This window comes from Ursus americanus, chromosome 21, assembly GCF_024610735.1.
Source record: "Ursus americanus isolate L20-20 chromosome 21, mUrsAme1.1.p, whole genome shotgun sequence".
Classification (NCBI taxonomy): Eukaryota; Metazoa; Chordata; class Mammalia; order Carnivora; family Ursidae; genus Ursus; species Ursus americanus.
In genome coordinates, this window is record NC_142147.1 from 49,413,846 (window position 1) to 49,554,498 (window position 140,653).

General features: G+C 51.9%; 3 protein-coding genes and 1 long non-coding RNA gene across 8 annotated transcripts in view; 1 reads left to right on the forward strand and 3 right to left on the reverse strand.

Moving 5' to 3' along the window:
* Window positions 1-315: 315 nt before the first annotated feature.
* On the reverse strand, window positions 316-22,278 carry NAPA (NSF attachment protein alpha). The gene is made up of 11 exons (XM_045772197.2): window positions 22,042-22,278; window positions 13,575-13,654; window positions 11,029-11,145; window positions 6,312-6,358; window positions 5,083-5,160; window positions 4,778-4,833; window positions 4,595-4,679; window positions 3,657-3,761; window positions 2,492-2,560; window positions 2,012-2,062; window positions 316-1,084 (listed from the first exon to the last, which is right to left on the reverse strand). The coding sequence occupies exons 1-11, from the start codon at window positions 22,137-22,139 to the stop codon at window positions 983-985; spliced, it is 888 nt and encodes a 295-aa protein (XP_045628153.1). The 5' UTR covers window positions 22,140-22,278; the 3' UTR covers window positions 316-982.
* Window positions 22,279-26,389: 4,111 nt separating this feature from the next.
* Window positions 26,390-56,757, reverse strand: ZNF541 (zinc finger protein 541). 2 transcript variants are annotated; one of them, XM_087853365.1, is made up of 15 exons: window positions 56,451-56,757; window positions 52,642-52,885; window positions 49,962-51,774; window positions 48,231-48,289; window positions 47,790-47,949; window positions 47,413-47,574; window positions 46,166-46,490; window positions 38,334-38,397; window positions 37,561-37,703; window positions 37,045-37,148; window positions 35,857-35,932; window positions 35,218-35,306; window positions 27,546-27,686; window positions 27,200-27,381; window positions 26,390-27,078 (listed from the first exon to the last, which is right to left on the reverse strand). In XM_087853365.1, the coding sequence occupies exons 1-15, from the start codon at window positions 56,755-56,757 to the stop codon at window positions 26,910-26,912; spliced, it is 4,038 nt and encodes a 1,345-aa protein (XP_087709491.1). In that variant the 3' UTR covers window positions 26,390-26,909. The 2 variants fall into 2 exon arrangements, with proteins under 2 accessions (XP_087709491.1, XP_045628243.2); XM_045772287.2 differs by having other exon boundaries at window positions 47,407-47,574.
* A 20,586-nt stretch (window positions 56,758-77,343) lies between these two features.
* On the reverse strand, window positions 77,344-81,383 carry LOC123776303 (uncharacterized). 3 transcript variants are annotated; one of them, XR_006775320.2, is made up of 3 exons: window positions 80,072-81,383; window positions 79,696-79,802; window positions 77,344-77,614 (listed from the first exon to the last, which is right to left on the reverse strand). It is a non-coding gene; the product is annotated as an uncharacterized LOC123776303 (long non-coding RNA). The 3 variants fall into 3 exon arrangements; XR_006775319.2 differs by lacking the exon at window positions 77,344-77,614 and adding an exon at window positions 78,001-78,612; XR_006775318.2 differs by lacking the exon at window positions 77,344-77,614 and adding an exon at window positions 78,777-79,117.
* Window positions 81,384-100,074: 18,691 nt separating this feature from the next.
* Window positions 100,075-140,653, forward strand: part of BICRA (BRD4 interacting chromatin remodeling complex associated protein) — a 75,006-nt gene continuing 34,427 nt past the window's right edge. For both annotated transcript variants that reach the window (XM_045772083.2, XM_087870947.1), the window contains exon 1: window positions 100,075-100,259. The gene's annotated coding sequence lies outside the window, so the exon portion shown is untranslated. The remainder of the gene's footprint in view (window positions 100,260-140,653) is intronic.

A 140,653-nucleotide genomic window follows, 5' to 3' on the forward strand; every position in this document is an offset into this window, starting at 1 on the left:
CTCCAGCCAGCTGTGGGCTGCTACTGCCACCCACTGTCCCAGCAGAGGAAACTGAGGCCCACAGAACCCTGAGGCCACAGGACCAAACCAGGTGCTCCTAGCCTCCCAAGCCTGTGGCTCCTCCCCGAGCCCACCCATCCCCAGACCTCCCCCAGGACCTCTGACCCCAGCCCCGTCTTCCAGTCATGCTTGCCCTCTCCTTTCCCACAAAGCGTGCCCAGAGCCCAAGGTGGGGACCAGGAGGGGCAGGAAGACAGGACACCAGCCCTGGAGGGAGAAGGGGGCAGCAGAGGCGAGGAGGAAGAGAGACTCATGCAAAGTGTTCTTTTTTATTTTCTTTCTTAGGCCAGCTGCAGCTTCCGACCACAAAACCTCAAAGCACTAGGGAAGGAGCAGATGTAGGGGTGGGTGCAGGGATGACCCTCTGAGCTCCAGGGTCTGCGGTCTGTCCTGAGAGGTCAGGGCTGCAGGAGGCTGGGGGTGGGGTGGGGTTCCCAGCACTGAAGGGGAAGGAGCCCACCCCCACGGCGAGAGCAAATCTCAGCGGCTACATGTGCTCAGAGCTCGGCTGGAGGACAAATGGGGCCGACGGAAACCAGCCTCGTGCCTCAGCTGGTCAGGAGATGGGGGACCAGATGCTGACCCCCACCCCTGGCAGCACCCACAGCAAATAGGTCTGTGTCAAAGAGTCTGTGTTTTGGGCCAAAGAAGGGGCACCTTTGAGGGGCTTAAATAAATGGGCAGGAGGCGGGGGATGCAGCAAGATCAGAGGGGGACTGTCTGGCCAGCAGGCCCGGCCTCAGGGGCCCCGAAGCAGGCCTGAGCCCGCACTGTGGCTTGGGGAGACTCCTCTGCGGGAAGGGAGGGAAGGTCTCACAGCCAAGGTCTCGGCCCCACCTCTCTCTCTGGGCTCACGCGCTGGAGGGGCGCGGGGGTAGAGAAGACGGGGCAGGAAGACAGGCGCCAGGGGGCTGGGTGGGGCTTAACGCAGGTCCTCCTCATCCCCCTGGATCGTCTTCTTGATGCGAAGCAGCATGGTGGTGAGCCACTGGTCCAGCCGGGAAATGGCGTCGTACTCCTTCACCTGGGATGCACAGGGAGGGGGAGGGGGAGGTAATGGGGGGGCTGGTCCCACACCTGGCCCTGGCTCCATCCTTGTCCCCAGTCCCACAGTCTCTGGTCCCCAAATTCTCTACATGTGTCCCAGCCTCCCTGAGGAGGAGCAGAGGGAGGGGGCCCCCTCTAAGGCTGCCTTGGGGAAAAGAAAAGATGCTCCCGCATTAAGTGGTCCAGCTTCCTTGTTTGATGGGTGGGAAACAGGCCTGGAGCTGTAAAGGCCTGTTCCAAGCCACGGGCACGCGGGCCAGAGAGAGAATCCGCGCCCTGTTACTGTGCTGTGGCCCCGCTTCTCCCTTCTCCGTGGCTGAGCACCCTGACATCCCACCCGCCGCCCGGGGCAGGATGGACCAGAGGGACTTTGGTCTCTGTCATTGCTTGTGGTGTAGGATTCCTGAGGGGCACCCAGGAGACACAGCTGACAGATGCAGTCTAGATGACTGGATTAGGTCCTGACCTGGGCCCAACCAACTTCCAGACTGTTCAGAAGAGAGTAAGGAAAGGGAGAAACACGTCTGCGGGCAGTTCTATCATGGAAGCTGGTGCTGGAACGGGGGGCCCTTCCATGACTCATCTCCCTCCATCCCCGCTCCTCCCTACTGCTCACTGGGGGCACTCACTGGTGCAAAGACCTTGGCCTTCAGGGAAAGACAGACAGACACGGGTCTGCATCCCAGCTCTGCCTGCAAGGGGCCGAGGAGTCTCCTCACCTCACCCTAGTGCCATCATCTCTAATATGGGGAGAACACCTCCTGTACCCCTGGGGCTCCCCGTGAGGATTCTGGGGTGACTGGAGAAAGCAATTCACACCCAGGGCCGGGGCTGGAGAAAGGGTGGGATTCACAGCAGAGTGTGTCTGAGAAGCGCGCCCCCTGCCCTCACCCCAGCCACTCACCGCCTCAGTGTAGCTGTCAACGTTCTGTTCCTCATGGGCATCTAACAATTTCTGCAAGGAAATGGCAGGCAGGCAGGGGTCAGGGGCCAAGGCTGGCCTGAGGCCTGACCTGGATTAGACCCACACATACACCACCCGGGGGCTGGAGGTCAGGGGGCTCCCGTGCTGGAGAGGGAGTAAGGGGCTGTTTCACCCCTGCCCCGTGCATGTGTGTGCGTGTGCGCTCGTGTGAGAGATCACACAGCCTCCCGGCTCTGTCCCCACCTCCATCACCACCTAAGCCTATGGAGCCCCAAATGAGAGGAGGAGAAAAACAGAACAAAAACCAGAGACCCTTAAGAACCACTGTACACACCTTGGTGATTATAGTAACCAGAGCCCAAGGCTCTGGCTCCCCCCCCCCCCCAGTCCTGGCGGAGCCCTCCAGGCCCAGAGGCAGGGAAAGGCCAGGGGGAGGGCGGCGGAGCGCCCTACACTCACTTTCATCAGGGTGCACTCTCGGGAACCAGAGAACGCAGGGAACAGCTCCTCGTACTTCTGGACAGCAAGCTGGACATCGTGAGGGTGGGAGGAAGGAAGGGGACAAGCTAATGAAGATGGGCCATCAGAGCCACCAGCCTGGCAGCCAAGGGGATCTGAGACGCCTGGCTCCAAGTCCGTGCTCTGTGCCCACCCCCCAGCTTCCACTGTCACCCGGCTCTGCGCCTGGCGGGCACCTCCACGGGGCTGTGCCCAGCCAGGCCTGGCTGCAGAGACAGCTTGTGGGGATGAAGCGGGGGGGGGGGGGGTAGGCTCTCCCAGGCCGGTGCCCAGGGTAAGGGGCAAATACCAGCTGCCTCATAGGAGCCCACGCTATGTGCCAGGACTGGTGCTGGGCGCTTCGCACATTTAACCATCACGTGGACCCAGGGAGGGTCGAATGATGGTGACCCCCATTCTGAAAGTGGGGAAACACACAATGACCTGCTCAGGGGACAGGGTACGTGAAGGGATGCGAACGGGCCCAACGCCAGAGCCCGAGCTCTTACCCACAACAGGAGCAGGGGTGGCAGTGGCAATAAGACACACTGTGTGGCGGAGGACAGGGTGGCTGGAGGGCCCGGCAACACTGCACCCCGGAAAACTCCAGCTCCTCCCCCGACCGTTCCCCACCCCCTCACCAGCACTGACCTCCCCCCCTTTGCCAAGAAACCCTGAAAATGGGTGGTGTGGGCATGCACGCTATGCTTCAGATCATGACACTGGGAGTCAGAAAGATCTGGAATCCAGCCATGTGGCCTTAAATAAGGGTCTCTGGTCTCAGCCTCAATGTCCTCCTCTGTAGAACAGGGACAGTGACGCTGACTTCAAGGGATGCAGTAAGGATTCAAAATGTGCTCTCACTGAAAACAAGGCCTGGCACTGACTCAGCCAGGAGCTGGATAAACTCAAAAGCGGCAGAGACTGGGCAGGCGACACCAGCGATGGGACACGGCAGCGAGAGCAAGCACCTTCTGCCCACGGCTGCCTGTCGGGCGCGGACATGAGGGAGGGGCTCGCCCTTCTTAAGGGAAGAGGCAACTTGGCCTAAGATAGATGTAATGCTCCCAGGTGCTCACTGGGAGCCGGGGGAAGCTCTGGGTGGGCCCACGGGGCCCCGGCTCACCTTGGCGTTGAGCATGTCAATGCAGAAGTGGCAGAGGGCCGCCTTGAAAAAGTAGTCCTTGGCGCTGTACTTGAGGAGGGGGCTGTCCATGGCATTGGTTCCCACCTGGGGGCATGTGGAGGTGGCACCGTAAGCTTGGGGCAGGCAGCCAGAGGGCCAGGGTCACAGCCAGGCACCTGGGGGCCAGCTAGGAGCCGCGTCCGTGTCCCAGGTGAAGCGCTGCTAACCCGGGACCCCAAGGGGAGGGAGGCCAAGGACCAGCCCCAGGGAAGTCGGGCAGTGGCGTGCTGGAAGCTAAGGACGAGGGAATGACAGGGGGTGGGTGTTGCCACAGGGCTGAAGCCAGGTGTCCCTGGGCCCCATGAGGCACCCGAGACGCTGGGGAGGAGGCGGCCCCGCTGTCAGGCCCCACGGGAGGCTGGCACACGGTGGGCAGAGGGGTGGCAGGCTGCGGGAACATGAGAGGTGGCGCCCGCCCCCCTCTCCTCCAAGGCCAGCTGCCTGCCTTTCTCTTGGCCAAGCTGAACCCCCCAGGACAGCCTGGCCCGCCCAGCCCTCCCCACACAGCCCAGGGGAGCCCACACACCCACGTGACGCTCCCTCCCTGCCCCTCCCACCGTGTGCGAGGGACCGTACTTTCTGGCCCCCTTCCTGAAGGCTCCTCAGCTCCCTCTGGCCACCCCAGACCTCAGTGATTCTTCCCATTCCCTCCGGGACCCTGGGCCTCCCAGGAAGCTCCCTGTGAGAAGCACGCAGGGAGAGGGTGAGGCCACCGCGTGGGGTCGTGGGTGGAGAAAGGTTTAGCCAAGTGAGGACAGGAGGAGCGCCAGGGAGGTGATGGAGGGAAGCGGAGAGGAAGGCAGGGGGAGGGAGCACGGTGCAGACGATGGGGCGGTGCCCTCCCGGAGAGCGGGGCCTGGAGCCCCACCTGTCCCCACCTGCTCATAGATGTCAATGGCCTTCTGATACTGCTCCAGCTGTGCAGCGTAACCGGCCACCTTCAGCAGACACTTGTTGGCTGAGCTGTGCGGGGTGGGCGGAGAAGACAGAGGTCGGGAGTGGCCTGGTGGCCGGCCTGAGGGCTGGGGAGGGCAGGGGGAGGAGAGCCCATGGCTCCGTACCTGTTGGATTCCTCCCCTTTGTAGTAGTCTGCAGACTGCTCGTAGTGAGCGATGGCCTGGGGGAGACACAGGGAGGGGACAGAGGGCAAGGAGGTGGCAATGCGACTGCTGTTCACCACAGGCCTGGCCCTGAGCCCTTCGTGCAAGTTCTGCCAATGCTCCACGCCCCTCTTCCAGTACTCAGACACCAGAGGGCTCCCAAGTAAACAGAGCAGGCCAAACAGAGATGTGCCCCAGCCCGAGGGGACTGGCCGCTGCGGTCCTTCCCTACCATCAGCCAAGCAGGGCCGCCGCCGGCCACTCACCTTCTCGATGTCCACTAGCTCTGTCTCGTAGATCTCGGCGATGGAGATGTGGTGCTTGGCCGCGATCGTGAATCGGCCCTGGGTGGGACACGGGAAGGGGCCCTCTGTGACGAGTGACGTCCCCAGTGCCCCACCCCAGCCCCTCCTTGCCCTTCCAGGTCCCCATAGCTGGCGGGTCCCTGCCCCTTGGCTGTACCAGTGAGGTGTGCACAAGAGAGTACCAAGAGCCAGAGGGGCACAGGCCTTCAACAGGAAGCTCGACTGAGAGGCCTGGGTCCGAGTGCCGCCCTGACAGGGTGACCCGGGGCACGTCCCTCCACATTCAGCCTCCATGTCCATCCTATCCAAAGGGACACAGGCAGACGAGGCGACGCCAGAGGTAATGGGGGCATGTGTACCTGGCGGAGGGCCTGGCCTGGGGAAGCATTTGACAGATGGCCCAGAGAGGTGGAAATACCAGCCTAGAATCGCCTGGTAAAAGCTCTGGAGAAACCAGGCTGACAGCCAGGCATCCCCACTGCGGCAGGAACAGCCTTTCTTGGCCTCCCCTGGTCCCCAGTGTGGCCGTGGAGGCTGCCCCCTTCCAGACCCACCCCCTAGCTTCCCCCATAGACAAGCACAGCTCTCCCCAAAGAGGCCTGGAGCTCCCAGAGGGGCTGAGCACGGGCCACCAGCACCCAGCAGGCGTCCAGTCTGGCCCTGCCGAGGGACATCAGGAAAGGGCGAAGCTCTGGGCTCAGCGACTCCTGTTTGTGGGCATGTGTCCCTGGGCAAGTCACGTCGCCTGTCTGGGCTCCCCTTCCCGGTCACATGGGAGAACGGTTCCCACCCCACGGGGCTGTGGCAGGGGAGGATTAAACGAGCCAGCTGACAATGCCGGGTTCAGCAGACGGCAGCGAGCGCTGTTCTAACTGCGATACGCCAGCATGGCCCGGGACCTGCCTGGGGAAGGGGTCCGACGAGACAGAGGTAGAGTGTGAGGGCCAAAAAGCAGAGTGGACAGGAGCCTGAGCCGGGTCTCGGGCCCTGGCCCTGGCTCTGGCGGAGCCGCCTCTGGGCCTCACCTGTCATGGGGGTGCTCCCTGGGGCAGGGCAGGGGCTGGCCCAGGTGACCAGACTCCCCCAGCTCCCACTGCCCCTCGCGCCTGCTCTAGGTGCCGGAGTCGGGGAGGGCAGGCTGCAGTAACATGGTGGGGCAGGAGGGGGACAGGACGGGCAGCGACGCTTACCATGTCTGTGTAGATCTCGACTGCTCTCATCAAACAGTTAATGGCCTCTGGGGAGAGAAAAAGGGAGGCGAGGAGAAGAGATGAGAAAGAGAAGTGATCTCAGCAGAAGCCAGGAAAGGAGGAGGCAGGGTGGGCGCCTGGCGGCCTGCGGAGAACACTGGGCCCTCGGAGCGGCCAGGGCTGTGCTCCCGTGGCTGGGCGGGGAGCGGGAGGGATCCCCGAGTCCCAGGTAATGTGCTCAGAGGAGTGGACTGTGCAGACCGTGACCTGCTGACGGCTGCCGTCTCTCCCAGGGCTGCCACAATGCCACCACCCTCCCGGCAACCCCGGGGACGGAACACAGGCAGCCAGCTTCCCATGGGCGTTCGGAGCCAGGCCCACAAGGGCCCTGCCCTCCCCAACAAGAGGGGCTGGCAAGGGGGAAGGGGGACCAGAGGCGGCCAGGCTTGACCTCTGAGGGGCGCCCAGGGTTCCACCCGGGCTCTGGCACCTTGTCACTGCACCATGTCCCCTGCACCTACCCGGCCTCCGTCTACGGCAGGAGGGGGCTGGATGCCGGGACACCCAGGCCCCTCGGGCTGGAATCTCCCTGTCTCCTACCCACATGTCCGCGTTCAGCAGAGCCCTCTGCTCTTGTCCCTCCGCCACCCGCCCGCTCCTCAAACCACAGGTCTCCCCACCACAGCAAACACCAGGAAGGCCCATGAGAGGAGAACCTTTGTTCGGCTACCTTTGTCGTACCGCCTCTTCCGAGACCCGAAATCTGGGTATGGCTTCTTTTTTTTTTTTTTTGACATGTTATTTGGAGGAAAGAGAGCAGCATGAGTGGGAGGCATTTTCTAACAGACAGAGATGAGCTCTCAGGGTGGATTTTTTTAATGCATCTCTGAGGAAAAGGTGTTGGGGGAGGTGCAGACCCAGGACGTGGGCTTTGAGCTGGGGCGGGGCTGGAAGTTCATCCTGCCGTCCGGGGCACCCAGCAGGCTCCTGGTCCGTCCCCGGGGCCCCCACAGTCAGCCAGGCCCACTGGGCGGAAAAGCCACGGAGAAGGGCCGAAGCTGGTGCCTGCTCTTATGGGGCTAAAAGTCTCACTACCTGGGGGGACGGGGGATGGGACACATGTGAACAGAGGCGCTCAGCTTCAGACCTGTGGCTGGGCCTCCAGGGGGTCCACAAGCCCCCCTAAATTTATATGCGAAAGGTGGGTGTCTGTGAGCACTCCTGGGGGGAGGGAGGGCCGGTAGGTTTGGTCCAGTTCTGAAAGGCCTCCGGGGATGCCAGAAAGATTCAGAGACGGTACAGCATTCGGTCAGGGTTCTGAGGCGGACAGTTGGAAGCCCGGGGCACCAGAGAAGAAGAAAACAAGGTAAAGAGGAGGCAGAGAGAGAGAACACAGAAAAAAAAAACTGTAGCCGGCAACGGTCTCGCTTGAAGACACGCACACATTTTGAAAGAGAGCATTTGTGAATTGAAGCAGCCAGGGGGTGGTTGAACACGACGACGAGAAGCCTGGTAAGGAGCTAGCTGGCTGGGCTGCAGGGAGCCGCCTCTGCACATCTCCCCCCTGCTCAGCCTCCACGCCAGGGTGGGGGGTGCTGCGGCCAGCAGGGCGACTTACTGGCTCCCTCTCCTGGAATACGGGGAGCCCCACCCAGCACCTGCACGGTGGGGCGGCGCAGGCGGCTCCCGGTGAGATAAGCAGGCCGGGGGGAGAAGCTGCGAGCTCCTCTGGTAGGACAGGCTCCCCCACGGCTGCCGCCCCAGGCCTGCAGGTGCTGGTGCCAGAGTGCTGTCAGCAAGGCATGGCCCCTGGAGCGGCAGCAGCTGGGTGGGGGAGAAGATCCCCCCCAGGCAGCAACATGGATTCATGGGGTTAAGTCCCCCTCATGCCTGCTCCTGGCTCGGGGACAGCCATCCCTCCAAGCGGCAGGCTGCTAGCCGACACCCCAGCAAGTGCTGGCAGACAAGCCGCTGACACACGGGACACGACCGGCTTATCTCCAGTAACCAGGCCCCCACGGATGGGCGGCCAGAGCACCCCCGGATGAGATCCAGCCCGGGGTGGGGGGTGCTGCGGTCCAGAGGCGTGAAGGTGCTGGCTCAGGCCCACTGGGAGTCGTGCAACCCAGGGCCCTCTCCCCGCCCACTGGGCTCGAGCGGCCTCCGGGTCCAGCTGCTGTTTCCCACATCAAGCCTGGGACTCAGCTCTCCTGGGTGCAACGGGGGCAGATGGCAGAGTCCCACAAGGAAGCGGACTGGGTTAAAGGAAGCTGCTGCCGCGTCCGGTCTGCAGGAGGCACCAGTAACTGGTGCACGCTGCCCCGGGCCCGGCTCTCTGGTGCCTGGGGTTAGATGCCTCCCTGGCTGGAGTCACTCTGGCAAAGGCTGGGAAACCGGGGAACCACTGACACCTAGGGGCATCATGCACCCCCCCCCAGGCCCACCATGCCAGGCAGACCCGCAGAGACAGAGCACTCTGACAGGCCTTCCGTGTGGGCTGGGCACCAGCTGCCTCTTGCGGGGAGGGCCCTCCAGGACTCCTGCAGGAGGTGCTGACACGGACAGATGTCTTCCAGGCAGCCGAGGGGACCAGCAAGGCCCAAGGGAGCTGGCCACCTGCTTGGGGAAACCCGGTGGGGTTCCGAGTGGGCCCTCCAGCTCTGTCTTACAAATCGCGTGCCCAAGGGGAGGAGGCCGGGCCTCTGATGGGAGCCAAGGGCCTCCCCTTACTAGATATTTATTACACGCCAGGTGCTGTGCTGGCCAAGCCTGTGCTTTTCTCCCCCATGTGGCCCCTGCCTTTCCAGACCAGGAAACGGAGGCCCAAAGGATGGAGCGACTGCCTGAGGTCACAGGGGAAGAGGCTCGGTCTAGACTCAGGAGACCGTGCTGAGCCCCGCGCTGCACGAACCATTATTCGGGTGGGGAGTCGCGAGGTGGCGGTGCTGGGTCACTGCTCCAGTGCCCCTCCCTGCTCAGCACCAAGAACCTGGCCCTCCAGCCAAGGCACCCGCTCCGGGCTGTGCCCCAATTAGGCTCCCCTCCTCATCACTGCTCCTCTTCTGCCTGAAAGGTCCTTCCTCCCCCCACCCCCCCAATCAGCTCCCAGGGCAGCAAACCATGCTTGCTGATCCCTGGAGAAACCAAGTTGGTCTGTGAGCCCCACGATGGCCACGGCAGCAGACCCAATGACGGCCCCTCTCCCACTGGCGTGGGACACCTCTGCTACCCTCCGTGCTTCCTGGGGCCCCGCTTGGGGTCACACCCCCCCCCCCCAGGCCCCAGCACCCAACACACCCCTCGCAGAGCCCTGCCTCGAGCTGGAAAAGCTCAGATCAGAAGCCACTGGAGGACTAAGGACGCGACATCACAGAGCCGGGTGGGGGCCTGTCCAAGGGAAGCGCTGGGGTTTGTTTAAAGAGCCCACGGCGCCACGCACGTGTCATGAAGCCTGGCACTGGACTCCTGCCCCAGAAACGAGTCCTTCCGGTCACTCCGGAGGAACAGCTGAACATCACAGATGCTGGGGCGGCAGCTCCAGGAAGACCAGTTCCCCAGGGAGCAGAGGGAAGGCTGGGCGGGGGGAGGGGGGGCATTGGACAGACATCCCTGGGTGATTCGAGGCTGCCCTGGGTCCTCATCCCATCGCCCACGCGGCCTGCTGCGGCCCACCCCACCACAGGGCCTCCCCTCTGGTTCTCGCCGAGCCTGGGCCTCCGTCTGTGAGACACCCAGCTACGCAGCAGTGACTGGTCACGTCTGGGGACACAGACACCCAACCCCTGCCTGGGAACGACAGGTCCCTGGTGGAGGCAACGGATCTGCCAACCACTCCCCAGCACCGGGGCGGGAATGGTGCTCGCCGAGCCTCGCCAACACCTCGGGGCCCGGCGGCCAACTGGCCTCTCTTGGAAAGGGCAGGTCTGCGTTCCAAGATAAGGCAACTCCTTTTTGGTTTTTTTTTTCTTGAAACATTCACATAGTGCCTGTTCTCATGAGAGAATAGTAACAATAGATGGTCACCTAAAAAAAGTATCTTTGCTTGCTAAAATTAAAAACTCAGCAACCTGTGTCTGGCACCAAGATGAGAAACAGAAATTAAAATTCCAGCTCCGAGACCCAAAATTCTGGTACCCACTGGGCTGTGCTTCTGCTTCGGGACGAGCCCAGTGGGACAAATCATTTTCTTGCCATGAGTCAGTCCCAAACCGGGCTTCTCTCCCCAACACGCCCTCATTTTAAGTAACTTGTTCTCTGGCAACTCCCGTCTTGGGCGCTGTTCTGATTTCCCCCCCAGGGTGTAGGGAAGCCAGGTTAGGATAATTTCCGCTCCTTTTTCGGCAGCAACTCCTACCTGGCTGGTCTCAGAACCCCCTCCCACCCCCCTTCTGCATGTTAATTCTGACAACAGAACAGATTTTCCCCTCTCCTTGGCATGCGGTGGGTCTGCAATGTAACTCCCACTCCCAAATGCTCCCGGGCTGGGGGGGGGGAAGCGCTCAGCGGCGCACGCAAAGTAGCAGGGGGGAGGCGGAGGCTTGGAGCGGGATGCAAATGCCAACCGGAAGGGAGCCAATTCTGAAGTTCGAGCGCAAGTGTCTCCCTGCCAGCCTGTGGCGCGTGCGGCGGCCCCTGGAAGAAACCGGAGCCTCACGGAAACCGGAGGACTTCTCTGCAAGAGTGCTCAGACTGGCCCCGGGGCCCCGCCCAGGCTCACCTTGGGGGTCAGCTTTCTTGAACGCATTGCCGGCATCCACAAAGCAGGTGGCCGCATCGTGTTTGCTCTGGAGCTGCAGGTGCAGCTGGGCTGCCTGGCAGAACGCGCTTCCGGCAGCTGGAACAGAAAAGAGCGAGCTCAGCCTTAGTGGAGCTCTGCTTGTTGGAAGCTGCTCCGAAGCTGCCCTGGGAGGTGGCTCTCGGGAATGCAGAGGGGGCCAGAGCGAAGAAGGGACTGGCGCGGGGGGTGGGGTGGGGGCGGTGTATGAAGGCCTCAGCCTCAGGCCTCCTGACCCCAGCTATCCCACAGCCTTAACCCCAGCCTTTGCCAGCATTTCTGGGGCCACCCGCTTCTAAAGATCCAAGGAGAAGGCAGACAGGGCCAGGGGCTTTGCAGGATATAGACACGATCCCCAGCTAATCCCAGCAGTGGCCCCGTGGGACAGCAGGAACTCGAGGGCATGGGGACAAGTGCCCATGGGCAGAGGGCGGTGCAGACCACAGGGGAAGCCCCGTCTGTCCTGTACTTGGCTGCATGCTGTCATCCTGTGCTGCTCCCAAGCCACTGTGGTCACCCATCTGTCTCAACTGCCTTGCGGCTTGCAGGAGACCATGGCATCACTCCTCCTCCACGGCTGGAGAGCAGGGGTGGGACTGTCCTAACCGGAAGCTCCAAGGCCCACCAGCAGCTCGGCCAGCCTCCACCCGAGGCTCTGCTGCCCTCCACCCGAGGCTCTGCTGCCCTCCACCCTCCTCCAGCCACATCGGAATCACAGAATTCCTGAGCTGACCCCCTCCTGGAACTTCATCAGGAAAGACAAAGCAGCCCAGTTTCCATGTGTGATTTATTATTTTTAAGGGCTCAAACGTGAGCACAAACTTTCCAGAAAAGCAGTGTCGTTGGGAGAAAAACGAAACACGGCCCAGGATTTTTGTTTGAATAGGTGGGGAGGAAGTAACAAATTTTAGGTGCAAAGCAACCTCTCTGTGATGGAGAAATATTCTTTCTCTAATGGCACCTTCTTAGTTTGCGAGCATGAAATTACACAGGGCATGTGGCTGTGCGCACAATATATTCGGCGAAAGCTCAGAAAAACCCTTCTAGTTTCCAGGAAACCAAAAGCGTTCTCAGAAAACGAGAAGACTCCGTCTCACCCTGGGCCTCCACACTCTGCCTCCAGGGTCCCATTCCAGGCTGTGTCTCCCTCCGGTCAGAAAGTTCCTCCCTGGGTCCCATACCTGTCTTTGCTCGATTTCCTTGATTCAGTGCTGAGGCTTGAGGCCGTGTCATGGAATCAGCCACCGATGAGCAAAGCTCTCCTGCAGGCCCTCGGGCAGCTCCCGGCCAGCTCTTCTGGCCTCTCTGACCTCTAGGAGCCCCTCCCTGCCTGCCCACCTCTGCTTGGTGGAGCCGGCCAAGCACCAGCCTTGCCAGAGTCTGACCACAACCTCGAAGCCAAGTCAGAGCAGCCGCAACTCTGGTCTCGCTCTGCCCATTGACACAGGTAGCGAGCGTCTCGGGAGGCGCGTGACCCGGCCTGCCCTCTGCTGGGTGAAGGCCCTTGCAGAAGTATGTGACGCTGGTGACACTGTGTGCGAGTCCCCACTGTGGCCTCACAGGGGTGGGACTGCTGTCGGACTGAGGAGGAATCAGATCGGGAAGTAACCTGCCCAGGGTCACACGGCCAGCCTGAGCCATGCCGTGAACCGAAGTCACTCCGGCTGCAAAGGTCCTGAAGCCACACACGGGCAGGTCAAGCACCCTGCTCCAGCGCCAGAGCTCTGCCTTCTGAATTCTGGTTCGGTCCCTCACTAGTGGTGGCGCCCCAGGCCCGGGGCTCAGCCAAGCCTCGGTTTCCAACAACGGGGGCTACTAACGGTAGCGCCCCTCACAGAGCTGCCGTGATGATTCAATTCAGTGCGTGTGCTCGGCACTTAGGGGAGCACTTGATAAATGGTTAGTGGTTAAAGCGACTATTGGAACCACTGGAATGGTCCCCCAGGCCTAGAATTCAGACCTGATCGAGGCACTAGGGAGGAGTTTCCAGGGAAACTTCACATTCTGAGTTTAAGGAGCAACCCCTCGGGGCGCCTGGGTGGCACAGCGGTTAAGCGTCTGCCTTCTGCTCAGGGCGTGATCCCAGCGTTATGGGATCGAGCCCCACATCAGGCTCCTCCACTATGAGCCTGCTTCTTCCTCTCCCACTCCTCCTGCTTGTGTTCCCTCTCTCGCTGGCTGTCTCTATCTCTGTTGAATAAATAAAATAAAATCTTTAAAAAAAAAAAGGAGCAACCCCTCTAAGAGCTATCTGGATTCAATAATCTATCCTTATCCGGACAGTCCTCTCGCCAAGAGCCCGTGACCCAAGTAAAATAACCCAGTGGGCTCGAAGCGAGCTAATGGCAGACCGATGGGATTCCGGTGCCAGAGATGGCATAGAGAGATGGGGGGGCTGCAAGGCGGTCCCGGACCAGGTCTCCAGGATTGGAAGCTGAGGGAAGAGAGGAGAAAGGAGCACGAAGGGGTTTCTAGCGGAGATCACATACCACTCCAGTTTTTGGCCATTTTGAACATGTTTGCTGCTCTGGTGTAGATCTCACATGCTTCCTCTATTTTAGATGAGCCTCTGGGGAAAGAAGGGAAAAGGAGATGAGACGCGCTCGTCTGCTAGTGAGGAGCAAGCCAGCGTTCTGTCCTGGTGACAGTGGAGCTACGTGCCCTCAACCCCCATAAGGCCCCTGGGAAGCCCACTACGGCCCAGGCCTCTGCTGAGGGCTCAGGGGAGACCGAGCCTGTGGCCCCCGCTCCCTCCACACAAAGGCACACTTGAGGCAGGCTGCCTGGGCCCCCCCGGGGAGGCCTGGGTCACCCCCACTCAGCAGGACTGGGCTGGGGAGGGAGAAGACTTCCGAACCTCCCCGTAAGCCCGGCCTCTGACGGGCTTTTCCACTTCTGCTCAGTGAACACTGGTTCCCAGGCTCTATGCAAATTCCCCCACCGCCCCACTCCCCACAAAGCATTCTGGGGGAGCCCAGCTCTGGATGCCTGGTCCATTTCCCAATGCCTTAAGCCCGTGCCCTGCACACTGCAGATGTTCAGGGAAGACCTCTCGACCCTACAAGCGTGCCGTTACTAATTCAGGACGGAGCAGATGGACCCAAAAAACCAGTCACAGCCTTTTTCCCTCTAAAGTAGGGTCTACAGAACTGGGGGGCCAGGTGTGAGAGACAAGACTGCATTACCATACACTTCTCGTTTGTACTGTCTGAATTTTTCTATCTTCTGCCTGTTTTATCTGCTAAAATGTAATAATATAGAACATATAAAAGATATATATAAATCTTTTTAAATATCAGGATTTACATTTGGTTCTGTGGTCCAGCAATGAACTACATTTCTAGCAGTCTACCCCAAGAAACTAATCAGAAAAGGTATAAGGATGTTCAGTGCAGAATTATTTAAAATGGCAAAACCAAACTTACCGTGCAAGAGTAGGCGCCTGAGAGATACGGAGGAATACGTTTAAAATAAATGAATAAATAAAGAGCATTCCGTTCGGGCAGCTTTGCTCTGCCCTCCCGGTCTCCAAGCAGTACACAGGAAGCTTTTTCTGAATTGCGGGGGGGGAGACCTCCATGAGCACCTCGTGAGTCCCTGCCATGCTTCTGTCCTTCCACCTCCAAGAATGCAACCTGCCTCAGTTCGTGAGGTCTGTGGCCTCCGCAACTGTTCAAACTCCCATGGCCCAAAGAAACCAGGAGAAAAAAACCCCACGCGCTGAGTTCCCCCAAATGGATTTCAGATTCTCTCTTCGCTGACATCAGTCAGTGTTTTGTGTCGAACGGGGAGAACAGAGAGGTATTTTCCAATAAAGAGCCACACAAATCATCGCTCCTGTCCCCCCCTGACCCATGTCCAGTGGCCCTGGAAAGCGGCCAGCCCCAGCTGTGGCTGTGGAGGGCCTCCAGGGTAGTTCTGGGAGTCGTGTTCACAGCGCTCCTTCCTTCGGTCCCGTCCTTTGAATCACAGGAGCTGCTAGTTAGAATAATCACACCAGTCCCCCTGGCCACCCTCCCAGGAGGATTTCACTCAGTAGGTCTGGGTAGGGCCTGGAATCAGGCTTTTTAAACAATGGGCCCAGGCGATTCAGAGAGCTCAGGTGAGCTGGGGAGGAAAAAGCTGATCTAGACCCACCACTTGGAAAGTGGCCACCAGTGACGTCTTCCGAGTCAGGCTATTTCCTTGGTAAATACACCCCAGGGCAGGCTGTCTGTCTGTCTAGGACTGGAATTCCACCAGAGGTGAGCTGCTTCTTCAGACGACAAGTCTCTGCCTTCTGGGGCCGTGCTGATGCTGTCTCCCCTCCCTAGCCGCTGCTCTTCCACGGGAAGTGGCCCCCCAGCTCCCAGGGTCTTCCCTGGCCAGCTTCGCCCCAGCGGGCTCAACACACCTTGGGCTTGGGGGTCCTGCCTGGAGTGACTTCTCTAGAACCCACTCCTGGCCTTGGAGGGGTGAGGAACTTGCACAGGTGGTAGGGGCCTTTGGGGCCTAGCTACAAAAATCCTCTGGGGGACCTTCTCTAGAATGTTCTCTGACTTAAAGGGGATGGATGTGTTCACAGACTGAAATCCTGTCTCCCTGTGCCATGGATCGCCTAGCTCATCCTTCCCTTCTTTGTGGGAACAACGAAGTCCTATCCAGATGCAGCCATTCTCTGAAAAAAACTCGTCCCACCGAGAGGCCCAAAGCGGGGTGATCAACAATGAACAGAGTCGGCCCCAGCTGGTTTGTTTCAGCTCAGTGGGACAGAGTGAACACAGAACACAAAGGCTGTCAGCTGCCGGGCTGAAATTCTGTGATCCCAGGCCAGCTCTGCACTGGGTCAATGGTTCTAACTGCGGAGTGGGGAAACCAGAGGGATTAGTGTCTGCTCAGGCCTGCCTCCTCCCTCCTCTCAGGACTTGGGTCCTGGCCATTTCCATGCCAGGCGATGACAGGGGAATCTCTGGAGTTCCATCCTCTTCTTCAAGGGATGGAAGTCCCCAGAGGGGACAAGTGACTTGCCTCAGGTCACTGGCAGATCTTGCAACAGAGGCCCTTCCCACAGCCACTTATGCACCTGGGGAACAAATCTGAGCACTTATTATGTGCCAAACACTGCAGATAATAGCAGTAAACCGAGGAGAAGGACCTGGCCCTCAGTAAACAGGAAATCAGCAAGACGACTTCAGAGTGAGTAAGCACTGGAGGGACTGGGGGAGCAGGGGCCTCTCTGGATGGGCAGGTCGTGGTCGCCGCTGTGAGGATGTGAGATTCAAGGCCAGTCCTCAGAGATGACTAAGGAGCTACGGACAGAAAGAGGGAAGAGCATTCCCAGAGAGCAGTCACAGCATGTGCAAAGGCCCTAGGACAGAAACAAGCGTGGCCAGTTCAAGGAACAGCCGAGGGCCAGGCTGGCTGCAGTGCAGGGAGGGGTAGGAAATGAGGCCGGAGAGGCAGGTGGGGGAGCCCCAGGCTGGAGGCCAGGGGAAGGGGTGAGGCCCTATGATAACATAACAGGGAGGTTTCTGGCAGGGAGAGTGACCAGAAGGAAGAAGTCCCCAGCTTCGGTGCTCTACCAAGCTGCCTCCCTACAGTGTAAACCTGCAGAGTTTATGACAGGACTTTTCCCCGAGGTCAGGGTGGCTCAGAGCACTCATCATAGGGTGGCAAACTCCCTTCGGGGAAGAAACCAGGCCTCCTCCAGTGCCTTCTGCAGGAGATCCAGAAAAGCTAGTTGGGCCTGCTTCTCCTGAAGAGCCCAGTGGCAGCACATGCGACAGCTGACTGTCCCTCCCCCACTGACCTCCCCCGAGCTGCCTCTGCTTAGCTCTCCCCATCCCGAGGCTCCGGCTCCGAGTCATGCCAGGAATAGAGGGAACTGGTTTGGGCCAGCCTGGTACAGGGCTGTCTATAATTACCCACTCAGCTCTGCTTTCTGCCCCCTCCCCAGGCAGAGGAAGCAGTCTTAGGGCTCCCAGGCACAGCCACCAACCTCCAGCGACTGCCATATGGAGAGGCGTGTGCGGTGCCAGCGATGCACAGACGGGCCCAGCGGGCCCCGGGCCAGGGGGGTCTGCAGGGCAGAGTCTCTGCCTCCCTCGCTCCTTCCTCCACCCCCTGGGCACTTCCTGGCTCCCAGAAACACGCCACCCGGCCCACCTGCACTCTCCTAAGGGCCGCAAAGGGCAGGGCGGATGGAATAACTCCCGTCGTAGGTCCTCGACCCTCCCTGACTCTCCTGTGCCTCCGGAGGCCCACAGCCACCGCCCCTCAGTCCTGTCCTCAGTTTCTCCAGCCAGTGTCCCGGATGGGGAAGAAGGGACCCCAGGGCCTGTCCCACCCTTACCGTGTCTCACATTCTACACACCTCCATTATGTGATTAGAATGGCCTGGTAGGGGCGCAGGGTTCCATACAGTAATGCTTTGGGTAGTACCCCTGCTTCACTGAGGCGGAAGCTGGGACTCAGAGGGGTTAAGGGGCCTGCCCACACTCACACTGCCAGAACGTGGCAGCGCCCAGAAACAGGACTCGGGCCTGGAGATCAAGTCCTGCCTTGCGTCTCACTCACTCAGTCATCTGAGAGGCTTCCTTTCCCACGTCCAAGGGTCTTCTGGAAAACGAGAAGGTGGACAAGGTCCCTGCCTGCTCTTGCCTCTGCTCTAGATTAAACAGCCAACACTGTGCAGATTTCCCTCACCTGACGAGCAGACGCTGCTCTCTGCTGGAGCCGTGCTGAGCTGCCTCTAAGCGAGGGAGGTAGTCGTTAAACCAGCCCCCCACGGAAGCTCCCATCGGTGCTGCAGGCGGAAGGAACATCAGAGAACACGAAGGTCCACCTGGCACGGGGAGCAGGCGGCCACCGGGCCCTGCTCCTCCGCTGACGGCACCGAGCTGTCATGGCCAGAGCTGCGGGATCCCCTGGCTTCTCCTCCTGCCCACCTGCAAGGCTAAGCCCTTCACCGCCTCCCCCCACCCCGGCCTAATGGCTATGAGCACCTGCAGGGCAGGGCCTGGGCCCCCACGGTGTGCACACAGGCCCCAAGAAAGATGAAAGGATAATGTTACGTGCTAACCGCCGGGTTCTGCAACCATCACGGGTCACTCTTGTGACATGTCTGTAACGGGCAAGAAACAGAATGGACCTGGGGGCCAAGGGACCTAGGCTGAGACCAGTTTCAGGCACTCTGATAACGGCGTGAACTTGGGCTAGCAATCGCAGAGCCTCTGTCGCTTTACCTGTAAAATGGAGACAAGGAACCCGATGTGGGAAGCGGCCCTGTGGGGATTAGAGATGACGCCTGCGCCATACCTGGCACACAGGGTAGAACAGAACAGGTGCTCAAACGGCTGCTATTATATGAAGGAGGAGAAACACGCTCCGAGGGCTGCCAGCCACCTGGCAAGGGGAATTCTAGAATCACGTGAGGTGGTGGAAAAATCGGGGACTGTAGTTAGGCCTGGACTCAAATGCGGGCTCATGGCTCGCGTGCCCTGGGTCCCTCTGTCACGGCGGGGGGCAGGGGGGGGAGGACGCCATACCTGGTGGGGTTGCTGGAGGCTCTCGCAATCTCGCAGGTAGCACCTGGGAGAGTGCCTGCCCCACGGCAGGGGCTCAGCTTGGCTCTTATCAGGCTGGCAGAGAGAGCACGTTCTAGAAATGTTTACCTATTTCCAATCTCAGTGTGAGCTTTACCTCACCTGCCCCCAGGTTGGTTAAAGTGGCACCCTCCTCTGATTTCCACAGAGCCCTGGGCCTCCAGCCTCCCCACCCCCCTTACTCATCCTGCTGACAATGCTTATTCACAGGCCACTGCCTTCCTGACCTTAAGCTCAATGGCAGGAGGCCACGCCTACGCACGGCGGGGGGCGGGGGGGAAACTCCTCTAGTTCTCCTACTGATGCCCCTCTGCACCCCAACAAGATGATTTCACTACAGCCCAAGAACTGAACGCATTTCCTTCCCTTAATAGATGTTTCCAGAAAACCTCGGCCTCTCAGCTGTCCTGCCCCAAACAGGAGCCCTGGAAGTTCTGCACAACCGGGCAGCAAAGTCCCCTCCATCGAGAAAGGCAAAACCCTGGGACTGCAGCAAACTGATGGCCGGAGTACCCCCAAACCTTGCATCCCCTCGGGAAGGACTCCACTCTGAGCCTGGCCAAGGGACACCCGAGTTTTCAGCTGCAGAGGCCAGCAGCTGGCAGGGCGCTCTGAGGGGCCGCAGCGCCCACTGGAACGAGGCGGGCCAGGCCTCGTGCAGGCTCTGCAGAGGGAGGGGGGTCCAAAGCACAGTGGGAAGCCGCAGCTCCCACACTGGGCTTGGCTAAGGCCCGATACCCAGAACGGCACAGCCATTCTTCCCCTACAAAAGCCAGCCTCCAGGGCTCCCGGGGCTCCCTGGTGCCTACAGGCAGTTTAAACAGGAACTGATCGGTCAACATTCCATCTTTGGGGACGTGCTCTTGGTCTACACAACACCCTATCATCCCCATTGGTCCAGCACCTCCCGCCCAACTTCCAGTGACAGTACTTAATAATAACAGTGAGTACAACACTTACCAGGGTCAGGGCCGCGTGCTCACTTCACAAGCACGTTCTCTGTGACTCTTTAGGACCACCCCGTGAAGTAGCTATTACTATGATTTTCATTTCACAGACACAGAAACTTCCTATCAACGTTGGTATCCAAGCAGAAAAGTTTTTGTCTTGGATGTCAGTAGGCAGGGGATGGGGGGCAACGGTGGAGGTGTCAGGGACAAGGACCAGCCCCAGGGAACACAACCACCGCTTAGAACTTGTACCATGCCAGAGGGGGCACAGCAGGGAAGTTTCTGGATTCATCTGAAGCCTTGGAGCAGGAAGAAGAAAGCGTGCCCCCTTTTCTGAGGTTTCACTGTGCTTCACTCAGGAACTCTCCATCTTTTTGCTTCCAGTGAGAAGTCTGGGCTCCCCGCCCCAGGTGCATGTGCTCTGGCTGGGGACTTGAGGGAGGAGGAAGGAGCCAGAGGGAAGGTATACAAGTAGTTCTGATCTACTAACTGGCTGGTACCAACTCCCTCACGGGCTGCTGGTGCCCCAAAGCCCTCTAGTGTCTGGCAGCCCAGAAACAGTGAAGAACAAAGAAGGCCCTAACATCCAAGGACAGGGCTTGCCCCGGATCCCAGGTGGGAGCTACCCTACTTGGACAGTGACTAGTTTGGAATGTTATCACTGTTTCTGAAAGGGGAGGGAAAAACATGAGAGACAAGCTGAGCCCCAACACTCTCTTCTTCGGTCCCCGAAGCCACTGGGGGCCTTAAGAAAAAGCAGCTGTGAAATGCTGAACACATGAAACCCCAGCTTCAGAGGTGAGGTGCCAGGAGTGGTTGCTGGCCAAGAGTCGTCGTCTGGGCTGACTTGTCGCTATCCTCCCTGCTCTCAGACAGACAGGCTCCCGTCAGTACCTCTGCCCTCTGCTCTCGCCTTGCCCACTCCCCTCTCAGCACCATCTCAACTGCTTTTGGAGCTGTAAGGGACTGGGATGAACACACTGGCTCTTTTTCTCGAACGTTTGGAGAAAAGTGCCATGTAGGGCGGCGGGGGGTGGGGGGGAATTACAGGGTGGGAGCCCCCTAAGACACCGAAGTCTGCCAGCATCCTTCCTAAGTGTAGTGTCCAGAAATGGGCACAAGTCTCAGGGAGAAATGAGTGTGGCAGCAAGACAGCTCTGGGATGAGAAAGGCCCAGGTCTCCCACTTACTGAGGAATCAGGCAAGTAAATCTGTCCACCTTCACAGGGATGTTACGAGGATTCAATGCAAGGACACGGGTAAAGTGCCTGGCCCAGGTCTGACTCAGAATCAGAGGACTTAATGAATATTATCGGGTATTACTACCGTCACTGCCTTCACTCTCCCCCACACCAGCTGCCGCAGTCCTTTCTAAAAGGCAAATGGGAACCCTCCAAGAGTGGCCCTGTTATGGACTGAATGTGTCCTCTCGAGATTCATGTGTCAAGATCCTAACCTCCAAGATGATGGTATTAGGAGATGGGGGCCTTTGGGAAGTGATTAGGTCATGAGGCTGAGCCCTCCTGACTGGGATAAGTGACTTTATAAGAGAGACTCCAGAGCGCTAGATCCCCGCTTCCACAATGCGAGGGCACAGTGACAAATCCCCTATGAGAAACCAGGCCCTCACCAGACACAAAATCTGCCAGCACCCTGATCTTGGACTTCCAGCCTCCCAATTGTTAGAGATAAATTTCTGATGTTTATAAGCCACCTGTCCTAGGGCACCTTGTCATAGAGTCCCAGACAGACTAAGACGCCCCCCACTAAAATCCTCAATGTTCTCCAGCACCTCAAGTCCAAGCCCTTTCTCCAGTTCATGCAGCTTTCTCTCGCGCACCCTCACACACCGCAGACTTGGGCTCATCACTCCCAGGATCACCTTAGCCCTGACCCCCTCACCCTCATCGCCCAAAGCTCATGCAAAACCACTGCGGTGCGCCTTGGAAAGGTCAATCCGCAAGGCCGGTGACTTAGTCCCAGGTCCCACCGTACCCATCAGAAATCCTTCAGATAGATTCTCCTAGAACTCCAAAAGACTCCTTGACCTGGCCTCTCTCCCAGGCCGATCCCCTTCGAGGCCTCAGACCGTGTTGCCTCGGCCTAGGTTCTCCTCCGGCCTCTTGGCCCGTCTTCAGCCTGGGTCCCCTTACCGCCTCAGGACGGTGTGGCCTCGGTTTGGGTGCCCTCAGCCCAGGGCCCTCCCAAAACCTCAGACTGTCTCTCCTCCAGCCGTGTTGACACTGCCCGGGCCCCCTGCCCTTAGCCTGTGTCCGCTCTGCTACTTTAGATCACGGCACCTCCTCCCGGAATCCCCTCCATTCTCTAGGCTCGAGCTGTGCGACTCTACTCCGCTGCTTCAGGCCATGACTCCTTCGTCCTCCCAGCGTAGGTCCCAGCCGACCCCTCGGCGCGGTTCTCACCCAAAGAGGCCCGAGAAGAAGGACTGAGAGTTCTTCACTTTGCGCTCCGCCTCGGCCAGCAGCGCCATCGCCTCCGCTTCTTTCCCGGAGTTGTCCATGGCGGCCTCAAAAATACTCAGCAAACGGCCCGACCCGGGCCCACGGGGCACTCGGCCGAGGCCCGGCCGCGGTAGACAGGTCGGGGGAGCTTAGAGGGCTGCGTTGACGTCGCACCGGTGCGCGCCGCCCGCTGCCCGGCACCATGTGATGTGCGCCGGCCAACCAGCGGGCTGGTAGGGAGGCGCGCGCCCTGCCGGCCACGCCCTTGCCTGCTGCCGCACACCGCCCCGTGACTCAAGGCCGCCAATCAGCGACGCGATGCTTCAACGCTTGCGCATACTTCCGCGTAGGCCACTCCACGCTTCCTGGGGCGCTCTACGACATACCACGTGACTCACATAAGCCAATCGTAGTTCCCACCGTCAAAGACCCGTCCCGAGGTCCCGCTCTCTGGCTCCTGCTCCACCAATCAGCAGCGTTCCTCGCCTCGTCCCGTACCTCTCCGCGGAACTTGCGCCCCAGTCAGCCGACCATTGACCCTCACGTGACAGCTCCGGCGCTGCAGGAAGATACGCCCCGCCCCCCTCCGGGTTTGACAGGTGTCCTGCGCACAGCTCAGTCCCGACCTCCGCTGCTTAACTCCCGCCGTTCTTCACTACAGAGGCGTAAGCGGTAAGGGAAGCGCTCTGCCTTTTCGTGCGCCCTCTGCTGACGGATACTGGAACTGGTTTGGGAAAGCCAGTAAAGTACTTAGAAACAAAACTGAGCGAGGGCTCTCTCTGGATTCATTAAAAAAAAAAAAAAAAAAAGCTGGAGAGAGCGTGTCAAAAATTCACACGCAGAGCCTAGATCTTTGTTTTTAATACCATTCTCCAATGAAAGGAACCAGGACTCCTTGGTAAATGGCTGCTTGGAGTCTTGGGCAGGAAATTACACAGGATGAGCCTGGAGCATCTTGTAGTGCCTAAAAGGTGTGTGTGTGTGTGTGTGTGTGTGTGTGTGTGTGTGTGTGTGTGTGTGTGTGTGAGAGAGAGAGAGAGAGAAGAGAGAGAGAGAGGGAGGGAGGGAGAGAGACACAAACAGTAGGGTATGTCAGAGACACAGGAGCCAACCGAAAGAGCTCCCAATGTCCAAAGCTGGAACAACTTGAACAATACAATAAACTCGTACTGGATTATAATCCAATGTATAAAATGTCCCTGAGCCCATGCTGGTGTAAATGAATGACTGAACAAATACATGGGGGGAATCGACAAATATTTCATGCAGAAGAGTTCCGAATAGTTCATGTCGACTCCTCCCTCCAGAAGGTGGAGTGTAACCCCTCACTCCTCAGTGTGGACGACCCCGGGACTTCCCTCCAGAGTGTGGTATGGGAAGGGGATGGGGAGCCTGCTTCCAGTGGAGAAACCTGAGACCCACTGTCAGCCAGGTGACTGAGGTTAACATTAACAGTGGTGAATCACGCTGACAGAACGTACTCTCAATAATGGGACGTGAATGGCACGTCACTTCTGTGAAGGATGGCTCCTGACACCACCTTCTCCCCATCTATCACAAGCATCAAACAAACCCCAGTTGAAGCACATTCTCCAAAACACTTAACCAGGCTCTCTCAACACTGTCAAATCATTAAAAACAAGGAAAGCCAGAGAAACTGTCACAGCCAAGAGAAGCCTATGGAGACATGCCCACTAAATGAAATGTGGTGTCCTGGGTGGGATCCTGGAACAGAAGATGAACGTTAGGTAACAACTAAGGAAATGGGAAGAAAGTGTGGACTTTACTTATAGTGTCAATATTGGTTTGGTAATTGTAACAGCTGTGCCACACTCATCTAAGATATTAATTAGGGGAGACTGGGTGGCTCAGCTGCTTAAGTATCTGACTCTTGATTTCAGCTCAGGTCATGATCTCAGGGTCCTGTGATCGAGCCCCAGCTGGGCTCTGCACTCAGGGCGAGTCTTCTTGAAGATTTCTCTCCCTCTCCTTCTGTTCTTCCCCCTCCTTGAGTTCTCTCTCTCAAATAAGTAAATCTTTTAAAAAAAGCAATAGAGGGAACTGGGTGTGGGATTTATCAGAATTGTCAGTACCATTTTCACAATCTTTCTGAAAAAATCTAAAAACGATTCGACTATGAAATCTTTAAAAAAAAATTCAAGTTCTAGGGCCCTACCCCCAACGATTCCAATTATGAAAGTCAGTGACAGCATACGGGACTATGCATTTTCTTACAGGACTCCCAGATAATTCAGACACACATAATCCGAGGACTACTGGGGGAGAAAACACTGTTATTTGTGGGTGAGGATAGGGTTTAGCTGAGGCGGAGTAATTCACAAGAAACCTTTGCTCTGACATTCTGAGACTCTCTTAGACCACCTTCTTGCGGTGGGCACTGTCTTCCGACCGCAGATCAGTGTGGGGAGGTGTTGGGGGGGGGGTCTGGATCACCACAAGCAGTTTCAGTTCCCTGTCTGAGTGGTGCTATTATAAAAGCTCCAGTTTGTTTAAAGCTGTTGAATTTTAGGGCGATTTGTTTTGCAGCACTAGCGAACTAATATACCACCCACCCGTTAAGTCAGGGTCTTTCCGTTCCAGCAGCTGAGCTTGTCGTTGAGGGCGAGACCCAAACAATAAGAGCAGGAGGACGCATTAAACAGCAGCTGCTCAGTTCTTGCGGGGCACCCTGCCAAACCTGTCATTTACCTCTTCTCACTGAACCGAGACGTAGGGGAAGGCACTTGCCATCTCATTTTACAGAATGAGAACATGGAGGCTGAAACAGGGAAAGTGACTTGCCCAAGGTCACAAAGAAAGGAGTCGGGCTGTAAATTACAGCTCTTAGCATACCTGATTCTGAGCCCTTTCCCTTAACCACAAGGGTCCTAAGTGCTTCAAACTCAACTTGCTCCTCCGCTCCCCCTCCTGCCCAGGTTACTTAGTTGCAACCTGGCCCCCCTGGGATGGCTGACACTACCCTCTGCCCTGCTCTCCCCCAGTCCCTCAGAACACAGCACCTGCTATGATGGACACAATCGCACCTTGAGGCGATCAGTCCTCTGAGGTATCCCCGCTCTTCCCCATCTGACTTACTGACATCTACTCAGGTGCCGAGCCCCAAAGCTGCCATGCTGGCCCTGACCTGTCCTTTCCCTTACCACCTCTCCCTGGGAGGGGACCCAACAGCAAGGCTGAGTCTACCCCTAAGATGCTCCCCTACTCCCCGAGTTTCTGTCCCTCTTCAGCCTGGGCCACCATCTCACCTTCTTACCACCATACCTACTGTCTACGCTTGCCATCTTGCCTCCTACAAGCTCCACAGAGTATCCGGAAGCTCTTAGACCTCCCTCCACTAGCCCCTGCGGCAGAGTGCTTTGCCGTGCCATGGCCTGGAATCCTGGCCTTGGCCCCAGCAGTCTCCTCGGGGTACCTTCGCTGGCCGGCCACTGTCTGCCATGCCCTGGACACTGCCTAGGACTTGCCCCCCACTTTATATTTTCTTCATGTCACCCTGTGGTGGACACACGGTCTACCTGCCCAGTAGCCCTCCCCGTGTCCTCTTCTTTTCCTGGCAAACAGAATTCCAGTTTTGACCTGGTGGCAACAAACTTGAGAGATCACACTGGATTCCCCGGTTCCTGGAGACACACCCTCAGTGTCCGGGAAAACTGTGGCCGTTTTCCTTCCAGCTGCCAGGGATCAGTGGAGAAAGAGCACGGGCTACAGTTCTGCCGGTGGGATAGGAGGGGCTTCTGCTGGGGGCTGCTACAAGCACTCCTGGCTCTTCAAAAGGGACACGAGGGAGGGACGTGCTCTCTTCCCCGCAGCCTCCGGAGGTCTGGCTATTGGTGTAGGAAGAGGGGATTTTTGGTGCTGTGGCAGCCGACAGGCTGAGGCTGGCCTCTGCGGGCGCTCCTGACCTCACGGCTGAGCCACGGGAGCCACCAGGCCTCCTGACCGCCAAAGCCTGCACTGCCTCCCTGCTACCGTGGCCACGAGCATACCCACGATCAATATCTCAGATCACCTTTTTGTTCATTTACCACCGCGACTCTCCCCCTCCAAAAACGGAAGCTCTACACGGAGGGCCCTTGTTCCTCTTGCGTCACTGTAGCCGCACTGCACGGACTGGGCGTCGTCGGGCTTATACTCTGTAGTAGGTGCTTCCTAAATGCTGGCCGAGTGAGTGTAGGAGCCCCCCCCTGCCCCCCGCTTACTCATTGCTGTGGCTCCAGCAAGGAGCAGGGGCTCAAAAGCCTTGGTCGGATCAATAGGCCAGGGAAGCCAGAAGACAGCTGCTCAAGAACCCAATTTAATAAGATTTACAAGTCGACACGTACAAAAAAAAACCTAACAATGGACAAGTCATTGCAAGACTAGGGACTGAATCTGGAATGCAGAGAGACTCCCCTGGAGAGGGGTCCCCAACATGTTGGAGATCTGAAGGTATCTTCCCACTGATTCTCTACATCTTGGCCTTATCTAACAAATGTAACCAAACCCCAAAACTGAGGCGAAGATTTAAGAGCTACCCAGATCCACCTCGTTCCCTCCCCAAGCCTCCCTGCTCTAGAAGGAGTGGAACTGCAAGAAGGGGAGAGACGATTTAAAACCTAAAGGGAATGGAGCGTCTGATGACTGGGTGCTTCTCCTGCCTATTTATGGCCAATGCCCACCATGTTTCCATGCCGGGCTGGCCAGTGAGGGACAGTAAGGGTGGGGAGGAGGTAGAGGGGTGCCCCAACCCCCTGGAGAGGCCGAGGGGAAAGGTGACAAGGCTGGAGGCCCCCATCCAGACTTGCTGCCTTGCCCCAGCTCCCCCCCCATCACCACTGCAGGGGGCCGATGTCAGCCCCTATCTCCTCCTCCTCCTCCTCTTCCTCCTTCAGCTGGAAGGGCTTCACAGGCCACTTCACCCTGACGATGGGTTCCACATGGTCCTGAAGCCGGTGGCGCTTCATGTGGGCATTTCGACTCTTGATCTTGTCGAACACCCTGAGGAGTCACCAGAGGACACAAGTCAGAGCAGGGGGAAGGCGGGTCGCCTGAGGGCAGCAGGGGGGGGATGGTGGCCCAGGGGAGGTGGTGTGAGCGCATCCAGGGACAGGGCTGGTACCTCTCACACTCTCTGCAGGGAAAGACACCCTGGCCCTCCACACTCCCCGGCGGCTCGGGAGTCCGCTTGGGGCCAGCATTCGGGCTGGAGTTGAGAATGGACTCCCTCCTGTAACTCTTGGTCTTTATCTTGAACTCAGGAGTGGGACGGTGGCTGGGTCTCTCCCGAGGGCTGCAAGTGACCTGCAGAGGGAGAGAAGCGACGATGGAAGGGTGCCGACCCTCCACCCTTCCCAGGTAGCCGCTTGGCTCGGCAGGGAAGCCCTTCCCCCTTCCCTGACTTCGGTGGGCAGCGGCATCCCGATGTGCGCTGAACTCCAGCCCCACCTTCCCCCAGAACCTTCTACCTTTGCTTCTGTCCTGTCTGCCTCATCTGGCTCTCTCTTGACCCTCTTTTCCAGTCCTGGGGCTCGGCCACAGTCAAACTTGATCATTTTTTTCCAGATGTAATAATACTCAACACACTGGGCTACAGTCTTTGTCTGAATCTAGTGAAAGAAAACAGAAGGCAGCTTTGGGCAACACCTCACGAGCAGCCTCAAGTGTCGCCATGATGCCCTAAATCCCCTCCCCACGGGGCCACTTTTTTAAAACCATCCTGAAAAGCTTCTTTGCATCCGCCTGGCGTGCCCCTTCGGGGGCAGAGAATCACGAAGTCCTTGCAGGTGACGAGGGGTTCGGAGTGAGGCCACCACGCCACCACCAGCTAAGCCCTGCACACCCCAGGGAGCAGGTCCATGCCGGAGATCCTCCCCTACAGAGGGCACACCGGAAGGCACACTACGAGGGTGCTCAGGGCGCCATCACGGCTAGCAGCCACACGCTTGCCAACTGGGACTAATGAAAGCAGAATGCCCTGAGGCAGTGGGGGCCACGCAGCCTTTGCGACAGTGAGGCAGGGCCCTAAAGTCCAGAGGGAAGGGGCCCATGAGAGAAGGAAGAGGCCCTGGGGGCACGGTTTGATCCTGGCCGTTCAGACCCCACCGTTTGCTCCTCTCTCCACTAAGAAGTGATCCTGTTAACAACAACTTCTGTAAGAACAAAACAGAATGGAAAAGTTTAATTGCTCCGGAAAGAACATTTCTCAGGTAAATTCACTTGGCCATTTAGTATCTGGAGCTCACTTCAGAGGATACCTTCTCCGTGTGAAATTTTTTCAGCTTTGTGTGTCTTCACAAACTAAGAGTCAAAACAGTATCTCCCCGACCATCTAGGAAACAGCACGAAGTTAAAAAAAAAAAAAAAAGCCAAAAAGTTGAACTTCTGCTTCCAAACAAGATGGAGCAAAAGGAGGACTTAGATCTTCCTCCCATCCAAAACAATGAAAAGACACAGGCAAAATACAGGAAACAGTGGTTGGAAAGACACTAGGGCATCAGTCAAAAAACATCTGAGAGGAAGAAAATACACTACTGCCTTGGGAGAGTTTCCAGGCCACGGCCCAGGGGGAGGGACCCAGGCAGAGCCCAGCAGACTCCCTGAGTTGAGAGGGAGCTGAATGCCTGGGGAAACCAAGGTGGTGAGAGTCCACAGGACAAAGGACAGGAGAGGAGACGGCAGCACGGAGAAAAACGCCAGAGATCTGGACAGAGTCCCCTCAAGTATTCAGTGAAGTGCGTGGGGAGAGACAACACAATGCTAAGTAAAGACCCATCCTAAAGGATCAGAGGGAAAGGCGCCTGTGGCTCACAGGGGCCAGGAACGGTGCCTGTCCCCACCAGCTGGGGTGGAAAACCTCCTAATTCATGGGGCATTGGTAGAGTAATGAGAACGGTTTTGCCTCAGAAATGAGAAATAATTAGCCATAGACAAAAAGCTGTTCTGGTACCATTTAAAAAAACCTAAAAGCAATACCCGAAAGGAACAAGTTGTTTTCAAGTAACTGTGCCGGAACAAAGGTCAAGAATATTTATAAGATGCAAAAATATCCAGCACCCAACAAGCTAAAATTCACAATGCCTGAAATCCAGTGAAAAATCACCAGGCATGCAAAGAAGCAGGAAAATATGACATCGAACAGGGAGAAAAATCAGTCTGTCAAAATGAACCTAGAACACATGCAGATGTTAGAATTAGCAGGAAAGGACATTAAATTTATTATATCTGTATAATACATGATCAAAAAGTTAAGTAGAGACATGGAAGATATGAAAGGGAGCCAAAGAGAACTTTAAGGGACAAAAACTATGTCTGAGATGAAAACTGCACGGCAGGGGATTAATGGCAGATTTGGCATTGCAGGAGGAAAGATGAGTGAACTTGAAGATACAGCAATAGAAACCATCCGAAATGAAACACAGAGGAAAAACAGTCGGGGAAAATGAAAAAGAGCATGAGTGAGCCATGGGGCAAGTGCAGGAAACCACACACACACACACACACACACACACACACACACACACACACACACACAGCAGTGGGGTCCTTGAAGGAGATGGGAGGGTCACAAGAAATATCTGAAGAAAGAAGGCCACATTTCCTCAAATTTAATGAAAACTAAAAACCCACAGATCTAAGAAGCTCAACCAAGCCCAACCACAAAAAAAAGAAAAAAAAAAAGAAAAAAAAAAAAAAGAAGACGACCATGCTAAGCACATCATAATAAAACTGCTCAAAACCAGGGATAAAGAGATTCATATAAACAGCCAGAACAAACAAAATACATGTTTTATACAGAGGAACAGAGGCAGGGAAATCAGTAGATTTCTTGCTGGAAACAACAAAAGCAAGACGGAAATGGAGAACATCTTTAAATGACTGCAAGAATTAAAAAAAAAAAAAAAACACCTGTCAGACTAGAATTCCATACCTAGCAAAGATAGCTTCCAAAAACGAAGGCAAAATAAAGACTTTTTTAGATACATAGAAGCTGGAAAAATCCATGACTAGCAAACCCGAACCACAAGAAGTGGTGAAAGATTCGCATCTATTTCTTTCTGGAAAATGATACCAGATGGAAACACGGATTTACAAAAAGGGATGCAAGCAGTAAAAATGGTAGCTATGTGGGTAAAAAATATAAGACTTTGTATTATTTAAATATCTCTAAACATAGTTGGCATTCAAACAAAAACAGTAACAAGGTATTGCGGGGTTTATAACATGTATAAAATAAAAGGCATAACAATCACAGTATAAAGGCCAGGAGGAGAGATGGAAGCCCACTACTCTGCGGTTTTCATTCTGCACATAAAGTGCTATCAAATCACTTGAAGGTTCAACAGTGATAAGTTAATGACGCACAGTATAAACCCTAAAGCAACCACCAAAATAGTAGTTAAAGCCAATAAGCCAACAAAGGAGATAAAACAGAATCCTAAAATATACTACATTAATCCAAAAGAAGACAGAAAAAACAGAAAGGAGAAACAAAGAACAGATGAGACAAACAGAAAACACACAGCAGGGTGATGGACTTAAACCTAACTATCTTAATAATCATGTTAAATGTGAATGGTCTAAACACCCTAATTAAAAGGCTGGATATTTTTTTTAAAAGCATATAACACAGTATTACTCAACCGTAAGAAGGAATGAAATCTTGCCATTTGTGACAACATGGATGGACCTGGAGAGTATAATGCTAAGCAAAATAAGTCAGTCAGAGAAAGACAAATACTATATGATTTCACTCATGTGAGGAATTTCAGAGACAAAACAAACAAAAATTTAAAAAGATAAGACAAATTCTTAAACACAGAGAACAAACTGGTGGTTCTCAGATGGGAGGATGGGGGAAACAGGTGACGGGGATCAAGAGCACACTTCTTTTGATGGGATCTGAGCAATGTACAGAAGTGCCGAATTATTATATTGTGCATCTGAAACTAATGTAACACCGTATGTGAATTATACTTCCATTAAAACAAATAAAAAAGCACCATCCAACACATGCTACTTATAAGAACACACTTTAAATATAAACACACAAATAGGTTAAAAGAAAAAGGCTGATAAAAGATACACCATGCAAACACCCATTATAAGAAAGCTGGAGAAATTGGCTATATTAATACCAGAAAAATAGACTTCAGAGCAAAGAATAATACCAGGCATAAAGGAAATCATTTCATAACAATAAAAAGGTCAATTAATCAAGAGAACTTAAGAATCCTAAATGTTTACATATCTAAATCAGAGCTTCAAAATACAGGAAGTGAAACCTAACTACAAGGAAAAACAGATCCATAGTTACAGCCAAATATTTTAATAGCCCATTCCCAATAATTGCCAGAACAAGTGGATGGTCAAGGTATGGAAGACCCAACCCACATTATCAGCCATCTTGAACTGTTATTTCTAGAGCTCCAGCCAATAGCAGCAGAATATACCTTCTTCAAGTGCACTAAGGACATCTACTAAGATATAGACCATATTCTGGGCCAAAAACAAGAATCCAAAAATTTTAAAGGATTTGAGTCACATGAAGTATTTCTCTGACCACAGTGACGTTAAATTAAAAGTCAGTAACAGAAAAACTCTGGAAAAGCCTAAAATATCTGGACACTAAATGACACACTTCTAAGTAACTCGAAGGTCAAAAAGGAAATCAAAAGGAAAGTGAAGGGCGCCTGGGTAGTGCAGTCGTTAAGCGTCTGTCTGCCTTTGGCTCAGGGCGTGATCCTGGCGTTGTGGGATCAAGCCCCACATCAGGCTCCTCTGCTAGGAGCCTGCTTCTCCCTCTCCCACTCCCCCTGCTTGTGTTCCCTCTCTCGCTGGCTGTCTCTCTGTCACATAAATAAATAAAATCTTTAAAAAAAAAAAAAAGGAAAGTGAAAACGTATTTTGAACTGAATAAAAATGAAAACCCAACATACCAAAATGTATCAAAGCAGTACTCTGAGGAAAATTTATAGCACTAAATACCTATATTAGGGAAGAAGAAAGGGCCATATCAACCAAGTTTTAATAAATAGAATCCACCAATATACATATAAAGGAAAGACATCAGGACCAAGTGGAGCTCATCCCAGAAATGTGAGGTCGATTTCGCAATCAAAAATCAATGTAACTGATCATACTAAAATAAAAAAGAATAACCATAGGAGCGTCTCGGCAGACGCAGAAAAAGCACTATTGCTACGACCCCATATCATTTACTGATACAAACTCTCAGCAAACTGAGAGTAAAAGGAACTTCTTCAACCTGATAAGGAACATCTGCAAGGACCCCACAGCTAGTGTCATACTTAAGAGGGAAAACAGGGGATGGTTTCCCTCTAGGTCATGAACAAGTCCAGAAGGTCTGCTCTCACCATTTCTACTCAGCAAGGTGCTGGAGGTTCTAGAGTGCAGGGAGGAAACGAAAAATGAAAGGCATCCAGTTTGGGAAGAAATAAAACTGTCTTTATTTGCAGATGATATGATTACCTATGTAGGAAATCCAATAGAATCTACAAAAAAAGCTATGAAAACTAAGAAGTGAGTCCAGCAAGACTGCAGAACACAAGATCAATATTATTTCAATTTTATTTCAACGTATACTAGCAAGAAACCACTGGAAACCAGAATTTAAAAGAACCTTCCATGACAGCATAAAATCAGAATGACTTAGGAATAAATTGGATGACAGGTGTGCAATACCTACCCACTAACCTTCAAAACACCGTGGAGAGGAATTAAAGACTTAAGTAAATAGATATACTTTGTTCATTGGTCAGAAGACTAAATACTGTTAAGATACCAATTCTCTGCAATTGACCTAGAGAGTCAATGCCGCACCAAACAAGATCCTATCAAAAATTTTTTTAAAGAAATTGACAAGCTAATACTAAAATTCACATGGGGGGCGCCTGGGTGGCGCAGTCGTTAAGCGTCTGCCTTCGGCTCAGGGCGTGATCCCGGCGTTATGGGATCGAGCCCCACATCAGGCTCCTCCGCTATGAGCCTGCTTCTTCCTCTCCCACTCCCCCTGCCTGTGTTCCCTCTCTCGCTGGCTGTCTCTCTCTCTGTCAAATAAATAAATAAAATCTTTAAAAAATAAACAAATAAAATAAAATAAAATAAAATTCACATGGAAATGCAAAGGACCTAGGATAGAAAACACTTTGAAAAAGAATAACAGAGTTGAAGAACTAATGTTTTCCGATTTCATGACTTATTACAAAGCAAGAGTAATAACAAGCATGCTAACAGCTTAATGACAAATAGATCAATCGAACAAAATGGACAGTCCAGAAATAAACACATACATATATGGCCAACTGATATTTGACCAAGGTACAAAGGCCACTAAGTGGAGAAAATATAGTCTTTTCAACAAAAGGTACTGGAGTGGTTAACATGCATACACAGAAAACAAACTCCAATCCATACCTTGCACCGCGTATCAACCCAGAATGGGTCATAAACCTAAATGGAAAATGGAAAACCATAAAACTTCTAGAAAAAAACATAGTGGTGGGGGGGCGCCTGGGTGGCTCAGTTGGTTAAGCGTCAGCCTTCAGCTCAGTTCATGATCCCAGGGGCCTGGGATTGAGCCCCGAATCTGGCTCTCAGCTCAGCAGGGAGTTTGCGTCTCCCTCTCCCCCTGCTCGTGCTCTCTCTCTCTTTTGCTTGCTTCCTCTCTCTCTCAAATAAATAAATAAATAAAAATCTTTACAAAATAGAAAACATAGGGGAAAATCTTGATGACGTTGGGTTAGGCAAAGGTTTCTTAGAGACGCCACCGGAAGCATGGTCCATAAGAGAAAAATTAATAAACTGAGCTTACTCAAAGTCTAAAACTTTTCCTCAAAAGACACTGTTGAACCGAGACTGAGACGCCAGAGACTGGGAGCAAATATCTGCAAAGCAGGTATCTGGATGGAGAGCTTGTGTTCAGAACAAATAAAGAATTCCCACAGTTTAATAAAAACACAAACACCCCCAAAAAAACATAGGCAAAAGATTGTGAGCAGACACCTCACTACATGAGGCACGACGACAGTGACAAGCGCATGAAAAGATGTTTAGCATCGTCGGGCTTTGGGGAAGCGCAGGGAGAGAATGCTGCGTGCTCAGAACGGGGCGAAAAGAGGCCCGATCTCAGTGGGGCGTCAGCGGGGCGTGCTGGGGAGGGCGCGGAGCCCCTGGAACGCTCGAGCAAGGCCTGTGGTTACATGAAGTGTTTCCACCGACCTGGATACCCATTTGGCAGTTTCCTCAAAGTGAAACATGACACTCACCGTGTGATGTACTCATTCCCTGCTAGGTATCTGCCCCGCGGAAAAACAGGGCCGGCCCATGAGAGCCTTGTACGCGATCGAGTGTTCACGCGGCTTTATCTACAATTGCCGATATCTGGAAACCAGCCAGGTGGCAAGAGCAGAATGATGAAACAGACGGTAGTACACCCACGCAATGAAATCTTCCCCGGCAGTGAGAAGGGGCGAGCGGCTGGTACTCAAAGACTCGGATGGATCTCCCCGATGCTGAGTGCGAGGGTGTAAGGGGCTGGGCAAAGCAGAGCACGTGTCGTGTGAGGATTCCGCTCACAGAAAACTCTGGAAAATGCAAACTAATTTACAGTGACAGAAAGGAGACAAGGAGTTGACTAGGAACCGGGCTGGCAGGAAAGAGGACCGAGGTGCAGGGGGAAACGTGTGCGGGGTGACGCATGTGTTTGTGATCCTGACCGTGGTGATGGTCTCGCAGGTGTGTAAGTACACGGAAACATCAAATGTTGCACTTTGATTACGTGCAGCTCTGTGTACATCAGGTTAACAAAAGAACGAAAAACCACCAGGACATTCAGTGTAGTAGGGTCTCAGCCTTTCCTAAGCGCGCGCACGGGCGTGTGTGAGACGTGTAAGGGCTGCGCGATGCCTGAGGCGCACGAGCGAGCAGGCAGACGTTAGCTGCCAGGAGGGCCTCCCCGGAGCATTTCTCAAGCAGAGAATGGGAGCGTTCATCCATTCGAGCCCTAAGCGTTGCTGCACCTCGCCAGTGTTTGGAGGTGCTCCCAGCACCTCGCTCTAGCTCGGCTCAGCTGTGTGAGGCGAGGCCCTGTCTGCACGAGCGCTCCCACATTCACCTTACCGTCTTGTGTATCAAGTAAAAGTCCTTCTTGTGGGCACAGAATGCCTTCTTAAAAAGCCTCTTCTCCAAGGGGGTCCAGATGTCCGAACCTATGAGAGAAAGAGCCGAGCAGGGGGAAGGACAGGGCTGGCGTGCCGACCACCCTCCTTTTTGAAGCAGCCATCACTAAGCAGCACTATGTGTCCAATGTTCTGCTAAGCTGCTCACTTGCTGTATCTCCCACAACCCTCACAAAAACCTTAGCAGGTAGGCACCATTGACCTGCACTTGACGGAGGCAGCCATGGAGGCTTGCCCTGGTGGAGAGACCAGCCGAGGCTGGGGGAGGGCCCCAGACTGCCTGAACCAGGGTGGGCCTGCCCACCGAAGCTCAGCCCGCCTCCCCCTCTCCCCGGCCAGGGGCATCCCCTTCCTGGCTGGGCACAGCCCATGAGGGAACCACCAGAAAGGGGGAAGGTAGGATGCAACTAGAAGGAAACATGCCCATGGAGTCCCCGCCAGAGAGGAGAGGCCTTTCTGGAAAGGCAGGCGAAGGCCCCGAGAGAACTCCCAAAAGGCGCAGGCAAAGCTTGCTGTTGGGACTGACTGTTCACAAGGTCTCAGCCAGGCAAACGCCACACCCACAGCCTTGCCCGGTCACCTGTGTAGCGGTAGTCGGCCAGTGGGTGAGTCTGCGGCTTCTGGGGTCCTCGGAGTAAGAGGGTCTCCAGGGCGGTCTGGAACAAGAGGAGTCGCAGGCTACTTGCTTCCTTCCAAAGACACCTCCAGCTCCCCTAAGGCCTTCCCTTGCCCCACTACTCAGAATGGGGTTGGTCCACAGACCAGCCACCCCCTGTAAACCACTTGTGGCCACGTGGACTATTATCACTAAGCGGACCGCTGAGCGCCGCGGACGTCGATTCCTCACGGCAAAGTGCTCCTGATGCAGTAGACTGTGTGGGTTTAATCTGCTGTGAGCTCCTGGCTGTCAAGGACCGGCATCTGGACTAGCACTGCCCCTGCGCGCTGGCCCCTTACATTTCCTTCATAGCGTTAACTCTCCAGCAATCTTCTAAAACGTATCTCCTGTTTGACTCTTCTAAAACGTCAGCCCACAAAAGAGGGGTTTTGTCCTGCTCCCCGGTCAGGTCCCGCCATGGGATTTGTGGGACCTGGTGCAAAATGAAAACCTGGGCCCTCATTCAAAACTTACGAAGAATTTCAAGACGGCCGCAGCAGAGCACGAAGCCAAGACGGGGCCCCCAAGCTGGCCCCAGCCCCGACCCAGCGCCACAACATTACAAGCACCCAGCCGAACCCACAGAGATGGGTTGATCTCTCTGCCGAGCACCTACTATGTGCCTGCCGCTGCCTCTCAGCTCAAGAAAAAGCCTGACCGTGGCACTGACTCTTGGGGACCGACCTTGCGTGACGCACTTTTCCTCTCCCGCTACTCAAGAATGTGAGCAGGGTCCTTGGAGGAGACAGAGGCAATTCTATTCCATCAGAGGTTTTCACGCACGGGTTTTTAATCGAAGAGAGAAAGCTCCATAAGTAAACCCGATCAGCACAGGACCTGAGATGGGTCTACTGGGCGCCAGCTCCCCAGTGCCCGGAGATGTCTTGGAGGAACCCGCGCACGGCTGTTGCACCACACAGACAGCTAATTCACTGAGCGCACGCCTGCAGCTCACCAATCCCAAAGCCCCTGGGAAGCAGGACGGTGGCCTGCCTTCACTTTTCATGAGCCGCAAACCCCCAAGCAGACTGCCCACGGCATGCACCTGCCGCTCCCGGCCCCAGGGGCTTCCCCAGACGCCCGCTCGCCCTGCCCCTGCCTCCACGTCACCTGAATGTTGCCCTGGGCTTCGTGCAGGCAGTGCAGAGCGAGCTCCAGGTTGGTGCCCCCTCCCGGCATCACACTGGAGCAGGCCACGTTGCAGAGCTCAGTCACTGTTTCCCCGGCAAGGCAAGTGGTCCCAGCAGAGGGAGAGACAGGAGACACAAGGAGTCAGCAAGTGCCAGGGAGGACACTTCCCTGACAGCACAGAGAGGGGGGCTCCTTGTCACCGACCCCTCAGGGCTCAGCTGAAAGCAGGATGAGGGAAGGGAGAGACAAGGAGGAAGGGCACAAACCCTGCTCCCGGCACTTGGTGTGAACGGCCTGGCCGGACCTGCGTGAGAAGGGAGCTGGGGGCAGGAGACTGCCACTCTAGGGAAGACACACAGCACCAAGGGCGAGCCTTCCCCACCCCCTCACCCCGGGTACTACTTCTTGGCCGAGGGGAGAACTGGGAGGAGAAGTCCTCAGACGAGGGGGGTGGGGGCAGGGCCCTTGGGAATTTGGCCCCAAAGTCTCAGCCACCTCTGTCCTGCGTTTCTGGGTTGGTCGTCACATCTCCCCACGGCTTCCAGACCAGAGAAGCTATGTGCTCATCAACTCCAGCCAGCGATCTCTCCTGGAGCTCTGGGATCTCAGCCTGAAACCGGCTTCCTATGTTGATGTGTCTGAAATGAGGCCGCGTACACAGACATGCGAGACATACACACGTGACTAAGATGGGAACTGAAACAGAGACGGGCGGTGTGCCCTGCTCTCGCGCCACAGCCCTGCCCGGTGCAAGCCCTCTGCCATCTGCCAGACGTGTTAAACGTCCATCATCCCTGACAGATATGTGCGGGTATTCCAGAAACCTCTCGAGGGGGTACTTCCTTCCTTCCTCTGATTTTCCTTATTGCCATATCTCTGGCCTCTGGTGTTTCTTTGGGTGTAAGATAGGGGACGTATACGCTGATAGCTGGCATGCTTCTACACCCGTGGCCGGATCTATCTAGCTACACTCCATGGACACTCAAAAGTCTTGTATGGTACCATCGCCAATTCTACCTAGAACCCCAGGCTCCTGGGCATTCTGTCCCCCTGGCTCCAACTATCATATATCTGGACAGAGAGAATATTGGGGGAGCTTCCCACATATACCCACAGAAGTGCACCACTTTCCTCTTAGGGAGGCTCTGTGGCTAGACCTGATCCCCTATGATGAAGGAGCCCTTGGGAAAAACTGGCCCGCAAAGAGGGTAAAAGCACCCCCACTTTGGAAGGACCCACCCTCAGGTGCTAAGTCTGTTCCAACTCACGGTTCAATGCTGATCTTGGTGTCATCCTTTATCATGCAAATGCCAAAAGAGCCATCCACTTGATCTAGAAAACATACAACAGCAACAGAAAGTCTCCAGAAGACTGACCATAAGTGTTCGGGGGTCCCTTCTGCCTGCCTTTGCAGAGTAGCTAAAAGCAGGCTCTTTAAGACAGTGTGGGAGGGAGATTCCTCAAAAAATTAAAAATAGAACTACCATAAGATCCAGCGATCCCACTTCCGGGTATTTTTTTTTTTAAAGATTTTATTTATTTGACAGAGATAGAGAGAGTCAGAGAGTATAAGCCAGGAAGAATGGGAGAGGGAGAGGGAGAAGCAGGCTCCCCGCTCAGAGGGGAGCCTGACACGGGGCTCGATCCCAGGACCCTGGGATCATGACCTGAGCTGAAGGCAGACGCTCAACCGACTGAGCCACCCAGGTGTCCCCTGCTTCTGGGTATTTATCCAAAAGAACTGAAATCAGTATCTCAGTGATATCTGCACTGCCATGTTTATTCAGCACTATTCACAACAGCCAAGTGGAAACAATCTAATGTCCGTCAGAGGAGTGGGTAAGGAAAATGTGGTATTTACATACAATGGAATACTAGTCAACCTTTTTTTTTTTTAAAGGAACCTTCAATATGCAACAACATGAATAAACCTTGAGAACATTATGTTAAGTGGAACAAGCCAGTCACAGAGAAGGAAAAACTGCATGACTCCACTTACGTAAGTATCTAGAATAGTCCAATTCAGGGGCGCATGGGTGGCTCAGTTGGTTGAGTGTCTGACTCTTGGTTTTGGCTTAGGTCATGATCTTGGGGTCCTGGGATCGAGCCCCACATCAGGCTCTGCACTCGGCACAGGGCCTGCTGGAGATTCTCTCCTTCTCCTTCTCTCTCCGCCCCTTCCCCCTACCCACATGCATGCTCATGCTCTCTCAAAATAAATAAAAATCTTTAAAAAATCGTCTAATTCACATAATCAAAAGTGGAATGGTGGCTGTCGGGGCTGAGGGAGTGGGAAGTGGGCATTTACTAATCCACGAGCACAGAGCGTCAGTTATGCCAGAGGAGTAAGCTCCAGAGCTCCTCTGTACATGGTCCCCACAACCAACGATAATGTACTGTGTACTTGCTCATTTAACGGGGACCCATATCAACTTCGTATCACGATAAAACACAATTTTTAAAAAAGATTTACTTATTTATTTATGTATTTATTTGAAAGAGAGAGGCAGGGGAGAGGGGCAAATGGAGAGGGAGAGAGTAACCTAAGCAGACTTGGTGCTGAGTGTGGAGCCCGACGCGGGGCCTGATCTCCCAACCCTGAAATCGTGACCTGAGCTGACACCAAGAGGTGGTCACTCAACTGACTATGCCGCCCAGGAGGCCCGATAACACACAATTTTAAAAAAGATTGCACGGAAGGGGGATTGGACTTCTGAAAAACAGAGTAAGGAACTCAGCAAGACAACAAATTAACGGATAAAAACTATTTTTAAAAATAGTAAGCTAAAGTCTCTGGAAGGTGTCCTAAAGGCATACAGCATTTTGGGAAATACTCATTCAAGAAAATGACCAAATAGTGGTAAGAACAGTGAGAGTCTGGGGCCTCTGCTCATCCCTTACCCACCCAACCCCCCGCTCCATGTAACAGAAGCTCTAGCTGGAGTGCCCAACTCTAGGCAGGTACATCGAGGGGGCCAGACTCCCTCTCCCCGCAGCATCCATGCTTGAAGAATTAAAGGGAGGTATGATGAACATTTCTTATCAAGGAGAGAACACCATCAAGAGACAGAAGATTTTTAAAAAGAACCAAAGGGAAATTCTGGGGTTAAAAAAAAGTACAATAACCAGGGCGCCAGGGTGGCTCAGTCAGTTAAGTGTCTGACTCTTGATTTCTGCTCAGGTTGTGATCTCAAGGTCATGAGATCGAGCCCCGCATGGGGCTCTGTGCTCAGTGGCGAGTCTGCTTGAGATTTTCTCTCTCCCTCTGCCCCTCCTCCCCCCAAAGAAATAAATCTTCAGAAGAAAAGCACAATAAGCAAGATGAGGCTCAACCGCAGATTTTAGCCGGCAGGACGAATGAGCAGCAAATCTGAAGATAGATCAATGGGGATTATGTAATCTGAAGAAGAGAGAGAAAAAACAGTGGAGAAAAATGGAGTGAGCGTCAGAGAAATGCAGCACATCATTAAGTGCAGCAAAATGCTTGTAATGAGAGTTCCAGAAAAGGAGAAGGAAGGGACGAAAAAACACGTAAAGTATTATGGCATTGATACAACAGCTGAAATCTTCCCCAGTTTGGTAAACACACACACACACACACACAACAATATATAATGCAGGAAACTCTATAAACTCCAAATAGAATAAACACAAAGAGCTCTACATCTAGACACATCTGTCATAGGCAAAATGGTGAAAGCCAAATATAAAGATCTTGAAAGTAAAAAGAGAAAAACAACTTGTTTCATGCAAGAGCACCCCAGTAAGATCAGCAGCTGACTCCTCGTCAGAAACAATGGAGGTCAGAAGGCAAAAGGATAACATAATCAGGTTGCTGAAAGTAAAAAACTGTCAACCAGGAATCATATCCAGCAAATCACTTTTCGAAAATAACTGTGAAATAAAGTCGTTCTCAGATAAATAAAAATTGAGATTTGTTGCTATTAGGTCTGTCTTGTAAGAAAGAGTAAAGGTGAAGGGGTGCCTGGGTGGCTCAGTTAGTTAAGTGTCCGACTCTTGGATTCAGCTCCGGTCATGATCTCGGGGTCGTGAGATCAAGCCCTGTGTTGGGCTCCATGTTCAGTGGGGCGTCTGCTTGAGATTCTCTCTCTCCCTCTCCCTTTGCCTCCCCCCCCACTCTCTCTCTCTCTAAAATAAATAAATCTTAGAAAAAAGAGAAAGCGAAGGAGGAGTATCATTCAGTCATAAAAAGGAAAGGAATACCGACACATACTGCAACATAGATGAAACCTGAACACATCATGCAGGAGACGGTCACAAAAGACCACATACTGCAGGATTCCATGTCCATGGAATGTCCAGATTAGCCTAATATTACTACAGAGACAGAGAGTAAACTAGAGGTTACCCAGGGCTGGGGGTGGGGGCAGGGACAGGAGTGGCTGCGAATGAGTGTGGGGCTTCTTTTGGGGGTGAGAACAATGTCCGAAACTTGATGGTAGCAATGGTTGCACGGTTCTGTGAATGTAATAAAACCCACCGTATTACATGCTTTAAAGGGATAAGTTTTATGTAGGTTGTATCTCCTCCATACTGATCACAGACACCTAAGAAAGTTCTTTAGACTGAAAGCAAATGACACCAGATAGTAATGTGAATCAAAACAAACAAACAAAGGGTGCTGGGAAAGGTCATTATATGGGTAATTACAAAATTATAATCACATATTTCTTCTAACGGACTCAAAAAGTAATTGCAGAAAACTATGTATTGTGGGCCTATAAAATATAGAAATACGCTCTATGTGGCAATATTACCACAAAGCAGCTGCACTGGTGTAAAGAAATACTACCCCAGACAAGAACCTGAATCCATGGGAATAAATGAAGTTATCAGTAATGGTAAATGAGAAGGGTAATATAACAAACTCTATAAATAATGCCTATTTCCTTTATTCTCTTTTTTCATCTAACATCAAATTACATAAAATAATAACTATGTGTGTTTCTGGGTTTCTTTTTTTTTTTTTAAGATTTTATTTATTTATCTGACAGAGAGAGAGACAGCCAGCGAGAGAGGGAACACAAGCAGGGGGAGTGGGAGAGGAAGAAGCAGGCCCATAGCAGAGGTGCCCAATGTGGGACTCGATCCCACAACGCCGGGATCACGCCCTGAGCTGAAGGCAGACGCTTAACCGCTGTGCCACCCAGGCGCCCCTGTGTTTCTGGGTTTCTAATATCTATGTGCATACATACTATACATTGTTATATACATATTTATAACAACCATAGCAAAGGGGTTAGAAGGGACAGAATTAGATTGAAATGTTCCTATATTTTATTAAGTTGATACACAACTGAACACACTCTGATAAATTAAGATGTATGTTTTAAGTCCTAGAGCAACTCCTAAGAAGTGACTAAGAAAAAGTGAAACATTAATTAAAGGAAGGGGCGTGTTGTACAAGAAAATATTCACTGCATACAAAAGAAAGCAGAAAAGGAGGAACAGAAGGAGAAAATGACACGAGACATATAGAAGATAAAAAGCAAAATGAAAGCTATAAACCCAACTGTACCCCTGGGACATTAAAAGAGAAGGCGTAGGCAAACCAATCAAAAGGCAGTTTGTCAGACTGGATACGAAAATATGACCCAACCGATGCTGTGTGTAGGGGACTCGCTTTATTTTCAAACAGGTTGAAAGTAAAAGAAGAGGAAAAACTATACCAAGCAAAAAAACATAAAAGAGATGGAACGGCTCTACTAATGTCCGGCAGATCAGACTTGTTCTTTTATTTTTTTATTTTTATTTTTTTTAAAGATGTTATTTATTTATTCGACAGAGATAGACAGCCAGCGAGAGAGGGAACTCAAGCAGGGGGAGTGGGAGAGGAAGAAGCAGGCTCATAGCAGAGGAGCCTGATGTGGGGCTCGATCCCATAACGCCGGGATCACGCCCTGAGCCGAAGGCAGACGCTTAACCGCTGTGCCACCCAGGCGCCCCCAGACTTGTTCTTTTAAAGATTTTTTGAGAGAGAGAGAAAGAGAGTGGGGGGGAGGGGGAGAGGGAGAGAGAGAATCTCCAGCAGACTCCTTGCTGAGTGTGGAACCCAACGCAGGGCGATCTCATGACCCTGAGATCATGACCTGAGCTGAAATCAAGAGTCAGATGCTTACCGACTGAGCCACCCAGGTGTCCCTGCAAATTAGACTGTAAGACAAAAAATATTACTCGAGGCGTGCCTGGGTGGCTCAGTCGTTAAGTGTCTGCCTTCGGCTCAGGTCATGATCCCAGCGTTCCGGGACCGAGCCCCACATTGGGCTCCCTGCTCAGAGGGAAGTCTGCTTCTCCCTCTCACACTCCCCCTGCTTGTGTTCCCTCTCTCGCTGCCTCTCTCTCTCTCAAATAAATAAATAAAATCTTTAAAAAAATATTATTCAAGAAAATGATAAAATTATTGTAATAATGATAAATGATACCATAATGGGAAAAGGTCAAGCCACCAGGAAAATATGGCAATTATGTAAACATAATGTACCTAAAAGAGAGTCCATAACAACTGACAGAATAGAAGGATAAAATGAACGATTAAAAAATAATAGTTGGAGGGATGCTTGGGTGGCACTGTCAGTTGAGCGAAATGACTCTTGGTTTCGGCTCAGGTGGCAATCTCGGGCTTGTGAGATCGAGCCCTGGGGTGGCCTCCATGCTCGGTGTGGAGTGTGCTTGGGACTCTCTCTCCCTCTCCTTCTGCCCCTCCCCCCATGCATGCACGTGCTCTCTCACATAAATAAATCTTTAAAAAAATAATAGTGGGAAATTTAAATACTTTCAGTAATGCATAGGACAGCTAGGCAGATCAACAGGAAATAGAATACTTGAACTCACTACTCGTCGCAGACAAATACAGTGTATTCCGTCCACCATCAGGAGACTACATTCTTCAAGTACACATGGGACATTCTCCAGGACAGAATATATGCTAGCCCACAAAAATGCTTCAAAAAATGTAAAAGCACTGAACTAATACAAAGTATGTTCTCTGACCACAACAGAATTAAATTAAAAATCGATTTTTTAAAAAGGCAATTTGGAAAATTCACAAATAGGTGGAAATTTAACGACACACTCTTAAATAATCACTGTATCAAAAAAGAAATCAGGGACGCCTGGCTGGCTCAGTCGGTTGAGTGTCTGCCTTTAGCTCAGGTCATGATCTCAGGGCTGTGGGATCGAACCCCAAATCAGGCTCCCTGCTCGGCGGTGAGTCTGCTTTTCTCTCTCCCTCTGCTCCTCCCCACCCCACTCATGCTCACTCACTCACTCTCTCTCTCAAATAAATAAAATCTTAAAAAAAAATCAGAACACACTTTGAAATAAATGAAAATAAGAATACAACATATTGAAACTTGTGAAATGCAGGTAAAGCGGTGCTCTGAGAGAAACTTATAGCTCTTACTGTCTGTATTAAAAAAGAAGAAAAATCTCAAATCATTTATGGTCAATTGGCTTTCCACAGGGTGCCAGTTCAAGCCAGTTCAAGAGGGAAGGAACAGTGTTTTCGATAAATGGTGCTGAACAATGGATATCCCCATGCAAAAGAATGAATTTGGACGCCCACCTTACACAATATATAAAAGTTAAAATGGATCAGACATGAATTTAATACTTAAAATGATACAAATCTTACAAGAAAACACAGAAGTAAATCTTTGCGACCTTTGCTCAAACAAAACCTTAGATACAACACCCAAAGCACAAGTGACAAAAAATGAATTGAACTTCATCAAAATTAAAAACTTTAGTCCTGCAAACAAGACCACAAATAAAACGAAAAGACCGTGCCCAAATTGGGAGAGAATGTGCAAACTGTTTATCTGATAAAGGGCTTAATTTCAGAATATATAAGAAACTGAGTAAAAAAAGATAACTCAATTAAAAAAATGGGCAAAGGGGGCGCCTGGGTGGCACAGCAGTTAAGCGTCTGCCTTCGGCTCAGGGCGTGATCCCGGCGATCTGGGATCGAGCCCCACATCAGGCTCCTCTGCTATGAGCCTGCTTCTTCCTCTCCCACTCCCCCTGCTTGTGTTCCCTCTCTCGCTGGCTGTCTCTCTCTGTCAAATAAATAAAATCTTTAAAAAAAAAATGGGCAAAGGATCTGAAAAGATTACAAAGGGACAGTAAGCACACGGAGAGATGCTCAGTCTCAGATCGAAACCACTGCACGTACGAGGATGGTTACATAAGAAGAAAGGTCACGGGTGTTGACAAGGACGCAGAGAAGCTGGAACTTTCATACGACGCTGGCGGGAATTTAAAATGGGTCAGTCATTTTGGAAGACGGTCTGGTAGCTCCTTGAGTGGTTAAACACAGAGCTACCCTATGACCCAGCCATTACACTCCTGGGAATATATGTGAGAGAAATGAAAACATCTGTCCAACGAAAACCCGTACGTGGACGTTCACGAGCTGCATTACTCACAGCAGCCAAAGACAGAAACGACCCAAAGGCCCGTGAACAGACAAACGGATACATAAAACGTGCTGTGTGCAGACCACGGGATATTACTGGGCCATAAAGAGGCATGAAGCTCCGGCACGTACTATCACATGGATGAACATGGGCGCTAAGTGAATAAACTAAACACAAAACGTCACCCACCGTATGAGTCCAATTATACGAAATGTCCAGAACGGGCAGATCCACAGAGAGAAAAAAGTAGATTAGAGGTTGCTCGGGGCTGGGGAGATGGGGGCAAAAGGGGGTGTGTGTGACTGCCTGGATACGTTGCTTCTACTGGGGGTGACAAAAATGCCCTAAAGTTAGGTGCTGCGATGGGCACACAACCCTGTGAACATACCAAGAAATACTGTATACTTTGGGTGATTCATATGGTTTATGAATTACACTCGGGCAAAACTGTTAAAAATTACTCAAAGGGCAGGCAGAAGGGGGTCAGGCTGAACGGTCTCTGCATTTCTTTCTGGCTGTAAAATTCTAAGCACCTAGAAGGCTGCTGGTCCCAGGTGGTGCTGGGATGCTCCGAACTGCAGTGGGACTCACAGGGCAGTGGATCTGGCCCCCGGCAGGCCCGCCACATGCTGAGCAGAGACTGTGCTGCCCATGTCACTCACCAAGCATGTTGCTGATGAGTTTGTCGGGACCGGCGTGAGCAGAGGTGGAACAGAGGGTGTTGAAGTACAGCCCCGAGCCCTCCCGGATGGGGCTGAGCATTGGGGGCGGCGTGTAAGGGGAGCACTGGAACAATCCCTTGAGCAGGCGGTCCACCAGGAACACCGGAGAGCGCAGACAGCTCTGGTGGCAGCCTCCCAGACCCAGCTCCCCACATGAAGAGGGTGGAGGAGGGGAGAACAACGCCTTGGGCTGGGGGCGCTTCTTCCGCTTCCTGTGCTGGCTGCTCTCCTTGCTGTCTCTTTCCTCCCCATCTTTGTCTTGTCCCTGGGGAAGAAGAGAGTGCAGAACCGCAGGGATCACTTGAGGCCACCCGCCACCCAGCTCAATCTTCAGGAGAGCAGGAGAGTGGGAAAAGAGGACAGACTCTGGGGACAGAGGGACATATGACCTGCAAACTGGCATGCCCATGCCTGCGGCCCTCAGAAGAAGGAGTCGAGCAGGGGCCCACGCCTGAGCCAGACCCCAGATCCTAACTAAGCCGCTGGAGCCCTCCCACGCCCCCGTGCCCTCAAGGAGAGGCCTTGACTCAGGGGAACCTGGAAACAGGTGAGGCCAGTGTCAGTTCTTCAAATGCCTGGCCCTTAGAGAGTAGGGGCCAACGGTGCAACAGCATGACCAAACGAAAAACAGCAACAGGTCCTATGAGACGAGCAAAGGCATCTGTGTGCCTGGTCCCTGAGGCCGGCACGGGCCTGTCTGGCGGGATCCTCCAGCACGGGCTGAAGACACTGGTCACTTGAACTCTCAATGTTCTCTCTCACCTCCATGCAATATCCCCTCCTCTCTGCCAGTCTTACTCGTCCTCTCCTCCAGGTCTCAGCTGCCACACCCCTCCTCCAGGAAGACCCCCTGACCTCCTCAGGCTGAGTCTCTGATGCCCCCTCCGGATGTCCTGAGCTCCCTCTGCTGCCCCTCACAACCCAGCCCGCCCAGGGGCATCACTGTCTGGGGACAGGTCTACTGACTCTACTGGACCAGCAGCTCCAGGGGGCACGGTCACCAGAGTCCGCAGCGCTGCCACCACAGGGGGGCACCAAGGAAGCTCAGTGGATGTTAATGACTGAATGAACACGCTCTCTGAGACTCAGATATTTTTTTGACGTTTGGCCTGGGTTTCCCCGCGGCTTCCGCCAGCAGGTAGGGGAAACCGCAGGGAGGAAGTGGCCTGACCGGCACCCACCTTGGCGGTGCTCCCAGTGGGTCGGTTCCCTGGAGCTACAGGCACGGGGATCCCCGAAGGGGCTGCAGCCGTGTTGTCGGAGGACTTCTTAGCTCCTGGGGGACTGTGCCCATCCCCCTCTGGCCTCAGCACTTGTCTCAGTGGCTTGCAAAACTCCGTGCCAAATACCTAAATGCAGAAAATCGATGGCTCTTTAAGATTAACTGGCGGGCAGGACAGGAAGAGCTGCCGGCCTGCCCCCTGCCCCCGACTCCTGGCCCCCCTGCCCAGCCTTCCCCCAGGGGGATATCTCCATCCTGAGATAAATGACATCCACTCGCCTACTCCCCGAAAGCCTGCCAGAAACCCTGAAAGCACAGAGCCCACTGTGCGCGCCCCTTCACCTGCTGCTCCTGCTTCCCTCGAGGTGACGGCCACTGGTCGCTGTGAAAACACATGTGGCTGCTCAGCCCTTTCTCTGTATAAAACATCTGGCTGCAATTCTTGCAGACATAAGTGCTCCTTGGCTCTGCCCAGTCTGCAGGGCCCCCATTTTGCTGGTTACTGCGGGGAAACATGGCAGGAGGGAAGAACGGGAGAATGGGACTCTGTCCCCATCACTAATTTCGCTTTGTTTTTGTTTGCTTGTTTGTTTTTAAGTCTGATCCACTGATAACCCTAAGAAGTGGAGAGAGGACACCCCAATTCTTCATGGCCAGGTGCATACCTCTTCAGGACTGAAGCATCCAGAACTCGGTGACCCAGGCCCAGCACAGAGAAGCCACCAGAGGAATCTGAGGGGCTGAGCTCCCCTGGGCCGGGCGGGGTATGGCTTCTGAACTTACCAGCCACCTGCCACGTTCTCCTCCTTCAGCGGATGGGGGAGCCGGTAGATATTCCCACCCTGAAGATGAAAATACATCTGAGCCAACATACTGGAAAGGAGGTATGCAAGAGCTACAACTCTAAGACTCTGAGAAGAAAGCACAGGCATAATTCCTCGTGACCTTGGAGGAGGCCCTGGTGCCTTGGATGACACTGAAATGAAAGGACAGAACTGACAAATTCGACTTCATCAAAACTTAGAACGGCCGTGCTGCCAGAGAGTGAGAAGACGACCCCCGGCATGGGAGAAAATCACCGCAAGTCACATACCTGACAAGGGACTTGTATTCATGATACATAAAGAACTCATATACAGCTCAATGACGAGAAGTCCAATAACCCAATTTAAAAATGGGCAAAGGATCTGAAAGACATTTAACCCAAGAGGACTCACAAATGGCCGCTATGCACATGGAAAGACGCTCAGCGGCGTCAGCCACCAGGGCAATGCCAATCAAAGCACAGTGATGAGAAACCACGTCACACACACGAGGATGGCTGGGCTAATCAACCTGGAGAGCGAGCAGTGTCTGTGAGGATGCGGGGAAGCTGGAGCCCTCCTATACTGTGGGTGGGGATGTTAAATGGTGTGGCTGCTTTGGAAAAGTCTGACGGACCCTCAGATGGTTAAACACAGAGTCGCCATGTGACCCAGGAATGCCACGCTTCGGTACTTCCCAAGAGAAATGGAACCTATGTCCACACAGAAACCTGTACGCGAACATTCACAGCAGCACTCTTCACTCTGGCTGAGAAGCGGGAACAACCCAAATGCCCGTCAACTGATGAACAGATTAACAAAACAGGACACAGCCACACGGTGGAGCATTACTCAGCCATAAAAAGGAGCAAAGCTCGGACAGATACCACAATGTGGACGAGCCTCGAAAACACACTAAGTGTAAGAGGCCAGACACAGAGGGCCGCGTGCCGTATGAGATGTCCAGAAGGGGCAAATCCATAGACACAGAAGGTAGATGCATGGTTGCCAGGAACCGGGAGGGACGGAGAGGTTGGGGGCGACAACTAAGAGTGCTGGGCTTCTTTTTTGGGGTGACGAAAATGTTCTGGCCAACAGTGGTAACAGACTCACAACCTTGTGAATATACTGAACGTCACTGGAAGGTACACTTTAAAATGGTGAATTAAATGATATGTGCTGTTAGAAAAGAGGCAGCTGTGGGGTGACAGGAAGGGTGCTGGACCCGGGCCGTGGTGAGGAAGAGCATCTCCGCGCCCAGACCCAGTGCCACCCACATGGACAGAGCCACTACCGCTCCGCAGGTGCCGGTGGGCGTTGGGACTGTGACTCCCACCAGGAGAGACACGGCATCGCACGCAGAAATATTTACAGGGACAGGATCTCTACCTTTATGTCCTCTGAAGAATTTAAGGAGGCCGATCCAAAAGGAAGTGGAAGGCAAAAAGCAAGCAAGCAGAAAAAGCTTCGGGGAGAAAGTGTCTCTGACAGTTCTAAAGACCTCATTCTCAGCTCTTTTGCGGGAGGGGGGAGACAGGGGGAAACCACAGTCTCTGTGAACCTTCCTTTCCACCTCTCTAAACATGCCCCGGAGGACCCCAAGATTAAACACAATGCCTGACCAACCAGTAAATGTGGGAGCACGTCACAAACAAGACTCTGGCCTGGAGCACGGGCAGGTGTCGGGTCTCGGGAGGGAGGGCCCAGGTACCTGGATTCTGTTGAATATGGTCAGCTTGGACTTGGAGTCCTGGGGCGGCTCTGCCGGAGGCCCAGCCGATGAGAAGGAGGCCATGGCTACCTGGCTCGGGGAGGCTGTGCAGCACATATCCATTTTCACCTTCTCCTTTCGGAAGCCGGAGAAGCGCTGGGACCTGGGGTTGCCGGAGAAGAGCCTGTAGCCTCCGCCCCGGGCGCAGGCCTGGCTCTTTTCACCTTTTGTGGCCCCCAAAGCTGTGCCATTCTCCGCCTGGGTCGGCTTCCCTGAGAGCTGGGCTCCGAGGGACTCCTCCCCACCTAACTGGGTCTGCCGTGGGCCCCCTGGGGAAAAGATGTCCCCCAGGTCCAAGGTCCCTTTTGTGGATCTCAGCTGCTTGGCCAGAGAGATGTCTGGATTCGCGGGAGGGTCCAATGATGATGCTGTGAGGGACGGAGGAGCGGTGGCCACTTCTGGACCTGCCTTCGAGTCCCGTCTGGTGCTGGCTGGGGAGGCCTCTCTAGGGAACGCTGGCGTGATTTTCCTCCTGCGGGCTGGGGACCCCTCTGGCTCCGGGTTCCCGGGGCCAGCATGGAGAGAGTCAACAGGGGGTGCCGGCGGTGGGGGCTGCTGGGACCAGGGCCCCGGCAGTGGCTTCAGGGTGGCCTGCTTGCCCTCGGGCCCAGGGAGCTGCGAGAAGATCCGCTGGGACTTGGCGATCATCTGGAACACCTGCATCTGCTCGTGGCTCACCAGAGACTCCTGGGACTTCAGGAAGAGCTGCCGAAAGAGTGGTGTGGCATCCGACGGGGGCCCGCTCTGCTTCTGGGCATCCTGGAGGCCAGGCTCCCCAGGGGTTTGCCACGAGAAAGAGTCGCAGTCAAACTTGTTCTTCTTGGAAACCCAGGGGTCATCTTCCCCGCCGGCATATCTCGGGTCACCGGAGGCCTCCCCAGGTGCCTTCAGGAGCGTGGCAGGGAAGGGCAACGTGTCCTCCAGACTGGTGGTGCCCGAGCTGGGCGAGGGCTCCCCTGCAGGGGAAGTGTTGCTGGGCCCGGGGCCTGACTCACAGCCCTCCCGGGACGGCACTGAGGGGGGCTTGTGGACCATGAACACATTGTTCCCTTTGCTCTTGGGGCATCCCGGCAGGTTCCGGAGCCACTGGAAGTTGTGGCTGGCTGGCTGGGAACTGGCAGGGACCGTCTGGCCTCGGAACAGAGGCAGGCAGGCAGGCAGGGGGCCGCCCTCGGGCCAGCCCTCCAGGGTGGGCGGCAGGGGGAGCACCGGCGGCTCGGACTCGGCTGGGTCGGTGCCGCCGTTCTCCACGGCTCTCGAGTGGACGGCCGTGACCATGGCAGCGGCGGGCTCCTTCCGCGGGGGCCGAGGCTCCTCGGGAACGTCCGTGCCCAGGTTTGCGGGGGCCGCCGGGATGCCTGCTGGGGTGCAGGAGGAGGGCCCAGAAGAGGGTGCGTGGGAACAGGCCGTGCTCCTCCCCTCCCCGCCGTCGGAGGGCGCCGCAGCGGCCGGGACGGGAGAGGGGATCTTCTGGTGGACGATGCTGCTCACCAGGCAGCGCAGGAGGTCTCGGTTGGGCAAGAGGGAGCCGGGGGACCGGGCTTCGGGGGGCGCCAGGGAGCGCGGGGCCTCATGGGCGTGAGGGGAGTCCCCGCAGGCCTCCTCCTCCGGGGGCGCCTCCTTCAGGATGCACAGGCCGTGCTGCACCTCGTAGTGGCGGCGCAGGGAGCGGTAGTCGCAGTAGCTCTTGCTGCAGCCCGGCTCGACGCACACGAACGGCTTGGTCTTCTGGTGCGTGAGCATGTGCCCGGTCCTGCGGTCACACGGACGCGGCGTTAGCGGGTGCCCGGCAGCCGCTCGCCGGGGACCCCAAGTGTATCCCCGAGGGGCAGTGGTGCATCCGTATCACCAGTCAGAAGCTACGCTCAGCCCCCCCATCCCCCCACGAGGAAAGACCCAAGCGGCCACCCCGACGGTCAGAGCGATTCGAGGGGCGCTCCTCTCCCTCACCTTCAAGCAAACCCCTTATTGGAGGGGAAAAAAAATCAATGAAAGCCAGACTGGCGTTCCCCAAAGTGAGTTCCCAAGGAACACCAGTCCTCCAGGGCTGCTCCCTGAGGACGCGGGCTCAGCTGGCAAGGAAGTTTTGAAAAAACACTCTGCTCCTTGGAGGTTCGGAGTAGCGAACTGAAAAGCCACACAGTACACTGACCTCTCTTTCACCTCCCACGTCTCTCAAACTTAATTGCCCACAAAACCATTTATTCAAATAGCCCCTTTTACTTGAGGAGACGCTTACTTGGGCATGACAACCGCCCCCCACCCCGGCTTAGCCAAAGTCTTTGCCTTCCCACAGCACCCCTCTAAGGAGACAGCTACCCGGAACCTGCCCCCAGAAAACAAAATTGTACAGATGCCCCATCAGTAAAAACTTCCTAGCAAACGGCCAGATGCGCCTCCTGTAATTTCCGCAATCATATATCACGACGAGTATTACTACGTTTACATCGTACTTCTAGCTGCGTTATCTATCGCAGCATAAACCAACCAGTACGTCCGCCTCTAGGTTCCCAGCAGCCCTACCCTGGTCAAGGCGGGGAGGGGAGGAGCACGCCCCCCCCCCAGCATGCTCCCACATACAGGTGGTCCCCCCCCAGCCCCCGCACATGCTCCCACATACAGGTGGTCCTGGCGCTTGAAGGCCTTGCTGCAGATCTTGCAGACGTGCTTCCTCTCCTGGCTGTGCGTCAGGTAGTGCTTGCTAAGGGAGCTGGCGCTGCTGAACACCTTCCCGCACAGGCTGCAGTCCAGAAGCGGGTTCTGGGGGGAGGCATGCTGCCGCTTTCCTTTCCTGGCGCTCCCACAGGTGACCCTGCCTCCTTCGTCAGCCTCCTTAGGCACCTTGAGGACGCCGAGCCCCAGGTCTGAACAGAGGGAGAGAGCACAGGTTATGGACCCGTGGGGAAATCAGAGGGCACTGTTAAGGCGCTCGGCGGGTCTCGGGGCCACAGCCCGCAGGGGCAGAGGGGCCAGGTCTGTGCCCTCCAACTCCAGCGGCTTCATGCACGGAGAAAAGGGGGAAGGGAAAGGGACCCCGGTCAGGCCAGCCCCGCGGGATGGCACTGGGAGGGACGGCGGTGGTCTGAAGCATTTCTGGGACAAGGTGACCACCATGGGCCCGGCTTTACGTTTCGACCATCCATGGCACTCTTGGAAGGCCAAGCCAGAAAAACAGAGTCCAAGACTTTAGCCAAGTACAAACACTTCCTTGCAGCCAATTCCACTTCTGGGACGTCACAGGAATAAACACAGATTTGTACAAAGAGGTGGCTGGCAAAGCAGTTAGCAGTAGCACCGCCTTTCCTGCTAGAAACAGCCCAGCATCGGACGAAGGGGCGCACAGGGGACCCCAGGATGGTGTAAACGGTCTAGGGCACAGCATTTAAGATAAAACTGTGGGAAAACAGCTGACGACATGAATGGATATTCACACTGCGCTCATCAGTGAGAAAATAGCAACCTGTTACGAGACAGAATAGGACAAAACAATTTGCGTGGAAAACAAGCTAAAAGAAGGGTATGGGCAGGGGATTATGGGCCGCTTCCATTTCCCTCTTCTCGTGTATCTGAGTGTGGTTCCGTGTTTTCTGTATCCCTTGAGGTAAAATGATAAAAAGCATGTTTACAAACCATTCACCTGAGGGCCTGGGGAAGGGACGGGGAATGCTCAGGTGGGAGAGGAGCCGAGTGGCCAAGCCTCTCAGGGGCCAGTGTGCGGGAGGGAACAGCCCGCTTCCGTCTTGCTCCAAGAGACAGAGATAGGTTTGGTTTCATCTGACTGAAGAGAAGCAGATTTCAAACCACTGGAAATGGAGGGGCCGTGGATGCAAAGACGTGCGGGCTCCTGGAATTCCCCTCCCGGCACTCGTGAACACCCCACAATCGTCTGGTGGACGGACCAACTGCAGAAGATATTCCTGCTCTTTAGGTGGGTCTTCAGGACAGACCGGACCACCTTGTGAGATGGCAAGTTCAGAGACTGCCGCTTCCCTTGGGCGCTGCGAGGGGCGAGCAGAGCGGGTGCGGCGGGAGACACCGCGGGAAGGAGCCTGGACTGGAGACTCCCAACGCTGTCCGGGCCGTGGGCCGTTTGTCCTCCATGTGCCTGCTCGCCTTCTCTTCATGTAAGAAATGACCGTGGCAAGTGGTCAACTGGTCCCAACAGTTTAAATGCAGAATAAGAGGACTCCCGTCGGAGAAGTCCTCAGACCTGCTAAGCGACTTTAAAAATGCTCGTGAAAGCAACTATTAAACCAGAATACAAAACGCTGCTCTGCGGGGCGCCTCTAAGCGGCTGCCTTCGGCTCAGGGCGTGATCCCGGCGTTCTGGGATCGAGCCCCGCATCAGGCTCCTCTGCTATGAGCCTGCTTCTTCCTCTCCCACTCCCCCTGCTTGTGTTCCCTCTCTCGCTGGCTGTCTGTCTCTCTGTCAAATTAATAAATAAAATCTTTAAAAACAAAAACAAAAACGCTGCGCAAAAAAATTGGCAAGGACACTGAAAATCAGGCGGGGTCACTGGCCTGGGAAGCTGCTGGATCCTCACAGAAGGCAGAGTTAGGAGAGTGTTATAAAATGGCCTAAGTTCTCTGACGGGCAAGCCTACTTGTAGGAATACGTTCAAAGAACTCATCCAAAAGGAAGCTCAACATGTAAAAAGTTGTGCACAGAAACACAGTCTGACGAGCAGGAATATGGTCAAACAGCACGATGGGGTAACTTATGACAAGGGAATACCTCACATGAGAAAGCAAATACACTCGGTTTGAAAAACCTCAAATTGCATCACACACTTACTGCATCCGTGCAAACCCATGTTTTTCTGAGTGTCTTCGCTACGTGCGGGAGCTAGGCTGGGGAGTTTTCCTGATGTGACTTTTCTCTGTTTCCTAAGTTTTCTTTAATAACTCTGTATTACTTCCCTAATTAAGAAAACGAGTACAAGTGTATGTGTTTATATCGGCCTAAATTTAAGCTGGAGAAGTATAAGGAGTTAGAATTTAATAATGTACAGTGGACTCCTCTTTATAAGGTAAAAAAAATATCAAGTTTAAAACACACCAGGAAAAGCTGAACTAGATTAATGATTTGGAACACATTTTGCAGGGAGGACACAGACCCCCATGAAAGTCTGGTGAAGCTAGTTTCCCTGCCCAGCAAAACGGGCATGTACCCACACTCCCAGCGTTGTTCAGGTGGTTTCTGTGGCCGGGGTTGAGAACCCTAATGCCCACACCCCCCGCAGGCCTGGCGCCATGCCTACAACACTGCACATGTCACGTGATTCTAGGATTTTGTATCGGCCATCATTCCTACATGGTGACAAGGCTGACCCCCTGTCTACCGCACCTTGTGTGGAGAGGGGGCTTCAGGCGTTTCTCATTTTAGCAAGTCTTTAGGACATTTCCTGAGCCGCTTATCCGGGCTGCCATTAACACCTGTTCTGCAGAGTCATCTCAGACGTGGGCCTTCCGTGCACCTGCTGTGAATATAACTATCGAAAAGAGCTCTAGCTCAGTCAACCCATCGAAGCGACTTACCCATGGAAAGGGTTAGCAAAAATCAAATTTGGGGCACCCGGGTGGCTCGGCCAGTTGAGTGTCCGACTCCCGATCTGGGCTCAGGGCTTGATCTTGGGGTCGTGAGATCGAGCCCCGAGTTGGGCTCTGTGCTCAGCGGAGAGTCTGCTTGAGATTCTCTCTCTCCCTCTGCCCCTCCCCCCTCAAATACATAAATAAATCTTTAAAAAAATTTTTTAAATTGGATTTATCTCGTAGGGAAGAGTGAAAGCAAGCAAACAAACAAAACAACGAAAATTGCACCAAGGTCTTTAACTATTCTATCAGTTCTCCTTCTGCTCCTCTGCTATTGGAGAGAGAGGCTTAGAACTGAACGGACTGTCTGGGATGAACTCTACCGACACTGATGGAAATAACTGCTGCCTATCCTGTGCTCTGCAGTCTATGCGGTGCTGCTACACTCGTTTCTCCTCTCACTTCTTACTGCCGTTACTCTGGGGGGCGCGCAGTGGGTGCTATCATCCCCCACTTCACGGATGAAGACACTGAGTCTGGGGAAGGTTAGCCAACCAAGTGGCACACGGACAGGATCCCAGGTCACTCTGCAAACGTGAAAAGGGCCTCTGAGATGTAATCGGTAGGAAAATCTCCTGTGAACTCCAAAGTCTGCCCATACCACACACGAGATTGGGACATCCACAAATGGCCCGGTTTCTCAACATTATTCCTTAGGATCAGTGTTCAGCCGGAAACAATTCCCAAGTTAAAAAAGAAAGTGACCGTCCCTTGCTCCCTATTCTCCTGTGGAAGATAAAAATGTTCCTATCCAATCCATGCGGAAGCAACCCCGAGCCGGCCACAGGAGCTTTCAAACAGTGCTCTGGGCCCTCGGACCCAGGTGCACAGGCTTACCTTGTAAGGAAGCCTGAGATTCCGGGTCTGCGTACTCCTCCAGCAGCTTCACAGAGTCACTGTCCTTCCCCGAGTACAGGGACAGCGTGTCTAAGTTGTCCTCCAGCACCTCGCTGGCCATGTCGGGCGTTGGGAGGCTGGGGTCCAGGTCCAAACCACTCAAGCCAGCATAGAGCAGGTCTCGTGTGCTGGGACCCAGATCCCGGTTGAGGGTGTCACTGCAGTTGAGTCCCTGGCTCTCAGAAAATGAAGGGAGATGCATCTCTGGAGGAAGGGCACCCTCGTCCCCAAGGCTGTACTGGTCCATGGCTCTCCACTGCCAGGTCTTGGCCAAGAGCTGCTCTCCAGACAAGCAAGGCTGTGTAAGGAGTCAGGGAGGCAAAGCTCTTGGTGCTAATTCCTGAAAATGAACGAGGAGGAATCAAAATTATGAGATGGCAATACAGCATGGCGGATGGAGCATGCACTTGGAATTCAAACAGACCTGTGTTTGGGTCTGTTCTCTGCCACTTAACAGCTTAACAGTGTGAACTTGGGCAAGTCACTTAAGCGCCACGAGCCCCAGTTTCCTCATCTGTAAACTGGGCATAAGAGTACCTCCATCAAAAGGTTGTTGTAAGGAATAAACGAAAGGATTTCCAGCAACATGGTGGACAGAAATGACCTCTTTCTCCAGCTATAAACACAGAGAAATATGACAAAAGATAATTTTTAATACACAGCGAAGCTCAAGAGACAGGTAAAGCCCCATGTGCCAGCAACAATGAGAAAACATGAAGAAAACTCAGAGGTGTAGGCTCAAGTCAGCCAGAGCGGAAAGTCAGACTCAGATAGTGAGTCTGTTGTCCAATATGGCAGCAACTAGTCATACATGCTGTGAAGCACCTGACTCATGACTGGCCCGAACTGAGACGTGCCACGAGTCTAAAACACACACTGGATTTGGAAGACTTAGTATGTAAAAAAAAAAAAGTTAAGTTTAGTATGTTTTTGTATTACTATGTGTTGAGACGATAGTATTTTGGATACAGTGGATGAAATATGTTACTAAAATGAATTTCATCTTCTTTTAAGTTTTTCAGTGTGGCTCCTGGAAAACTTTAAGTTATACATATGGTTCGTATTATATTTCTATTAAAGAGCATTACTCCAGAAGCTGGGACCCAGGGTCATAACAGACACGGGAGAAAAGGAAACAGGGCCCTGAGCTTGCATGAAGTGGAGATCTGGGGCCTTGGAAGAGCCAGGCCATCCACGGGAAAACTACACAAACAATAAGAAAAACTCTGCACACGGGGTGCCTGGGTGGCTCAGTCAGTTAAGTGTCTGCCTTCAGGTCAGGTCATGATCCCAGTGTCCTGGGATCAAGCCCCGCATCAGGCTCCTTGCTCAGCATGGAGTCTGCTTCTCCCTCTGCCTCTAAAAGAAAAGAAAAGAAGAAAAACTCTGCACACAAGCCTAGAGAAGTACCCCAAGAGTTAGGAAGAAAACAGGGCAATGAGAGACAACAAAACCTAGCATGAGAAAAGAGTAAGTCAGTACGGGACAAGAACAAACATTTTAAAAAGAAACCGGCAAAACCTGCATGAAGACAGTTAAATTAAAAGCTCACTGGAAGGGTTAAGCAGCAGAAGAAACAGTGCTGAAGAGAGAACTAATGAACTGGTAGAGCAATCTGAGGAAATCCCCCCAGAATTCAGCACAGAGAGAGAAAGAAATAGAAAATATGAACGGGAAGCTGAGACAGTACAAACGGAGAAGCAAATGCAAAGACTAACAGTGTCCAACAGGAGTCTCCCCCCAAAAGAGGAGAGAATACAGAAGACGTGACATCGTTTTTTTTTTTTTTTAAGATTTTATATTTAAGTCATCTCTACACCCAGTGTGGGGCTCAAACTCACGACTCCAAGATCAAGAGTCACAGGCTCCATGGACTGAGCCAGCCAAGCGCCCCAGGAGACACAACATCTTAAAGAGATATTGGTGGAGGAATTTCCAGAACTTCAGGGACACCAGACTTAAAGATCATAATTCCTGACGATACATAGTTAATGACCAAGCACTGCAAGGCCCAGCAGGATGAATAGAAATGAATCCACTCCTCAACACACAACAGTAGAACTGCTGACCACTAGAGACGGAGAGAAAACCCTACGAACTATCCAAAAGAAGAGGCAGACGGTCTACAAAGGGACAGTGACTCAGAAGAGCGGAGGCTAGGAGGCAAGGAATAACACCGCCAGCAGATGAAGGAAGGGTGAGAGCACAGAACTCAACATGCAGGAAAACTAGTATCAAGAGGGCGCAACTAAGACTTTTCCATACAAGGCATAAGAGGTTGCCCACAGACATCGGCTCAAAGGCTAGTACAGGTTTTGAATCACTTGGAAAAGAAAAGACAATGATTAACTTTGTACTTTATGTAGGCTACAAGGATCTAAGTGTAACTACCAAAAGAAAAGGAATAAACTATGTAACATCTGAACTAGTAGAATTTATCCCACCCCCAAAAGAGAAAAAAGAGTCAAATGACTAAAATAAGAAATTAAATCAGAAACAAAAATAGAAAGGATTATGAAAGATTACTATGAACAACTGCATGCCAACTAATTAGGTAACTTCGAGAAAAATGGACAAATTCCTTAAAAGACACAAATTACCAAACTGACTCAAGAGGAAACAGACTATCTGCATAGCCCTGCAAGAAGGAAGAAGATTGAGTTAGTAATGTAAAAACTTCCCACCCATGCCACTGCAGAAACAATGAAAAAAATCAACTTTATTGGAACTCTGGAAAATAGTCAAAGGTTTACTGCAAACAAACGAACCCTTAGCAAGACAAGGGTGATGAAACTTGGTAGGAGGGTCCTGTGGCATTTTAACTTACTCCTGTCTTATCCCCCACTCCCCGCCCTGCCAGCAGTGGCTTCGAAGGCAGAGCCACATTCTGGTGTGAGCTCCTAGTGCAGAAGGGAGCAGAGAGCTGAGCTTGTCTGTCTTGACCTGTCAGATGGCTCCTGAAGGGCTAACATGAAGGTCTTGCCTTGATTTTGCCTAACTTGGAACTTTCTCAGGGCAGAGAATAGCCACAAAGATGGCATTTGTTGGAAACATTAAAGGCGATATTGTACACCTGAAATTAATGTAAGCATATATTAATGATGCTTCAACTAGAAATGCTCAAAAAATAAAAATAAAAGCAATGAAGCAGGAGCTGCAGCCCAGGGCAAAGGATATTCACTGGGGCCAACAGCAGACATGGCACTGAAAGCCAGGGAGGATGAGCTGGACAATGAGAGGCTTTGAGGCGTAAGGGCTTTGAAAAAATCCCAGGCTGGCAGTTTCTTACAAAGCTAAACATGGTCTCACCATATAATCCAGCCACCACACTCCTTGGTATCTACCCCAGGGAGCTGGAAATTTATGTCAACAAGAAACCTGCACACAAATGTTTACGGGAGTTTTATTCTTAACTACAAACAATTAGAAGCAATCAAGATGTCCCTCAGTAGGAGAATGGATAACCGAACTATGGCACATATGTACAATGGAATGTTATTCAGCAATAAAAAGCAAGGAGCTAGGTGCGCCTGGGTGGCTCAGTTGGTTAAGTGTCTGCCTTCGGCTCAGGTCATGATCCTGGGGTCCTGGGGTCCTGGGATTGAGCCCTGCATTGGGCTCCCTGCTCAGTGGGTAGCCTGCTTCTCCTTTTCCCTCTGCCCTTTTCCCCCTCCCCCAGCTTATGCTTGCTCTCTCTCTCTCTCAAATAAATAGATAAAATCTTAAAAAAAATGCAAGGTGCTATCAAGCCACAGAAAGACTTGGAGGAACCTTAAATGTGTGTTGCTAAGTGAAAAAGGCTTGTCTGAAAAGACTACCTATTATATTTCAACCATATGGCATTCTGGAAAAGGCAAAACTACAGAGACACTGAAAGACTGGTGGTTGCCAGGGTTCAAGGAGAGGAAGGAGGGATGAATAGGTAAAGCACAGGAGGGACTTTGAGGGGAGTGAAACTATTCTGTGTGATTCATGTAATGGTAGGTACATGACATTACACATTAGCCAAAGCCCAGAGAACTACACGACACAAAGAGTGATTCCTACTGTAAACTATGGACTGTAGTTAATTAAGAATAAAATAAAATAAATTAAAAAAATAAAAACCGTCCACATATTTCAAGGAATCGAGAAGGCCATGTGCCCAGGGCAGGCACATGCTCAGAAAACACCTGTGAAGTCTCTAAGCTCTCACTTCTGGTTGACCTTCCGTCTGTGAAAGCAGGAGGTGAAGGCGAAGGCAGAGGTGTAAACTCCTGCTGAGTGCTGAAGGTGTGTCCCAACACTCAGACAGAGCCCAACTGCAAAGACCAGGAGATACGACACCTGCAACGACTCCAGGCATTTAAGGAAATCTCCGCCAAATCAGAGCTGACTGCAAACTAACAGAACAGAGACTTTGCTGACCACACACGACAAAGAATACAGTCTACAAAAAGAGTATAAAAGTCACTAACCGAACATTACAACCCATAAGCAGCAGCAGCAGCAGCAGCAACAAACTCTGGAGTAGGTTGAAGGAGAATCTGAGTCCGAGAGTCACCACATTAAAATATTCAAAACCTCCACTTTCTCCACAAAAATAGTTACAAGGCAGGCAAACAAAGTATGGCTCAATGAGAGGACCAACCATTTCATATAAATGATGGAATCAAACCACACCAGCCTTCACGTCTGGCTGCTTTCACGAAGAATAGCATTTTCAAGGTTAATCCACATTGCAGCATGCACCATTACTTCACTACTTTTTATGGACAGACAATATTCCACTGTCTGCATATAGCACATTTTCCTCATCCACTCATCTGCTGATGGGGATTCGGGCTGTTTCCATTTTGGGCTATTATGAATAATTCCGTCCTCGCCTAAACATTTAGTAAACGCTTGATGACTCACTGGTAACAAATCTGGTGACTTCTGGAGTAACTGGAGTTTGGGTCTAGATTCCTAGGCTATTGGTTTCCACTGTTTTTAAACCTTCCATGTTGAAATGTGGTAGAACTGCTGTGCCCACAACATCTGCACTTTACATCATGCATCTACCTGGGTGTCTGTGTTGTGGAGCCTTTTGGGGGAAACCCAAAAGGTGAATACGGGCCAACAATAGTATAACTCTGAGACCCAAGTGAGTTCTAGAATTCAGAATATGGAGTAAATCAATGAAAAACACTGTATTTTAAGCAACCTTCGGTGGGTCTGGGGCAGCACCTGGTAACCAAATCACTCTTTCTGCATTGACACCTGCAACGACTCAGAGTAAATGGAATAAATACTGTAAAGAATAACACGTGAGTTCAGGTCTGCCCACCAACAGAGGTCTGCGACACTGTGGCATTGTCAGAGTTTTTGGGTTTCTAAATTGCAGAGAAGGGAGTGTGGACCACTAAAATTTATATTCTGAGGCAAAAGGAGTTTCTCTGCCAATTCTGAAGTTTCTTGTGCAGTGCTGCAATAAACTCTCTTCGGCACTCCAAACAGGAAAGAAGCCATCTCTTTTTTCATATTCCAATAATAAAAAGCTAATAAAACAAAATAGAAAGCCCTGTTTAAAATACACGTGAAGGATGGGGCGCCTGGGTGGCTCACTCGTTAAGCGTCTGCCTTCGGGGTTGTGGGGTCGAGCCCCACATCAGGCTCCTCCGCTGGGAGCCTGCTTCTTCCTCTCCCACTCCCCCTGCCTGTGTTCCCTTTCTTGCTGGCTGTCTCTCTATCAAATAAATAAATAAAATCTTAAAAAAATACATGTGAAGGAATATTTAATAAAATAAACTATGAAGCATTTTCTCCTTCTCAGGCATCACACTACGAGCTTTCCATGCACGAATTCACTCCCTTCTCTCTATAACCCAGAGGTTGGTGCTGTGCTACTTCCATCATCCTGAGAAGGAAAGGGACTGACCCTGAGACGCTAAGTAATTTGTCCAAAGTCACATGCCTAACAAGGAGTTGAGCCAGACCTTCAACCCAGATATTCTGACTTTACAGCTTGTGTTCTTACCCACTACACAATGCTAATTCGCCATAAATAAATTTACACTGTGCTGCAGCAATTAATCTAGAAAGCACTAAAGGTTCTGGATAGGGACAGAATTCCCCACAGGCCTAACTGCAGGCTTTCCAGCATACTCCCATAGTCCACAGAACGAACTGGTCTCATTAGTGCTTGGGGCAGGCACGCCCAAGATCCAAAGGCCATGTTTTGATATTTATATCCTTTCTCAGTTAGTAAAGCAAACCCCCCTCAGCCAATATTGAACTTGTTCTGTCAACAGATAAATTCAATTCAACAAGTTTTAGCACCTTCTATGTACAGGGCTCCCTGCTAATCCCTGTGGGGCAGGGTTTGTGGTCCCCTGGAACCTTGCAAACATTCCCAATTCTTTCCAAGAATTTTATAATTTTGTGCTTTCATTTGGAGAACAACCTAAGAAGAAAATCAGTCTATGTGGATTACTGGTTTACTACCTTATAACCCAGTACTACTATTTGGTTTCGGTGCCCGGGGTACGTTTATAATTGCACGAATGCCAAAAAGGATGGTTTTAATTGCCACGGGCTAATGAGAAGAGGATAGAGGTGGATTTAGCTCATAATAATGCCTTTGGGGTCACCTAAAAGACAACAGACATCGTGGTACAAATGGAAGTCTTGCTGCAGTTCAAACTGAGGAAAAGGACAGGAGACCTGAGACATCACAGGGTCTGCTCAACCCACAGCGGCCCAATGCAGCCTTCAGCAAGATGTTTGTATCAAGAAAGTTGTTTGGTTTCAGCAGAATCGCACCCCTCCCACTAAACTGATGTTTGTAATTTGAATTACATTGGTTTGGTGTTTTGTTTTACATTTAATTTGCAAATGGATTTTGGCTTTATGGTGCCACAAGAACTGTAAGCCTTAGGAACAAATGCCTTGTTTGATCACCGTTTATGCCTTGTCTAGTAGTTTAAAAAACAATTTAAGCCAACACTAGAGATCTGAAGCAATTTGAATGTTTTTCTTTTAAAAGAGGCCTGTCATTCTAGGACTGGTGGGAGCAGGAGGAGACAGGGATTCTCCTGTGAAATGCTACAGCCTCTTGGGAAATTAGTCTGCCATACGCTCTAGCCCACAACGACAGGTACACAAGCAGGTAAATACCATTTACCGAGGCCTTGTCTGGATGGCACGGAGGGAACCACCTAAACACTTACCGCTTCTACAAAGAGGTTTTATTTTGCCCGCAGTTAATCTGAATATTTTTCTATTTGTTATCAAGTCGAAAAATCTGTCAGACTTCTTTTGGACCGAGCGTCGTTGTCCAAAAGAATTTTGTGCGCTGATGGAAACGGTCTAAATCCGCACTGTTCGAGGAGCGCCTAGAAATGCAGGAGGCGCAACTGAGGAGCTAAATTATGTATTTTATTGGCGTTTCATTAAACGTAAATGTACCCAGCTACAAGTGCCTGGCAGCTACCACCCTGGACGCTCACTGCAGATCTAGAGATTTCTCATCGAAGTAAGGCTTTCCAACTGCAATTTCAAAACCTTGGAAAAGGGGCGCCTGGCTGGCTCGGGTCGGCGGAGCATGTGACTCTTGATTTCCTGGCCGCCAGTTTCAAGCCCTGTGTTGGGCGTGGAGCCTACTATAAATAAATAAATAAGTCCTAATATTTAAAAAAAAAAAATCTGAGGCTCTGTCAACTGCAATAATCCTTTTCAAGAGAAGGCTTGCTATTTCAAGGAAGCCATGGGCTGGGGCTGAGAAGCTGCTTCGGACAGAGCAGGCGTTCTCGGGTTTGCCAGGGTCCCCACCAACCCCTAATCTCTCACCCCCTCCCACCTCACTCATTTATATGCCCTGCCAGGCGCCGGGAGACCTCTTCCCTTAGGACCCTGATTGTGCAGTTTCCTTTGACCAACCTCTCTCTACTCAGCTTTACCGAATGAAACCCTTCAACAGCAGGCCTAAGGGGCCCCTCCCAACATAACCGGGTCTGAGACGACCTCTCCCTCCTTCCGAAATCCATAAGCACGTGTCAGGCAGGCCACTTCACGCTTACCCCAGATGGCCTCGGAGTCTCATGATCTCTCAAGTTCTTCCCTTTCTCCCCAGACTACAAGCTCTAGGATGGCTGTGCCTCTGCCTACCTGTCCATATGTCTCACAGCGTCTTGCCTGGCACAGAACTGACTCTGATCAAAGAAAGCTTTCTGCATTCCTTTCGCAGATGAGTGACAAGATCCCACCGCGCCACCTCCTTTCCTCTTTGAAAAGCCCCAGCCTACTATTCTGTCTGCTTTCCTTTCTTTCTTTTTTTTTTTTTCCTCCAAGCACCATCTTCTCCTTTCCCTCTCTGCATCAATGTAATCAGGGAGAGAGTGATCATGTCCAAGTAAGATCAGACTGTTGGAGCTGGGAAATAGGAGAGGTTTGCAGCTTCTACCCCAGCTATGCAATTCTTTCCTTGTTTTCCCACTCCAAACATTATCGCAACTATAGGCCTGTTTTGTTTGGCCTACGTGGTGTTTTTTTGCCACTGGGTTTGTCACCAAAATTTTCTTTAATGAGGAGATTTCAACTAAATATATTAATTTCTGCCTTCTCCTGAAAATTATTAGATTTCGCATTTCCTGACAGTTATCAGAAGAGAGGTGAGGGACAACTGCCATCTCTGAACAGATGTTCCCACAGTCCTCACTTTCTTCCTCTCTGGCCCCTATAATCACCATCGTTATAAATACCAACGATAACAGCAAACACTTCTTGAGGATTTGTCATGTGCCAGGCACTCCTGGAATCACTTATGGATCATTGGATTCCCACAACATCCCTTTGAGGCACGTCCTCTGTTCTTAACCCTATTTTACAGATGAGGTAAATAAAGTCCAGAGAAGTTAAGTAACTTGCCCCGAATCAAGGTTAGGATTCAACCCCGGGTAGTCTGACATCAAAGCTCTCACATGTAACCAACCTCAATGCTAGGATTCCGCACCTGAGCCTGGGACTCCTGCCCCGCACTCCGCACCTACTTTCTTAAGCCGAACAACCAAAGGGACACTCCCTCCCCTGGCCATGGAACCAATATAATTTTAACCAGAAGGTTAGTTCACCTCCTCTGATCTCTCATTAGAAGAGATTACACCCTACATCGGAAAAGAGAAAGAATATATGGGGGAATCAGAAGGCTAGGCCTACGCTTTCCAGGAAAATTTTTTACGTAGAATTAACTAAGGGAGGAAAGGAGACCTCAAAGCTTCTCATTCCAAAAGCCAATCCTAGCACAAAATGCAAATTAGCTAACAGCAGTTTTCAATGGAGGTGGATGGGGCTGGGGAACCCTGGGGTCCTCAAGAGTCTTTCAAGGAGTCTTCGAGGTTAAAACTATTTTCATAATAATATTCAGACGTTATCTGCCTTTTTCATTCTTGGTGAAACTTTCCAGAAGCTACAGGGAATACCTCAAGAGGCTGAATGCAGAAGCAGATATGAGATTCCAGAGGACTCTAAGAGCATAAGACAATGCCACTATTCTCTCTAAATTTTTTGTGTTCTGAAATATAATCTTTTAAAGAAAAATTTTTTAAATAGTCAATTTTGTTAATATATAATGACTTTATTACTGTTATTTTTAAGTGAATAAATATTTTTAAAATTTATTAAACTTCCAACACACCAAATATCAGCACATATAGTTCCCATGCACAAACTCTCTGGGGTCTTCAGTGATATTTAAGAGGGTCCTAAGATCAAAAAGTTTGAGAACTGCAGCTCTAAAGAGAAAAAGTCCTGCGTGTACGTCGTGTCTAACACAGAAAGAGACCCTAAACCAAATATCTCAAAGTGGTGGCCAGCCGACATGTTTTGCAAGGGCTTCACGCTGTCTTTAAATGCCTTTTAAATTCATTGTCACCATTTAAAGACCAAAGGTTTCACATAAAGACAGTGTTCTGGTCTCTTCTCAAAAAAAAAAAAAAAAAAAATTCTGGCAACACTGTCCTGGCATTTCCACTTGGCCATTTCCACTGACTGGTAGGTATTACTTAGATGGGGCACACGATCCTTGGTTTGCCACACTGCAGGCCTTTACCTGCCTGTCCCTGAAGGTATCTAAGTTGCTACCCTGAGCAATGGGGGGAAAAAACATTTTTGAAATAAACAATGAAACATATATCAATTTAATAAATGTCTGCATTCCTCCAGAGAAGTCAACATGCACTACAAATAAGCTTTTCCTTATCTGACTTCCCAAAGCAGCAACTTGTAATGGTTTCACCATCGGTACAGAGACTCTCAGATCAATTAGACACCCTTCTGAGAAAGAAAGAAATCCACCCGACAAAATAGGTATCTTTGGACAAGGGCAAAGGGAGACAACTCACCAGGAGAAGAGCAAACGAGTGAATCTCCAGGGAACAGGAGGGCCCAGGTTAGGCCCTACAGGGAGGGGGTTCAGGTGATCGTCAGACCACTGGCTATTTCTTCCTGGAACTCTGGGTAGTAAATTCAGGACACTCATCCAACTTCTTTTGCCCTGAAAGCAGGTGGTGGAAAGGAAGAGGCATTCAGAATCTGGGTCTCCAAAGAAGCAAACACGCAGGTGTGAAATTGGGGAAGATAGGCAATTTCTGGAAGAAGGAAGAAAGCAATGCTAAATTGGGGAGATCTAGATGGGAAAAGGGGTTTTGTTAAGGGAAAGTTATTTTTTTGTCTTCCTTTCCTTATTTTCCTTCCTGGGGAAGGGACCTGGAGGGTTTTGCTGGGAAAAGCCTAATTGGGGTAGAACTGGTGATGAAAAGGGATTTTTGCTGAAGAGGTGGGGAAGAAGATTGGAAAAACAAATATTACATGAGAAACTGGAAGAACTGAGTTGGTCTGTTATCAGTGGAAAGATACTACAAAAAGGGGGGACTCTTGATGGGAAGAAACAATTTTTGCTGGAAAGTGATCCTGAATGGAGGAAAAATCTGGAAAAGAAAAAATATATATTTCTATATATATTTTCTTTGCTAGAGGAAGTTCCTAAAAGGAGGGCGAGGGGTATAATCAAAGAAGAGAGGACAGACTTTTGTTTTTGCTGGAAGATCTTAAAAAGAAACAAATCTGGGTCCCCTATTCAGAAGAAAGTGGCTTTTTAGCAGGCCTGGAAGGTAGGGCGAATGCAAGGCCGCGGTGCAGAAAGCGCGGAGGTCGGTAGGGCCCCGAGGCGCGAGCTGGGGAGCTGCGAGGGGGCAGTTGGGGCCTGCGGGGCGGGTGAGGAAAGAAAGGGTGTGCAGCGGACCAGGGACCCCTGAGGAGAGCCTTCTCCAAGGGGGAAGGGGCTGCGGGGGTGCAGCGGGGCCCGGAGCTGTTGGGGTGCAGAAGGTGCGTGCGTGACGCGGGGTGAGGGGCGCCCGCCGCGCCTGCTGCTCTCCTCGAAAAGGAGATGGGTCCCCTAAAAAACAAATATATAAACGAATTAGATTTTAAAAGGGGGGAGGGGTTGAAAAGTGAGGAGGGGCGGGAAGGGGGGGTAGGGAGGAAAGGGAGGGGGCAGGGGCAGCAGCAACCGGGTTTTACCCGCCCCCGGGGGCTCGCGCGCCGGCCTCGAGCCTCGCGCCTGGCGGGCCTCCCAGCGGCCCCCTGCCTCCCTCGCGCTGCCCGCTGGCCGGGCGCGCACGCGCAGCCGGGCCCGCCCCCGGAGCGGCCCGCTCACCCGCGGCGCGGGGCGCGCGTGCGTGCCTGCGGGTCGCCTCACGACGCCCAGGGCGGCCTCGCGCGCCCCTCGCGCCGCCCGGGCTCCCGGCGCGTGCCGCCTGGCCGCGGCGTCTCCGCAGCTATTGGGCCTCCGCCGAGGGGCGGGGCCACGCGAGGGGCGGGGCTTTGGTGCAGTCAGGTGACCAGCGGCGGGCGGGAAAGGAGGCGGTTGGTCGCCATTTTGCGAGGAGGGCCGTTGAGGGCGGGAGAGTGTCAAGGCAGAGCCCGGGAAGGGGCTGCGGGGGGAGGGGCCGGCCCCCCACCACCCACACACACACGGAGGCCCAGAGTCTGGCGGCCCCGGCCATTGTTCCTGGAGGGCGGCTTTAGAACGCAGTGGCGGAGCACTGGGGCTCCCTGCGGCCGCTCAGAGCTGCAGTGGCCCGCGATGGGGGCTACGAGGGCGGGGGCCGCCCTGGCCGGGTCGTGGGGCCCAGCGAGGCAGCCCCGCGTGTTCCCGAGGCAGCCGCGGCGTGAGCGGGAGCCACGGAGACCTGCCCTTCAGTGGGTTGGGAAGATGCGGGGCTGCCCTGCTTTGATCGAGTGCTGGCGCCGAGCCGTCCCTGGGTCCGGCCTGGTGCTGAGCCGTGTTGAGGGAGGGGTGGAAACGGGGTAAGCAGCGGTCGGAGGGTGCGGCCTGGTCAAGGAGTTTGAACCCTGGAACAGCTGAGACCGGGAATTCATTCCCTCTTAAGTGAACACTGAACATCTATGGACACGAAGTAGCTTTGCGGTTGCCTGGGGGGTGGGAATGGGGATGGGCGGTGCCTGAGCACGAGGGGAGCTGATTGGGGTGATGGAAAGATTCCAAAAGTGAGTTATGGCAATGGTCGTGCAACGTGGTGAATTTACTAGAACTCCTTGGATTGTACACTTAAAATGGGTGACTTTTATGTAAATACCTCAGTAAAGTTTAGTTGATTTTCAAAAATGGAGCCCTGGGGTACACAGAACAGAGAGGAGAAGAAAAAGACCGGCATTCTACTTTTGGATTCCTTTCTTCAGCAAATTTTATGAGGTAGAGCAGTGTCTGAGTCAGACATCCCTGCTCTAGCTTACATTCTGGAGTAGGCTGTCTGAATGAAACAGAATAAAAAACGTGAAATTAACTTTAATAATACAATTTAACCCCAAAATGTTATTTCAATATGTAACCAATGTAAGATTTTTAATAAGTTACTTTTTTTTTTTTTTTTGAAAGTCTGGACATCTCAATCCAGACCCATCACATTTCAAGGGTAGCCACAGGTAAGCTAGTGGCTCTGGTACTGAACAGCATATCTGTAGTGGGAGAGAGGCAAATACATTTAGAATGTGGTTATAATTTAAAGAAAAAAATAAGGAAAGAGGTTGGATATCGTCAGAGGATACTATTCGATGCAGGTCAGTGAAGGTTTCTCTGGTGAAGTTACACTGAGCAAAGACCTGAAGAAAATAAGAAAGGGAATCTATAAAATATCTGGGGGGAAGAGCAGTGCAAAGGCCCTGAGACAGATGTGGATCCATTTGAAGAACAGCAGAGACCAGTGTGGCTAGATCTATGTGAGTAAAGGAAAGAGTAAACTAGGGACAGATCATGTAAAGCCTTGGAAGTTATGCAAAGACAGGAATTAAACACCGCCTTTCAATTTAGGAGAGATGTTTGAATTATTTAGCGAACATTTAAAAAAATAGAGTTTTGGCAGTGTGATCTAGCCCCTTGATGGAGGAAATAGGAAACCTGGTCAAAGGATGCATGAGGGTTTAAAGAATAGGACTTAAACTCCTGAAATAAATTGATATCTTCCCATCCTCTGACAAACATTGAACACTTTATGGACAAAGAAGGCACCTGCAACATATAACACAAAGAATTGGTGTTCAGAAATTATTTTAAAAGACTGCAAATTAAAGCAACAGCCAAATTAAAAAATTTTTTTGAAGAGATGCTTCATTCCAGAGGAAACCTATGAAAAAAGGCAAAACCACGATAATGAGGAATGTGAGTTAAAACCACAGGTATCATGTCATGTCTATCAGCACGGCAAATTTTTAAATTTTTCTATCAGGTGGAGCAAGGGGAACTCATACAGTATTCATAATGGGTAAAATTGGGACAGTCGCATTGGAAAACAAATTTGACTTATTGAATACAATTAAAGATGTAATGTATCCCATGCCCCAGCAAACCCAGAGGTTCATTGTGAAGAAACTTAATTCGTATACACTAGGAAATGTATACAAGAATAATCATAAACAGCAATGCTTTTGCAACCCCCCATAAGCCTGGACTGGATGATGGTAGAACAGAAGGACATTAGTGGAAAAACTACTGGAATCTCGATAAAGCCTGGAAGTCAGTTAGTAGTAATGTATCAATGTTGATTTCATGGGTTTTTTTTTTAAGATTTATTTATTTGACAGAGAGACAGCCAGCGAGAGAGGGAACACAAGCAGGGGGAGTGGGAGAGGAAGAAGCAGGCTCCCAGTGGAGGAGCCTGATGTGGGGCTCGATCCCAGAATGCCAGGATCACGTCCTGAGCGGAAGGCAGACGCCCAACGACTGAGCCACCCGATTTCATGGTTTTGACAAGCATACTATGATGATGTAAGAGGCTGGCTTCAGAGAAAACTGGATGAAGGGTATATGGAGGTGTCTTTCTAACTGTCCTGTAATTCTAAGATTATCTACAGGATACTGGATAAATTATGATATATTTACTCAACAGACTATTATACAGCTGTGAAAATTAGTCAATTTCAGTCACAACAGTACAGATGTGTTTTCACATCACTTGCATACAAAGTTTCAAAAGAGGCAGAACAAAACAATATACAGTTTAGGGACACAAAGATGTCCCTAAAGACGATGATGATGATTTTAAGTAGGCTTGATGCCGTAAGGAGCCCAACGTGGGGCTTAAACTCACCACCCTGAGATCAAGACCTGAGCTGAGATCAAGAGTCAGATGCTTAACTAACTGAACCACCCAGGCGTCCCGTGGATTATTTTTTTAATGATAAGATAACACAAAGATAAGATAAGCACAAAGGTTAGCAAAGTAGGGAGGGAATGAGAAAGAGGAGGGCCCGCAAGGAAACTTCAGAGGAAATGGAATTTTTTTCTTTCTTAAATTAGGTGGTGGGACCATGGCTGCTCATTTTATTCTTATTCTTTATATTTTATGTTTGTACATATGTATATATTATATATTTATTTATGTATGTATTTGATCTTTAAGCATCTCCATACTTAGTTAAAAACAAAGAAACATTTAAGAGAAATAAGAGTTAAGCTAGAGAAGCAAGACCATGGACTTGAAATAATTCAAGCACTTCCTTCAATCCCATCTTAAACCTTGAAAGCCTTCTGAGTGCTATTCTTTGAGGGGGATCCAAAAAAAGGAAGAGGGGGACACTGGTCGCAGGAAACAGGGGTCCAGTTAGGCAGGAACAGTTTTTAAAGCATTGTTCTTTTCATTATTTAGCAAGTATGAAGAAATACCGAGGCTGTGTCACTGGGCGCCACACCTGACCCCGGCAGTCAAGCAGATAAGGACCCAGGGTCCTGGCTGTTGACAATCTACTTACAGGAAGTAGGACTTAACTGCTGAAATGATCTAAGAACAAGCCATTGCTTCTTCCCTTAAGCAACACTTCGGAGCGTCTGCCCCATGCTCAACCCAGTGATCAGCTTTTCTATGAAGGGACTCACAGGAGGCCAAGAGACTCAGGAAGGAGAGGGCCCTGGACAAGGGAGATGGCAGTCCGCTTAGCCAGAGGGGACTGAAACTCGAGGAGTGAATTCACAAGGATTCTTGCATTTATTTAATAGACGTTAGAAAATATTGAAAGCCTGCCTGTCTTCTGCTCAGAGCTTATGCTGGCGAGGAAAAAGAAAATGCAAGGAGCCTAGTAAATGCTAAGAAGTCCCGGAGAAGGATTCGGGCCCTTGCCTCACTATCACATATTGGTTAAGTAAGCGCTTGCTTTGGCCCAGAGTAGACTAAGAATTGCCGCTTATGGGAGAGCTCACGGCCTCACGAGAGCTAGACATCGCCAGTCCCTGAAGATACCTGCAGGAGGAAGGTCATTAGAGCCGGTCTCAGAATGGCTGTCTGCTCTCTGTCTGGAGAAGAGGCTAGCATCTGTGCAAATAGCCTTTTGTCCCCATTTTCAAGTGGAGACTTATGTTTAAGGGTCAGGTGTGCAAAGGCATTTCCCATCAAGACGGCCCTTCTAGATTAAAACGCCTTCAAGAGCCCCCATCGGCACTCATCAGGATAGCCAAAAGGTGGAAACGACCAAATGTCCATCTACCAACGAATGGATAAGCTAAACATGGTAGATCCAGACAATGGAATATTATCCAGCCATAAAAGGAGGGAAGCATTTAACGTTATATCCCCATGATTTATTTCGTTCATCAGAAATAGGTTCAACACCAAAACAGGTGAACACACCAGGGCACCTGGGTGGGTCCCTGGGTTAAGCATCTGCCTTCGGCTTAGGTCATGATCCCAGCGTCCTGGGATCGAGTCCTGTATTGGGCTCCCTGCTCAGCGGGGAGCCGCCTTCTCCCTCTCTCTCTGCCCCCCTCCCCTGCTCATGCTCTCTTGCACGTGCTCTCTTTCTCAAATAAATAAAATCTTTAAACAACAACAACAACAACAAAAAACAAAAACAAAAACACCGAAACAGGTGAACATAGCTGTGGTAGAGGCAGGGCCCTAACCAGTGCCCGTTGGTACTAACCACGCCTGATACAACGACATCTGTCTTCAGGGCCTAGCACTCTGCATTTTTGCTTAACTGAATTTAATTAAATGTGATGACTTAAAAAAAAAGAAGAAGAGTGGAGCCCTGCTATGTGCTACGACATAGGCAAACCCCGAAAACACGACGTCAAAATATTCAGAGGAGGCCAATCCAAAGAGATGGAAAGTAGACTAGTGGGTGCCCAGCGGTGGAGGCCAGGGAATAGCCCCCAGTGACTATTTAGCAACTATGGGGTTTCCTTTGGAGGTGCTGAAAATGTGCTGGACCTCCATAGGGAGGTGGTGGCCCAGCATCGCGAATGTACAAAGCACCACAAATCGCATGCTTTAAAATGGTAAACGTCCTGTGATGTGAATTTTATTTCACCAAAAAGTCATTAAAAAAAAAACCCTCTCAGTATCTTTAAGCTTTGGAAAGTAAAAAAGCATCCCTGTGTCTCTTTTACGGGACATTTCCTCTGGCTTCCTCTGTCCAGCTCAGTGTTTCTCCCAAGGGAGCCTGGAGGGCCGACTCAGGAGGTCTGGTGTGGGACCAGAGAAAGTGCGTTTCTAACAAGTCCTCCAGTGATGTGGCTGCTACCGGACGGGAGGCCACGCTTGGAGAATTACTATTTTTGTACCAAGAGTCTACTAACGTTGGAAGGTGTTCCGCTAGACACTTTCGAGGGAGGGGTGGCAGCCCCCCCAACTCAGCACCGTGCTCTGAACACAGCGCACGCTCACCTTTGTGGAATGAATCAGCGGGGTGACTGTTGCAGGATTGAAATGACTGGCTTTCCCCTACCCCGAAACACGGTATCTGGAGACACTGGCAAGATGTTTCTGGTTGAAATTAGGACTTGAACAATCCTTGAATAATATAAATAGAAAGCATTCATCAAGCTCTACTTGTATTAACTCACTGCTCACAACATAGAAATATTAATATCATCCCCATTTTCCAGATGAAGAAAACCGGCTCAGAGAGGTTAAGTAATTTTCTCAAGTTTACACAGCTAGGAAGAGGCAGCCGCAGGAATAAACCCATCCTTTTTACCACCAGGGGTGTTTAGTAAGTATTTGTCAGTTGAATGAGTAAATCGAGAATCCTTAGTAGCTTCGGATTTGACCATAAAATCTAGTTGAAGAGACAAGACACTCTTACTCGTCTTTGTACCTCTGTAACCTTGCAGGGCTGGGCACGTCCGTCCGTCGTAAACCAACATGAAATCCCACAGCTTGGAATGTTCAAAGAGTAACACCAGCAGCGTTTGCTTTAACTGCTAACGGAGGAGCTTAGCTTCCACGGGCTGTAGGAGGAAGGAGAAGGTTAGGAGGACTGAAGCCGATTGAAAAAATAGACCTAATCTGCATCCTAAAGGACCAGTGGATTCCGGCATCAGGGGGCCCATTAGCAATCAGTTGCTTCCCACGTACCACGATGTGTGGTTGGAGGAGGAGGAGGGAGAATCTTCCTGGACAAAGGGTGTGAAAGGGAAAACAAGGCTAGGAAATTCAAAGACTGGCCAGACTTAGATCTGGAGGCAGCAAACTGATGCTCCAAGACCAATGGAATAATAATAATAATAATAATGAATAGTAATAGTAATAACAGCAGCAGTCACAGCAGGAAACATTTCAACAGTGTGTATTGTGTACCAAGCCTTCCTCTCGACATTCTATATGCAAATCTCACTTCATCCTCCCAACATGCCCGTGATTTAGATACTATGACTCACCTCGTTTCATGGAAGGGGAGACTTTGAATGGAAAGCGACGGGTGGAGGAGTTGCAGACTGTGTTCCGTAGGTCGCGGGGAGTCCCCTGAGCAGAGCTTTCAATCTCAGAGCTACTGTCATTTGGGAGGGTCAGGCCCTTCTTTGTTTTGGGGGATGATCTGTGCATGGTAGGCTGTCTGGCCACAGCCCCGTCCTTTACCTGGTAGAGGCCACGAGATCTTGCCTCCAGACCTTGCCAAGTGTCCTCCGAGGGAAAAAAGAAAGGAATCACTCCTGGCTGAGAGCCATTGCACTGGTGGTTTTTCAACGGTGAAGGGATACATAGCTGGGTCTGGAATGATTTCTCCGAGAGCCCAAGATAACGAGTCTGAAACAATGGGCTAGATACTGGGATGGCGGGCTGTGCGGCCCCCCTTGATTTGTCATTGGCTCAATACTCATCTTTCTGCCATACCAATTCAAGGCTTTTAAAATGAGAATCAGGCGGTGCCTGGGTGGCTCAGTTGTTGAGTGTCAGCCTTCGGCTCAGGGCGTGATCCCGGAGTCTTGGGATCGAGCCCCACATCGGGCTCCTCTGCTGGGAGCCTGCTTCTCCCTCTCCCACTCCCCCTGCTTGTGTTCCCTCTCTCTCTGGCTGTCTCTCTCTGTCAAATAAATAAATAAAATCTTTAAAAAATAAAATGAGAATCAGAGTTGAATTCTGAGCAGAAAGGCGTTTTTGTCTTTTTGTCTTTTTTTTTCTCCTTCTACCTGGGGGAAGGGGAGATGAGATGTACCAGGGCGCTGGGCTTTCTCCCAGGGCTTGGGGATGGCGAGATGGCGGGGTGGGAGGGCAGGCGGGACTGGGAAGGGAAGCCACAGCATGTTAAGGACTGGACTGAACTCCAGGGGTCCCCAAGACTACCCTCAGGCTTAAGGATTGGCTGGAAGGATGCCCAGAAGAAAGGGTTAAAACGTAAAAGGTACACGCGGCAGAGTCCAAGCAACACCAGGTGCGAGTTCCCAGCTGTCCCTCGCAGTGGAGCCGCGAGGGCTTATTTCTCCCAGGAACGATGTGGGACAACATGCAGGAACTGTCGCCAACCAGGAAAGCACCCCTGAGCCTCAGCGTCCAGGCTTATTGTGTACCTGACCTCTGTCGCTGGCCCCTCCAGAGGTCAAGTTGCCGCTGGGTGGGCCGAGACCCTGGGGAAACAAAAACACTCTTGTTGAGAGGCCAGGCAGACCAAGGGCTTCAAGGTTTTACCTCCTGGGAGCCAGGGTGTGGACGCCCCAGGCCTACTGAGTTCAGTCTATGTCATTCAAGAACAGAGTAAGACTTGAGCCCAGTGTTCTGGTCTTCTAATCCGGGCTCATTCCTCTTCAGACCCCTGCCTGTGCAAATAGAAGTAATTTCCAAAGTCGAATTTGAACCCACAGCAACAACGCAAACATCCTTTCCTTGTCCACCAGCCTCCACAGCACCAGATTGACTCAGTCCCCCAGCCCCTGCCCCGGGGCAGCCTTTGAGATGCTCGTCTCCCAGAAGGAGTTCTGATACGTGACTATTCTAAGGTTCTGAAGTCATTTATAGGCTTACGCACCCCTCTCTGGACTTCAGTGCCCTTTGCCATCATACACTGAGTACCGCAGTCACCGTGCTGCTGGGACGTGGAATTTCAAAGATGACCGGCGATGGTGCCCGCCACCGAAAATTCTTTCAAGACCCATCACCTCCTCTCATCTAAGAACATGGCGTGATGTTGTCACTCTTGCCTGTGTAAGAACCCCTAGTAACGTCCATATGAAAACCTGTACACAGATGTTCACGGCAGCATTTTTTGTCCAAACCAAATGGTGGAAACGACCCAATGCCCATCAACTGATAAATGGATAACAACATGGCGGATCCATACAGCGGGATATCACTCGGTAACAGGAAGGCATGAAGGCCTGGTACTTGCTACAACATGGATGGATCTTCAGAACAATGGGTTGTTTCTGCCTTTTTGGCTAAGAGGAACAGTGCGACGAACATTCATGTACAAGTTTTTGTTTGAACACCTGTACTGGTTCTCTCACGCATACACCCAGGAGTGGAATTGCCAGGTCATAGGGCAGTTCTGTGCTTAACTTCTAGGGGAGGATTGGTTTCGAAGGTAGAGGATTTGCTGAGGAGAGAGAAGGAGATGCGTCAAAGCTGATTCCAGAATTTTCGAGCCAGGCAATTGGGTGAATGAGCGGTAGGGCCAGCCACAGAGATGGGAGCGCTAGCAGGAGGTGGGGAACAGATGGCAGAGTGGGGGGCAGCCACGAGCTCAGTTTTGGACATGTATGGACCCAATGAGCCAGGTCATAACCGAGTCTGTCGGGCTCTGCCCACACAGCCCACAGGGGAGACAGACATTAAATAAATAATCGTGCAGCTGATCACGATGGTGACAAGGGCTGCAAAGGAGAAATTGAGAGCCCAGGAGAGGAAGAGGGTGTGCCTTGAGAATCTGGTCAGGCCTGGAGGGTCAGGAAAGGTTGGCTTAGCCAGGGATATTTGAGTTGACATTTAAAGGATGAAGAGGAGTTAACCAGTGTTCTGATTATTTATTGCTGCATAACAAATCTGTCATAAAACAGTGGTTTAAATAATGACAATCATTTATTTGGTTCACAAATCAGGGCGAGGGGGTTGGCAGGCTTCAGGCTCAGGACCTCTCACGCAGTTACAGTCAGATGGTGGGTGGGCTGGAGTTGTCTCCAGGGCTAATTCACTTGCTCTCTGGTGGTTGACGCTGGCGTTGACCAGGACCTCAGCTGGGGCTGTTGGCCAGAACACCAACACCTCCTCTCCGTGTGGTCTGGCTTCTTCCCAACATGGCGGCCCCAGGGCATTGGGACCTCTTACATGGCAGCCGAGGGCTCCAAAGGCCACAACCCAAGAGAGCTAAACAAATATTATGTTGCTTTTTTATGACCATTCCCCAAAAGTCCCACGAGCCACGTATTAGTTTGCTAAGGCTGGTATAAGGAAGTGCCACAATGTGGCTTAAACCACAAAAACGTATTTATTGTCTTACTTATAAAATCTGGAGGCTCGAAGCCCAAGATCGAGGTGTCGATAGGGTAGGTCAAGGTATTGGTAGGGTAACCCTCAGGAGGAAGGGATGAGCTGTCCCTGTCTGTCTCCCAGCTTCTGGGGGTTCGCTGACATCCCTGTGTTCCTTGCTTCTGCTACCCCTGACCTCTGCCCTCACCTTCACATAGGGTCCTCCCTTTGTGTGTGTGTCTGCGTCCGGACATCTCCACTTTTTTTTTTTAAAAGATTTTATTTATTCATTCAACAGAGAGAGAGACAGCCAGCGAGAGAGGGAACACAAGCAGGGGGAGTAGGAGAGGAAGAAGCAGGCTCCCAGCGGAAGAGCCCAATGTGGGGCTCAATCCCAAAACGCCAGGATCACGCCCTGAGCCGAAGGCAGATGCTTAACAACTGAGCCACCCAGGCGCCCCCAGACATCTCCTCTTTATAAGGACACCAGTCACGTTGGAGTAGAGGTCCACCCTCCTCCAGTATAACCTCATTCTAACTAACAACCCCAACAACCCTATTTCCAAGTAAGGTTACATTCTGAGGTGTTGGGGGTTGAGACTTCAATGTAAAAATTTGGGAGGGGAGGCGATTCAACAAATAACAAATCACTTCTGCTATAGCCCCAAACCTGCCCAGATTCAAGGGGAAGGAACATACAAACCCAACTCTTAATAGGAGACAAGCCAAAGTCACATTGTAAGAGCATGTGGGATGGTAGACGGTGTTGTGGGCTATATTTGGAAAATACAAATGTCAAATGTTGAGGTAGAGGCTGGGGTGGAGGTAGGCGTTTCTTGATAAGGGGCATGCTCAGTAGCTCTGCAATCAAACTATATCCACTAGGATGAATTCCTCTGTAAGAAGAAAGAATATTCAACTAACAATGATGGGATATAGGTGACATGGGGCTGGTTCCACAGCTCTGGCACATCATCACAGACTTGTATATCCTTCTGCTGTGCGCTGTCCTCAGGGTACTGGTGTTTTTGATCCTCCTTGTTGCTGCCTCATGGTCACAAAGTGGCTGCCGTAGCTCTACACGTCACATATTCACTCCATCGTCCCAAGCGGGAAGGACGAAGAGCAAGAGCAAAAGGCTGTCTTCTTAAAAGACTCAATATTTTTATCTGGAAAGATTTGCTGTGGCAGAAACAGCTGCCCTAGTCTCCTCCTCTCCCTGTGTTCTTGCCTTGGACTTTGTAGTGCCCTCTCACTCTGACCTTCGCCATGGAACTCGCCCTGGCCAATGGGATATTAGCAAATGTGACACCAAAGGAAGTTTGAACTGGGCGTGTGAGATTGGGCTCGCTCACTCCCACGTGTCTGCCATCACCATGAGGCCATGCCCAGGCTAGCTTGCTAGAACAGGAGAGAGAGAGGCGCGTGGAGCAGAGTTAAGTTGTTCTAGTTGCCTGAGCCACGTCAATCACTCAGCAGCCACTAACCACCAGACAGGCGCACAAGCCCCATCGTGATCAGCAAAACCACCTAGTTTACTCCCAGCTGACTCCAGAGGCACGGGCAGCTGATGCTTAGTATTATATTCCACTGAGGTTTCGTGGTGGTTTTCCACGCAGCATTATAGTGACAGTAGATAACTGATTCGCATTTTTCAGAAATCGTCCAAGCGCTCTTGGACAGAGCAGGGAGGTGGTGAGGGGTGAGAGGGGGTGGGGGGGGGTGGGAGAGGGGTCGCACATGCAAACACAGCTGCATGGAGTCTGAGAAAGCAAGAAGAATGGGATGGAGCTGATTGGCTTGGGCCAATCAGGATCAATGCCCTGGGATTAGTGCCCCAAACAAAACCGAGGTTCTGTGAGCAAAGACAAGGCGGGGTTGCCCCGGGGGGTGGGCAGCCCGTAGTATCTGCCACTACTAAAAATACTGTTTTTGCTCGGGGGGGGGGGGGGGGGGGGCAGCCAGATGCATGCAAATACAAGGTTGTCAGAGGACCCAGAAGTGATCGTGTTTCCTTCTGGGGAGGGGACTGGGATGGGAGACAGATCGAGGAGGACGTCGGCACAAGCAGTAAGATTTCAATTTTCTACAAAATTTTAAAATTTTAAATAAAACGTACGAACGAAACTAAAACGCATTAATTACACTAAAATATATGAATTCTGATTAAAACGTATTAACTAAAATTACATGAACACTTATTAATTAAGTGAAAACTTATTAATAAATGAAAATTTATTAATTATAATTACACTGAATTGTACGGTCAAAATTGAATTAAAGTATATTAATTTAAGCGCATTGGTTAAAATTAAATTGGAATTATTGATTGAAATGAAATGGAAATGTACTCACGAAATCAAACTTAACGTTTAGCAGTTGGACGAATTTGATATTGATATTTCAATTAAAATGTAGTAAATATAGGGGCGCCTGGGTGGCACAGCGGTTAGGCGTCTGCCTTCGGCTCAGGGAGTGATCCCGGCGTTCTGGGATCGAGCCCCACATCGGGCTCCTCCGCTGGGAGCCTGCTTCTTCCTCTCCTACTCCCCCTGCTTGTGTTCCCTCTCTCGCTGGCTGTCTCTCTCTCTGTCAAATAAATAAAATCTTTAAAAAAAATGTAGTAAATATAAAAATAAAAAGTTAAAATGAAGTTTTAAAGTATTTAAGGAAATAACATTTTCCCCAGATTGTGTTCCCCAATTACAATCCTATAATCGAAAGAATTCATGCAACATGCGTGTGAAGATACCAAACGCAGTGCCTGGTACACAGGAAGTGCTCAGACGGGTGAGTTAGGAGGTAAGACTGAGCTCAGGCTCAGAGGGTAGGGGAAGAGCTACCTTCCACCAGAGACTGAATGCCTGGTGGAAGGAGCGTGAGATCTGGGGTCACCCATGCTTTACGTATATTAACTCCTTGAATCCTTATAAACACCCGCTGAAGCAGTTACTATTATTACCCCCATTTTCCAGATGAGTAAACTGAGGCCCAGAAAGATTAACTTAGTAAATGGAAGAATCAGGATCCAAAGATCTGGATTTGAACCCAGGCCCCGACCCACGGGTTATATGGCCTCAAGCAAACCTCAGTTTCTGCCCCAGAGATTGAAGACAGCGACCTATCCTAGCGGGAGGTCTCAGGGAAAACGGGAAGACTGTGTAGAAAGCCTTCAGTAAACCATATTGAACGTATGTCAATGATCTCTTCTGGTAGTGCTGGCTGGCAGCATGATTCTGGGGGGGTCAGCTCCTTGGGTCAGGACTTCCCACCCTGAGGACATGTCCTGTTATCCCAGGCACAGTCTCAGAATTCCCCTAAAACCGCTGGAGAAAACTTACCTCGATTTAGGAAAATGGAACAGGATATAGAACTGGAAAGGAGCAGAGAGGCCATATGGTCCGACCTTTTCAATGTGCACAGATCTGGAAGTGGAGGCCCAGAGAGGGCAAGGGACTTGCCCCAAGTCACACAGCAAGTCCGTGACAGAAACAGATGGCAGTATTTGCCTTGACAATGCTCAACCATCCCTATGCTGTTAAATTTTTTTCAAGTTTGACATTCAGCCATTTTAATGAATAAACATGATTCAAGTGTCCACTATGCCTCCAGTAATGTGCTAAGCACCATAGAAGATGGGAGAAAAAGACCCACCCCGTTATGGTCTGAATGTTTGTGTCCCCCACCCCCCCAAATTCCTATGTTGAAACCTATCCCCCCAGTGTGATGGCATTAGGAGGTGGGACCTTGGGACATGATTAAGAGACACCCCTTCTGCCACGTGAGGTAAGAGTGGAAAAGCGACCAAATCTGCCAGCACCATGACCTTGGACTTCCCAGCCTCCAGAACTGTGAGAAATACAGGTTTATTGTTTGTGAGCCCCTGGTTTATGATATTTTTTGCTATGGCAGCCTGAACGGACTAAGACATACCCTTACCGACTTTACGATTGAGAGACTTAGAGAGAAAAAGAGATGAAAACCGGCACCTGGGGGGCTCAGTCAGCTGGGCATCTGCCTTCAGCTCAGGTCCTGGGATCGAGCCCCAAGTCTGGCTCCCTGCTCAGCGGGGAGCCTGCTTCTCCCTCTCTCTCTGCCCCTCCCCTGCTCATGCTGTCTCTCTCTCTCTCTCTCAAATAAATAAAATCTTAAAAAAGAGAGAGAGACATTAAATAATAAAGAATAAGTATTAAGTTTAGGATTAACCTTCTTTAGGGGCGCCTGGGTGGCTCAGTCGTTAAGCATCTGCCTTCGGCTCAGGGCGTGATCCCGGCGTTCTGGGATCGAGCCCCACATCAGGCTCCTCCGCTATGAGCCTGCTTCTTCCTCTCCCACTCCCCCTGCTTGTGTTCCCTCTCTCACTGGCTGTCTCTCGGTCACATAAATAAATAAAATCTTTAAAAAAAAAAAAAGGATTAACCTTCTTTAAAAATAACCCGCTTTGGGGCACCTGGCTGGCTCAGTCCAGGGAGCATGTGACTCTTGATCTCGGGGTCCTGAGTTCGAGCCCCGTGTTGGGTGTAGAGATTTACTTAAAAAAAAAAATTAAGAAAAAAAATAACCAGTCTACATAAGCCTTCACCATACTCTGCCACACCTCCATTATCTCATTACAAGTGTGAGTTTGTCCTTCAGTATCCTCTGGTGGGGGACCTTCTCTTTCTATCGTTGAGTCCCCTGCAGTCAGGCCCTTAACAAATACAGAGCACCTGGTCTGTGCTAAGATGCCACCGTGAACTAGCAGCAATCTCCCCAGCCTCGTGGGTTTAAGTTCTTGTGTCACAGGCATAAATCAACAAGAAAAGAAACAAGTTAATTCCAAAGTGCGATGAGAGCTATAAAAGGAAGAAACACGATGGCGACGCATGACAGAGCGGACCTGGGTGCTTGAGACCCTTTGCTACTGAAACCGTGCCCCGCAGACCAGCAGCACTGGCAGCTTGTGAGAAAAGGCCCAAGTTCAGGCCCCATCCCAGACCTCCTGAGTTAGGAGGCCTTCCACTTTATTTTAGAAAGATCCCCCATGGGATTCATGTGCACCTTAAAGGTTGAGAAACACTGCCTTAGATAGCGTGACCCATGAAGGCTTCTCGGAGGAGGTGGCATGTGAATTGAGACCTAAAGGTTGAGAGAGTCATGCAGCGAGCGGAGCACAAATTCCCAGCAAAGGGAACTTCAAGTCCAAAGGTCATGACAGCAGGTAGAAGTCTGAGGCGCTCCAAGGGGACTGGGGTGGTTTGGGCAAGCAGGTTGGGGGTACTGGCTGAGGTTAGGGAGGCAGGGGACGGCCCCTGGTGGTGGGTCCTGGGAAGGGGTTTGGATAGCTTAGGGCATCCATGGAAGGGCCACATGGGGGGCGGGGCACGATCTGATGGACATTTACAAAAATGTCCCTCTGGGTCTGCTGTGGCTTCCTACGTACTGTGACAACTTAGCTCCCCTGGAATTTCCTCCTCTGTGTTAGTCTTGGCCAGAAGAGAAATGTGCACATTAAGACTCATTCAGTGATTTTTATCTAATATATTGTGCAAAGATTGCCTCAATTGTCCTCCAAATATCTCACCTTAGAAATATTAATATTAAGGGGAGCCCGGGTGGCTTAGTCGGTTGGATGTCTGACTCTTGATTTTGGCTCAGGTCATGGTCTCAGGGTCGTGGGATTGAACCCCACGTTGGGCTCCGTGCTCAGCACGGAGTCTGTTTGGAATTCTCTCTCTCCCTCTCCCTTTCCCCACTCCTAAAATAAATAAATAAAATAGTTTTCAAAATATTAATATTAATAATATGCTGGGTAGGGGCGCCTGGGTGGCACAGTCGTTAAGCGTCTGCCTTTGGCTCAGGGCGTGATCCCAGCGTTCTAGGATCAAGCCCCACATCAGGCTCCTCTGTTGGAAGCCTGCTTCTTCCTCTCCCACTCCCCCTGCCTGTGATCCCTCTCTCGCTGGCTGTCTCTCTTTGTCAAATACATAAATAAAATCTTTTAAAAAAAATAATATGCTGGGTAATGATGAGAGCTGTCCCAAGATTGATTATATGTAATTGCAGAAGAGAATCTGGGAGGGGAGGCAAAATCACCGCCTTCCAAGCTTCTCCCCTGGTATGACCAAATTTTGCACAACCAACCCCAAACGGAATGGCAAAGGAGGCCAGTGCACTGTCTGAGGGCCAGCCCAGTCTCGGGCCCGGAGATGGTGAATGAATTGAGAAGGCGTGGACCTGGGCATGATTTGGTTTTGTCTTTTAGGATTTCTTATTTATTTATTTGAGAGAGAGAGAGAACGTGTGAGAAAAAGAGAGAGAGAGAGAGAGAGAGAGAGAGAAAGCATGAGTAAGGGGAGGGGCAGAGAAAGAGGGAGAAGCAGACTCCCTGCTGAGCCAGGAACTGAGGCCCGACTCCATCTCTGGACCCTGGGATCATGACCTGAGCCAAAGGCAGACGCCCAACTGACTGAGCCACCCAAGCACCCCGGCATTTTTTGTCTTAAAGCTCGCCAGGTGGGGCGCCTGGGTGGCTCAGTCGTTAAGCATCTGCCTTCGGCTCAGGGTGTGATCCCAGAGTCCTGGGATCGAGCCCCACATCAGTCTCATCCGCTGGGAGCCTGCTTCTTCCTCTCCCACTCCCCCTGCTTGTGTTCCCTCTCTCGCTGGCTGTCTCTCTCTCTGTCAAATAAATAAATAAAATCTTAAAAAAAAAAAAAAGCTCCCCAGGTAACCCTGGTATGGAGCCAGGCACTGCAATGACCACAGAAAAGCTGCCTGTCTCAGGAGTCGGACCCTCCCCGCACTCTCTGGGGTATTGGTGGACAGACCTGCCCCCCGTGGTCCTTTAGCCTCCCACCATTCCCCACCTGCCTGCAGACCACCTACTCTTTCCAAAACAGGTTGTTGGGACAGTGCTTCTCACGCTGAGATCAAGGTTATCTGTAGTCACCGAACCCTGGGGAGGGGCACAGTAAAGGGGAGGCGAGCGGTGGGTGGCCGACTTGCACTTGGAAAAGTGTAAGCATTGGAGGAGTCAATCAGTGAGGACCCTGAAAAGGGGGAAGCAGAGAAGTGGAAGGACACCCATGCAAAGGGAAGCCCCAGCAAAGCCAAGAAAAAGAGGCTTTGCAGAAGGAGTGAGGGGTCCACTCTGACCCCTGGATCCTCCTCTCCACCACCCTTTCTTCACTTCTTTGCTTGGCTCTCCATGTTTCATTTTCGAATCACTTCCTTCGAGCACCTTCACACTCCTCGCCCCCTCATCCTCTGCGGTACACACCTGGCCAAACCCCAGCCATCTGTCTTCTCCGCCAGCTGAATGCAGTGGGAAGAAACCACCCAGCCAGCCCGACGGGTTTTACCTGAACCAGAGAAATCACAGACCTCACACAGGCGCCGGGCATTCTCTCCGTAGGCTCTGGTGCCTGCTTGCTCAAAAGAAGACTGTGTCCTTGCAGGCCTCCCACACCGGCCCCCACTTGCCCTCTAGCTGATGACCCTGCCCCACACTTCCCTGCGCAAACTGAAGTCATCAGACCACATCTCCTTGTTGCCCATCCCCAGAGCACGAGCCCCTCATCTTCTCACCTTCCATGCCCCCTCCCTTTCAACCCCCCCAACCCTTGGCTTCCATCCGCTCTCTCGGGATCGGTTATCCCCATTCTTCCTCCCCTCCCCTCCCCTCCCCTCTCTTCCCCTTCCCTTCCCTTTCCTTTCACCTCCCTCCCTTTTTGACTTCACCTTCTCCATCTTCTCCTTGTCTTTCTTCCTTGCCCCCACCTCCCCGGATACTCAGCCCCACCTGCTGCAGACCTTTCTAAAAGGAACCTCTCCACCCTGCTCGGAAGAGGGGCCAGAAAATCACGGACCTTTCAGCTATCACAGGTGGTAACCGTTAGCGGCCTCTGTCGTGGAGGAGCCCTGACGGGGCTTCCAGTAAGAATGACACCAAAGCTCCAGGTCCTGTCCCAAGCCCTTCACATCCCCTCCGTCCTGAGAGGAGGACTGTTACAGATGGGAAGACTGAGGCACAGAGAGGTGGGTGACTTACCCAAGATCACACAGCCAGCAGGTGGCAGAGGTGAGAAACAAAGCCAGAGGCCTCCTTCCAGAGCCTGCCCTCTTCGACACTAGACTGGCCTCAGAAAGACGCTGCCAAGAATATCTTTGATTAATGGTGGTGGGGGAGGTGGCTGGGATGTGGGTCGTTTCAGCTCCCTGTCCTTACAATCATTTGCTGGGGAGGGGTCGCTCTGTTTTCTGTTTTGTTCAATGATGGTCAACATCATCAAATGCCTTGCAGAATGACCATTTCTTTCTTTCTTGTTTTTTTTTTTAGGTTTTAATTATTTATTTGAGAGAGAGAGAGAGCATGAGCAGGGAGGAGGGGCAGAGGGAGAGGGAGAAGCAGGCTCCCCACTGAGCAGGGAGCCGGATGCAGGGCTGGGTCCTGGGATCACGAGCCGAAGGCAGACGCTTCACTGATTGAGCCACCCGGGCACCCCCAGAATGGCCTTTTCTAAGTACAAGCAGCACCAGCCCAGACCTAGCCGACGGACCGGTGCTATGATACGTCACATCTGTTTAAGGCACAGGCTCAAGGATTCCAAAGCACAGCTCCTTCCTGTCTCTGAGGACACCCAGGACAGTCCTTTTCCTGACAGAAGGATCCAGGTTCACAGATACCCTCCCTTCCTTACCAAAGTCCTCATACTTTCTCTGTGAGCGATCCATAAAAGAAGAAAGGACGCATCCAAGGAGACGCGGGCCAAAGCCCTCTTGGGACGGGTGACGCAGGTGTCTAAGTTTGCTGCTTCCCTCCCTTCCACCAGAACCTATCAGCTCATTTCCCGAAATTCAACAAGATCATCAGTCCCTTTGAAATTAAGATCATTGTTCTTTTACTTAAGTGGTGGCCCCCAGCTCAGAAACAATACAACCTCCTGGGGCTCCTGGGTGGCACAGCGGTTGGGCGTCTGCCTTCGGCTCAGGGCGTGATCCCGGCGTTCCGGGATAGAGCCCCACATCAGGCTCCTCTGCTAGGAGCCTGCTTCTTCCTCTCCCACTCCCCCTGCTTGTGTTCCCTCTCTCGCTGGCTGTCTCTATCTCTGTCAAATAAATAAATAAAATCTTTAAAAAAAAAAAGAAAGAAAGAAAAGAAAAAGAAACAATACAACCTCCAAAGCCGTCATTCTCTGACCATTGTCTCTTTCTAAAAGTGTTAATCCAGCATCCCTAGAAGGGGGATATATTTTATTATTAGCAGCGAGAGGAGATCTGCATATTGGCATACGAGTTTGAAGGGGAAGTTTGAAGGAAAGAGAGCATTTTGGATTTCCTTTGTCATTCAATAAATCCCAAAGCACTGGGTGTTGGGAATGAGCAAACCTTTATCTTAGCTCTTAGTCTGTTCCCTTGCATCGGTCAGTTACAGCTGCCTAACAAATCGTCTCGAAACGCAGCAGCTGAAAGCAACAAAAAAAATTTTTTTTCTTGCATGTATTTGGGACCTCTGGACAGTTTTGCTAATCTGGGCCAGGCTCGGCTGACCTTGGCTGGGCCTCCCTCCTGAGTGTGCCAGCCTCTGGCCGGTTAGCTAGAGGCTGGCTGGTTTGGAAAGACTTCAGCTGGGATGACTCAGTTCTTCTCTACTTCTCCCTCACAAGCGTCCAGTGAGCTAGCCCAGGCATGTTCTCGTGGCGAAGGCAGAGGAGGAAGAGAGAGAATAGAAACACTCAGACATCTTGAGGCCTCGTCTTGGGACTCGAGTCTTTCGTTCTGCCCCATTCTGCTGTCCAGAGCAAGGTGTGGGTTCCAGGTCAGGGGATGGAGAGACACACCCCGCCTCTTGTGGGGGGAGCGGCCAAGTCCTGTAGTAAAGGGCTTGCGCTAAGGGGAGGGGTGGGTAAGGGTGGCCTGGGGACAGGGGAGAGTGACACTTGCTCTTTCTGACTTCAGCGTCCTTTTGGGTCCCGTTTGCCACAACTGCGCCATCTGCCCAGCGCTCCTCGCTTTCTGGCTTCACTGTGTTCTCTAATACGTCCTGTGAGTCCCTTGGGTACCCTTTGGGAACTCTCTGTCTCATTTCTCACTCCCCAAACCCCAACCTCACCTCCACCCATCCCCAGAGGCTGAAGACCCTGGACATACTTCAGGATTGGGCTTCTGCCGAGTTCCCAGGCTTTTCTTCTTCCTTCCATCTCCCACAAGAAAGTATTTCTCCTCAAGGGCTCGGGAGGGGTTCGGCCTGGACTTCTCCTGCTTTCTCAGGCCCTTCCCCAGTCACTGTTTTCCCTTCTTGGGGGTTGGTCCTCTGTTTCCATCCCCATGTCTCCACCATGGGCCAGCCCACCACCATCTCTTCCTAGACCAGCAACAACCATACATATGGGTGGGGGGATGGGGTCTGCGTGTTAATCCTGGTTCTGCTGCTAACTAGTTGGGTGGCCTCTCTGTGCCTCAGTTTCCTCTTGCTGTAGACCGAATGTTTATGTCCCCCCCCCAAAATCCATAGGGTGAAATTCCCCCAATAGGATGGTATTTGCAGGCCAGGCCTTTGGGAGTTAGGTCATGAGGGTGGAGCTCTGCTGAATGAAAGTAGCGCCCCTATACAGGAGACCCCAGAGAGCCCCCCTCACACTTCCGCCATGGGAGGACACAGGAAGAAGCTGGCTGCCTATGAAGCAGGAAGTGGGTCCTCACCTGTGCCTTGATCTTGGACTCACCAGCCTCCAGAACCGTGAGGAAGAGACTCCCGTTGGGGGAAGCCACCAAGTGCAGTGTCTGTCAGAGTGGCCAGAAAGAACGAACACATCTCCTCTACAAAGCGGGGATGATGGTAACACCTGCTTAGAACACGTTGTTAGCTGTGAGGAGCCAAAAAGGACTTCTGAAGATCGGGAGCACTGGGACTGTTCTGGGTCCCGGTAATTGGTGGGGATAAATGGGGATGACAGGACGCATGGGGGACTGGTGCCCTCTGAGGTGCCGAGGCTCTGCTCTCACAGTGAGCTTAGGGGTTGGTCCCATTTTTCTGATGAGACAACTGAGGGTTCAGTCACTTGCCCAAGGTCACAGTTACTGAATTATTGGGCCACGATTTGAACTGAGATCCATCTGGTTCCTAAATTTCTCTTTCTGACGGGGAGCACCACCTTCTCACTGGTCTCCCTGCTTCCTCTCCTCTCCCCGCTCCAAGTTCCTCTCCCCACGATAGACAACGGGACGCACCGAAGGGGTAAAGCTGATCAAGGCTCCCCCTTTCCTAAGACCCTTCAGAGAAGCGACTCAGAACAGTGTGTGATCAGGGGCGAGATCCTGGACCGGGAAGCACATTGTTATAAAGGGACATTATGGAGGCAAATAGAAAGATTTGAATTTGTGGATTAAACAGCAGTATTAGCTACGTTTTCTGGTTACATTTACGGGCAGTGTTACATTTTCTGATTTTGATGATGGTCCTGGGGTTGCTGAAGAGAACGTGTTCATTCTGTAGCTCCATGCCAAAGCGTTTATGGGGATTGAGGGACACAGTGTCTGCAACCGGCTCAACCGTTCAGAACGGCATGACGTAAAACATACGTGGCAAAGTGTGATCGACTAATGAATCGAGGGAAGAGGAGTTCTTTTTACCCTTCCTGCTAGTTTTCTGTAGTTTGATCTTATTTTAGGTGAAAAACAAGACAACAGGGGCACCTGGGTGGCTCAGTCGGTTACGTGCCGGACTCCTGGTCTCAGCTCAGGTCTTGATCTCAGGGTTGTGAGTTCAAGCCCCAAGGCCAGCGTGGAGCCTACTTTAAAACAAAACAAAACAAAACAAAACAAAACAAAACAAAACAAAACACATAAGGACTCCTGGGTGGCTCAGTCGGTTAAGCATCTGACTTCGGCTCAGGTCATGATCCCAGGTTCTGGGATTGAGTCCCACGTCGGGCTCTGCACTCAGTGGGGAGTCTGCTTGTGCCTCTCCCTCTGCCCCTCCCCCTGCTCATGCTGTCTTTTAGATAAATAAATAAAATCTAAAAAAAAACCCAACAATAACACATAAGTAAATAAATAAAAACAAAAAAACCCAGACAACAAAAACAAACCATTCATTCCACTCCTCAGTCGATACCCAAGAGAAATGAGAACCTATGTCCACACAAAAACTGGTATATGGGTGTTCAAAGCAGCATTATTCCCAATACCCAGAAAGTGGAAACAGCCCAAATGTCCATCACCTGAATGGGTGAACCAGATGTGGTGTATCCAAGTCAGTGGAATATTACTTAGCCGTAAAAAGGAATGCAGTACTGATCTCTGCTACGTGGGCGAACTTGGAAAACATTACACCAAGTAACAGAAGCCAGACACACGAGGCCACCTTCGTATCGCTCTCTTTATGTGGAACGTCCATGACAGACAGACCCATAGAGACAGAAAACAGACTGGTGGTTGCCTAAGGCTGGCGGGGAAGAGAAATGGGGAGTGACTGGTGATAGGCTTTCTGGTTGGGGTGATGGAATGTTCTGGAACTAGATAGGGGTGATGGTTACCCAGCCTTGGGAATGTATGGAAAAACATTGAAATGTACGCTTAAAAACGAGTGAGTTTTATGGTATGTGAATTGCGTAGCGACTAAAAGTAACAATGCTGATAGCAAGCCTTTCAGTGACTGTGTATCATCTTTGGGATCAGACCCCAAATCCAAGGTAAACCTACACAGCTGTCCAGTCCCTCAGCCTCTCTCAGCCAAGCTCCCGACACTCCAGCAGCCTGGTCTGCCTTCTTGCCCTGTCACTGCTGCCTCTGGGCCTTTGCACCTGCTCCTCCCTTCTGCCCTTGTTGGACAAGCTCTATTCACCTTGGAGTTTTAGCTTACAACTGACTTCCTGCAGGAAGGTCACCCTGAATCCCCAGAGATCAGGTCCTAGGCTCCCAAAGTAGCACTTGCGATCATTTCCAGGTGACTTATTTTCATGACCGTGCATTTATTTTAATGCATGCGGGGGAGGGGGGAGGAACGAGCCCATCACACCTGTGATTTCATGACTATCGGTGCTTAGGATGAGCCTAACATAGCCCCATGGGGACCCATTTAAGGAAGAAAAAAAACCAAGTTGGTTGAAAGAACAAATTAAAAATATAAACAGTAAATGCCGTACTCTGCACAAATTGTGAAATGGTCCTTTGGGAACCCCCAAAGTTGAGAAGCCCCCGGGGGCCGGGTTAACTCTGCTTGACCTCCCACAGCAGTCGCCAGGCTAACAGCTATCACTTGGGGAGCGGCTTGCTTTATGTCCGTCTCCCCTTGCCGGGGTGAGGCAGGGCTGGGCCTGTCCCCATCACCAGTGTCCCCAGCACCGCCTGCACAGGGTGGGGCACAGAGCAGGTGCTCAGGGAAATGTGTGTTGAAAGAACAGATGCCAAGCTGCCAGAGGGCGTGTGGCCTTTCCACCAAGAGCACTAAGGAGCCCTAGCATGGTTTCTTTTTTTTTTTTTTTTTAAGATTTATTTTATTTTATTTATTCATTCGACAGAGATAGAGACAGCCAGCGAGAGAGGGAACACAAGCAGGGGGAGTGGGAGAGGAAGAAGCAGGCTCCCAGCGGAAGAGCCTGATGTGGGTCTCGATCCCAGAACGCTGGGATCACGCCCTGAGCCGAAGGCAGACGCTTAACCGCTGTGCCACCCAGGCGCCCCCCCTAGCACGGTTTCCATCAGGAATGTCAAGGTTCATCTGTGCTCTCTCTACTCTGGCCCCAGAAAACCAACACTCTTCCCCGCACTACCTTTTCCTATCAAACTCCTCTTTATCAATTCTCCTCTGCCAGGAAGACTTTCTGAACCCCAGGCTGGGGCAGGCAGCTGCTCTGGGCTCCCATAGCCCCCTGTGTCTCCCATCCCTGCCCGGACGACCCTGGGGATGGGTCTGTATCCTCCATAGACCTGGGAGAGCTTCACAAGGCTGTGATCCCTCCAGAGCAGGTGCACTGACTGGACCTCACCCCACTACCACCTCCCCCGATCTTTCCCTCCACCTAGCCCCTCTCCGGCTATTTCTGGCTCCTCTCCTTGTATACACTGCCACGTGTCTTACTTTTAAAGTTGTCTGTGCTCCACACCACTGCTTTTCTTCTTACCTGAATTTTACAATTTTTAACCTTTTAATTTTTAAAACAATTTCCATCCGGAAATTTACCATTTTAACCATTTGAAAGTGTGCAGGGCTGTACAATGATGTACGTTCACAATTTTGTACAGCCTTCACCACTAATTCCAGAACATTTTCATCACCCAAAGAGGAAACTCCATACCCACTTAGCAGTCACTCTCCCTTCCTCCCTCCCAACACCCGCTCCCCGACACACACCCCCCGGGGGCCCCTGGAAACCACTGATCTATCTTCTGTTTCTATGGATTTGACTATTCTGAACATTTCACACAAATGGAATCCTACAATTCGTGGCCTTCCGTGTCTGGCTTCTTACACTCAGTATGATGTCTTCTTTGTTGTCGTTTTTTAAGATTTTATGTATTTATTTGAGAGCGAGAGAGAGTGAGTGACCGAGAGAGTAGGAGGTGGGGAGGTGGGGAGGCAGAGGAAGAGGGAGAAGCAGACTCCCTGCTGAGCAGGGAGCCCCGACTCGGGGCTCAATCCCGCGGGGCTCAATCCCGAGACCCCAGGATCATGCACTGAGCTGAAGGCAGACGCTTAACCGACTGAGCCACCCAGGCGCCCAGCATGATATTTTCAACATTCATCCACGTTGCAGCGCGAGTCAGTACTTGGTTCCTTTTTGGGGCTGAATACTCCTCCGTTGTATGGATACACCACATTTTGCTTATTCATTTAGGAGTTGATGGAACTATGGGTGGTTTTCACCTTTTGGCTATTATGAATCGTGCTCCTATGAACATGCTTGTACAAGTTATTGTGTGAACACCTGTTTTCAATTATCTGGAGGTGTATACCCGGAAGCGGGTCTATAGTGATTCTGTGTGCAAATTACGGAGGAAACACCAAACTGGTTTCCGTGTTGGCTACACCATCTTACCGAGCAGCAGTGCATGACAATTCGGATTTCACCACATCCTTGCCAACGCGGTTCTTGTCCCCTTTTGTTCACTATGACCGTTCTAGTGAGCGTGAATAGTGTCTCACTGTGGTTTTGATTTGCATCGCTCCGATGACTGCAGACTTTGAGCACCTTTTGCAAACTATCTTCAGGCCCCCTGCCCCACCCCCTAAAAGCCTTTTTCTCCATGTCTCCAATCCAAAGGTTTATCTCAGCTCCCATTCTTTTTTTTCTTTTTTAAGATTTACGTATTGCTTTGAGACGGGGTGGAGGGGCAGAAGGAGAGATCTCCAAGCAGACTCCCTGCTGAGCATGGAGCCCAACATTGGGCTGAATCCCAGGACCCGTGAGATCACAACCTGTCAGCTCCCATTCTTTGCTCTCTCCTAGCAAATGTGGACACCTTTCTCTCTGCAGCCACGTCCTGCCTGTTCGTCTCGCTCTTCCTTTCTTTTTTCTGGAGGGAGAAGTGGGACTGTGGGCCAGTTTATTTAACTTCTCTGTACTTCAATTTCTTCATCTGTGAAATGATAGTGATAACGGTTTTGACTTCTGGCTTGTTTCATTGATTCAGTGAGCTGATGTCTATGAAAGGCTTGGAAGTGTGCTTGGCACACAGTAAGCATTAGATAAATGTTTAATGGAGAGAGGGGTAAAAGGGCCAAGGGCAAAATGTTTCCTCTGTGAACGGTACTTAAAAACATTTTAAAGTTTGCCCTGTGTAGAATTTTAGAAAAAACCACCTGCAAGCCTTTTATTAAAAACAAGACAGGGATGACTGGTTGGCTCAGTCGGTTAAGCATCTGACTCTTGATTTCAGCTCAGGTCATGATGTCATGGTCATGGGATTGGGCCCCAGCGATGATGGGCTCAGCACTCAGGAGGAGTCTGCTTGAGATTCTCTCTCCCTCTCCCTCTGCCCCTCCCCTCACTCTCTCTCTAAAATAAATAAATAAATCTTTAAAAACAAAACCCCAAAAAACTCTCAACTGCAGAAGGCAGGTACAAAATAGTTCACCTCCATGAGGACAGAACAGTTTTTAGGGGCAAGTGTAATAAAGCAGTTAAAAGTATGACCTTTGGAGCAGCGCTGCCTGGGTCCAAGCCCCCGTGCAGCCTGATCTTGGCAATTCTGTAACCTCTATGTGACTCAGTTTCCACATCTGTAAACCAGGGATGTAGAACCTCCGATGTGCTAGTTGATCAGGCATTCGTTGACTTTATCGATATACCGCGGCTGGCGGTGATGCTCAAACATAACTTAGAACTAATTCTGGGAGATGGGCAAATTTTCGCTCTAGGCTTGGGTGACTTTCATGGCAAACTAAACAATGTTTCACAAACCCCGATCCAATTTATACAGAGGAAGTCTTTGCAAGTAAGAACCCCAACAGTCCCAAACTCATTAGCTGCAGTAAGTTTTTCTCATCCTCTTCTCTAGATCTCCCAAAACACATGAGTTTTAATGCAAGTCAAAACCAGGGACAACTCTCCCCTCTGCCCATGCACTCCGTGGACCTCACAACCTTACACGGTTTATCGATGAAGCCTTTCTTAAAGGGGATTCTCCTAGATTTGTCTTATGCTTCTTTCTGAAAAGGGCTTGGTTAGGCTCGTTTCTCCTCATCCTCCCCCAAGCATGGCTAAGGCAGCCCCTTAGGATGTTAAATCCCCAGGTGATTACTAAATCGTTTAAAGCAACAAAGCCACTCTCTTCCCTGGGTCCCGCTATCTGGTGGTACAGGAATCGTTGAAGACACTCATTCTGAGGGAGACCCTCCCCAACCCCCAAGGCCATTGTTGGGGTACAGGGGGCGCAGGTTGGGGACCCATGGCCTCTGTAGCCAGGTCAAGAGTTTTCCTAGGGGGGTGCCTGGGTGGCGCAGTCATTAAGCGTCTGCCTTCAGCTCAGGGCGTGATCCCAGTGTTCTGGGATCGAGCCCCACATCAGGCTTCTCCACTAGGAGCCCGCTTCTTCCTCTCCCACTCCCCCTGCTTGTGTTCCCTCTCTCGCTGGCTGTCTGTCTCTGTCAAATAAATAAATAAAATCTTTAAAAAAAATAAAAGAGTTTTCCTAGGGGCAGTAAGGGCAAGGTGGGAGGGTGCAAAGGGAGAGTTCTCAGAACTCAGTATTTTTGTTGATGTATTTCTTTGGGTGATCAAGGTTCGAACTTCCCAGAAGTACAGAAAGATCTACCCTCCACCCACCCTGTCTTCCTCTCCACGGACAACTGCTGTTACCAGTTTGTTTCTGCTTTCGAAGATATTCTGTGCATTTAACAAGCAAAAGCTTGTATTTTTTTCACCCACGCCCCCACTTTTAAATCATTATACACTCTGCTCCCCTCTTTGCCTTTTTTTTCTTGACTGGATACATAGCTTGTTCTGTGTTGGTTCGGGTATTACTTCCTCATTTTACGGTTACTTCGTGTCCCATTATAGGTCAGGCCACAATTCATTTAATGAGTCCCCCATTCATGGACAGCTAGGTTGTTTCCCGTTGGGTTTTTTTTTTTTTCTTTTTCTTTCAGGCGTTTTTATAAAAACAAAAACAATGCTCTCCAACCCGACCCTTGATTAGCATTTGTCGAGAAACGAGCGGAAGTCCCAACCTGCGCACCCCCGCAGCCCGCATCCAACGAGGGTACTCCCAACCGCCTGGATCCCACCGCTCCGGCTGCGCGTCCTGCGCGGGGCCCTACCTCCCGAAGCTGTCAGGCGCGGGCCCGGGCCCTCCGAAGCCCCGCCCCGCGGCCGGCCCGCAGTCGGGCCGATTCAAATCCAGCCAATGGCAGCGTGTAAACAAACCCAGGCCCCACCCTCCGATGAATAATTCCCCGAGCCGGCGCGAGGCCCAATTAACCCGGCAGGGGTTGGGGCGGGACAGAGCGGCGGCCCCGCCCCCCGGAGTGGGCCAATGGGCGGTCAGACCCCGCCCCCCGCACTTGCAGCGCTGAGGACCCGAGGCCGGGCTGGGCTCGCAGCTGCCTGATTTCGTTGCTGCTCTCGGCGTCTGCCTTCCGCGCCGGCCAGTAGGGCCTGGAGCTGGGGTAGTGCACGCCCGCTGTACGAGCCATATTTAAAGGGCGCGGTCAGAGGGCAGAGGTGGGACCGGAGTCAGCGCTCTCTGATTCCCCTTTCTTTCCTCGCGTGGTGGCTAAAACCCGGGTCCTTGGAGAGGTCTTTGATGGAAACTTTCTCTCCTCAAACCCCATTGAACGAAACCTGAACGGACCGCAGGGCGTTTTAGGATTGAGCAAGGCTGCTTCTTGTTTTGTTCCCTCTTATTACTGAAGTGTTCCATATATACAGAAAAGTGCGTGAATCTTTGCAGCTGCCAGTGCGAGGGAAGGGTCTCGACGGGCCGCGACGGGCATGATTTTGACTTTCAGAGGGGCAAACCACTTATTAAAAAAAAAAAAAAAGAAAACCCAGCCCGTCTCTTTAGGGAGATGGCAATCAGGCCAAACGTTGGTGAGGGTCCTGCAAGGTAGGAGATGGACTGCAGGCCGGAGAGGAGGTGCAGGCCTCAGTTAGAGGCAAAGGGGATGAGAATCTGGTTGGCGGGGCTGAGGGTGGGGCGGGGAAGGATTAGCATGGGACCGAAAGGGGCAGAAAATGCGAGGGTGGGGGCGGGGCGGCGGCGGAGAGCTCTCCTAGCTGGAGGCTTGGGAGCGCAAAGGGGACTTGCAGCCAGTGGGCTTAAAGTGGAGAAAAGCATCAGCGCCCTGGGACAGGGCAGCTTAGTCCTCCAATGTGCTGAACCCTTCCACAGCCAATAGTGGGTTTCCTGCTGTTCCTTTTCAGCTGCTCGGTTATAATGAAAACAGTCCCATTAAGCGTTGAGAGGAAGGGCAGAAATCCAAGTTTCTGTTGGGGCTGTGGAGTTTTAATAACCCCAAGTCCAATGTCTAGGGCTTTGCTTGCTGTTGAGAGGGCCACAAGGGCCTGCAGAAGCCATTTTCCTTACAGCAAACTTTTCTGGATCCCCTTATTCATTCAGCAAGCATTTATGAGGTGTCTGTCACCTGCCCAGGCTTATGTTAGGAAAGAGGAGATACTGTGACCTATATGGGACTCAGTCCCAACTTGGCAGGCTAGGAGCCCAGCAGAAACACAGAGACGCAGCCTGTTTGCTGGTTGAGGATATGTTGGTGCATATTGTCTGGTCCTAATTGTTCACATCTGTACACTACTTGTCGCTACTCCCCAAGACCTCCTGGATTCTTGCCTCGTTTCATCCTCTCCACGATCCTCATATAAAAGTTTGGACCCAGGGGACATGGAGCCGCTTTTGAATCCCAGGCTGTGTGACCTTGATCTGGTTTCTTACCCTCTCTGAATCTGTTTCTCCTTCACACACACAAAAAAGAGGATAGAATTGAGGTTTAAAAGAGAGTCAGCACCTGGCCCAGAGGGTTATTACTCTCATCAGAGCACTGATCAGAGTGGGGAGTTAGCATTACCTGGGTAACGAAGGCAAGGGGGAGGTCTGTAACACATCAAAAATGAGACGGATTTGATCGATGGGTACATGCACCGATGTGTGATAAGGCCAGTAGAGTAACATGCTGACGGTCCAAGCTAAGTGGCAAGTAATTAGGTGTTCACTCTGTTTCTACCACTTTGCCACGTTTGAACATTTTTGTAATAAAATGTCGGGGTAGGGGGAGATCTTGGTGTCTATTGAACACTCCCATTGGACTGATGAGAAAGTGGAGGAACAGGAAGAGAAGTGACTCACCCCAAGTTCATCTGATGACTCAGAGCCAGTTGGTGATGGAACGAACACCTGGGTGTACTGGGTTGGCCCCCAGCCTGGCTCAGTAGCCCTGGGACGATGAGCTGAACCTACCAGGGTCTCACCGCCAACTGAATGCTTAACCTAGAACTCATGACTTGTGTGGTATTCTCAAACGGAAGAAGGGTGCCATCCCCAAGACAGCAGGTCACTTTTCCTTTGGGCCCATGATGATCCCTCCACTGGCCTTGGACATTTGATCGCCCAGGGCTTGGCCAGCCATGGCTAGGTTTGGGGTTGACTTTTTATTGGCTTCCTTCACACCAGGCCAGGCCCATTCCAAGTTGCATGGCCTCAAGACCATTCTTCCTAAGAGGTCAGGTGTGTCTGTGGGAGGGTGGGTATTCTCTCTTTGTTCCAAAGACCTTTCTTGAGCACGAAGTACCAGGCAGTGTTCTTGGGGTGGGGGATACCAGGGCACCCCTCCTATGGAATGCAGTGGGGAAGCTGAAGCTAGGTCTTTTTTGCTTACTTGCACATTGTCTGTGTTCCCTAATACACTGTGAGTTGTGTGTGCGGGTGAGGTGGGGGTGTGAGCGAGCGTGCTCTTGGTGGCTACTATAACCCTGGTACACACTAGATACTCAGTACTTCCCGCAGGAATGAATACATGTGGACAGTCACCCCTCCTAAGGCCTCAAATCTATTAACTTTTAACCAGTCTTCACGTGCTGAGCACCCCCAGGGCTGGCAGCTTTGACAGATCCAAGTGCCACCCGGGTCAAATCAGGTCCTACTTCCTGGTTGAGTGACTTTGGGCAAAAATACTTCCCCTCTCAAAGCCAGTTTACTTCTCTACGCTGTAAGATGGGACTCAAGGTTTCTAGATGGGGGTTGCTAGAGGTCTCTTCCTGGTGGGTGGTACTGAGGTCTCAAAACATTGTGCTTGTCGCTAGTTAGTGAATACACAGGGAGTAACTCACTCAGCTGCGTTGATAGCAAACAGAACAGCAAGCTACATAAAAAGAAAGTCTAAGTGTGTATACTGCCGTTCTCCGAAGGGTTCCATACCTCCAGGAGCTGTGGATAACCACTACCTAAGTTATGGATTCACCACTGTCTTATGTTTGGGGCAACCCATGTGTTCACTTCTGCAGTTGATCAAGTTTACTTTTTATATAATCATCAATAACGGTCAGCACTTATCTGGCACTTCCTGTCGGGTGCAGATCTCCTAATGACCTTGTGAAGTGAGGCCTATGATTGAGAAGAGGAAATGGAGGCACAGAGAGGTGAAGTGATTTGCCCAAGGTCACACAGCAAGGACGCGGCAAAAGCAAGGATGTGAATCAGGGGCTCACCGGTTTGAGTCAGGGCCCTTAACCTCTGTGATGTTTAAAAAATATGAAGAGTACCACCAAGATACTAGGATAAAAAAGCTTAAAACACAGGTCTCCATCACTAATTCATTCAACACACATTTATTAAGCGGCTTCTGTAAAAAGCAGAGCTTTTTAGCGCACTGGGGAGACAGAAGGTAATAAAAGACCCGAATAGAGATCTCCCCGGCCTGCGCACCCCTTAAGGGCAGGCCGGTCCGGGCCATCTGGGTCCCCGCTGGGCCCCCAGCACCGCACAGGACACGCTGTAGGCGCCCACCAAGCCTTCCCTTAATGAACGCGGGAATCTAAGCGTCCCGCCCGCAAGGCGTTCACGGGCTGGTGGGGCGGAAACGGACCCAACACCGCCGAGACGTCCTGGGGCTTCTGGGAATCCCATCAGCGCCGGCCGAGAGGCCTCGAGGAGGCTCTGAGGTTGGATCCCGCGTTCCTGACGCCCTCCCCCCCGGCCGTCGCAGGTCGGCAAAGACCGACTGAGGTGAGTGATTAAGCCATGCCCGGGGTCCCGGCCGGTAGCCCCCAACCCCCCGGCGCCTTCCACCCTTTTCGCTCCCACTCCCAGCTCCTTCGCGGTTCCACCAGCGAGGCGCCCCCTCTTTATCCTCTACTCCCGCTACCTTTTCGAACCTTCGGCACCCGCCCTGGGCGCGTCCTCCCGCCCGGCGACTGTCCCCCGCGTCGGGCGCGCGCCCAGAGGGCACAGCGCCCCTTCCCCAGCGGGCAGGGCGCCCGGGGTCTGGGAGCGCGAATCCCTTTAGCCTCTCCCCCCCAACCCGGAGCACCGTGCGAGGCAGTCGGTCGACTCCACCAGAGCCTGGGAAGGCGCGACCCCAAACCCCCGAGTCTGGGGCTGGGGAGGGGGTGGCGCTGGCGCGGAAGGCACCCTCCCGGGGCGTCCTCGGCCTCCCATTCGCTCGCGGGCCCGCCGCTCGGCGTCCGGAGCCCGGGCTGGTGTGCGGAGCGCGGGGCGGGGCCTCCCCCAAGCCCGTCCCCCGGCGAGGGCGGAGGGAGGAGGAGGAGGAGGAGGAGGAGGAGGAGGAAGGGGGGGCGGACACAAAACCTGCAAGGGTTTTTTTTTTTTTTTTTTTTGCATTTAATTAAAATTTTTTTTCTTCTTTTTTTTTTTTTTTTTTTTTTTTTTGCAAACCCGAGGGGTCCTCCCCGGAGCGCGCGCGGGGCCGGGGCGCCCGGGCCGCGGCGCGGGGCGGCGGCAGGGCCCTGGCGGAGGCTGCCGGGCGGCCGCCATGCGATCAGGCAGTGCGCTGACCGGCCCGGCCGGTCGGCCCCTTCTGGGTCCTCCCTTTGCAGCCCGTGCGGGGCCGTCTCGGAGACCCCGCGCCGACGGCTGCTCAAACATCAGGGTGAGTTTCTCACAATGTAGCAATTTCTCTTTAAATCTCTTAACTCTCTCTACCTGCGAGTCGGGGCTGTGACAGGGCGCAAAAGCGAGGGGGGAGTGGGGGTTGGCGGCGAGGGTGTGTGTGGGGGGAGCCGGAGCCGGGGCCGAACCCACCCCCCCGACACTCACACACTCAGCCCCCCAACCGGGGCGCAGCGCCCGCTGCCTCTTTTTTTGCTCGGCGCCCACCACCCCCGGCAGCCCCCCCACCCCCCGCGTCTCTCCCACCATCACCGCCGCCCCGATCCTGCGGGGACCCCCCCCCCCGGCTCCCCTGCCCAAACCCGGCGCCCGGTGCCTCCCCTGCCCTCCCGCCGGCTGCCGGGGATACAATGGAGCGGCGGAAAAGCGAGACCTAACGTTCCACGGGGGGAGGGGCGGGGAGACCCCCTCCCCCGGCCCGGGGGCCCCCCCTCCCCTCACCCTGCTCCCCGCCTTTCAGAGAAGAAGAGGGCAATGGGGCAGCGGTTGGTGCTCTCCCTGCCGGAGGTGGCGAGCCTTCATCTCCCCCTCTCGCCCGTCCCCTGCGCCCCCTCCCCAAATCCCTGCCGGGGGTGCCGGGGAGAAACGGGGCCTCCGGCAGGCTGGGGAGGGATGGATGCTGAAGGAGGCCATTGGGTCTCCCCCTCCCCACCGCCCCTAAACAATGAAAGGAGTTGACTTGGTCCCCCACCCCCCAGCGATGAAGGGAGTTGACCCCCTCCCCCGCTAGCTGGCTGGTCCCGGAGGGGGCCGTTACGGGGAGGGGGAGGGGAGGGAGGGGAGCCTTACCCCTGTCACCTCCCGAGATTTGGGGCGGCCCCCCATCTCCACCCCCTCGGCCTGGGAATGGGAGGCACCAGGCCCAGCCCGGGCACCGCGCTCGGGTGGTGACCTTTAGACAAAGGCAACCCTTTCCCTGGGGTGAGCCCGGACGAGCCGGGCCCGCGGCCTCCCCGGGCCCCTGCGGAGGGCGGCCAGGCCCGCGGGCACCCGGAGGGAGGGATGGAGGAGGAGGGAGGAGGGATGGAGCCATCTGGTTTTCCCATCCCTGGCTGCCCCTCGGCTGCTTCCCCGGCTCCTGTCACGGGCGGCCGCGGGGAGACAGGGGACCAGGGGCTGCCCGGGCCTTGGTCCGCGGCCAGCGGAGAACCGGGCGAGGAGCCGCGCCGGGGCTCCTGCTCGGGCTGCGGCTCCGGGCTCCGGGCTCGCGGCTCAGGGCTCGGGGGCCAGCGGTGATTGGAAGGTACGGTGGCTCCTTCCTCTCCGCGCCCCTTTGTTTTGCTTTGTGGTTCTGAGCAGCTGAACTTCCTGGGAGGTGGGGTCAGAGGCCGCCGTGTCAGCTCTCCCCGGGAGGCCGGGGTGACAGGTCCCAGCCCTCTGGTGTTCCCCGACTGTGGCCTGCAGTCCGTGCCCAGCCTCATGTCCGGACAACCAGCCCCTTTTGTCACACGGCCCTCCAATAGAATAATAACCGTTTGGGGAGGTACCGAGTGTTTGCGTTGCCTTCACACCTCCTTTCTGCCGGCGCCTGTGGGGGGAAACAGTTCGCTCGCTCTCTCTGTGCGCTTTCACCTGGGGTGGGTGTCAGGGGCTCAGGCAGCTCTGACCTGTAGGGTGGTGGGAGAACAGGGGAGTTGGACAGTTCAGGAATCATCCCCTTCCCTCCTGCTGATGTCTGGTGGGACTTTCAGGGGCATGTTTACCTACCCCACCCTCCCCCATAGCTCCCCCACTCCTAGAAGCCGGAAATAACAGCCTCTCTCTACCCCGGGAGCATTATGGATTGGCTTCTGCTACACACTGGCCACAGCCCCAGGAGGGAATAGGGACAGTCGTTAACACCCATTTTGCCGACAGGCTAATGGAGGCTCAGAGAGGTTAAGCGACTTGCCCAGGGTCACACAGCGCCAATTTGCAACCATTTCCGGTTTCTGCAACTCGGCTCCAAACTGTGAAGTTCTCCGGGATCCTCTTTGGCACTTTGTCCTGTTGATTTCGGTTGACCTGTGTCTCAAATATAATAACCTGGAGTGGAAGGAGCTATTGTTTTGTCCCCTGTCATCTGTCGTCCCCCCCACCTCCACCCCGTGCTGGTTTTTGGGAAGGGGTAGAGACATCTGGAAGTTGGACTGAGAGCAGAATCATTTCACCCGTAGCAGGAGTAGAGCATTTGCCCCGGGAAGAGCCGAGCTTGGAAATGTGTGCGTGGGGATGGGGTGCCGCAGGCCTGGCTGGGTGCGGACTGGGGGGCACCTGGGAGCTGGCCCCACCGTCGTCCTTCTCCTCCACCCGAGCTGGGACTTGGCCCGGCTTTCTGCTACTTAGCCCCGCCAGCGGGGAAGCCGAGCTGTTGTTGGGGACCTTTGTGGTCCCTCTGCCCTGCCACCCTCCATGGCGCCCTGGCAGAGAACCTTCTTGCCCATCCTCCCTGTGGCTGGCGTCAGACCCCCTGCCCCACTCTGTAGCCTTAGGCAGGCCACTTGAGTCCCTAGTCCTCAGTTTCTTCATCTGCAGGTGACGATAATTATAGTTCCCTTAACTGACCTTGAGGTGGGTGAAAGTATTATCTAAACGTGTTATTTTTGTCATTTAGCAGACGGATATGGTGAGCTTGTGGGGGTGGGGAGGAATGTTAGGTGCTGGGCATTTAAGGACCAGTAGCAAAAGGCCTGGAGGAGGTCCCTGTGGCCGGTGGGTGAGGGCCAACGGTAAATTGGTGACATTCCCCTGCCAGCTCTCTGAACTGGGACCCTTCCCCTTCTGCACAACTGGTGCTGAGTAAACATGGCAGGGGTTGCTGAGGGAGAGGGGCTGGGGAGGGCCCAGCTCGCCCAGTGAAGAGGGTGACACGGGTAATCTCGCCATTTTACAGATGAGAAAACTGAGCCCAGGGAAAGCCCGTTCCTTGGCTGGGAGGGCACTCCAGCCCAGACTGCAGGGGGTGGGAGAGAGTGGGAGAGGGGTTCCACATTTGTCAGCGTTTTGAGAGAGCTCTTGTCCCTTATCTGCTGTCCTGTCCTTGATGTGTAAATATCTTCCTTCCTGAGATGATAGGCATAAGTCATAATAATTCCTTTGGGGCAGGAGGAGAGGGGCTGTAGGGAACATACAGGTCCCTCAAGCCTGAGTGTTTCCTGAAAATAGGAACTGATTTTTTTTTTGAGTGGAGAAGCATGAGTAAGGCCCTAGAGGGACAGGCCTGGGCTCCACCCCCCTCCCTGCTGACTTCCTTCCCAGAGGCCTCTGGGGCCTTCCCCAGCCTTCCCTCGGGATCGTGGGGTCTTCCCCTCCCACCCCCAAGAGCTGTGGAAGGGGTCAGCGCCAAGCACTGAGGCCTGGTAGGAGGGTCCTAGGGTGGGGGTGGGGGGGGGTTCCCCAGGTTCCTGGGGGCTGCCTTTTAGCCGCAGGCCTAGCCACCAGTGGAGTTCCCGCCAGGACTCCCAGCTCTCCCCTGTGGCTGTCTTGACTCCTGGTCTCAAGAATGCAGAGGGCTGCTGGGGGGGGGGGGGGAGTTAATTGGAAACAGGAAAACATGGCATTCCTTTCCAGCGGGCTTGGGCTTGGAAAGCAGTGAGGGGCTGCCTTTTTCCCTGTCCTGCCCGCTGGGGAGAGGGGTAGGGGGCATAGTTCTCTTGCTCTGGTCTCTTTTGGGTCTTCCCCTGCCAGGCACCTTCTCAATGGAAACAGGTTACCTGAGCTAATATCCATGACGTAAACTGCTCCCCCCCATCAGAATGATTTGGTCCCTACTAATCCCCTCGTCCTATCTGAGTTTTGTCCCCCCTGTTGGCACATGAAGGGGCTGCCGGAGTTGGCTCCCCAGAGTGGGATGCTTCACCCCCAGAGACACATGGGAAATGTTTGCTTGAATTGTCCCCAAGGATTCCCTCCTCGTTCCTTCTGAATCTTGCCCTGCCTGGAGTATCAGGCGTTAGAGTTCTGTCCCCATCGACTGAAGCCTTTGTGTCTCGGTGACATGCACTGATCCCCCAACGGAGAGAGTTTTCTAAGACATTTCTCGTTTGGTGACAATTAGTTTTGTGTCAGTTTGTGTATTCACGGTGGCGTGGGATCTGTTGGCAGGAGAGGCAGGAAAGAGTGCTTTTGTTCCTTTAATTGTCCCCAGTTAAGCTTCCTGAGGGCCTACTGGGTGCCAGGGACCCAGTCCAGGAGGAGGCTGGAGGCAAGTATTGTCTCCAGGGCTGGGTTCGCTGCTGTGGGATTTGAGCAATTCTGTCTGGGTGGTCTGGGAAGGCTCCAAGGAGGAAGCCACTTCTTTCTGTCTTTTTTTCCCCCCTCTAAGTGGTACATGCATATGAGACAATTTCAAAATACCAAACATAGTAAGTCTTTCTCTGCTCTCTCCCCCTCCACCCTCCAGCATCCCAGCCCCTCAGCCCCCCTCCCCCGAGGCAGCTCCCCAGTCCTGTTGTTCTGTGCACACACATTTATAACCGTGTGTATATCTTTAAGAATATTCCTTCAGGACGCCTGGGTGGCTCAGTCAGTTAAACATCTGCCTTCAGCTCAGGTCATGATCCCAGGGTCGTGGCATCGAGCCCCGAGTCGGGTGGGGCTCCCTCTTGCCCCTCTCTCTGCTCATGCTCTCTCTCTCTCAAATAAATAAAATCTTTTTTTCAAAAAAGAATATTTCTTTCCCATGCTCTCCCCTTTGCCCTGCACGTTGCTTTTTTTCACTCACTGTAGAGGGAGGAGCTCCTCCGTCTTTTTCTTGGCTGCGTGGTATTCTGTGGTGTGGATGAATCCCCATGGACTTAACATGGGTGCAGAAGCGTTTCCCAACGCACAGGGCTGGAAGACACACATCCCCATGTCTTACTGGGAATGGGGTATGCCTGTGGGATATTCTTCCGGAAGTGGGATCCCTGGATCAAGGGTCTGTGATTTGTCATAGCACCTGCTCTCAGAAGAAGTCATTCCTCTCCTGCTCTGGTGTCTTGCCCCTTGTGACTTCCTGGCATCTTCCTTTCTGCCCGTGGCCTGCGTGGTGTGCTTGCCGCTTGGTATGGAGGTCAAGGGCACGAACTCTGGAAGCCAGCTCTCTGTGGGTTGGAATCCTGGTTCTACCTCCTGTCGGTCGGACGGCTGCAGGCAAGGAACGTGCTGGTTCTGGACCTCCGTTTTCCCCTCTGCTAAATGGGTTCATCTCAGTGCCAGCTTTTGGAAGGTCGCGAGGATTGCGTAACACTCCTAAAGCGCGTAGGTAGCCTTATCAGTCATTGGCGGTGTTAGCGCTCTTTCTTTGGCGGTTCTTTCTCCCGGGGCTGGGACCCGCCAGATTCTTGGCTGTGAACCCTAATTGGCAGGCAGGGGAGGGAAGGCTTGCTTTCCCACTTAATTATAGTGTGACCCAGGCCAAATGATCTGTCTTCTGGATCTCAGTTTCCTTATCTGTAAAGCGGGCTCCCGATGGCTCCCTTGTAGCGTCTGCTGTGAGGGCTGAATGGGGCGGTGCTCTCCCGAGCTGGGCATGCCTAGGCTTTTGAAACTGGCAACCGATGTTGCCCTTATAGCCACTGTGATGACTGCTCTGCTGTGGGACCCATGCTGACTTCTGCACTCTGAAAGGTCTTCCTTGTCTTCCCCAAAGGCACATGGAGAACAATGTTGGCATAGTAAGCCGCGTGGCCGCAAGGGCACATAGCAGGCTGCTCTGGCATGAGGCGTGGTAGCGTGACCTTGGGAACAGGCAGGGCTTCCCCGCTTCGTGCCTCAGTTTCCCCAACCGAAAGAACGTGGATGACAGGAGACCCGCCTCCAGCATCTCACGGATGTTCAGTGCCGAACACTGTGCTCCTGGTTCATGGCAGGTGCTCAAAAAATGTTAGTGCTGGGGCGCCTGGCTGGCTCAGCTGGTACAACATGTGACTCGATCTCTGGGTCGCAAGTTCAAGTCCCACATGGGCATGGAGCCTGCTTTAAAAAAATGTGATGATGATGATGGTAGTGATTAAAAGAAGTAGTAAAGTCTCCCGTGGGATCCGATACCCAAGTCCGTGCTGCCTTCCCCCTAAACCGTAGGCAATCAATATTGGCATTTTAAAGATTTATTTATTTGAGAGAGACAGAGCGAGGCGGGGGAAGGGGGCAGAGGGAGAGAGAATCTCAAGTAGATTCCCCACTGAGCGCCCCCCCCCCACTCCCTGATGCAGGCCTCGATCCCATGACCCTGAGATCATGACCTGAACCAAAATCAAGAGTCAGCTGCCCAACCAACTGAGCCAGCCAGGCGCCCCTATCATGGAGATTTTGAGAGAATGGCGTAATCAACCCCGCTGTGCCCATCACCAGCTTCAAGAGATTTCTGCTGCTCTTTCTTTTGTCTGTTTCCCCACCCCCTACTCTGCACTTTTTTGGGGGGTTCTCTTCTGCTAGAAACTTTTAAGCAAATTCCAGACCTTGTATCATCTCAATTATATTACTAATCGTATTGCTATTTCTGGGGTCCAGAATCCGTTTGGCCACCTCCAGGATCTGTCCTTTTCTGTGAGGGAGGAGACATGAAGCCCATTTCCCAGGTTGGGGAAACTGAGGTGGCGGGGAGTGGGCTTCGGCCCGGTTGTCTTTTCTCTGCGTTCCCTTCTTTGGGACCTTGCTGAGGTCCCTGTCTTGGGCACCCCGGGCCTCGGACCCTGGGGGCTGTTTCCAGTGACACAGGTTTGCAGTTTACCCCTGGATATGTACAGTGTGGGCCTCGGTTCTGCTGTTCTGTGCAGCAGTTGTCCCCGTAACGGGCGAGTCGGAGAAGTTGGGCCAGTGGCAGGGTGATGGACAGGATGACCCCGGAGGCGAGGGTAACTGGGTCGGCTGCCCCGATTTGTGTGCTCTTGCTGCCCCTTCTAACCTTGTGACTTGGGGCAAGTTGCTTCCCTTCCGTAAACCCAGGCTGGAGAACCAGGAGCACAGGAATAATAAGAGACTCTTCTTCTGAGAGCCTTGACATCTGCTTTGTGAGTCGCGCATGGAAAGGCGTTTTACAAGTGCCTGGCTCAGAGGAAGCGCTCAGCAGCCAGTGGCGGTCATTGTCATTGTCGCTGTCGTTAGTTATTTGGTGTGCACTTGGACTGTGTGTAACCAGATGCTCTTTCTAGGGTTCAGGGGGTCAGAGGAAGGGTCCCTGGAGCCCTGGCCATGCTCAGCCGCCTCTGTACCCTCCTCTTGACCACTCCATCCCTCTGTATTTCCCCCTTTGAAGTGCTTATAGTTGGAGGGGCTGGAGGGGGCTGCTGACTTCTAGGTGACCCCCCACCTTCCCACCCTGGGTCCCCAAGGCCCCATCCTGGCAGCCTTGGAAGCAGAGAGAGAGGAGAATGTCTGCGTCTGCCGGGTCCTCATTCATGACCCCTGGGGTCCTGAGAGGGGGGAGCTTCTAGTGCTTTGCAACCTGGAGGCAAAGGGTGGTCCATCCCCCCAGGACACCTGCAGGCTGTAGCTCCCAGGAGCCCCCTTTCCAGACGATGGGTGCTGCCTCCTGTCCCCTGTGTGGTGCTGGGAGGGCAGATGCCCACAGCTCCTGTTTCACAAAGTGGTTGCGACATTTTGCTGCCCTGGACCCATCTTCGAACACTGAGTGCCCCCCCTCCAGGCTGGGTAAGGGGGGTTCTTAGCTCTTTACCCTCTCCTGCCAAGCTCTTGCCACACTGGCTTGCCTTCTCCCCAGAATGTGCCCAGCGACCTCCCTCCTGTGTTCCCGGGAAGATCGTCCATGTGTATGCATGACTTCCCCCCGTCCTGTCATTGAAAGATAATTTACATGCGCTCAAACACGGAGTCGAAGTGTGTGTCTTGATGAGTCCTGGCAAACGTGGCCACCTGTGTCACCCACACCGCCATCAAGATCCAGAACGTTCCCGTCATGGCCAAGAAGTCCCCTTGTTGGCCTTTCCTGCCAACAGCTGCTCGGGGCACTAGTCCTCCTTGTCAGTCGAGGTGGATGCACGTGGCCTCTTCTCGAATTTTACAGCCTATGCTGTGTGGTCCTTTGAGTTGAGTGTCTCTGGCTCAGCGGCATCATTTTAAGATTTAGCCATGTTGTGGGTATCTGGAAGGCCTTCCTTTTTCTCATGGAGCACGAGTCCATGGGAAGGTTTTTACCTCCTTTCGCTCAGGAGAGAGAGACCCCCTTCCCCAGGAAGTCTCAGCCTCCGAACACCCCTCCCTTGGCTACCCTGCGCAGGCCCCCAGCGCCCTGGTCTGGGGACACTCTCCCAGTTCACTGAGTAACCCCCCATAGCCCCCTTGGAATGTGGTAGGTCTCCTGTGAGCTCTTCTTCAGGCCTGGATTTTTCACTAGACTCTAAACTGCAGTAGGAGAGAAACAGTGGGCTCCCTGTTCTCAGCTCCTGGCATGCAGTTGAGCCCCGATGTTTGTTGACTGACTGAATGAATGGTGGGCATATCACAGGGGTAGAGACAGGGAAGTACAGAGCTCGTGTTTGGAATCCCTATGCTGTTTCTCAAACAGTGACCCACCTGCTTCCAAATCACCAGAGGTTTTTGTCAAAAATGCCCGGCGGAGGGCCCCAGCCCTGAGCACTTTGTTTGCTCAGGAAGCCCACCTCTCAGAGTCGCAGGGCTCAGCCTGCAGGCCCCTCTCCCAAGACAGGGAGCCATGGATCTTCCAGCCACAGCGGACCCTCATTCCATGGACATTGTCTATCCTGTCCTCGCTGCCTCCCCAGTGCCTAGTCTGTGGGAATCAGAGCCTGTGGGGCACATCAGGACTGGGGCCAGCCCTTTGCCGTTTCCCGAGCACGTCCCCCTTCCACAGTCCTGTTGTTTCATTTAGACCTTTCGGAAGCAGGGGGGGCATTAAATCCATTTGTCAACGGGGCACACTGAGCCAACTTCTGAGCTTGCTCTTCGGTGGCCCCCCATGTTGCTACTTGCCCATCAGCTCTGTTCCTTGTCCTGCTACGGTTTGCTTAAAATTCTCCCTGGGGCTAGACCCCCGGCTTGCCACTACCTCCCTGTCACATAGGCAGCAAGAAGCGAAGTGACTTGTCCAAGGTCTGACTCCAAGTACATGCCATCAGTTAATTCAGACCCACACAGTGGGCCTCCTGTGTGCCTGGCCTCAGAGCTCTGCCCTCAGGGACAGGGGAGGGAGGGAAGCCAGAAACACTCCTACCCTCCCTGCAAGGTGAGATCCCTATCTCAAGGATGCCTGCTGAGCTGGGGGGAGGTCAGAAGGAGGCATCAGGCCAGGCTTCCTGGAGGAGGGGGCTTCTGGGGGTAGGCTTTGGGCTCAAGGCCATTCCCAGTGGATGCTGGGATACTTTGCACAAAGGTCATTGGCCTGAGCAACTGGATAGATGCAGGTGTCCCCTGTTGAGATGGGTAGAGGCATTTATAGTTTGGGGAGCACAAACCCCAGGGAGTACAGCCCTAACACCCTCGTGGATGATGGAGGGACGCAGAGGGGAGAGAGGTACAGAATGGATGAGCTCTTGGGGTCACAAGTGAGAGACGGCGACACTGAGTGATTGGTCCCAGGGATGGGGACAGGAGAGAGTGGAGAATGGGCTTGACCACGTAGTGGAGGAACTTCTGTGGCCAAAACAGAGGAAGAGAGGAGGAAGGTCTGGATCGGGCGTCTCAGGAGCAAAGGGAGAGAGCTTCCAGGAAGGTCTTAGCTTAAATGGACTTGAGGGGGGCTTCCTGGGTCTGAGAAGTAGGTAGGGACAGGAGCCAGACTGGAATGTGAGGAGCCACAGGAAGGGGAAGGATGGCGTCATGGATGGATGGACAGAAGGGAGGGAGGAAGGAAGGAAGACAGAAAGACAAGAGCTTTTGGCAGCCAGATCTTTAACAAAAATAAAATCTTACTACCTCTTTGGCTCCCTAGTGCCCTCAGGTAAGTCTGCCCCTCCCCGCTTCTGACAAAACCCTAGTCTGGTGGCCTGAAATTCCCTGACCTTTCACTTTGCCTTCTCGGCACCCCAAGCTTGTTCCTGCCTCCCCACCTTTGCCCTTGCTGTGCCCTCTACCTGCAGTGATCTTCCCCAACTCCTTCCTGTCTCCAGCAGGCCTCTTACATACCCCCTCCTCCAGGAAGCCTTCCTTGACAACTCTGTCCCACTTCCTTCACTTGACTGAGCTTGTTTCCGTGTTAGGATTCATCCCCAGGACCTGACTCAGAATAAGCCTGTAATCAGGGTTTTTTGAACCAGTGAGGTCCAGGTGACCTTTCCGTGGATCATGAGACGAGCACGTTGGATCGGGTTTTTTTAGGTGCTGAGCGGGCTTAGAGCGTCAGGAGAGAAAAGGAAAGGAGCAAAGGAAGATTCTAGAAGAGCAGGAGGGGGTGGTACTGGGTGGGGCTCAGGAGTGAGGTTTTGTCGAAGGTCAGGAGGTGAGGAGCTGAGTGTGAAGGCAGAAGAAAGATGTGGTGCAGTTGGGAAGGAGTTCGAGGGGCCAGCCTCCTTGGGAACAGGAGCCGAGGTGGGGTGCGGGGTGGCCCGCGATATTGCCATCTGGTGGCTGGGGGTGGGCCTTCCTGCTTGGGAGAGTCACCTTTTATTTCTTTGGAGCCGAGGTCTTAGGCATGTGCTTGTTCTCAGTTTGGGAGAAGGAGGTTTAGGTCCTTTTGAGAACCTGCTCGGAGGCCACAGGCCTTTCCCCAGAGAACCACACTCTTGTCTCCATATCCCCGCATTTGGCCAAGGATGTCAGGGGGTTGGGGCTCTCGTTAGGAGCTTTACACAGGTTGTCCCTATAGCAACAATAGTGACCCCCAGCATTGTCCCAGGCAGCCGTCTAGGCCCTTTACAAGTACGGACTCATTGCACAGAAGTCCCCGAGGAGGTGGGTGAGTGAGCAACCCCATTTTACAGATGAGAAAGCTGAGGCCCGGAGCGGTTAAGTGACTTGCCCCATCACACAGCTGCTAACCGGCAGAGTGGGGATTCCCCAGGGTGGCCTGGCCCCCCGCAGCCCAGGTCCTTAGCCATGAACCTCACTGCTTCCTGGTTACAGCCCCCCCCCCCCCCCCCGCAATGAGCAAGCCCACAATCCCGGAAGCTGCCCTTCCCCCCCCTTCCCCACTGCCCTCGACCTTACCCTGCTTTGCCCTGGGATCCAGCTTGGGCCTCAGCTGAGCCATTGGAGGCCCAGGCTCAGCGGGGCACTGTCCCTCCCTCCTCTTTCCCTTTTTACCCTCTGTTGTGTCTTCATTAACATAAGCGAGGAGGCCGCCCAGCTTCCTCCAGACGGCGGATGTGTGTGTGAGCTTGCTTGTGAGCCCATGTGAGTCAGCCAGACCTGCCAGGGGCGGAGGGGCGGGACTCCAGGCAGCGCTGGCCCGGAGCCCTCCGTGGGACGGGGAGCCAGGGCCCCCCAGCTCTCTGAGCCTCAGTTTCCCCATCAGTCCGCGCCAGGGGCCTGACGCCTTTACCGTGGAGGCTCCGGGACATCACCCGTCAACAGAAGCGCCCCATCTATGGCCATCCCCGGTAGGCTTCGTAGGTGTTCGGAAGTGCAGACTATTTCAGAGGGGAGCCCGCACCCGGCTAACGTGAAACGCCCCCAGCCAGGCGGCCGTGCCCCCGAGTGAGTCAGGAAGAAAGAAAAAGGACGGTCGTCAGAGACTTTTGGAGGTTGGAATCGTGGACACGGGGCCGGAGATCTAAAATACCAGCTGGTTAGGACCCTCCGTGGAGTCTCATTGAGCTCACGTGTGGTCAGGTGTCGGTGTCTCGTAAGCGCGTCGCAAGTGCCCCTGGCTATGACGGTGTCTGCCCTGGGCTTGTTACTGTCCCCAGGCAGCCTTTAGTCTGGACCGACTGCTGCAGTGAACTTGGGCTGTGCCGGAGATCGACCGTTTCTCCGACCCGAATTGCTTGCTGACAAGCCCCCGGGTGAGATCACTGCTCCCCGCCCACTCCCCCCCCCCCCAGGGAGAGGGGAAGCACACACTTGAGTGGCGCTGTGTCCAGTGGCTATCAGACCGTGTCTGAGTGGCTTCCAGGGCCCTGCAAATGCGATGGACACGTGGGGGCCGCAAGGCTAAAATAGGATTCCTGAACTCTTAGCTTTCGGGGTTCGTGCATTTGAGGGCGGGTGTGTATGAATTATTATACAAGGAAGAAAGGCGTGCAAGTGAGAACACTGTGATCGTCTTTTCACTGCCCCCCACTTTCCTTCCCGCTCCACAAGAGACTCTGTGAGGAATTTGGGGTTCCTTCGAGGAATTTGGGGTTTCTTCAGCCGCTTTTTTCCACGTATACATTTTTTTCTCTTTGATCACACGTACTATGTGGATTCTTCCACACATTTATTGATCTAAATCTTTTTTTCCAATTGAAGTATGGTTGGCGTACGATAGCCTAGGAGTTTCCACATATGTTAGGACACCGTAGTGATTCGACAATTCTGTGGGTTACGGAATGCTATCACAGTAAGTGTAGTTACCACACAGGGTTATTATGGTATCATTCACTATATTCCCTATGCTGTACTGATCGTCCCCGTGACCTGTTTCGTCTGCCCCCTACTCCTCTATGTCTTACTTTTCTTTTTAAGATTTTATTTATTTATTTGACAGAGACAGCCAGCGAGAGAGGGAACACAAGCAGGGGGAGTGGGAGAGGAAGAAGCAGGCTCCCGGCAGAGGAGCCTGATGTGGGGCTCGATCCCAGGACCCTGGGATCACGCCCTGAGCCGAAGGCAGACGCTTAACAACTGAGCCACCCAGGCGCCCCCGTCTTACTTTTTAAATTGAACAAATGTCTTAGAGTTGGTTCCCTGTCTGCAGTCTAGAACCCCATTCTTTTAGCAGCTGAGGAGTCTTCCCCAGATTATTTAACCTCCACTCTGTGGATGCCCTTCATAGTTCAGTTCCAGTTTTTGCTGTAAGCCTATCTATATGTGTCTCTACATTTAAAGTGTGTCTCTTGCAGATAGCGTATGGTTTGACCGTTCATCGGATTAGAATATTGAGACCAACACTGTCCAGTAGAAAGAAAATGTTAGCCACTTACACGTTATTTTATTGTATTTTAATTACTTAATTATTTACTTAGAGAGAGGGCTTGGGGGCGGGGGCAGAGAGAGAGAAAATCCTAAGCAGGCTCCAAGCCCAGAGCAGAGTCTGATGCAGGGCTCGAGCTCATGACCCTGAGATCATGACCTGAGCCAAAATCAAGAGTCAGAGGCTTAACCCACAGAGCCACCCATGTGCCCTTTACATGTTATTTTAAATTTTCTAGTAGGCACAGTAAAAAGAAACAGGGAAAACTGAAGGGAGTGTGTTTTATTTTATATAACTTAATATGTCCCAAATATTATTATACCGACATGTGAACAATGTAGACATCACTGAGCTATTTATAGTCTTTTTATTGCGGTAAAATATATGGAACATACAATTTACCATTTTAAGCATATTTTTTAAAGATTTTATTTGTGAGAGAGAGCGCGCGAGTGAGCATGTGCGCAGGAGTGGGAGGAGGGGCAGAGGCAGAGGGAGAAGCAGGCTCCGCGCTGAGCAGGGAGCCGGATGGGGGCTCGATCCCAGGACCCTGGAATCATGACCCGAGCCGAAGGCAGATGCTTAACCAACCCAGCCACCCAGGCGCCCCCCATCTTAACTATTTTTAAGGGCACAATTAAGCGGCAAGTCTGTTTGCAGGTTGTATAACCATCACCACTATCCATTCCAGAACTTGTTCTCCGTTCCGAACAGAAACCCTCTACCCTCAACATGCCCTCTCCCCCCACCTGCTCGGAGCCTCTGGTCTCCTTCCTGTCCCCATGAATTTGCCTTCCGTCGGCGCCTCACAGAAGTGTGATCATTCGGTATTCATCCTTCTGCGTCTGGCTTCTTTCACTCAACGTCATGTCCTCAAGGCTCAAACGTGCTACAGCCTGGATTGGCGTTTATTTCCTTTATAAGGCTGAATAATAGTCCCTTGTCTGTATACACCCCATTTTGTTCATCCATTCATGCTTCGATGGCCATTTGGGTTGTGTCCACCTGTTGGCTACTGTGAATACTGCTGCTGTGAACGTTGGTGTACGTCTGAGTCCTGCTTTCTGTTCCTTTGGACATATACCTGCGCGTGGGACGGCTGCAGCCTGTGGGAGTTCTGTGTTAACTTGGAAGAACTGCTGATTTTCCCAGCGGCCGCACCATTTCTTGTTCCCACCAGCAATGCTCGAGCGTTCCAATTTCTTTCTTTCTTTCTTTCTTTCTTTCTTTCTTTCTTTCTTTCTTTCTTTCTTTCTTTCTTTCTTTCTTTCTTTCTTTTTCTTTCTTTTCCCTTTCCCTTTCTTTTTCCTTTTCTTTCCTTTTCTTTTCTTTTCTTTTCTTTTCTTTTCTTTTCTTTTCTTTTCTAAGTAGACTCCATGCCCAATGTGGGTCTTGAACTCATGACCCTGCGGTCAAGAGTCACATACTCTGGGGGCGCCTGGGTGGCACAGCGGTTAAGTGCCTGTCTTCGGCTCAGGGCGTGATCCTGGCGTTCTGGGATCGAGCCCCACATCAGGCTCCTCTGCTAGGAGCCTGCTTCTTCCTCTCCCACTCCCCCTGCTTGAGTTCCCTCTCTCGCTGGCTGTCTCTCTCTCTGCCGAATAAATAAATAAAATCTTTAAAAAAAAAAAAAAAAGAGTCACATACTCTGGGGTGTCTGGGTGACGCCGTCGTTAAGCGGCTGCCTTCGGCTCAGGTCATGATCCCAGGCCCCATGTCGGGTTCCCTGCTCAGCGGGGAGCCTGCTTCTCCCTCTCCAGCTCCCCACTGCTTGTGTTCCCTCTCTCGCTGTCTCTCTCTCTCAAATAAATTAAAAAATCTTAAAAAAAAAAGAGTCACATACTTTACAGACTGAGCCAGCCAGGCGCCCCAAGGGGTCCAATTTCTTCACATCTTCGCCAGCACCTGTTATACCATCCCCCCCCCATTTTTGAAATCCAGTGTGTATTTTACACATAGCACATCTCTGTTTGCACTAGCTGCGTGTCAAGTGCTCGGCAGTCATGTGAGGCTGCTTAGTATGATCAGCCCCCTTTAGACTATTTACATTCATTGTCTTTATTGATGCGGCTGGATTTAAATCTTCCGTCTTGCCATTTGTTTTCTGTTTATCGCCTATGTTTTTTTGTGCCTTTCCTTCTCATCCCCTGCCGCCTTTAGATCAAATGAGTGCTTTAGTATCCCATCTTCTCTCCATTAGTAGCTGATTCACTCTACCTCTTTGTTGCTCTGGAGTTTTCATTCTGTGCCTTCGACTACCTTGTGGGCTTCGATTCTTAGTAAGGTGGGAGCCATGGGAGGCTTTTGAGCTGGGGAGTGACCTGACCTAACAGTTTTGTATCCAGACCTTCAGTCACTTGTGCTAGAGTGTTTCTACCGGCCAGATTCCTGGAAGAGAAATTGCTAAGGCAGAGGGAAGCGTGCATTTGGACTGGGGTGAGCCCTGCCAAATTGCATTCCAGAAAGGCTTTACCATTCTCACCCCTGGCAAACAGCAGCCAGGATTTATTGAGTGGCTGCTTGGTGCCAGGCCCATACCGGGCCCCAGGGACACTGGTGAGAAACAGCCCAGGTCCTGCTGCTTACATGATTCTCAGTCCTCGAGTCTCAGGCCAGCTTCTGGAGCTGCCTCTGAGCTCAAAGGAAGGAGAAGCTTTCCCAGGAACCAAAAAAGGAGAGGAGAGGCCAGAGGATATTCTAGGTGGTGGAGGAGGTCTGGCACGTCCCAGGTGGCCTTAGAGCCAGCTGGATCAGGAGACATACTGTATCAGTCTAGGGACCCCGTGTGTGGGCTCCCCATCGGTGTGGGGTACATTGGGGTGCTGTTGAGGAGTAAAATAATAGTACCTCCCTTGCGCGGCTTTATTTGGGCGGATTTCACGGGAAGGCAGAGAGCACACAGGTTGGTGTTTGACCAGCTTATTACCACAGCGAGGGGGGATAAGCCTCAGAACGGGTCGACCCGACGGGCTTGACCCAAGTTTTGGACAATGTTTAAGGCCTGTGTCCGATAATCTTGGGCCTGGGGTCCCAGCTTGCTCCTTCCTCGGGCAGGTTACTCCACATCTCTGTTAAAAGAGGATAAAAGTAGGGGTGCCTGGGTGCCTCAGTCGGTTGAGCGTCCCACTCTTGACTTTGGCTTAGGTCGTGATCTCAGGGTTGTGAGATCGAGGCCCACGTCAGGCTCCACGTTGGGCGTAGAGTCTGCTTGGGATTCTCTCTGTCCCTCTGCCCCGCCCCACTCGCTCACTCTCTCTCTCAAAAAAAAAAAAAAAAAAAAAAAAAGGATAGAAGCGGAAGCCGCTGCCAGGACCACAGTAAGGCTTGGTAAAGTTTAGCTGCTTTTACTGTTGCCTAGTCGCCAGCATTCATTCAAGGTCGGTAGGGCGACAGCCAGATCCTTCCTTGTCCCCCAGGACTGAGCCCCCCGAGAACTGAAGCCAGTTGCCCAGGGTCAGAGCATTGCAGAGTGGGGATTTGAAGCCAGGTTTGTCGGACCCAGAGCGCATGGGCTGCCTCCTTCTGGGTCTTCGGGGAGCCTCCCAGGTTAGCACACGAAGATTCTTCCCCTCTTAGGACAGCCAGTGAGCCAGGCGCGCCGTCCAAACGCCACCACCAACCTCAGCGATGCTGAGAGTGGCTCAGCCCCGGGGGCGCGGGGGGCAGCAAAACCTGACCCGAACTCAGGCTGTTGGTTGTCTGTCTCTGTCATGCTGCGTGCAACTCTTCATACGTTTGGCGGCAGAAATGTTAGTATGTGATGACAGGGTGCCACCTCGAAGCTGGGGGGGCTCGAGGAGAGATGGGTGCATGCTCTTCCCAGGTGCAGAGCCTGCAGAAAAGCTGCATTTTGGAACACATCTCACCTCAAGGGTTTTGAAGGAAGGATCGGGACCCACACAATTGCGTGTAAGGGTTGCACGGTGCGCGCACCGCTCGGCGTCTTCCAGCACCCTGCTGGATTGTATTTACTACTTGCGTTCCCCGCGCGTTGCTAGATGATTTAATGAGCAGTGTGTCAAGCCTTGACGGGGTCTGCAGGCGAGGAAGCAGGGTGGGCGGCACGAGGGGGCGGTGAGGCTTCTGGAAGCCCGTTCTCCGAAAGCCGCCAAGCCTGGAGTGTGTGTTGGGCTGTGGCTGGTGACAAAGGAGGAAGGGGGGATGGAGTGATGGGCCAGAGGGGGGCCTGCCCTTGGTGCAGGTGCTTCTTGTGGGGTCAGATCTGTGGGAACTGGGAGAGAGAGGCCAAGTCCCATAAATGTCAGCGGGATTAAGGGTGGGGATCAGTCCCTTTCCCCCTTGGTTTCTGGCACTTTGTGTCCAGCCTGTACCCCTCTGCTGAACTCCCCACTGGCTTGTCTGCTAGGCACCCCAGATTTAACGTGTCCAATATCAAGCTCCCCACCTCTCGCCCACCTCAAAACCAAAGCCCAAACCAAACCTGCTCCCTCCGGGCTGTCACCATCTCTTGATGGCAGTGCCATCCTCCCAGTGGCCCGGGCATCATCTTTGACAACTCTTTCCCTCTCTTTCTCTTTTAAATTTAAATTTAATTTTTTTTAAAGATTTTATTTATTTATTAACAGAGAGAGAGACAGCCAGCGAGAGAGGGAACACAGGCAGGGGGAGTGGGAGAGGAAGAAGCAGGCTCCCAGCGGAGGAGCCTGATGTGGGGCTTGATCCCAGGATGTGGGGATCACGCCCTGAGCCGAAGGCAGACGCTTAACAACTGAGCCACCTAGGCACCCCTAAATTTAATTTTTAAAAAAGATTTTATTTACTTGAGAGAAAGAGGAGAGAGCACAAGCAGGGGGAGCAGCAGAGGGAGAGGGAGAAGCAGGCTCCCCACTGAGCAAAGAGCCTGATGTGGGACTCGATCCCACATCCAGTGCAGTAGCCCCTGGCCACGTGTGGCCCTTAAATACTGGCTGAGCCAAGTGTGAAATAGACCCTAGATTTCAGAGTCTTAGAATGAAGTGTGTCGGGGGGGGGATAAATGATCTTGTTAGTATTTTTATATTGATTACACATGGAAATGATCATGTTTGCAAAATCAGGTTACATAAAATATACTATTAAAATTAACATATTTAGGGGTATCTGGGTGGTTCACTCGGTTGATTATCCAGCTCATGATTTCGGCTCAGGTCATGATCTCAGGGTCGTGAGATCGAGCCCCATGTCAGGCTCCGTGCTGGGCAGCGTGGAGCCTGCTTAAGATTCTCTCTCTCGCTCTGCCCCTCCCCGCCAAAATAAAAATCAAATTAAATTAATGCATTTAAACTCACCTGTTTTTTGGCTAGAAAAAAAAATTTTAAGATTTTACTTATTTATTTATTTGACAGAGAGAGCACAAGCAGGGGGAGTGGCAGGCAGAGGGAGAGGGAGAAGCAGGCTCCTCGCTGAGCAAGGAGCCCAATACGGGGCTCGATCCCAGGACCCCGAGATCATGACCTGAGCTGAAGGCAGCCACTTAACCGACGGAGCCACCCAGGTGCCCCTCGCTAGAAAATGTTTAATGACATATGTGACTTGCATCCTATTTCTCTTGGGCAGCCCTTGTTTCGAGGGTGCCTCTCTAAAGAGTCCTTGGAGGAGCAAATAACTAAACATACACATGGTTTTTAGAACAGTGCCCGATATAGCCAACACAACGCGGGTACAGCGTTAGCTGCTTTGTCATTATAGTAAGGTACGTGCAACATAAAATTTACCATTTTCACCTTTTTTAAGTGTACAATTCAGCGGCACTAAGTACCTTCCCAGTGTTGTGCAATTATCACCCCTGTCCATTCCCAGAATGTTCTCATCGTTCCAAAGAGAAACTCTGTACCCATTACTCAGTGACTCCCCACTCCCCCTCCCACCAGCTCCTGGTAACCCTCCAATCTACTTTCTGTCTCTGTGACTTTGTCTGCTGTAAGCACCTCATTTAAGCGGAATCCTACACTATTTGTCCTTTTGTGTCTGGGTTATTTCCCTTAGCCTACCGTTTTCAAGGTTCGTCAGTATCGCAGCACGGATCAGAATTTCATTCTTTTGGGGCGCCTGGGTAGCGCAGTTGTTAAGCGTCTGCCTTCGGCTCAGGGCGTGAATCCGGCGTTCCGGGATCGAGTCCCACATCGGGCTCCTCCGCTGGGAGCCTGCTTCTTCCTCTCCCACTCCCCCTGCTTGTGTTCCCTCTCTCGTTGGCTGTCTCTCTGTCAAATAAATAAATAAATAAATAAAATCTTTAAAAAAAAAAAAAGAATTTCATTCTTTTTTAAGTCGGGGTAGTACTCCACCACACGGCACGTTTTGTTCATTCTTCCGTTGATGGGCACTGGGGTTGTTTCTGCCTTTTGGCTGTTATTATACACAATCTGGTCCCTGACTCACGATCTAACCTCATCTCTCACGAAGTCCTCCCCTCGCTCACTCTGCTTCAGCCACACTGGCCTCCTTCCTCAAGTCAGGAATTGGGTCCTGACTTGCCCACCTCAGGGCCTTTGCACTTGCTTGCCCCCCTGCCCTATGGTTCCCCCCTCCTCACCCACGCCTGCCTTTATCACCTTATTTAAAATTGTACAAACCCCTTGTCCTGTCTCTTTGCTTTTCCTCCACAGCACTTAGCAACTTCTGGCATACCATCTATTTTACATTGTACTGACTTTTTATATATCAGTATTTTATAATACCTGTAAATGGTTTTATTTTTTTATTTTTATTTTTTTAATTTTTTTTTAAGATTTTATTTATTTATTTGACAGAGATAGAGACAGCCAGCGAGAGAGGGAACACAAGCAGGGGGAGTGGGAGAGGAAGAAGCAGGCTCCTAGCGGAAGAGCCTGATGTGGGGCTCGATCCCAGAATGCTGGGATCACGCCCTGAGCCGAAGGCAGACGCTTAACCGCTGTGCCACCCAGGCGCCCCTGTAAATGGTTTTAATATAAATAATTCTACACATAACATGGCATTTCTATTTTTACATTTATAAATTTAATTTATAACGTGTGTTACATTTTTATTTAATAGAAACTCAATACATGGAAGTTAAACATTTGCAAATATGTAAATATGTAGCATAATACGTTGTATTATCCTTCTTTTCTGTCTCCATCCTTACCGTGGTCAAAAGTGTAAGCTTTGGGTGAACAGGGATCTTTGTTTTGTTCATGGCCGTCCTCCCTGCCCGCCCCCGCCCCTGCAGTTTCTAGAACAGAGCCTGGCACGCATGCGTCTTAGTCCTTAATTGCTGAATGGGTGACTACTTAGTGAGCAAGGAACTTGGGAGGATGTGAATGAGCTGAAGGAAAGTGTACTAGGGATGGGGGTGGGGGGGAGTTGAGAACAGTTGAGAAGAGGCCCTGAGGCTTTTAGCTGGTAGGGGTCCGACTCTGGGTCCAGGGTGAGGGGCATTGGGAACAGCCTGGCAGAGTAGGCAGGGCGAGTGCTTGGGGGTTGGATCTTGACCCACAGCCTGGTCCCCTCACCCATTTGCTGGGTGACCTCAAGTCAGCGACATGCCCTCTCTGAGCCTCGTTGCCTCATCTGGAAAAAGGGAAAATAGGAACTGTCTGTCTGTTGATTTATTCAACAGGTATTCCCTAGACACCTCCTGTGTGCCCTTGGCCTCACTGAGCTTCTGTTCTAGACTCCCACCTCCGGGGGCCCGTATATAAATTGAGTATTTAAAGGCCTGCCTGGCTGTGGTAACCCACAGTTCCTGATGTTGGGTTAGTTGCTGTGGGTGTCAGCTTTCCTCATCTGGGGGATAAAGGGACTACTGTGCGGGGTCGTCGGGGTAGCCCAGTGCCTCGGGAATGTTACTGGTGGTTTATAAAGTGGGGCTCTTATCCTTGGGTGGTATCGGGCTGGGGATGTAAGCTGAGCCTCGATCATGGAGCTGGTGTTTCTTTTCAAAATACGAACTTGACGTGGCTGAGAGCATTTTGGGGCCACTAACTCTCAGGCCCCGGATGCGGGCCCCGAAGCTTCGCTGTAGGCTCTTCTGAGTTGGGCACACCCCTTATGCCCTGAGGCATGCAGAGACTCAGTTTCCCCCCTCCTCTCTTCCCTTTCCGGAACTTTGGCAAGACGTTCCCCATTCGAGCAGGCCTATTGCCCAGCCTTTGTTTGTGGGCGTGCGAGTTAGTGGGGGTCCTTAGCTAGCTGGTGTGACAAACAGCCCTTTAGTCGCAGTGGCTCAAGACGATAAAAGTTTTCTTCTTGCGCATTTATAGACCAGCGAAGGGGTTTCTAGTCGGGCAGCCTCATGTGAGGAACTGAGGAACCAGATTCCTTCCCTCTTGTGGCTCTGCCCTCCCCGAAGTTTGTGGGGCCCACCGGGGATGAGGAAGGATGGAGGAGTATGTCACGTGCCAGGCCTGGAAAGCGCCCTTGTTGCTTCCACCTGGCCGCAGTGCAGTCACGTGACCACACCCAACTACAAGGGATGCTGGGAAATGTAGTCGCACAGCATGCACGCCTAAGAGGAAAGCGTGGTTTCGGGGTAACACGCACCAGCCTTCACCACAGTGGGTGTGTTTTCATTGATGCTAGCATAGCCAGTGGACTGAATGAGAAGGACTCAGTACCGGGGGGGGGGGGGGCGGGCATCTGCATTAGCTGTTTGACTCGAACTGTACCAGCAACTTCTGGGCTCCTGAGAGGACCACCTTAATGCCCCACGGGTCCCAACCCCAGTTGGAGAGCACTTAGAACAAAATCCACAGGCCTCCCATGCCTCTTCCCCGTCCCCGCTCCCTCTCTCACATCGTTACTAATGCCCCGTACCCACCACACACACAGTGATCTAGTCGTTCTTGGAGCCAAATGGGCACTTTGCTGCCTCAGGGCCTTTGCACTCTCTGTTCCGTCAGCCTGGGGTGCTTTCCCCCACGTATTTACGTGGCTCTCTCCTTACTTCATTCCCCTCTCTGCTTCAGTGTCCCCTCTGTCCAGGACCCTATTTTAAAATCAAACCTCCCCTTCCCCGTCATTCCCTCATCCTCTGTTATGATCTCCTCCTAGGCATTTACCACGAGCTGAGATTACATTACAGATCAATTTGTTTCGGGAGGTATGGTGTGCTCCTTACTGGAGGGTCTCCCAGGGCACAGGAGGTGCTCACTTAAGTGTATGTGTTGTTGAGCGAATGAGTCAAAGGTGTTTGGTTGTGTTTTTCTCCCGACCCAGTGAGAAAGCGTGGGGGGTTGCGCTGGAAGGACAAGGTGGGGGGGCCCTTGGGAGGGAGAGAAAGCGGAGCCAGGGAAACCTTTCCCAGGAGCTCTGTGGAAAAAAAGAATTGCTTACAAGCAGTGTGGTCATTCTCCCTCCCTTCTTAATACCAGACCTAAATCTTACCTCTTATCAACTTAACCTCCTGAGGCCCCACAAAGAGCAGGTGGTGGCAGATGGGGGAGGGGGAAGCCATGGGGTGGGGGGTCCCCCGGTCCTGTCCCTCGAGACTGGTTTCGTGTGTGTGTATGTGTGTGTGTGCATGTGTGTGTACTTTTTAGCGAAGTATTAAAGTGTCTGGGCTTTGTTTTTTTGCAGTATAAAGGTATTTATGCTTCTGAAATCAGCATCCTGCACTTAGGAAATTCTACAAACCCTGCACATTTCACATTCCTTTGTGGTTCCTATGTCTTCTTGCCCATTTTCGGCTCACGTTGGGAGGGGAGGAGAATATGAGGCTGAAACTTGGTGCCCACCCTCGTGGCGCCTCGGTCCAGCTGTGGGTACGGAAGGAAAGCAACCCCGGATGGCTCGGGGGGGGGGCGGTGGGGGGACCCCTGCATCACATAAGGGGGTTCCAGTTCTGCCATCCTTGACCGGACCATATGTTTGGGGGGCTGGGGGCCGCGCTGACCGGAGATGCCCCTGAGTGAGTGTACAGGCTGGGATGAAAAGTCAGGTTGGGGTGGTGGGGTGGGTCACGTGACCAGTCTCTTTTTCTCCCCCGCCCCTGCTTAAAATTTGAGACAGCTTTATCGAGACATAATTCACATACCATAAAACTCATCCACTCAAAGTTGTGCAATCCAGTGGTTTTTAGGATATTTGCCACTCTCCAGTTCCAGAACGTTTTCATCACCCCAAAAGGAAACCCCACACTCAGGAAGCAGTGACTCCCTGTTCCCCCCACTCCAGCCCCTGGCACCCGCTCATCTGCTTTCTGTCTCTATGGCTTTGTCCCTTCTGGAGGTTTCACAGAAGTCCTACATTTCGTGGAAGGCCACGCTACGTGGCCTTCTGCACCTGGCTTCTTTCACTCACCGGAACGTTCTTAAGGTCTGTCCGTTTGGTCACCTCTCATCACTAGTTCATTCCTGTTGTTGTTTTTCTCTTCTCATTTTCTTTTTCAAATGCGAGCCGTCTGCATGCCATAAACATCTCCTTTTTTTTTAAGTGTACAATTCCGTGGTTTTTAGTATACTCACAGAGTTGTGCAACTGTGACCACAATCTGGTTCTAGAACATTTTCATCACCCAGAAGGAAACTCTGTACCTAATTTCTCCCCCAGCCCCTGGCAGCCACTAATCTACTTTCCATCTCTGCAGATCTGCTTGCTCTGGACATTTCCTATACGCAGGATCCTACAGTGTGTGGCCTTTTGTGTCTGGCTGCTTTCCCTCGGCATGGCATTCCCAGGTTCACGCACAGCGCGTGTCAGGGCCTCTCTCCTTTTTATGGCCGAATAACATTCCATTGTATGGATCTACCACATTTCGTCTCTCCATTCACCAGTTGATGGACATTTGGGTTGTTTTCCAGTTTGTTGTTGCTTATGAATAAAGCGTCTTGGTGGCCGTTTCTTCTCCCGAGGTGGGGGCTGGCCTTTCCAGCGGCTTCCTGCCCGGGCCTGTCCTTGCTTTGTTCTCGCAGGCACTCAGGCCTCCTCCTCCCCCTCCTCCCTCGTCCTCCTCCCCCTTCTTCTCCTTTCTCTTCCTCCAGTTCTTTCTGTATTGTATCTCCCTCTCCCCAGCCTCAGCCAAGAGAGTATGAGTCTGGAAATCGTTCCTGGGGAGCCCTGGGCGGGCCCTTGGGTCGTTTCTGCTCTCCCTGGAGGGAGGTCTCAGCCCAGCCTGGTGCTGGCTGCCCACCCCAGGGGAGGGAGCAGAAGGGACAACCTGATCCTTCTAATCCAGCCCCAGGGGAAGTGTGTGGGGACACGGCCATGCTTAGGAAACAGCTTTTCTTGGGGGCTTTTATTTATTTTTTTAAAGATTTTATTTTTTTATTTGAGAGAGAGAGAGACAGCCAGCGAGAGAGGGAACACAAGCAGGGGGAGTGGGAGAGGAAGAAGCAGGCTCATAGCGGAAGAGCCTGATGTGGGGCTCGATCCCATAATGCCGGGATCACGCCCTGAGCCGAAGGCAGACGCCTAACCGCTATGCCACCCAGGCGCCCTGCCCTTTGCCTTTTAATAATATATCCCGAAGGTTCTAACTTATCAACTTCAGGGCCTGGCACAGCTGCATAATATCCCATCAGAGGGCCCTAACTTATCGAACCAGTGCCCTCTTGCTGGATACTTAGGTTAGCTCCAGTCTCTTACAAACAAGGCAACAATGAGTAACTGTACAGTGTTGATTTGCATGAATGCGAGTAGACTTGTAAGTTAAAATCCCAGAGTTGGAATTGCTGGGGGCAAATTAAAAAAAAAATTGTGAAAATTTCCTAATGTACATGAAAGTGGCGACAGCAGCGTAATGCACTCCCGTTACTTGTATCCCCGAGTTCCTTGGACATCCAGATTTGGCCACGCTGGCTTTATTGATCTCTGTTTTGTTGTTGAAGGATTTTAAGGCAAATCCCAGATCTCCTGTCATTTTAATGGTACCTACTTAAGTATGTATTTAAAGAATAAAAATAAGTATTTTCTTACATGATCACCACGGCATTATCAAACGTAAGAAGATTTAAAGTGGTTTGGTATCATCAAGGGATGTGCTTTTTTTTTTTTAATTTTTGTAAATGGAGGTGTAATTCACATGCCATAAAATTCACCCTTTTGAGGTGCACAATTCATTGGGGTTTTTTTAGTGTAGTCACAGGGTTGTGCAACCATCGCCACATCAGATTCTAGAACGTTCCATCACCCCAGAAAGAAACCCACACTCGTTGATCATGCCCTCATTTCCCCAAGTCCTGCCCTTTCCCCTGGGACCTCCCGGCAGCCACGCATCTGCTTTCTGTTTCTGTAGCTTTGCCTCTGTTCTGGAGATTTCATATAAATGGATTCCTGCAGCACGTGGTCTTTTTAATCCGGCCTCCTTGGCTCGGCGCAGTGTTTCTGAGGCTCATCCACGCGGTAGCGGTGGATCAGAACTGCCTGCCTTTTTCTGGCTGAATAATATTCCACCGTGTGGATTTGCCGCCTTTCACTTCCCCTCCCATCGGTCGAGGAGCGTGTGTGTCGTTCCTGCTTGCTGGCTGTCGCAAGTCGTGCCGCTGTGAATATCCCCGCATGAGCGCGTGTGTGCACCTGCGTTTTCGTTTCTTGCGTGGATATGTGCTCCTACAAGTGGGATTGCTGGGTCATACGCTAACTCTCTGTTGACTCCCTGAGCAACCGCCTACCCGCCAGATGTTTTCTCCAGTGGCTGCTCCGTCTTACATTTCCATCAACAAGTCACGAGGACTCTAATTTTTCCATCTTTTTTATTATAATCATCCTAGTGGGTGTGAAGTGGTGTCTCATTATGGTTTTGATTTGCGTGGCCTGACGGGTGATGATACCGAACGTCTTTTAGTGGGGGGCCTGTGTGTGTTGTGAATTCTGATCAGTTTCCGATCTGGCCCTGGTCCCTCAGCCTCATGGTGCCTGGTCTTGACTGAGTAGTCTTCTTATACAGAAACCCCCAATCCCTCTTGCCCCGGATGAAATCTGAGTCTCTTGGAGGTCATCCGTCACGCCCTTCCCTGGGGCAGAGTGTAGGGTCCCGTGAAGGCAGTTGATGGTGTCAGACTGCCCCAGGGCAGAGGGGAGAACAGGACCCCAGCTCCACGCCTTACCCGCTGAGTGACCTGGAGTCAGTGTCTTCAACTCTCTGATCGTCGGTTCCTGGACAGGGTGATCATGAAGTGCACTTTTTTCCTTTATCGGTGTTTACAACTCACAACCCCAGTAATATGTATCCCTTTGTTTACTTTTGCAGTTTTTTACGGAGTGCCTGTGATGTGCCAGGCAGTGTTCTAGGAGGGGGCTATGCCACAAATTAGACAAAACTCCCTGTCTTTGGGGAGCTGGCCTGCTGGTTTGGGGGACCCATGGTAGGACCCCTCAGAAGGTGCTGGGTGCTGTGGAAAAAAACGAAATTGGAAAAATAGGAGGAGAGGGCTGGTGGTGTGAATGGTTATTTTAACTAGCCCTCCCTGAAAAGCTCTCATTGGAGCAAAGACCTGAAGGTGAGGGGCCAGCCCTGCTGCTGTCTGCAGGAAGGGCGTTCCCAGCAACAAGATATAGCAAGTGCAAAGGCCCTGAGACAGAGACGTGAAGACACCTGCCCAAGTCACAGCCAGTAAGCCACGGAGCCAGGATTGGAACCAGACAGACCAATCCGAGAGTCTGTTTTTTTTTTATAAATGAGCTTTATTGAGATATAATTTATGTACAACATGATACATGCATTTTAAGAGCACTATCGGCTGCATTTTGACAAATAGTACTGTCCCGTAAACTGCCATTACAGTCAGGCCACAACATTTGCCTTCCCCAGCAGTCCCTCCTGCCTTCTTGCAATCAATGCTCCCCACCTCCTGGGCTCCCGCGGTGAAATCCGCTTTCTGTAACAATAGATATGATTTGCCTTTCCTTAGATTCACACAGCATGTACTCTTTTTACTTCGGCCACTCAGTGGAGTGACTTGGAGATTCATGCGTGATGGATTTGTCAGTTTGCTTCCTTCTGTTGCTGAGAGCAGGATCCCATTGTGTGGGCAGATCTGGATTTGTTTATCCGTTCACCTGTTGGTGGACCTTTGGGTTGTTTCCAGTGTTTGGCCCTGACCAGTGAGGCTGCCGTGAACTTTCATGTAGTAATCTTTGTGTGGACACATGCTATCGTTTCTCTTGGGTAAATACCTCGGCGTAGAATGACTAAGGCAGATAAGGATGTGTTTGACTGGGGTTGAAACTGCCCCCGCTGTTTCTCAACGAGGCTGTAATGGTTTGCATCACCCGCTGCAAGGCTGAAGAGTTCCAGTGGCTCCAAATCGTTAACCACCGCATACTAGCGTCTGTCCATTTCATTTTAGACCTTCTGTTGGGTACCTAGTGGTATCTCATTATGGTCTCAATTTAAATCTCCCTGTTGACTACAGAGGTCGGACCTCCGTTGGCTTCTGTGCTCCTTGTCGATCTTATTTTGTTTTGAAATCGGCTTGTTTGTCATCCTCTTTATCACGTGGTCGGTTTCTTCGTGTATGCTGCGTCCGTGTCCTTTGTCTAAAGGGGTCAGGCGCCACTCGCTTCTCGTTCCTGCATCGATATTCCAGTTTTTCAAGAAGAGCTGGAAACCTGGGAGTCTTTCACAGAACGTCTCTGGCTTTCTAAAATTTGGCCCACAGCAGGAACTCTGTGTAAACCAGATCTGTATCTGGGGCTTCTCGTTTGCTGGCTGTCAGAGTGACACGTTTGCACGGGGCTCAGTCCAGGCCCTGCAGGGGCACCCACTTCCTAGGACAGAGGGCCCTGTCTGAGTGTCCCTGGGGCCCCGTGCAGTGCCGTCACCGCGCTCCCCAGCACCAGACAGGGACCGGCCCCCCGGTAGGTGTCCGTGGACAGAGAGACAAGGGAGGAGCCGTGTTCTTTTGCTTTGTGCAGCCTCTACGTCGGGAGAACGAGGCATCTATTTTCACGGCCTTGGTTCACTCACGGTGGTAACAGTTAACGTTGAGCGTTTGATGTCTTTTGTGTGTGGACTCATTAAATCCTGAAACAGCCCCGTAAGCAGGGGTGATGGTGAGAATATTTAAGCCCCATTGGAACGCACATTGGCAGTAAAACACCCCCATGCATGTTCGAGCAGAACACCGCTGGCCTGTGAGGTGGTTATGCTTACTCCGAGGTCTGTTTGATGGATGTAGAAACCAAGGCACAGAGAGGGGGAGTCACTGACTCCAGGTTGCACAGTTGAGAGGGACAGAGCAAGGGGCAGATCCAGGCAGCATGGCCCCAGAGCCAGCCGGACTTTCTATTTTGAAGAAAACTTCAAATCTCTAGACAAGTGGCAAAAATAACAAATACAGAGAAATTTTTCTCAAGATTGCCAGCTTTTCGCATCTTACCGCGTTTCCTTCTTCACCCTCCTGGACTCTTGCATGGGCCAGCGGCACAAAAGGTGTTCTGCCCATTAGTCTCAGTGCTCCCATCTGGAAAATGGGCCAGTCTGACCTGAACTCTGCACACACACACACACACACACACACACACTCTCTCTCTCTCTCTCTCTCTCTCTCTCTCTCTTCTTTCTTTCTCATAAGCTGTTGGAGATTAGGAACAGTACCATGTGCTTCTTTGGCCCTTGACACTTTGATGTGTGTTTCCGAAGAACGAGGATATTCTCTGACGTCAGCCCAGGATAGTGATCAGACGCTCCGGGTTGAACAGTGACCCAGCACTCTTACCTGCTCTACTATTCTTTGTATTTTGGTTTTCTCAGTTGTCCTAGTAACGCTCCGAAGAGCTGGAGCCCCTCTCCCCCCCCCCCAACCCCCCCCCCGCCCCCAGAAGATCCTGTCTGAGATCCCGCGTTGCATTTGAGCTGTCTTATCTCTTTCCCTTCCTTCAGTTGGGAGGCTTTTCTCAGCTTTTCTTTGTGTTCCGTGACATCGCCTTTTGGAAGGGTCCAGAACAGTTACCTTCTAGAAGGTGCCTCGGTTGGGGGAGGTTGACTTCTGGTTCCTCCCCATGAGATTCAGGTATTCAGGTTATGTATCCCTGCTTGGAATTTTCGGGACCTGCCCTCTTGACCACCCTGAGGCTCTTCCTTTCAGAGGGACACTTTGCTGGCCTGAGCTCATCTTGTTCCCATCCGGGCGGCTGGTGCATTCAGTTGGGGACGATCTATTGCACCTACAATGTGTGTGTTTGGGGAGCGTGCAGTTTCGATAAAAAGTGAAAGCAAAACACAGTTTCTCAACAGAAAAAAAAAAAAAGCAGTACAAGATCATTAGAAGGAACAAAAGAGGAGGGGGGGCGACATTGGAATATACAAAGTTCTAGAAACGCTGAGAACACAAAAGTGACTCGTAATTCTGTTACCCGGGGTAGCGCAGCCTCATTAGTGTTTTGGCAGATTTCCTCCCAATCGATCTGCTTTTCCCCCTTGCCCTCGGGGCACTCATTCTTGCACAGTTGAGTAGAGTGACGTATGTTGAGAGCAGCTAAAGACGGGAGGAAAATTCGGGAGGCCCAGCTCAGTCCAGGGGCGTTTTGGGAACCGGCCCGGCAGGCGCATCACGGGTCAGAGATGCCCGCTGAGAGCTTGTGCCCCCGGAACTGGGGTTTCTGCCCCACTCTGTGGACACCAGCGTCCCCCACTGTCCCTGGGAGGAGATCAGAACCTCGGTGAGTAGGGCTAGGTCCCCGCTGGAACGCTCCCTACATCTCCGGAGCCCCTTGAGGTGGCTCTGACCCCAAAGCCCACAGGGCGGCTCAGCCCAGCACAAACCAGGCTGAAGCAGACTGTGCCCAAGATCGGTTTTTCCCCCAAGTTGTATTTTTCGAAGCTTGAGCCTGGGGATTTGGGAACAATAGCTGCTGTGATAATGGTGAACGCTTTTCCAGCACGTCCCCTGAGCCGCAGGTCGTGTACTTTGTACATATTGATTCGTTTAAGCCTCAAGCCCGTATCGTGGGGGTGTTACGGTTCCTGTAGACCCGAGGTAAAACAGAGGTGCAGAGAGAAGTAACTTGCCCAGGGTCAGACAGGTGCTTAAATAGCAGAGTGGGATCTGAACCCACGCAGTCTGGGTGTGTGTGGTGCTTTCCGGCTGCATCTGAAGCAGCAGTTTGCCTATTTATTTAACTCAGGCCTCCAACGAGCCCATGTGGTGCTTTTGTGGAACTAAAAACAGATGCCCCTTTCTCATGACCCTTTTCTGCCATCTGCCAGAAAATTGTGGTCCTATGTATACACAAATCTACAGTGTCCTAAGATGGGACTGCCTCCCGGGGCGGGGGGGCGGGGGAAGGGTTGGGGGATTGTGCGGTGTACAACCTGCACAACTGTATGAAGTTACCCAATATTTAGCAAATATTTCTCAAGTGTCTACTTCAGAGACCGACAATAAACAAGATAAGCCAGTAAAATATTTACTATGTCAGATGTCAGTAAGTGTTCCTAACAAAGATAAAGCAGGAGAAGAGGGATCAGGGTGCAGGGGGTTGGGCTGCACTTTTAAATAGAGTGGTCAGGGAAGGTGAGGTCACTGGGGTTGACATTTGTGTAGAGACCTGAGGGAGGTTAGGGGATAGGCCATGTGGGTTTTTGGGGAAGAGCAGTCCAGGCAGAGGGAAGAGCCAGTGCAAAGGCCCTGAGACAGGTCGGTGCCTGGTGTGTTTGAAGAACAGTGAGGAGGCCCATGTGGCTGGAGCTGAGCAAGCCAAGGGGAGAGAGCAGGATATGAGGGCAGAGGGTACTGTGGCAAATCTCGTGGGGCCTTGTGGGCCACAGTGAGGACTTTACTTTTACTCTGAGCGAGACAGGAACCTGAGGGTTCTCAGCAGACGAGGGCTGTGAGTTGATTCGAGCTGACTCGAGTTGACTCGATGCTGGTGGGGTGGGGGCAGAGAGACCAGTGGGGAGATCGCTGAAGAAATTCAGGTATAACGTGGCTCTGGGAAATATTTCTTAATTTTGAGTGAATGAACAGATACTTGCAGCGAAGTGGAAGGAGGCATTTGGCATTTGCCGTAGCAGAGGCACGAAGGAGAGGGTCACACAGTCCGTCACAGGCACCCCCCTCCATGCTGGTTCCTCCTCCTTCCCTCTGGGAGCAGAGCAGGTGCTTGGGAACAACCAGCCACGAGAGAGCTGGGAGCCCAGCTTCCAGGCTGACCTGTTCTGTGACCAGGGCCGTGCACAATTTTCACCATGTAAAATGGGATAAACCGGTGCCTTGAAGTGGTCAGCGTGTATTTGCTCTTTTTCCTTTTTTGAATTGTGAAATAAAGGGTCCACTAATACTATCATACATAGTTTCTTTCCTTTTTTTTTTTTTTTTTAGAGAAAGACCTGCACTTGTGGGGGGGGGGAGCTGAGGGAGAGGGAGAGCAAATCTTAAGCAGGCTCCATGCCCAGCGTGGAGCCTGACGTGGGGGTTGATCCCACAACGCCAAGATCATGACCTGAGCCAAAATCAAGAATCAGTCTCTTAGCCGACTGAGCCACCCAGGTGCCCCTGTTTTTTCTTTTTTTATATTGAGGTGTATTTGACACCTGTTTGTTTCAGGTGTGCAATGTAATGATTTGATATTTCCACGTACTGAGAAATGATCACCTCTGTATGTCTCTTGTACATTCGTCACCATACAGAATTTTTTTCTTGTGATGAGAACTTTTAAGATTTACTGTCTTAGCAATTTGCAAATATGCAGCATGGTATTATTAACTGTAGTCACCGTGCTGTGCATTCTATCCCTGTGAATTAATTTATTTGAGAACTGGAAATTTGTACCTCTTGACCCCCTTCACCCATTTTGCCCACCTCTACCCCCTAGATATTTTTAAAAAAATTTTTTAAAGATTTTATTTATTTGAGAGAGCGAGCACACGCAAGCAAGAGAGCACAAGGGGGAGGGGCAGAGGGAGAAGCAGACTCCCTGCTGAGCAGGGAGCCTGACGGGACTCGATCCCAGGACCCTGCGATCAGGACCTGAGCCAAAGGCAGATGCTTAACCAGCCGAGCCACCAGGCCCCCCCATAGGTACTTTTAAAAAAGCCCAACGGATTTATGGAGATAAAATTCACATGCCATACAACTCAGCCATGTAAAGCGTACAATCCTGTGGTTTATAATACATTTGCAGGGTTGTGTAACCGTCACTAGCATCAATTTTAGAACATTTTCCTCTCTTGAAAAAGAAGCCCTGAGCCCCTTAGCTGTCCTCCCATTCCTCCCATCTGCCCAGCACCTGGCAACCACTGATCGACTTTCTGTCTCCGTGAATGTGTCTGTTCAGGACGTGGTCTATAAGTGGAGAGTCATAAAACAGGTGGTCTTCCGTGTCCGGCTTCTTTTCACGTCGCACGATGTTTTCTTCATTCCTCCGTGTTGTAGCGTGAGTCAGGACATCATTCCTGTTTCCTTGCTAACTAATATTCCGCTGTGCGTCTATACCATGGTTTGTGTCTCCGTTCACCCGGTGATGAGTACTTGGCTGTTACAAAGAATTCTGCTCCGAACGCCCGCATACTGGTTTTTCCACGGACATGAGTTCTCATTTCTCCTGGGCATCTACTGGGAGTGAGATCACTGGGTCACAGGGTAGCTCTACGTGTAACGTTTTGACGGACAGACGATGTCACACACAGTTGCACCATTCTCATCCTCTCGGGAGTAGACGAGGGTATCAGGGTGTTTTCTTCCCTTCCGGGGAATCTTTTTGTTGGATTGTACGGAGAAGTGCGCACACCCTAAGCGTGCAGCTGGCTGAATTTTCACAGGTTGGACACACTCATGGAACCAGCTGCCAGATGAGAAACAGAGCATGACTTACCTCCCTTCCCGAGCTCTGCATCCCCCAGCCCCACCAGGAGTTTCTATCCCCATTACAACTCCGTAGGTTCGTGTTGCCTGGGTTTGTATCTGACGCATGAAATCCTACGACGACGTTTTCTTTCACTCTGCGTCGTGTTTTTAGAATCTTCCCTGTGAGTGGATTAGTAGGGTGTTTACCCCTTTTCTCTGCTGCGTAGTATTCCAGCATGTGGCTGTACCACCAAGCATTCATACGCTTTCCTGTTAATGGGGCATCTGCGTTGTGTCCGGTTCATGGGTGCCGTGAACATTCTAGAATGTGCCCTCTGGTCCATATCTGCCCATTATTTGTGAGGGCAGAATTACACAGAGAGTAGCCCCAGGCTCCGTATGATGCCAGATGGAAGTTATCTGTGGGCTCCCCTCCCTTCTCGACGCACGCGTGTCCCATGTCACGTGTTCTAGAATCCTTCCTGGGTGAGGACTGAAAGCCTCGATGGCGGTCCTTGCTGCTAGTTTGAGCTCTTTCACGCTTGCTCTATAGACTTGACAAATATTCTCTTTCATGGTGCCCGTGCACTGGACACCCATGTGGTCAGTGTAGATGGGGAGGCACTGCCTGGGGGTCCTGATGGGCTTGACACAGTTCACAGTGGGTGCTGTCGCCCCCTAGGGGGCATTCTGCACATTTGCCCAGAGTTCTGGTCGCCCTCCGTATTGTGGTGGTTCCTGGCAGGAATCATGGGTGTAGACTGTGACTGGATTTATCTGTCTCCTGGGTTGGTGCGCAGGGTGGAGTGTCCTGCACTGACCTGTGGAGATGTGCCCACCATCTCTCCGTGTCTCTTCCTCTCGCTCGCCCTCTGACTCTCCAGAGTGCCATTCCCTCCCGTGCCTCTGCCCCAGCTCACTTCTGCCCACTCCCCTCCTCTGAGCAGCTCTCTGCGCTGAAGCCCAGGTTCACCACCTTCCCCCACAGATTGGGCTCATCGGAGCCCACGACGTCCCCCCCATGACCTCTTGCATCCTCTCCAGCTCACGCTGACAGGTTTCTTCTGGGGCCTTCGGGCCTCGCTCCCATTCTAGTGGCCAGTCCCCCATTCTCAGCCCGGCCCCGTGGGTCTCTGGCCAGCTGAGGCATGGGGCCCCTCGTTCCCTCCCCCAGCCCCGGCCAGTCGTGAGTCAGGCGCCTACACTCTTTAGTATCTGCTGTGGCCGCTGAGAATGGTCCCCCTCAGTCATTCCGTCAGAGTTTACACAAAGTGAACAAAACAGACCCCGTGCTCACCCTGGCTCTCCTGGTGGAGACAGGCGGCAGATAAGATAAATCACATTTACAGCATGTCAGATCGTAATCGGCGCGCTGTGAAGGAAAGCAAAGCAAGGAGGTGGAAGTGCCGAGGGGGAGGGTAGGGATTGCAGCTGTAGACGGAATCGGGTTGAGTCTCACTGACCTGGTAACAATAGAGAAAAGGAGGCGAGGGCAAATGCCTACCAGACAGGAAGCAGCACATGCAAAGGTCCTGTGGGAGGCATGTGCCTGGTGTGGCAGAGCAGTATCGAGGAGGCTGATGTGGCTAGAGGGGCGTGGATGAGGGGCAGAGGGTGGGAGACTGCGACAGGAAGTGGGGGCTATGGTGAGGACTTGGGCTTTTACTGAGGGAGGCAGGAGCCCCGGGAGGGCTCAGAGCAGAGGAGGGGGCGCGGGCTGACTGGGGTTCTAACACGAGCCCTTTAGCTGCCATGTGGGGATGAGCTTGTGGGAGAACAAGGGCAGGGTTGGGGACAGAGGGGACAAAAGCTGGTAAGGCCACACAGGAAGGCCAGGGGCTGCCCGGCCTTGCTCTGAAGCTATTCACGCAGATTCCCGCGTGTCTGAGCCTTCCTTCCAGCGGACCCTCAGGGGCGCAGCTCAGGCCTCTCGGGCAGTCGGCCGGAGCTGAACCCCCACTTTTAGGTTCATTGAAGACTGTTGAGGTTTTTTGTTTCTATAATAAACTCTTTCTTTTCAAATAATTTGAGGTCTGCAGCTAAGTTGTGAAAGTAGTACAGAGTTTTCGTATAGCCCGCACCTGGTTTTCCTAATGTTCACATCTTACGATGTCTCCGTGAAACCACCGTCCATTGCCATCAGCCGACTGGAGAATGTATCCCGATCTCCCTAGTTTTCCCCTAATGCTCCTGTTCCAGGACCCCACCCAGGAAACCACACTGCATTTAATCATGTCTCCCGAGGCTCCTGTTTCTCAGACTTCCCTTACTCTTGATGACCTTGTTGGTTTTGAGGAGTACTGGTCGAGCGTTTTGGAGAACGTGCCTCGCTTGGGGGTTGTCTGATGTTTTTCTCGTGATTAGACTGGCAGTTAGGGTTTGGGGAAGGAAGACTACAGCAGTAAAGTACCCTTCTCCACATGTCATGTTAAAGGTGCTGCACGCTGTCAGCTTGACTAACTACCGGCGATACTTACCTTGATCGCGGGGCTGAACGCATAGTACTTTTGATTCTATGCTTCCGGCTGTGAAAAGGATAAGCGTGTGACTAAGTGTAGATATATTTGCACGTATCAACTCATTTCCATACTCACAACTCTGTGGGGTGGACACAGCTCGTAACCTGATTTTACAGAGAAGGAAACTGAGGCACGAGGAGGTTGTAGTGGGTCATCCAAGGGTCATCCAGTTGAGTGGCAGAGGGGGGATCTGAACCCAGGAGGTCTGGTTGCAAATCAGAGTCAGGGCTCTTCACTGTCATCTGTTTATTATAAAGTACATGGGTACACATTACGCAACCTCCATCTAATTTCATGTAAATGAAATCGTACAATATGTGAGCTTTTGTGTCTGTACTTTATTTTTAATCTTTGGTCTCTTTCTGAGCTCCTTTTTCATGCCCTCTGTCTCTATTATGAGGATTAGTTAAAAGTCAGTAGTATGATATATATAAGTCAGCTTTACTCTGGGATGTATTGTCAGGCTAAGGGACATCACGCTGTCTGCTTTGGGGATCCTGTGCCCTTCCCTGAGACACCTCACTCCCCTGACCGCCTGTCACCTTCGCCCAGCATCAGTCCATATATTGATTACCTGTCCAGCTGAATCTGTTTTATCTCTGAGGTTAGGGAATAAATAGAAATTGACATTCTACCAACGGATCAGAACAGAGAGCCAGGACGAGAGGCAGGCACGTATGGACATGTCACGAGGCTGCAGTGGCCCCTGGTCAGATTGGTGGGGACGGGGGAGACTCTTAGTAAATGGAGCTGGTGCCAAAAAAATAGTCATCCATATGGGAAGAGATGAAATTGGATCCCTACCTCACATCATATACCCCAACATAGTTTACGGATTCAAAGTCACATATAAACTTAGAAACTGTTTAGGTTTTGGGGTGAGAACAGATCCTGAAACAAGATATAAAAGGCATTTCTGTGAGAGGAAGGCTTGGGGGCCTGCACATCTCTGGCCTGCGTGCTCCCCTGCAGCCCTTTCTTTCTCTGAGGCTCCGAGCACGCGCACACGCGGGGGCGCACACACACACACACACACACACACACACACACACACACACACCTCTTGCCCTTGGTAGGGTGCATTAAGCCGGGTAATTAGTAGCTTTGGGACCATCAGAATTCCTTAGATAGAAATGTCTTCACTGAAGAAGGTGCTAGATCAAACAACGGAGCTTGTCTAAGGCTGTGTTTGCACATCCTGCCTGGCTGCCCTCAATTATCCACTCTGCCGTCTGATCCCTCTCAAATTCTGGAGGGCCCCTTGATTCTGCTCCTCCCCTAGGCAGTCAGTCTGCTGCTCTGCCATCATAAACAGAATGGGGCCATTTTTCATTTCTTCCCCTGCCACCAGCATCTCCCCCCTGGCCTGCCTGCCCCTGTCCTCGCCTCCTGTGATCCGTTTTCCACTCAGCAACCAGAGGGATCCTGTGAAAACCTGAGTCAGATCATGGCCCACTCTGATGAGAGCCCTCCCATCTCCTGGGCTCCTTCAGAGTAAAAGCCCAGGACCTGACCTTGACCCATTGGGCCCTCCATCACCTGGCCTTTGACCTTGCCTCTTCAACCCCTTTTCACCTCCTTGCTGTTGCCCGAGCACCCCCAGCACATTCCCACCTCAGGGCCTTTGCATCTGCTGTACCTTCGGCTTCAGATGCCTTTCCCCGTGTGTCCATGTCGCTTCTGTTCTTCTCCCCACGTCTGCTCAGACACCTCTTATCTATGAAGCTGTCCTGACCACTTCAACTAAAAATGCGTCAACTAGAAATGCATCCCCCTCCTTCTCTACCCCCTTCCCCCGCCACCTTTCTCCTCCATCCTTGCCATTGTCCACTCTGCCGTATGTCATATGTCTCTGTGGTCTGACTCCTGCCAGCAGAACGTTACCTCCGGGAGAGCAGGGATGTCTGCTCTCTTCGTTGCTACCTCCCCAGCGCTGCTGGGAACGACACAACCTTAAATAAAATGGAATCGTTTTTTTGGCCACTGAGTGGGGAGCCGAGTTTAGAAGGAGCCGGAGAGGAAGCAGGAAGGCAGTGAGCGACTCCCCCGCAGCGCTCCAGGCAGTGCTCATGGGCATCTATACACGGACAGTGCTGGTTGCAAAACCCAGGGAAGGATGGGGGATTTATTAAGAAACAGGAGGAAGCGTGGTATCTTGGAGCCATCAGGGTTAGCTAGTTCCTGAAGACAGCTCCGCTCTGATGAGAAATTAGAAAGCTGTGCTTGAGTCCAGGAAGAAAAGCGTCTCGCTGCGGGAGGGTGGAGGGAAGGGTGGTCGCTTGCTGCCGGCAGATGCTCAGGCGTCCAGGGTTTTCACGGACATTGGAAAGCCGTCTAGGCTTTGGTGTCCATGAAATCTGGGTGCAATCCCAGCACTTTCTTTTACCACGGAGTAGCTTTTGGTCTGTGCACATTTGGCTGCAAGTAACAGTTAACCTGACCAGGGATTGCTTAAATAATATTCCTGTTTTTTTCAACAACAAAAAAAATTTTTTAACAAATATTCTTCCCCCGTTTAGATGGACCATAGTTTTTGTTCAACCAGTTTTCTACTGATGCCCAGTGGATTGTTTCCAGTATCTCACTGTTACAAACAACAGCCGCCTACGTGTGTAATTTTGCAAGGGTCGGGTTGTACCTACAGGATACATGAGTGAAATTGATACGTAAGTGGAGTCGCTGAGTACGGGATACATGCATCAGAATCTGGAGAGCCTCATTATTTACAGATGCCATATTCGTGAATTCACCTGCTTGCTCCGTGTTCATCCTCGTAACCCAGCCATCAGTCCTCCCGGTGCTGTCTCGGTCGTCTGCAGACATGCGCAGAGCAGGGGCAAAAATGTGAGTCTAGGTGCCCGTTCCTGGTGGAGCTCGAAAAAGCAAACACTCTGCCTTCTAGTTTCAGCTCCCATACTACAAGCAAGTGCCCTTTTCGTGATCTAACCTTTAGTGCCTGTTTTTCACATCGGTGCGCGTGGTGGTGATTTCACCGTTTAAAAATGCCCCCAAGCCTGATGCCGAGGCGCTGCCCAGCGCTCCCAAGTGCGAGAAGGTTGGAAAGTGCCTCACGTAGAAAACACATATGCTAGGCGAGCTTCGTTCAGATGTGAGTTATAGTGCTGTGCGCCGTGAGTTCATTGCGAACGAATCAGCAATATATATTAAATAAGGTGTATTTTAATGGAAACACACATAAAACAAGGTTACGTATTGATCGCCTGATGAAAATGTGACCAGAGGCTCGCAGGGACCTAACCCTCGATTTCCCCCAGGAGCGATAGTTCAGGATTCCCTAATTCAGTGATCGTGGTAACTTCTAGAACATAACTACCGTGAATAACAAGAATCGATTGCACGGGCTTTTTTTCCCCTCCTTTACACGCTAGCTGTGCTTTACTGGGATACAATTTACGTGCAACAAAATGCACATATCTTAAGTGTGCAGCATGATGAATTTTGACAAATATTACCCATGTAACTATTACGCAGTCCCAGATCCAGAACATTTCCACCATCGGGGAAGATCCCCCTCCCTCTGTCCCTCCACCTGCCCCCTCAGGGCCACCATACCTCTGATTTCTTCCCACCGGTGTCACTTGCTCAGAATTTACGTGGAGGGATCGCACTGGGGGTAGTCTGTGTCTGGCTTCCTCTGCTCACCACGATGCATTTAAGATTCATCCGTGTTGTTGCACGGTAACAGTAGTGCATTCCCTTTTATTGTCCACTGTGTGGCTGTTACACTGTTTGTTTTTTCATTTACATCTGTGTATACAGGCAGTGTACGTCTGTGCTGTTTCCGGGCTTTTGTGAAGAAGGCTGCTGTGAAAATTTTTGCGAAAATGTTTTTGTATACATTCTTTTTGCTATGGTCATAGAGTAGGTGTATGTTTAACTTAACCCAGGTTTTTCATTCCCTCTCTTCTGGAATAAGATGTCTAACAGGTCATTCCAGGGATTTGGTGCAACTCAGGATTGCCAGGCTGCTGGGTTCTGATTCTTCTGACCTTCCCCCTCTGGAGCACAAAGTAGCTGCTGCAGCACCAGCCATCGTCATCATGTTTCACATCAGTTTTTCAACCAGGAAAGAGAAGCAGGGGCAAATAATCTTCCCAATAAAGGGCTCTCTTTGCCCAAATGTAAAAATCTTTTCCATGTCCACAATTTAACTGCAAAGGAGGCTGAGGAAGGAAGTTCCTGACCAAGGGGCAAAGGCCTACGCTTGTAGTGACTCATCCTCGTGAGTGGGTACATTGCTGAATGAAACCAAATGCAAGTTCTGTTGACCAGGAAGTCAGGCTGGGAGTGGCTTTGGATAATGGGCGACCTCTTTAGGCCCGTTGACCCGTGAGGCCGCCTTGTCACTGGCTAGGAACCGGTGGCTTGTGTTCAGTATGAGAGCAAGAGCCCTGGGAGGAAAACAAAGAGATGGAAGCTCCTAGAGCAGCGGTTGTCCCGACTGTGGTCCCTGGGCCAGCAGCAGCATCCGCATCACCTGGGAACTTGTTCGAAATGCACATTCCCAGGCCCTACCCCCAACCTTCTGACTGGGAAACCCAATCCTTACTTTCAAAGCCCTTCAGGTGATGCCGGTGCAGGTTCAAGCTTAGGACCCGGTGGTCTAAAGCATGCACAGTGTTGTTGGAGCTCTTTGTTTCCCCTCTGCTCCGCCGAGCTCCACTTGGTCCCAACCTCGAAGCCTTCCCTGTTGCCCAGTGCCACGGGAAACCCTGTGTCCAGTCAAAGTAATTATTCCTTCTGTTCCCTTCCCCCACCCCATTGCCTGTTTCACTCCTTGGCGTTTCCTCTGTTTTATATAAACTAGCGTTCAAGGAGAATGTAAAACTTTTTGAGATACCTGATTTTCTTGGCAAGCCTGCAGCTTTTTAGCTGCATTTAGGATGGTAGCAAGTGGGGGGGAAAGGTACAAAACATTCTAGTGTGTGACTACCTGTACAAACTAGGCTTTTAGGAACTAGACACCAGTCGCTTTATGAGCAATCCAAGTTTTATAGGGCACGCTTTTATGTTGTTAAACTAATTCAATGATTTCAGAACTCTAAAGGTCACTGAAAATAAAGATGGTGTAGATTTTAATTGCTCTTCAAATTGCTTTTTCTCTCTCTTCCCCAAAGGGGTGGGAGTGGGCGAGGAATCAACATTTTTTCCCTGTCTTC

Bases quoted from the DNA above. Each gene is read 5' to 3' on its own strand.
- NAPA (XM_045772197.2), bottom strand. From the start codon at position 22,139: ATGGACAACTCCGGGAAAGAAGCGGAGGCGATGGCGCTGCTGGCCGAG. The intron at 13,655-22,041 runs GTGAGAACCGCG...TTCTTTCCCCAG, and splicing joins TTCTTCTCGGGCCTCTTTGG to AGGCTCATCTAAAATAGAGG. The intron at 11,146-13,574 runs GTATGTGATCTC...TTTCTGTTCCAG, and splicing joins AATGGCCAAAAACTGGAGTG to CTGCCGGAAGCGCGTTCTGC.
- ZNF541 (XM_045772287.2), bottom strand. From the start codon at position 56,757: ATGGACCAGTACAGCCTTGGGGACGAGGGTGCCCTTCCTCCAGAGATG. The intron at 37,149-37,560 runs GTGGCTGAGACT...CCGGGGAAACAG, and splicing joins CCCAGAAACGCAGGACAGAG to TGACTGAGCTCTGCAACGTG. The intron at 27,382-27,545 runs GTAGAAGGTTCT...CTCCCTCTGCAG, and splicing joins CAGACAGGACAGAAGCAAAG to GTCACTTGCAGCCCTCGGGA.